This window comes from Lemur catta, chromosome 20, assembly GCF_020740605.2.
Source record: "Lemur catta isolate mLemCat1 chromosome 20, mLemCat1.pri, whole genome shotgun sequence".
Taxonomy (NCBI): domain Eukaryota; kingdom Metazoa; phylum Chordata; class Mammalia; order Primates; family Lemuridae; genus Lemur; species Lemur catta.
In genome coordinates this window covers 32,719,739-32,859,218 of record NC_059147.1, presented here as the reverse complement: position 1 = coordinate 32,859,218, position 139,480 = coordinate 32,719,739, and the positions used below count along the sequence as shown (strand labels likewise).

Here is a 139,480-nt window from a genome sequence, read left to right as displayed (position 1 = left end):
AGCTGCGGGACCTATTTGTCACGCCCTCTTAGACCTGGGTTTTTTAGCACACTTGGGGTGTTGCTTAGGGTCGGTTGGCAAATGTTTGGGGAGGAGCAAGGTCCCCGACTGCTCATAGCCTCACGCAAGAGTCCACATCTGACGGGGTCCCGTGTGCAGAGAGTGAGACGGATGTATCGCCCCACCATCCCCGAGATTTCTGTCACCACCTGAATGGGATCCCCCAAGTCTCCAGGTCTGTACCAAACGCCCTCCTGCAAGGCCACCCACTCCTTCCAGACGTTGGGCTGTAATATCGGCAGCTCCCACCCAGGAGGGGCAATGCCTGGCTGTGGATGAACTGACAAGCCCGGCTCTTCCTAGGCGTGAACGCAGGAAGATTGGCTCATAGCACAGCCTCCAAGCAATGGCTCTTCGTCTGCCTAAGCAACGCAAGTCATTAGCACTCATATAAACTGATTCTTTACCAACACCTGTGCAATAATTATAAGGAGTGATAATTTACTCTAAATATAATTAGAGCAATATCTAAAGAAATAAAACTCCCTTGATGTGATTTGGCACCTCTTTAAACTCCCCTACCAATGTGACAATGACGTCTAACTCCAGGTCCCCTCGATCTGCTTTCTGGATTAACCTTCACATATTGCTCTCACTGTAATTTAAGAAATTAAGCATTTTAGATCTTTGACAGTTTTGCAGATTTTCCAGCTTTCTTGTTTAACCTGCCTTCTCTGAAGAATCTCTGAAAGGGCTTTATGTTCCCTGAATTGGCTCCCTTGCATATGCTGTGTGTTTTGTTATTTGTGTTTGAGTTTATTCAGGGTATATAATTGATGTAGAATGAAACGCACAGATCTTAAGTCTACAACTCACTGATTTTGCACCTGTGCCTACGCCACGGAACATTTCCGTCTCCCAGAAATGCCTCCTGCCCCCCTTACTGGGAATATCAACACCTCCCCTGTCCCACAAGGTAGCTCCGTTTGTGATTCTGTCACCGTGATGGCTAGTGCCTGCTCTTGCACCTGCAGGAACAGAGTCATGTAGTGTGTGCTCATTTATACCTGATTCTTTTGTTCCACGTAATGTTTCCAAGATTCTACTATGTGTTTTTGATACTCTGTCTTTTATTCTGAAATGTTTCAAATATTCAGAAAAGAAAATAATGTAACAATAACCCATGTACAAAACCATCCAGATTTAACAGAAAGTTAACATAGTGGTATTTGCTTCACATATATGTTTCAAGAATACTGGAATAAACATAACCAATATAGCCCCCATGGACCCCACCCAACCTGCTTCCCAGCTTCCTTCCTCAGAGGTGGCCACCATCCTGAAGTCCATGAATACCCTTCCTGCGGGAGCTTTTATATCTTACAACAGGTGTCTCTGTAAACAATAGAGGGTAGTATTATTTTATCTGTTGTAAAAGGCATATCCCTAATATTCTGTATTTTATCAGTTATTGGGCAGTCAGGAAAATGGAAACCACTCCAGAGCTTTCAAACAAAGGTGCCTGATACACAGAACCTGTTTCCTAGGTGGGGCAGGCAGTGCTCCTGGAGTCCACTGAGGGCCGGGCTGTGGGGGCCCACGTGGCCCTGCCGAAAACCAGCGGAGGAGGCGTGACGGAGCAGGAGCACTGCTCTGATGAGGCTGGATGGCTTAAAGAAAGGAAATGAAATGTTGAGATTAATAAAACTTTGACTCCTTGAGAAAAACAGCAGAGAATCCCAGCAGAAGGCCCCTCCCCAAACCCCTGAGCGTCCTCCTCAAGGCTGTGTAGTCACCAAAAACAGGTACAGTCTGAGAAACTGTCACATTTAGACGTGACAACTAAATGCCATGTGGGATCCCCGGTGGGGCCCTGGGACAGGACAAGGCCAGGAGGGGAAACTGAGGGAACCTGAGCAAAGTGCGGAGTGTAGTGACGACAGTGGGTCAGTGCTGGCTCGTTGGCTGTCACAGAGGGTCGTCAGGTGTTCATAATGGAGGCGCTGGCTACGGCACATGCAAACTCTCTGAACTGTCTTCTCGATTTTCTATAAGTTTAAAACTCCTAAAATCAAAATTTATTTTAAAAAACTATGTCAGACCTTATCAGACTCGGAATTTACACGTGTGCCATGTATTAATGTGTGCACTAATCATGCGCTAATCAGCGCTCACAGTCATGAACCCCTTCCCCACCCTCCCTCCCTCTCTCGGCTCTGGGGGTCCCCGGTTTCGGTCACTTTTTCCCCAGCACAAACGTTGCAATCCTGTGATTACATTAACAGTTGCAGCTGAAAGTCTCCACCTGGCCTGAGGAGGATCCGGCCGTGCAGCCGTGCAGCCACCGGTCGTCCGCCAAGCCCTGCGCCCATCACAGGTTCGTAAGCAAAACAAATGACTGCCGTGGTTTCGAGCTCCTAAGTTTGGGGGCCGTGTGATACAAGCGGTGGGTCACTGGAACCCCTGCCCGAGTCCTGACCTCAGAGTCGGTTCCCGGGGACCCCGCCCAAGCCAGCCGCGAGCGTCTAATGAGCTGTCCACGCAGCGTCTGCATTTGGGCACACACTGCACTTGGGCACCACATAGCATCTGCCCGGGGGCCAAAGGGAGTGGGGACGCTGGCATCTGGGCAGGCATGGGGGTGGGTGGCGGGAGAGGCTGGAACTGTGGCTTCACGAGACGCTCGGTATTGCTCTTGGACCGGAGTCAGTAACCAGAATGTAACCGGAGGTGCATATCATTCACATGAAACGATGCTTTGCACAAGGTCACGGCAAATTGAAATCACCTGGCAGGAGGACCCCGGGGCTCTGAAGGCGCCTGTCACCAAGACTGTGGCTTGGGGCTCCGGCTCAGCCCTGGGCAGCACAGCCCCTGCGGAAGTGGCTGCAGATGTGGGGAGAAGGGGGCCTGCCTTTTTAAAAGAGGCCAAAAAGTCGAGATTTCAACCCGGAGTGGAAAGACACGCCACAGGGGAGCTGCCAGGGACGAGGAGTGATTTGGTTCCTTAAAGAGACTGCAGAGGGGGCGGCCCCTGCTCGGGAGCACAGCCCGGGAGCACAGCCTGGGAGCACAGCCCGGGAGCACTGTCTGGGAACAGGCAGAGGCCCTGGAATTCCTCCGCTCAGGCCAGGCCTCTGTCTGGGGCTTCTGAGGGCAGCCTGGGAACTGGGGTTTTCTCTTCCACAGCTGACTCTTCTCAGACCCTGCAGGTGGCCAGGGACAGCACTCCCCATCGTCACAACAGCTGCAGTCAGGGTTCCCTGTGAGCCAGCTCACTTCATGGTCCTCACGGAGCGAGCACTCGCACCCGCACCCTCGGAGCTGCAGCCCGAGCCGGAGCAGGTTCAGCCGAGCACGGCAGGACGGCCACTGTCATCAGAAGGGGCTCTGGGTCCACACCAGCTCCATCTGTCCCCAAAGCCCATGAGGAAAGAGCGACTTCTCTGGATGTAATTTACACATAATAAGGTGCGCCATCTTAGGTGTACGGCTTAATGGATTCTGTCACCTGCACGGAGCCGGGACACTGACTGGAACCCAGGAACGAGGCTGCGTGGGCAGCCGGCCAGGTCCCAGGCAAGCGCCTCTGCTGGACCCCGCTGCCCGTCTGCTCGCGGCTCCAGGGTCAGTTCTTTAGAATGGGGGAGGAGCAACTCACCTGAATTCTTTTCCTATGCCCCCACCATCTTCACGCCTCCTTCTCCCCTTGGGACAAAGATTTCTTTTCCATATGATTTGAGGGGGATTATAAATATCCCACACTTTGGAATCGAAAGACTTAGGCTCAGACCTCAGCCCTGCTGTGTGACCTTAGGCAAGTGAGTTAACCTCTCTGGGCTCCCACTGTCTTCCATATAAAACAGGGATAATAAGGGACCCTGGGAGGTCATTGTGAGGATAAAAGGGGGTGTTATATGCACACAACAAATACTATTATTTTGAATTGTGCTGCCATAATGAAACAGGTGTGAGGGATGGGCAGGGTCATCAGGGAAGGCTGGAAAAGGGAGAAATTAAAAGAAAAAACATTCAACTTTTCAGGAAAACACCCAAATGCTCTAAGTGGGCGCCTACTTTCCAGTCGTCACAGCGGCCCCCGCCCCCTGCCCAGTCTCCCAGCCTCACTGGGAAAAGGCTGCTTTCTTGAGCAATCAGCCCTGAAAACAACACCTGGGCTGTTGGTGTCAAAACGGACTCCCAGACCCTGAGACGTCGGCTGAATCCAGTCCGACCAGACCTGGTGTGTTTTCCTGGGTGCTCGGGATTGTCTAGACGTGGCCTGGCCGTGTCCGAGCATGTGAAAACGCGGCTGCGGTGCCCGATGGCTTCATTTGGCAGCAGTCGAGGCCAAGTGATTGGCGCCAGGACCGTGAGGATGACAGAGCGCTGAAACCTCCTCGAGACAGGCGTCGTATCAGATCATGCAGCTGCCAGCGCAGGGCTCCCAGGGCGGCAAGCGCATCCTCGGCAACCGATGGAGAGATAGGAGGGTAGACGGGACAGCCGTCAGCCAGGGCAGCCGGCCAGGCACGTCCTGGGGGTAGGGGAGTCATCCCTGCCTGGGTAAGCCAGTGTGGGCGGGAGGAAGGAGCACGGGAATGGGGGGAAAAGCTCCCCGATTCTCTGCCTGTCGCTGCCCAGGGATGAGAGATGAAAATGCCAAATGATGAGGAGTGGAGACCCTCATGTCATGCATCATGTGTGGGTCTTGCTTGCACTTGACTTGGATAGGTACGGATAGGGACTTGGATAGAGAGTGAGACAGACGATGGATGGATAAATGGATGAGAAGATAGGTGGACGGAGAGATGGATGGACAGAGGGAGAGACAGATGTGCTAGGTGGGTGCATAGGTAGATGATGGGTAGGTGGAGAGAGAAAGAAAGATGCTAGGTGGATGGATAAATAGATGCGGAAAGAGCCAGATGAATGGCTAGGCAGACTCGTGGATGGTAGAACAGATAAATAGATGAATGGATATGCAGATGTAGAAAAAGATACAGGCTCAGATCTGGGCAGGGACAGGGATGGGACGGATGTGCCAGCGGGAGGACTTTGAGCCATTGCACAGCTGATTTTTCTGCAAGTCTCGGGAGAGCAGCGGCACGGCCATCAGAGCCTTCCCTGGGCGCATGCGGGCTGGGGGCACAGGGGCTACACGCAGCTCTTCACCCCCACACCCAGGGCCGTTAGCGTGACAGAGGGAGGACATGAGGCCGCGTTTAGTGAGGGCTCCTTGTCTGCCAGCTACTCGCGGTGTGGGGGAGGCAAACCAGGCCAGCGAGGCCACCACTTTCCCCCCGTGGTCGAGTGCCACGAATAGCCTGAGCCTACAGCCCAGCCGCGGCTCGCCACTAACAACGGGGACCGTCCACCCACCCTGCCTGGAGCCAGGCCTGTCACCCCAGTGCTCTGTTTTCTGCCAATGTCACCAATTTCAAAACGACCTGGAACTAAACCATGTCATTTAGTCGTTCCAGAATATGCTGGTGACAGAGAAAACCAAGGATGTCCTTTCTGCACGGAGCCGCTGTGACACTGGAGTGCGATGGCATGACGGGTGCCAAGGACAGCTGCTGGACACAGAAGTAAAGTAATCCCACCCACGCCAAAGGGACTGAGTGTGGACTGGGGCGCCGTGGTCCCCACGGAAAATCACGGTGCTGCCGCTGGAAGACCAGGGAAGTGGGCACTGAGCAGGCAAAACAGCGGACGTCAGTTCTGCCCTCGCACCAGGTCCTGGAATGTGTGGCAACGGGCAGTTGTTGACCCCCCTAGGGTGTTAGGAGCATTTGCTGAATATTGTTGCAGAACAGTCAACATCTATTGCCCCCGCACGTACCACAGGGCTGGAAGACAGAGAACCACATTTTTCCCAGACTCCTGGTCTCCAGGGTTCTACACGTTCCATCCATGAGAAACTCCCATGCAGGGTTGGGAAGGCCAGGGACATTCTTGATTTTCTGGCCGCCACCGTGGACGTGTGGGCTTTGGCAAATGTGGGTTTCTGTAGTCACCTCTGTGTTCCCGCGTCTGCCACCTGGCTCAGCACTGCAAGGAACCTCCAGCTGTCAGCTGCGGCTGCCTGCGGTTTCCGACCTCCCGGGGGCAACAGCATCAATTTGCTGATTCTTTGAACTACACTTTCAGGGACAGATCTGGAAGTTGAACGCAACCTCGCCAGACCTTTGCTCCTCCAGCCTTTCTGAGGATTTCGTAAACACCCAACTCCCTAAATCCAATCCCTTTTCTTCTGAAGTACCCAGTGTGGCTTCAGTTTTCCTAAGCGGACGCTAGCTGTAACACTGTACTTCCGTGGGAAAATTTGAGAAGTACAGATCTATCCAAATTTCGCTTTTTCTGATGAGAAAACTGGGGCCTGGCAGGGGGTGGGGGTGGAAACAGCTTGCGTGGTCACCAGCTTGCAGATTTTCTCTCAAAACTCACACGGCCCCAAACTGTAACCACTATTTAAATTAAAGTGAATTAAAATGAAATCAGATTTAAAATCCAGTTCCTCTGTGTCTCACGTGTGTAATAGCCCCTTGTGGACGGTGGCTGCCTTAATGGAGAGCACACCGGTGCCGGGCTATTGAACACCCCATCACTGCAGAAAGTTCCGGGGGACAGTGCTGTCTGAAGCGATCATAGTATAAACCCGGCTGACATTAATTTTCCTCACACTGAATAGTAGCACTAGAAGAACGATTAAGTCCAAATCACTATTGTGACAAATGGAGAAAACTGAGACGTAGAGTCGCGAAGTGATTTGAGATCACCCAGCCACTCGCCAAGACCAAGTAAGTCCTGTTTCCCTCCAGGAATCTGAGTCACCCAGTGGTTGGAAGCGCACGTGTCCGTATTCACGTCAAGTACAACGCTAATCTTAAAAAGAACGGTAAAGAAAAGCAAAGCAAGTAAGTAGCTATTCTTATAAATGACACACTAGCAATGATTTTTTTTTTCTTCAATGGTTTCAACTAATTGCTTTTTTTAAGAAGTGTGGTGGTAGGGTTGGGTTTGGTTTTTGTTTTAATTCCCAAACTAAAAGGTGTTTGGCATCTGCTGCAGAGTCTAAGATCCTAAACAGAAATGTAGATGTGGCCTGTGGTGGTATGTCCTAAGAGTCCAGGACTCGCAGAAAGGTTCATTCTGCAAATCCGAGACACGGCTGTCTCTGTTCTCCGATTCCTGGGGGGTGATATCCCTTCCCGACAAAAGAACGGAACCGGGGGAGTTTTCAGATCACGGTGGGAAGGTAGTTTCTTGCAAGGTATTTTGGAGATAGACGTCATCTAGTCCTAGGGACGTTTTCCACTTTACGTCCTTCTGGTCACTCCACCTGCGTGTCCAGGGGCCGCCCCACTTCAAGGCAGTGGCGTCTCAAGTGAGAGGCGTCGTGGGATACAGTGTCTGTGGTCTCGGAAACGAAAGATGCAAAAGCAGAGTCTAGACAGGGAACGAAAGCAACGTGCTTTTCCTCAACATGAGATTTCCTCCCCCAAACAGCATCAGAGACTGTCAGACGCTGGGCGCCTTGCCAGAGGTCAGAGAAGGGGCCAAAACGTATAATTTTAGCCTTTTCAGATGGCCATTTCTGTCTCTAAGACGTTAAATACTGTCTCACCACAGTTGCAAAATCCTCGTGCACAGCGGGTGGGTGAGCCCTGGCTCTGGTCTCCACGCACAGGACACTCCCGGAGACTAAACAACCTCCTGAGGCCCGGAGTGTCGCTGTGCTGCTCCCAGCATCACAGGAAAGGTGGTGGCCCGGGAGGTGGCAGGTCCCGGTTGCAGAGACCCACTCTGGCCTTGGATTCTGCAGCTGTAACAGGCAGGAGGTGGAGATGGCTCACCGGTGCCCACTCTGGTTTGGGGGGCAGCAGCCGCAGTGCCCCGTGGAGATGGTCTGAGGCTGAGCCTGGCTCACAGCGCAGGGACATGCAGGCGGGGGCGCAGGGACAGGCAGGCGGGGGCGCAGGGACACGCAGGCAGGGGCGCAGGGATGCGCAGGTGGGGGTGCAGGGACAGGCAGGCGGGGGCGCAGGGACGCACAGGTGGGAGCAGGGAAACACTCCCTGTGGTCTTCGCCAGCCTCTCGGTTGTGTGTCCCTTTGGCACTCGGTAAATCCTGCCCCCCCCCAGTCACCAGGAAGAGGTCCCTGTGGAGGGGCTGGGAGCAGGAAGTCCCGACCTCAGTGCACAGCCCCTCCTCTCCTCCCTCCCCTGCAGCTGCAGCCTCGGGCAGGGCCTTGTGGCCACCTCACCTGTAGCAGAAGCTGCGGTGCCCCCCAGTGCACCCTCTCCCTGCCTGTCCACAAGGACAGGTTCCCACCAGGAGCTCCCGAGACCTGCCTGAGGACGTCCCCAGCCTCAGCCCTTGCTTGTGCCAGGAAGGGCGAGGAAGCACAGACCACCCAGGAGAGTTCTCTGCCGACATCGAGCCGGAGTCAGCAGGTGCACGCCGAGGCACCCTCGCCGGTGTGTGGGACAACTCGGAGACAGGTGCTGTGGCCTCCCGAGGTCCTCCCTGGGGCTGAGCCCAGGTGCCCTTGCAGTGACCCCACGCTAATGCACCATCCTTTCCCGCCCGACAGCTCCAACCCTGCGTGTGCTCCTGGGACCACCTCTGTGCATGCAAAGGCTTGTCGCAGACTCTGCTCCCGGGGAAGCAGAGCTAAGATTCAGATCTGGAGACTGAAGGGCTGTTGGGAAAGTTCTTTCTCTCCCACAACATCTGCCATCGTAGGCAGATCTCTGACCGCTGAATCCCGTCACTAGAGATTCGTCTTGCGTGGTTTAAATATCAATGTCTGGTCTTAGGACCCAGCAATCCCACTCCTTGGGGATGCACCCAAAAAACTGAAAGCAGGAACTCGAACAGATATTTGCACACCCGTGTTCGTAGCAGCATCACTCACGATAGCGAAGGGGTGGAAGCTGCCCAAGTGCCCATGGATGGACGCACGGATGAGCAAAGTGTGGCGAATCCACGCAACAGAACATCGTTTAGCCTCACAAAAGGGCAGGAAATTCCCCGTCCTGGAGGGCGTTATGCTCAGTGAAATAAGCCCGACACAAAAGGACAAATGCTATAGGATTCCACTTGCATGCGTAGTCCAACTCCCAGAGACAGAAAGTGGAATGGGGGGAGCGGGAGCTGGGGGAGCAGGGGTCAGTGCTTGGCGGGGTGGAGCTTCAGTCTGGGAGGGGGGAGAATTTCCCGGGATGGACGGTGGCGACGACTGCACAACAGTGTGGACGTGCTCGGTGCTGCTGAGCTGCACCCTGAGAAGTGGTTACAAAGGTCAATTTTGTTACGTGTATTTTATCACTGTTAAAATTAAAAATCTAAGAATTTTTTTTTTTAAAATAGGAAGACTGAGGTCTGGAAATATTGAGCCTTGCAGGAGACCTTGCATCAGTGCTTCCCCCCTGCTCGCCAGGGAGCATGTTGACACGTCCAGGAAACATGCGGAGCATGTTGGACTCCCCCTCCCTCCCACCCCCCAAACCCGCCATAACGAGCCCCATCGACCTCTCCTCCCTCACCCCAGCCAGGCACCTGCACAGCCACCTCACGCCTCCCTGTCCTTCCTGGGGTCTCCCATTGCCCGCTCCCAGCCAGCCCGCAGGGCTCACACTCTGCCCGGGCTCCCCACAGCTCGGGGCTGTGCTGTTCAAACGTTGGGGATTCACAGATAACCTTCAAAATGCCAGCCACAGCCAGCACCGCGGCAGAGTGTCTTCATGAGATCCGATGCGATCACACACCTCCTGAACCCTTGGTCACTGACGTCCTCCTCTAAATTGACACCTCCGTCTAACTGCATTCACGTTAGAAGACATCTATCTTCATGCCTCTAACACTAATGGAAAGCCAATAGCGGGGCCACCAGGAGAAAGGAACTAACTAAATAAATACACGGGAAATAAATAAGTGCCATGGAAACACGACGACGTTTATTAGCATCTAACCAGACACTCCAGCTGCCCAGAGCCCCGAGCTGAGGCTCATCCCTCTGTGTGAGGAGTGGAGATTAGCAGGTGGCGAGAGAAGGACGGAGACGGCGTAGCCCGTCAGAGACAGCTCCCGTCATGTAATCAGAAATCTTGAATGAGGAGTGAAAGGAAATAACTTTCTGCATTTTTAACCCAACCCCATTGAACACGAGGCCTGGCATCCAGCCTGAAACATCTTAGGAATGCCCAGTAGAATGTGACTCAGAACTCAGGAGACACTGGCCTTTAGCAAGAGCTGCAAGTAGGCTCCGACTTCCCTGCCAACTGGGACCCGACGGTGGCGGCCGCCTGGGGCTGTGTCCTGAGAAAGATTCCAAGGGAGCACACACCTGATTCCACTCCAGGTCCTGGCCCAGTGGGAGAGACATGGCGATCGATTAGCAATGTCTGCCAGGGACACGGGATGGGGCTGTAGAGCATACGCCGCCTACGTGACATCCCCAACGAGAGTGCCCCAACTCCCCAAAAGGCTCGTGCCATCTGACCCAGCCCTCCCCTTTGAGCTCCTGTCAGGCCAGCCCTTCCTGTCTCAAAATGCTCACTCAGGCAACTTGCTTAAAATTGTGTTCACATCCATCGCTGTTCGCTCCTTCTAATGACCTGGGGAGGCAAGAGTTGTGATTCTCATTTGCAGTTGGGGCGGGGCGGGGGGCGAGGGAGGGAAGTGGCTAAGGGGCTTAGGCGACTTGCCCAGGGCCACACAGCCGGGAGATGCAGAGTGGCAGCCCCCCCCACAAGCTCCCCTGGCTCCACGTTCAATGTCCTGGCCCCTCCACCCCTCCAGCCCTCCACCCCCTGCAGAAACAGCAGAGGGGACCGACCCCTAGAACCTGTGAGTCTCAACCACCATGACCTAAAGCACATGCGGTGACTGAGTCAGAGGAAGAGACGCTGATCCGTATTTATCCTACGGTCCGGGCAGTGACTGTACCATCGGAGCAGACACAACAGACTTTTAATAACGCTACACAGCTTGAAGCCAGAAGTGTATTTTTACTCGGGTGAGTCAGTCATTTATTTGTCAATAGAGGCCAGCAAAGGAAAAGGCCCAGGGGCCATTTATAAACAGACCGTAGCCCCTGGAGACAGCCCAGGGGAAGCCGAGCTGTCTAGAAATGCTCTCGTTCCTGAAAACAGTGCCGCGGAGCAAACAAGCTGTGGCATCGTCTGGGTGGCGGGTCGCTGGGCGAGCCCGCGGCGCGGCACCGAGGTGTTCAGGAGCGGACGGCCTCCCGGCTGGCACTCGGCCTCGGCAGGCCCCAGCCCGGCTCCTCCGCCTGCCAGTCTGTGAACCTGCCAGCAGAGGGCTCACCTGTGCTGAGCCGTAGCTTCCCCGTCTGTGAAATGGGCGCGGTGATGCCAGCCTCACTGGGCTCCGCAAAGATTAGGGGAGATGACATCCGTCATGAGCAGTCCTCGGATGTCATCTGTGACAGCGATGAGGCTGCTGGTGGCGACCGCTGACCGTGGCGTGGCAGAGGGCATTGTTCAGTGTTCACTCCTCAAACACGAACGGCATTAGCTGAACACCTGCTACACACTGGGCACTTGCTGCGTTCCGAGAGGAGGAGGAGGAGGAAGCATGTGTAACCGCGACCCTCTGAAGAGTAAGGCACGAGGAATAGCCGCTCTGCCCCACACGAACACCGCCTGGCAGAATCCACCAAAGCCAAAACTGCACACACCCCTGACTGGCAATTCCTTTTCTGAATATACGCCCAACAGAAATGGGGGTCTGTGTTGTCCAGGGGAGCGTGAGCAAGGAGGCTCACGGCGTCTTTCCTCGTAATAGCCAAGAAATTCAAACAGCAGGAGCATCCGTCACCGGTAGACTGGATAAACGAACGGTGGGATGTTCACAGGGGGACGCTACGCTGCAATGAAGAGGAACAAACCACTGCGAGACACGGGTGTGTGGAGGGACTCTCCGTCGTGACGTGGAGGGGAAGAAGCCGGGTACGGACACCACACACCGTGCGGCCCACTCGTCCCTGGACAGTCGAGAATAGAGAGAAACTATCTGCACTGCTGGAGTCAGAAGAGCAGCTGCCCCCAGGGTGGGGGGTCTTGACTGGGGAAGGACACAGGGGACTTTCAGGGACGATGGAAATGTTCCATATCATGATCTGAGTGGTGGCCATAAAGGTGTATGTGAATGCCAACATTTGTGTATATGGTACTTTAGGAAAAAAAAGAAGATCCGATCGTAGACTGCTAAGACTAGAAAGTATGTCACTAGGTCACTACCTGGTGACCCTGAGGGTGCAAACGCGAAAGTTTACAAGAGCCAGAGAAGTCAAAGAATGGCTGAAGGACGCCAGGTGTAAGGCAGTAGATGGCCGAGTGTGAGATCTGCCCGGACACGGTGCACTCAGAACTCTGTTGCACCAAGTCAAACAGCCGAGGCTTGGGTGTCCCCACTCCCAGGCTGCAAGTCTGAGTCCCCTGTATCCAACCCTTCCTTTCACAGTTGGGAGGACAGGAGCCCAGCGACACTAAGGGACCCTCCACGTGGGCACAGCCGCAGACGAGGAAGCAGGTGAGGAGGGGTGTTGGGGTGTTTCAAACACTGCAGCGTGGCTGTCGGACTGGGGGGCAGACTCCATGGGGGCGGCTAGGAGACAGGATCCCGCTCCCGGTTCCGCCTGAAAGCCCACGGACATGTCGGGTGGGTCCTTTAACCTCCACGGGGGCCTCCGCGTCCTTATCAAATGTGTGACGATGCTTGAGGGTCACCCACTGGGTGCACAAGCACCACGCCCCCCTGAGGGTGTCCAGTGCATGGCGGGCACTCAGCAAATGTCGCTTGGGCAAATTAATCCATCAGTAATTCCCAACTGTATCAAGGGGACGCTGTGAGAACAGTCAGGTGATGGAAATGCGCTAGCGGGAGCAGGCGTCTGTGGGAGGCCAGCGTGAGCAGTGACGCTGAGGACATGTGAGGTGCAGACACCTGAACGAGGGCAGCAGCTGGCCTCTCCCAGGCAGGAGCCAGTGCAGAGCCACCAGGCCCGTCCAAAAGCCGTTCCCAGACACCCTGTGTTCTACACGCCAAGCGATTTGTACAATATGTGTGTTTAAATGTAATTTTCACAGGTGTATTTGGTCAGGACTCCAGGTTGAGGGTGAAAATCCAACAGAAACTGGCCTATGAATTTACCAGCTCCTTTAATCAAATATCAACAGCGAATGGGGCTCGGGGGCTCTGATGCTGACCTCCCCCTGCCCCCGCCACACACACACACACGCACACACACGCACATACACTGCTTTTTTTCCTTCCAAGCAAAAAAAAGAAGAAAAAGAAAACGTCAAACTGAGACTCTCCTTGAGAGGATGGAGAAGGGCCCAAGCCTCCCCCGGATGCCACCTGCTCGGTCCCCTCCAGCCACCTGCGGGCCCTCCCCAGAGCGCGAGGCCTGCCACCTGCTCCGGTGGTCAGGGCCCAGGTGGACTCTGATTGGCCCAGACAGAGGTTTGTGGGTTTCTGTTTAGTTTAACCCAACTGTCCCCACGACGTCCTTGCACAGCTCTGGAAAGATGTTGAGTGAGTGGGGAATCGAGACAGCAGAGCGACTGTACGGTGGCGGGGAGGAGGGGCAGGAGAGGGAGGAGAAGGAAGGATGGAGGAGGGAGGAGAAAAATAGAAGAGGAGGAGGAAGAAAGAGGGAGGAGGAAGAGGGGAAAGAGGAAGGAGGGGAAAGAGGAGGAGGGAGGAGGGGAAAGAGGAGGAGGGAGGAGGAAAACAGAAGAGGCTGAGAAGGGAAGAGGGAGGAGGAGGAAGGAGAAAGGGAGGAGGGAGAGGAGGAGGAAGAGGAGGGAGAGGGCTGGTGGCCAGGTGAGCACAGAAAGACCATTAACTGCTGCAGGCTAATTACTGTTTACAAGGCCCTTTCTCATTCCTCATCTCTGCTTCTCAACTGCAGTCCTGCCAGGCGGCAGGGCGTGGGGGCAGGATTAGCGCTGCCACTCTGCAGATGAGACAAACAGATTCCAGACAGGTGAAGCCACTTGCCTGCCGTGCTGTGCCTCGTTAGGTGATGAGGAAGAGGAGGAAGAAGACTGGGAGTCCCCGCATCCCCCCAGACCTCCTCCTGCCCGCACGGCTTCCTGCATGCTGCTGTCGCATGGCTCAGTCAGGATTTTCCTTGAAGTCAACTCACAGTCTTTCACTTCAGTAATGTTAAAAAGTAAACTTTAAAGCACTACTGTACATGGAAAATCAGCATCTCTTGATAAGGAGAGTGCAACTAACAGTAAACACAACGAAAACGAAGCAACGTCTTAAACTCTCGATAGACGTTACCTGCCCACGGCTCCCGCCCAGGCCCGATCTCTGTGTTAAGTGAGAAGATTAGTGGGTGTCAGAGAGAAGTTAGACAGACCGACACCAAACCGAGACTCTCCTTGATATAATCAGCTGGTGTGGAAGGGAGTGGACGTGGGCAAAGCTTTCTCAGTGGTGCCTGGAAGATAAGAAACGTGCACGCCGGCACCGCGCCCGCTGCGGCTGTGCGCCCGTCCCAGGGCCGCCCTCTGTGCGCAGCAGGGACCTGTAGCTTCCCTCCTCCTTGGGGACACACAGTTCCTTTCTGAAGTGACTGTGTTTGCACTTGCAGTTTTCAGAGAGCAGAATAACATTACCATCCCTCTTTGCTTTGGAAAATCATCTCCCCCAGCAAGGAAAAACAGAAAAAAACAACCCAAAGTCCCTTTTCCCTGAGATGAGGAGACATCTGTGACCCTGAATGGCACAAAGGTGTTGTACGTGGAGCTGGGAAGCAGCTGGAGGAGACCCTGAAACTAAATGTCTGAGGAGGGGACCCCACCAGCCGCCAGCCCCCCTGTCAGTTCACCGTAGCCCCTGCCAAAGCCGGGGAATGGAAAGCACCGGTACCGTGGAAGACGGGGCGCGACGCAGGAACAACCAGACTCCAGGTCTCTGCCCCCACGTCAGGCAGACAGGGCAGCAGCCCACCCAGCGCCTTCTGGGGTCACGGTGCTTTCTCTGGGTGTGTTACACTGCAGAGCCCGGCTCAGGGTCCCCGGAGATCCGGAGCACTGCCAGCCTGCAGACGTAACAATGGCAGCAGGTACAAGACCCCAGCACCCGCTGCCCTGCTCGGCGCCTGCCCGCCCGTGGCCAGGCTTATGTCCCAGACAGGAGGCAGCCAGAGCCACGGCAGAAGAACCTGGGTGCACAGGGAGGGACCCTTTGGGAGTCTGCACATGGCGTCTCCTCCCTGTAGGGAAGCCTCCCCCAAGTGCACAAAACTTCCAGTGCAACCCTGGGTGCCTGGCCTTAGACAATGAGCTGCGGAGGCTGCCGTGTGAAAGGCAGACCACAGAGAACGTTAAAAAATGCTCACAGAGACCATCAGAGAACCGGGGGTAAAACACTGCGAGAGATATCCTAGTAACCGTAGAGCAGGTGCCGGACAAACTATGGCCCCTGGGCCGATCTAGCCTGGCCTAGGAGCTAAGAATGTTTTTACTTTTTCAGATGGTTGAGAAACAAATCAGATGAAGAGGAATGCTTTGTGACGTGTAAAAATGACATGACACTCGTATTTCAGGCTTGATAAAGTTTTATCGGCACAGCCATTCACTGGCGTGTGGTCTGCGGCTGCTCCCACGGTGCCGTGGCGGAGCTGAGCAGCTGCGACAGAGACCGCAGGGCCACAGACGTGAGGAGGAGGAGGAGAAGGAAGGAGGGAAGGGTGGGAAGGAACACAGATTAAAAGCAACATACAACCTTGTTCAGATCTTGACTCAAGCCAATTGTAAAAATAATAGTAAAATTATGAGAAAATAGAAATTTAATCCCTGATACTGTAAGACATTTGGGGATTTCTTGTCCACTTGTGATCACAGTAGTGTGGATTTTTTAAGAATCCGTCCTAGCATGTTAGAGACAGATGCTGCAGTACCTCGAGGGTGAAATGCCGTGAGGTCCAGAACCCACATGGAACCATCAGGGCCCGTGCTGAGCTGACCCTCGCTGGAGCTCGGTAAGGGAGTCGAGGCGGCACCCCCCCTCCTGTGTGTTTTAAACTTTACATCCTAAAGTCTTCGACATAATTCAGATTTTATGGACAAATAAAATCTGTTTTATTGGAAGTCCCACCCAAGTTATATTCCTCCAAAATGTGGAGAGACTAATCCTCCAAAATGTTCTCCAAGCAGCCCTTCCCTGGAGGGAGTCACGTTGGTTCCTGTCGCTCACACAGCCAGGGAAGTGGCACCTGGTCCCTAAGGCTGCGGGGGCCAGTCCCGGGCCGGGGCAGGTGCCCAACAGGTCTTCAAAGCCCGTGGGGAAGTCACAGTTGTCTAATTGTGAACCAAACATGAACCTTTTTTTCGGCTTGGGAGCTCATTTACGCTTGGCAAAAGGCAACATCTCCTTTCAAAGCTGGGAAGGGAAGACTTTAAAAGATTTAAAACCCAACTCCAAAAACTCATTGGACATCAAACAGCTTTTCTGAAACAAGGTTTTGATGAGTTAAGAGCAAATGAATCAGAAACACATGGATTAAATTCCTCTTAAAATCCACATGGGTTTACAAATGAAGGAGAAAGGCACTTGGCAAATATCTTTCCGGTTTTATCAAATCCCAGGCATTTTAAAAAACAATGTGAGATGGGCAGTGAATCCAAAATGCAGCTGGACTCATGCAATGCTAACAGCAGGGCCGAGGACAGGCTCCAACCGCACAAGCTCGGAACGCCGTGCCTGGGAGGGTATTGGCTTCTCCCTCCGTCCAGCAAGCACAGGTCTCCTCGATGTGCCAAAAAGCTGTGAGCTGAAAACTCCAGCTGACGGTGCCATGGAGAAGTTCTGGTGTTTATAACCACCCCTGCTCTTCTCGAAAGCACATGACTGTGTTAAAGGAAATTGCAAAAGGCAACGTTTCCATTTTGTTCAGGTCTCCACCTGCCATTGGAGATGCCCTCCAAAATTCCCCCGACAGCCACCCAGGGGAAAACAGAATGAATCCCAGCAAAAGAAAGGAGCACGGTCTCCCTCCGCGTGCCTGAGATGAGGCCCCGTCTTAGGCACTGAACAAAAGAAAAGCATGTGTCCTTTTAGAATCAAAGTCTGGACTCTAGAAGGAGCTCCTGCGGTCAGGCTGTGCAGTGGGGCTCCCTCTAGGTTAAGGTGGCAGAGCCCCACAGCGGTGGGGACTGAACGGCTGGTGGCCATCGCTGAAGCCAACTTCCTCTTAGTACCAGTGAGGAAGGGGAGCCCCGAGGGCGCGGGGCTCGCCCACCAGCATGAGCAGCAGCACTGGATGGAGATGCCCAAGTCCCAGGCCACACCTAGGCTGCACTTCGGGAGCGCCAGTGCACAAGTCCAAGACAACATTCTGGAGCGTGACTCTGAGAATCCTTGTGGATGGTGTCTCTGGGGTTGTGCAAAAATGCACCAGTGGCCAACGCATTTCCAGAATCAACACCAACTCTCATCTCTGCCCTGCCTGTGCTGTCTTCCTGGCAGCACCCGTGTAGCCACGTGGGCTGAGAGCCTGCTGCACAGGCAGATGACAGTAGTGGTAAGAGACTGAAGTCTGGTGCCAAACTGCCCGGGGCTGCCTCCCAGCTCCACCACTCGGAGCTGTGTGATGTTGGGCAAATGACTTCCACTCTCTGTGGCCCAGCTAGCTCATGCGTAAAATGAGGCTGATAACAGCTCCCCTCGCAGAGGGTTGTGGGAGGGGCTGCATGAGTTCATACGTGTGAGATGCTCGGTGCTCCGTCAGTGCCTGCTGCTGTCAGATGACGTGCCTGTCACTGCAGATGCATGACCTCATCCCCCTTCTTCCTCACCACCACTTCCGTGTCATTATCCCCATCTGAGGGATGAGAAATCTGAGGCTCCAAGAGGCTGAATAACTTGCTAACGAGGGTCAGAGCCAGACTGCCAGTCCAGCTGGGGCTGCACCCAGGGCCACTTCCAACCCAGAAGGAGTCTCCTCTCTGGGGCACACAGCCTGGCGGGCTTGGCCCCTCTGCCAGCGCTCTGTGCAGTGAACAAGCTGCACACCCAAACACCAGGGCCCTGTCCAAATCCAGGGCCTCCCCTGCTGTGAGCTGAGCACAGGCGTAGGGACAGGAGGGGGAGACGCCCCCCCCAGTGCGGTGGCGAAGGCCCTGTTCTGAGTCCTGGCTGTGCCAGCTCCCCGGTGGGTAGGCTCGAGCAAGTGAGCTTGCTGAGCCGCCGTTTCCTCATCTGTGACATGGGCCTAATGTTAGCATTTAAATCACAGGGTTGGGAAACACAGATGACAGAAGACCTGTGACACTCTTGCTTGGCGGGGTTCCCAGCGCATGCTAATTGCCCAATAATTGTGCGTGCTTGTGACTATGTTGTCATTTGTGGACACTCCAAGCCTCCGCCTCCAGAAGTACCACATTTCTCCCTGGCACAAAGTCCTCTGGATTCATCCTCCTTCCTATAGCTCGTCTCCACTGCAGACCTCAGCAGGCAGCTTCCCGTACCCCAGAACCTGCCCGGGATCGCGGCACAGAAATCGCGCTCCTGTTGCCTGGGTATCTCCACGGACACGTCGGGGTTGGTCCCCGTGGGCACGCCAGGTGTTCCACGGTTGTTATGTCCGTGAACTTGCAAGTGGCTGCATCTAGTCACTCTTGAAGATCTGAAACCGAAGGAATCACTGCAATTCTAAGATGTCACCGAGGACGAGGCACAGAGATGGGTCATGTTTTCTGCCCAGCCCAATGAATATGGACTTAACCCACCTGGACCTCAGCCTTTTCATCTGCAAAACAGAGCCCAAAATACCTGCTTCTGAAGGACAGTGCCAGGAATATAGTAAGTGCTCAATAACTGCCATTCCCACCACTGGACACTCCACTCCACTCCCCGAATCACACAGACAGCCAAGAAAACTGCAGGTTCGAACCCTGAGCAACAGGCCGCGGGAGGCGTCCGTCCCCTGGGCTTGCGTAAGATGAAAAGAACTGTTTCGCCATGTCGAGATCACAAACCTATTACATTTTTAAACCCAAGGAGGGGGCCTGGGCCCTTTGAAGCCAACGTAAATACAACTGTTTAACAGCTTATTTTAACTGTCCAATGGGAGCCCGGCTGTTTAAATGGATTCACATTGCCGGCAATCTCTTTCTGCAACATGGTATTTGTTAGAAATCAGGATTTTACTTAACTCGATGTCTTGCGGTCGCCTCCGCTTTGTTTCTGAACGGGGCCGTCTTTATGTGAGTTTTCTTTGGCTTCCCAATAGAAGAGTCACAGATTTCCTTTTGAAGTTTTTTATTGATGAATGAGCCGCTATAAATAACCCTCCGTGGCAGCCGCCCGATCTCCGACGTCGACTCTGGGGTAATAGTAGCCGAGGGAGCGGAGCTCGACGTACAGCAGCCTGTCACGGGATCGTTTAATGGGCTTCATGCTGTTTAACTTAATCTTTACAGATGTAAAAACAGAAATACAATTATTTTAACAACTATTATTACATATTGCTTCACTAATGCAAACAAAGGCTTGGGAAGCGCTGGGAGACAGTGACTTGAGAACTTCTGGATGGTTCTGAGAGCAGGAGGGGGCTGGGCGCTGGCGAGGCCCCCTGCCCATTTGGAGATAGGGCAGCAGTCAAAGGGGGAGACTCTTAATCCCCCCAAAGTCTCCTTCTGCCTCTCAGTTTCACCACACACGCACACGCCATGGTCACGTGGACATCCAGAGTGCGGCTTCCCCAGGCCGACATCAAGCCCGGCTCTGCGGTGTGAGTTATGGGGCCCGTGGAGAATTTCTGTGCTGGGAACGACAACCACCCGCTCTTAATGGAGCTCGAAGGACTTTTCCTGTTTCTCACAGTCCCCAGCTGCCACCCACCGCCACCTCCTCCTCCTCGTTCCTGCCGCATCCCCCCATGGCCGTAGCCCCAGCTTCTAGGGGGCACCCGCCCCGCCACAGGGGAAGGGGACACAACCCCCTCGAAAACCTATAAATCCCGAGGCCGAGTCTGCAGTTTGAAAGCTTTCCCTGGCCCCCTCTGGGAAGTCCGGGAGATAAAACGCTGAGTCCCGGGTCTCGTCTGCCGCGGTGTAAATACTGCCCCCCTCTTTGATGCTTCAGGGAGGTCCCCGCCTGCAGCAGCGTCCAGACTGAGAAACGCTATCCCGGCTGGCATTTTTCTCATGAGCTGCAGCCCAAACCCACTGCCTTCTGGACTGGGCACTGGGACACCACCCCCCCGACACACACTCTAACTATATAATTTCCCGCCTCGGGGGAGTTCATTCCCCCCCTGCCCCTCGGCGGGGTTCTCTCCAATAAAACGAGGAAGCTGCCTGAATTCTGAACCATTTGGGAAATGACAGGCTTGGGCGAAGAGAAGCCAAAACTTTTACCGTAAAAGCTCAGTGGGAGACTGTGGCTCTTACTCCCGGTGAGCAACAGACGTGCCCACCTAGTCAGTGGCAGCTCTGGGCCACCGCAGCGCCCACCCCACAGCTGGGGCGAGCTGGGCAGACCCTCTAAAGCCTACCGTGGGGGGGACACCGCCTGCGGGCAGCCCATGCCCCCCGGAGAGGAGCCAGGCTGGGCCCCAATGCTGGGATGACGCTGCCCACGTATCCCAGTCGGTCAATCCCCTGGCCCGGAGCTGCGCCAAGGCGCGGGGAGCGACGTGGAAGGAGCCATCAGGACTGGGAAGGAAACGCTGGGAGGGAGGTGGCGGCCTTCCTAAGAGGATGCGTCGGTCCCACAGATACTGGTTGTCCCACAGATACTCGTCATTGTGCACCGAGCGCTTGGTTGCAGTAAGCTCAGGGACTCTCACTGCAGCAGGAGAGGCAAGAATCAAGGAAAATGTTATCCTGGAACAAGGATCTTTGGGGGCCTACTGGACCCCTGGGTCTTGTCCGTGCCCACAAAATGTGGCTCTCCTAAGTTAAGACGTGCTGTGAGCACAAACTATGAACTGGCTTTCACAAACTTAGTACAAAATAGTGTAAAACATCTCATTAATTTTTATACTAAGTTACATGATGAAATGATAGTATTTTGGATGTGCGGGGTTAAATATGTTACTAAAATTAATTTCACCTGTTTCTTTTTACATTTTTAATGTGGCTCCTAAAAATGTTTCTCGCCAGGGTCCAGGTAGCGTGTGTCGTTAAGCTCCTTCGACAGCCCTGGTGTGCGGCGCAGACTGAGGACGTCCACGTGGGGAGCTGTTTGATGAGAGGGCGGGTGCCTCGCCTGGCCCCCCACTCTGTGAGGCAAGCAGGTAAGTATTATTGCCCCTGCGTGCTGCTACTGTCACATCTGGCTAGATGGTACGGAAAAGTGGCTGAGACAGGTGCACCTACCTGGGTACGATGCTTTGCCAACGCCTGGCCTTGTGACCTAAGGAAGCTACTAGTAAAATATCCCTACTAAATTGGACAAAATAATACCTACTTCCTAGGCTTGTTTGAAGATTAAAGAGATTATGCATGTAAAGGCCTCCGCGCAGAGCTTAAGACATTATCATCATCACCATCATCATCATCACTGTCATCATCACCATCCTCATCCCATTATTAATTGTCTCCACAACTTCAGGCTCTATGTGGGCACATCCTGTGTCTCATTTACCGATATATTCCCCATGCTTAATAGGGTTCCTGGTATTTGGTGATTGTTCAGTGAGGATAAACTACATTGCTTCTCTCACATTGGACACATTGATGTTCAACACAAGTTTTGCTTCATCCACTCCCAGTCTCCCCTGGGATCAGAGACTTCAGGCTCCAGGGCCACCTCCACAGTGCTCAGCTGCAGAGACAGCATGCCACACCCTCCCCTTTGCCTGTCTGGCTCCCTGGGGAATCCAAGGTCCACACTGCATGTCTGGGTGGTAGGTACAGAGATGCAAGCAGGGGTTTCTTTCTAGTTTATGTTAGGAAGGTGGGATGCAACGTATGAGAGTCTATCAGTGATTGGAGAGTGTTTAAAAGTTTTCCATTAGCCAGAAATGCCCAAAGTGTATTAGATGGTGCAAACCAGTTTGCCTCTCTTCTTCCTACTGCCCCGTGCAGGGCAGGACCGGGTTCTGATGCATTGGTTTATTCCCAAGGCTTATCACAGCCTGGCAGTTAACGGGCATCACTGTTTTTTAGGTGAGAGATGACAAACTATTCTGATTACAAAGGCCTCTTGGTACAAGGCATGTTCCTCATCATGGAAAAATGTAAACCACCCCTCCCTTCTGTGCATGTCCCTAAATGCGTGTGTTTCCTTTACCCCACACTGGGACATGTTTAACATTCGTGGGACTCTAGCATGTGCCACACAGAAGAAGGTGCAAAGCAGGGCGGGGGGGGGGGGGGCTCTAGGAGCAAGCGGCTTCCGTTTCTGACGAGCTTCTCCCTGACTCTGTGCCCTTCGCCAAGCCCCCACCCCAGCCTTGATTTAGCATCTCTGGGCTGGGGGGACTCTGACCATCTTCCCGGTTGTTGAAATGATAGTGAGAGGGCGGCTCAGTACCAGCCCCCAGGAGTGAGGAAGGGAGGTGAGGGCAGGAGCCTTGTGCAATGTCAACAGCCGGGCTGCTTCTGTCAGCCCCGAACCTACTCTTTTGTTTCCTCTTGCCAAGTGGTTTTTCTGAATAATCCCAGCACTTGACCCCAAGCTTTTCATTACTGATGTCAAAACCACTGGTTCCCCAACTCGGCCACACTAGAATCATTTGGGGAGATTTCTAAAATACCATCTGGGGTTGTGACCCAGCTGCTAATATTTTTTAAAGATACACCCTGTTCTAGTGATCCCAGATGGTGATTCACTGGTCTAAACAGACAACCAGAGTCGAGTTTCTAACCAATGGCTATTCATATTTCTGTAATTTCAGGGAGAATAGAAAACAACTGAAAATGGAACTTAGATTCTGACACGGTGAGAGTAAGACACAGGCACGGTTCCCCCGTGAGAATGACGGGCACAGGCTGACCATCCGTGGTCACTTGGCAGAGGTCTCTGTTCCAACCCCTGGTGCCAGATATCACAGCAGGAGGACAGAACGAACCAAAGGACTGGGAGTGCTGCACCCTCAGTTTCAGGACTGATTCTCAAACTGACCAGCCGTGTGCCTTACGGTAAGCCACCTACCCTCTCTGAGGGGCCATGTGTGTGTGTGTGTGTGTGTGTGTGTGTGTGTGAGAATGAAGAAAACGGTAATGCCTACCTCATGCAAGGGTGGTTAAAATCAAATGAGAAAATGGATATGAAAATTCTTGTACCAAGTAAGTCTCCTTCACCTCCCTGTACATTTCTTTGCACCTTCCTGTGAATCTACACTTACTCACACTTACATCAAAATAAAAAGTTTTAATAAATAAATCAGGCTCTTTTTTGCTCATCTCTCTCCATGGCCAGGCTGTTAGCAATAAAATAAAAGGATCGTAAGTTACAGAGCTCTCTGTCCCCAGTGCTCTGTGTGAGTGCTGCACAGAAGGTGTGGAAATGCTTTTAGGTGACAGTGATTATGAGGGTGAGGGTGATGGTGGGGATGTGATGTAATGATGGTGGTGATGACCGTGATGGTGATGGCAATGATGGTGGTGGTGATGGAGATGATGATGATGACAGTGATCGTGGTGATGATGGTGGTGATGGTGATGGTGATGATGGTGGTGATGGTGGTGATGGTGATGGTGATGATGGTGATGGTGATGGAGATGATGATGATGACAGTGATCGTGGTGATGATGGTGGTGATGGTGATGGTGATGATGGTGGTGATGGTGGTGATGGTGATGGTGATGATGGTGGTGATGGTGATGATGGTGATGGTGGTGGTGGTGGTGATGGTGGTGACGCTGGTGGTGACGGTGGTGGTGGTGGTGGTGGTGATGGTGGTGATGGTGATGGTGGTGATGGTGGTGGTGGTGATGGTGGTGATGGTGATGGTGGTGATGGTGACGGTGGTGATGATGACGGTGGTGGTGGTGGTGGTGGTGGTGGTGGTGATGGTGATGGTGGTGATGGTGGTGGTGGTGGTGGTGGTGATGGTGACGGTGGTGATGATGACGGTGGTGGTGGTGGTGGTGGTGGTGGTGGTGATGGTGGTGGTGGTGGTGATGGTGGTGGTGGTGGTGGTGGTGGTGACGGTGGTGGTGACGGTGGTGGTGGTGGTGACGGTGGTGGTGACGGTGGTGGTGGTGGTGACGGTGGTGGTGACGGTGGTGACGGTGGTGGTGGTGATGGTGGTGGTGGTGGTGGTGATGGTGGTGGTGGTGGTGGTGGTGGTGGTGATGATGACGGTGGTGGTGGGTGGTGGTGGTGGTGATGGTGATGGTGGTGATGGTGATGGTGGTGATGGTGGTGGTGGTGGTGGTGACGGTGGTGATGATGACGGTGGTGGTTGGTGGTGGTGGGTGGTGGTGGTGGTGGTGGTGGTGGTACTCTCTTGGTGGTAGGATTATTACAAGTAATTATGAGCTTAGAGGTGTGTTCTCTTTTTACTGGTTTTCTGAACAGTACACATTTCTTGCATGTACACACATAACTTCTGCAGTGGGCGTTCAAGTGGAGGGCAACTCTACACAAGTAAAGAAAAGGACAGTTGAGGGCACAGAGAGATGTTGAGAGTCTACGCTGAACACATGGAAGGTGTACACAAATACGGACAGATGAAAAGAAAGGACGGGTGAGCAATGCTCTCCACCCCTTCCCTCCACCCTACAAATCCACCCAGTGGCGTCTCCACCTCACTGCAGTGGCCCTCGGCGCTGGCAGCAGAATCAGTAGAACTGCCTGAGGAACTTCTAGCAACGCACCTTGTGGTCCCACCACAGGCTGAATGAATTGGACTCTGCGGACAGGACACAGGTGCTGGGCAAACCCTAAGTGCCCAGGTCATCCTTGGGGTGGGGATTTTGGCCTCGTGGGTTTCTTCTCATCGCATGTAGATGCCTCAATGAAGACCCAGAAAAAACAGCAGAATTGAGAATTGCAACACCCTGGAGATAGACCTGTTTCTCTCCCTTGCACCTCTGCGTGGCCTCGTGGAGCCGCAGGGCTGCCTTCAGCCTGCATCCCTGCCCGACACCCGCAGCGGCTGCGTGATGTCCAGGACGCTCCGGTCAGCGGCGAGCGCTCCCCACCCGCCCTGCTCTCAAGATGGAGCCCGCAGTGCTGACTCCAAGTCCAAAAATGTGGGAAAGTTTATTTATTTCTCCAAAACATTCCTGATTTGTAATGTGCTTTCTAAAAATGTTCTAGCTGACCAAGCCCCTGCTATATTTAGCCACCACATTTAAAAGAAATGCTCTTTACACTTTATAAGGCAGGCTACGAAATGCAAGAGTTTAGGAAAAACTGCTTCTCCAGCCTGGTCCCTTTCTCCCCAGGAGAGGGGCGGAGCCTGTCGTTTGGTCCCAGGGAATGGTCTCAGCGCCGGAGGGCAGAAAGAAAGAGTTTTATTCATTCCCAAGGCCCCTGAGTTCACGCCGGCTAGACAGCCCTGGCAAGTGTCCTCCGAGTTCCCTGTACCGCCCGGCAAAGCCAGCCGGGGAAAATCATCTCTCCTGTGGTTTTCCTAAGGTCCCCTGCCGGCCGTAGAAGCTTATTTTGGTTTTAGTTTCATGTTCAAATGGTCGGATCATCTCAAGAGATGAAACATTGCAACAAAAAGATGAAATGGACCCCAGGCTGCCCGGGTAGGAGAGCTGGAGACGTCAGCCTCCCTGATTTCCTGCAGAATTCTAGAACATGAGCAGAGTCCTGGGTCGTGATCTTGTTGCAGAACTGAAGTGCCACAAACGAAGTACCCAGCAATAGGGCCTCCCAGCTCTCAAGTGCTTTCTGGGCACCAGACGTTTTACATACAGCCACTAACTCACCTCTGACAAGGGCCCAAATGTGGGAGGCAAGATTGTGGTTCCCATTTTACAGATGGGAACAGGTGCTGCTGTAATGAATTCATATCCGTCATTTAACTTACTCCTATGAGGCCGCTACCAGTGTTATCTCCGTCCGTACAGAAAAGTTAAGGAACAGAAGAGTTCGGGCACAGAGCGGGCTTGTCAGCCTCTGTCTGGGGGCTCCAAGGCCACGTGCAACAAGGTTAACGTACAATCCCCCACCACCACCCAAACATCAGTTACCAAATGGTGAGAGTAGTAGGATGTTAACAATAGGGATATTTCCCATCACTGCATGTGTCAGGGTAGATCTAGAAGGGGGCGTGCCGTGGATGGTGACGGGCCACCTGGGAGGAATGGGCAAGGCCCAAGGCCCCAGGCAGCAGGGAGCTCATAATATTTGATGAAGACACAAGTTGTGCTTTAACTAACGTTCATGCTGTCAAAGCCAATGTGACCTTGGGAATCCCGAGAAGGCCGGGCACAGACGCTGCCCTGAGGTCGAGACACCTTCCCTTGTGCCCTACTTCCATGGACTCGAGTTTGAGGACACCCTCCCCAGCACGCAGTCCATGCGTCCTAGAAGGACAGTAGAGCATTAGCCACATTTTGCTTCAGACACTCAATGAACTGGCACAAAGCCACGTATGATCACTCACCGTGGCCCCTGGTGACTCAGCAAGTCCTTCCCCGGCTCCAAGATGGGAAGGCAGAGACCGCACGGCCAGGGGCAGGCCCCTGGGAGCTAAGTCTAGGCCCAAGCCCTGTCCACCTCACTGGGTCCCAGCTTAGGGTCTAGAGCCACCTTCTCCTGGACGCTTACAAGACAGGAGAATCCAATCTTCGAGAATGCCAGCTGCAGCTGCCGGTATTGTCTGAGATGTGGTGGCCCTGGCTCTGGTACATCAGTGGTGTCATCAGGGTGGCTGCTGCCAACTGGCCTCACCCAAGCCTCACTGTACCCCCCGCCCCTGGTCCTTTCTCAGCCCCTCCCTGTCCCTGCAGGTGGACCCTACCTGGGCCCCCTTGTAGGCTGGACTTCCGCCAGGTTCAGCCAATCAGCGGTGTCAGCCTGAGGCTGGAAGGCAGGAGAGGACGGAGGTGGGGGCATTTCTCCTCGGTTCTCACCCTTGCTGATACCTGGTGGCCTCCTGCATCTGGCCCATGCCCCCATAAATAGTCCCTCACCCTCGTCTTTTCCACTGACCCAACTAAGCGGGTTCCATGTCCCACCAGGAATGTGATTCTTATACCTGCTGAGAAAAGAGGTTGGGAGCAAATCTTTGCCCCCACTGCTGTGCACCCCCTGATCCCACTTGCTCCCCAAAATGTAGAACCTGAGCTTGAATCTGGCTTAAGAGCCACACATTTGATTAGCCCAGAGCAACTGGCATTTGGACGCCCTTTGGAGGGACAGACAGCCCCCCAGTGCAGCCCAAGCCCCACCACTCCCTGCCCGGCGATCAGGCCCCACCGCAGGTCACTGCAAATACCTGCGGCATCTGCCGAGCCCTGCAGGACCCAGCTTTCGGGGCCGCTGGAGAAGGACCAGTAGGGGACAGAATGTGCCATTTGGCTATTCAGACATATTTTCTAAACTGCGTTAAGTGTGCGTCAAAAGAATTTTACTCTTCCAACAAACCCGTGCTCTTTATTTTTAATAAAGAACTTTGCTTGTTATCATTTGTGTTTTCACTCTATGAAACGAGCTTTACTATACGCTGTAGGTTACTCTATGTAAACTCCAGCCGTCATGAGGGCAGGAAGTGCACAAAATCACGGTTCTCACCCGATTTTCTCACTCCTGGGTGCAACCGACTACTGGAAATGTCGCCCACTTTTGTGATGTTAGCGTTAGCCTATCAACGTCCGGGCAGGCTGGCTCTGGCTTTCAGCCGTAACAATAACTGCATGGGGCTGATTCTTTAACGCACACTGGGTGTGCCCGCACCACTCTGAGAAATGGCAGAGACACCCGCAGCCCCATCTCAGGGAGGCACGATTATATCCGAAAGGGGCTAACCACGTCCTGCTCAGAGCCTCAAAAATTTTATGGCGGGTCAGAGACCCCGGAGGCCACCAGCTTCTACAAGAGCCAGCAAAGCAAAAGGCCTCTCCAAACGCCTCTGTCCTCTTTCCTCAAAGGAAAGTTCTCAAAGCTGATATGTCTTCCAAGATTCTTTTATAAAGTCTTTGTTAGTTTCACTATAATAACACACAGAAAAATAAGTTATCCCTGGTTCAAACTATGTAGAAAAATAAAACTATTAGAGTTGTATAGAAATTATATGAAAAACTGTATAGAAAAACAAAATCTTTCAAATAGTAACAATATTTGGGTTAATTTCAAAGGACTCAGCAGTTTATCTGAGCAGAAAAGATAAATTTCTGAGCATTCCTGTGTGCAGAACAAATGTATACATACACACACATACACACATATACATATGTATATACACAGATTATATTATCATACATGTGCCTGCAGTAACACCCATTACAATGAGTGCACTCAGCCTGTGTGTGTGTGTGTGTGTGTGTGTGTGTGTGTGTGTGTGCACGGTGTGTGCAGTGTGTGTAATCAGGGCTTGAACCAAAGCTCATTTACAGAAATCGGAATCTGTTACCTCTGTTCCAGTGAGAGCAGAGAACTCTGCCTTCAGGTTGCATAAGAGTAGAAGGATAAGCTTGCTGCCGGCTTATCCTAAATATAGCTGAGATTTTGTTTTAATTAAGAGTAAAACTATGTCTTGGTCTTGTTAAGCCAACGATTACAGCTGGAACATCAGAACAGCTATCCGAGTTACTAAGACCCAAAGCCCCTCTTTTCTGTTCAGTAGGAAAGAACATACGTGGAATCGTGGATTACACAGAAAATGATCTCACTGTCTATTTCTCTTAGCTTTTCTAAACCACACAAAAGTGGGGATTAGGTAGAAATTCTGTTCATGTGTATATAAACATGCAAAGTAGACACATACTCCTGCATTTTGTCTGTGCCATAAAAATAATCTTTATACAATACTTTTCTGACTTGTAACTTTAAAATGGGATCCTTTTAAAACAGTAGTATTATTTGCTTCTTCAAAAAAGAGCCATCACAAATTACCAAAAACACACACGATAGCACAGCAACCACAACAAGGAAAAAGAAGAAATTAAAAACGCACTCAGCACAGCAGAATCACTCCCCCGACTGTCTGCGGAGCGGGCGGCCTCCCCTCGGTCTGTGTTTACCCCGCAGAAGCCAGAGCTTCCTGAGATGCTGACACGATTCTCAAATATAATCCCGTCTCCTCTTTCGTCGCCACTGTTTGTGTATTTCCCCCCAGTAACCCACTGAACCAGTCACTGAGAGGTTAATGAAAAAACAACTTTATTCGCAGAGGCTGAGAGTCTGGGATAACAAAATATCCAGTGACAGCCCCTCCACATCTTCAGCTAATCACACTGGGCCTGGCCCTCAACGTGGGCTCTCACCAAAGTCCTTCAAACCAAGGATTCTCTGCAGCTCACCGAAGGCGTGCTCCTGGTCTGGGTGGAACCCCGTCGTGGAAACATCTGTGCATCAGCAGCCCAGGGCTCGGCACGGCACTGCCGGACAAATGCCTTTTCAGAAAGCCAGCCCCGTGCCTCCCGATGACTGAGTTCTTGCGCCTGCCTGGGAAGTGCTTTCCCACGCACCGGCCAGCAGGCCCTCTCGGCATAACCTTTGTGATCGCTTTTACACAAGTCCTGGAAACTATTTTTAAAATTATTTTATAGACCCCTCCTCCCAGCCTATCTCCAAGAATTCATGATGTTTTGTGCCTTGCTCACATCAGGTAAAATAAAATTTACTGGGAGGTTCAGGAAACTGAGTTTCAGAGACCTCAAGGTAACCCAAACACAGCTACCCTGAGAGGTTGGGTGCATTTCCCCTAAGTTCTGTGAAAGCCTCAATTTTCTTAACCGGGTCTTTGCTGCAGACCCTCCCGCAGACTTCTAGTTGCCTCGTTAAGGTGTTTATTTAACCTCAGCCTCCAGGCCTGCCTGGAAGGGGCAGGGAGAGCAAGGCAGGCTTCAGGCCGCGGGTTCTGGAGGCCGGGAGAGCCTGAGAGACCCCACCATCGAGCCTCACGTCCTTTGGGGTCCAGAGGAGCCCCCTCCAGCAGACACCAGCAGATCCCCTCATTCTTCCCCTCTATGTGCCCATCTCCCTCTCCAGCTGCTTCCTGTTCGTAAGCCCCGTCTAACTTTGTAGAGGTTAAATGTAGTCCTTCCCAACCTGACTCTGGAAAATGTAGCAAAACCAAGCTTGACTCTCGAAAAGCCACAGTGTCAAACCTCTGACAGCATCTGAGGCATATTCTGTTCCCCTAGAACCCTTCCCGCTTGTCCTGTCCCTTGAAATCTTTAGACCCCTTAAAAACAAAAGCTACTGTTGGTTACATGGGCTGCAGAGCGCGTGTGTTGACTACTGAGCTAGCACGATGCTATACGGTAGAGTGCACTTTCTTAATAGAAGTTGTTAATACAGACGTTTGCAAAGGGCAATGTTTATAGTGAAAAAGAGTCAAGTATTTAGACAAAGAATAAAGCATGTTCGTTTTACTGTCTAGAGAGAAATCAAGAGGAAAACTCTCTATTTAAAGCAAGTGTTATTGCTCTTGGTGGTTTCTCAACTTCCACCTTAACATTGGTGTAAATCCTTACCAGGCCCGGAAAACCTGAAAAACAGAGGTGACCCCTGGCACCCCATAACTGGGCTTCAGGCACAAACCAGCTGTGAACACCCACCACCCAGCTGGGCTCAAAGCCAAATCCTGGGCCACACAGCGACAGCTGAGCTGGGACAGTCAGGCTGGGGCTCCCAGGTTGAAAGGACCACACTTGAGTCTGTATGTCCCGCTCGGGTTGTTTGCTGGGCGCCCCGGACCCGGACGCACAGCACCTGTGGAGGGCGCGTGGCTTGTTTGCTGGGCCGGCGGACCGGGACGCACAGCACCTGTGGAGGGCAGCGAGGATCACGCCATTCGACCGACCTAATGTCAAGGAATTCTGTTGCTCCCGCGGTAGCGGTAGGGGGTCTGTGATCCCCAAGTCCCCTCCGGACCGGGTTTTTTAAACCTCAGAAGCCGCTCCAGGTTGTTGGGGAAAGTCCGCTTGCCAGGAGGCGGGCCAGCGAGCCCACCTGCGCGCAGAGGTTGGTAGCACTTCCCGGAACCCACACACCGACCCAGGTAAAGATCATTTTAAAAGAACGTGACTGCCTCCCCCGCCGTGGGAGCTGTGGCCCGTCGCTCAGAGGCGGCTCAGACCGGGCGGGGAAGAGAACTGCTGCGCCACTGTTGGCTTTACTGGAAGTGGAGCACCGTGTCGGGGAGCTGCAGAGGGAAATAGGAGAGGAATGGGATCCCGAGCTGGTAAAAGCCGCCCTGGACATGCGGGTCGAGCATCAGGGAAGCGTTGAAAGGCGGGCGGAGGCTGGAGGAGGCGGCCAGGAGTGAGGCGCCCAGACAGCTGCCTGGCCCCGGCTTGGCGCCCCCCGGGAGCTGGTCCCCTCCAGCCCCTCCAGCCGGCCTCTGGCCTTGCCTCTCCGCCAGGATGCTGTCTATGCTGAAGCTCTTGGACTTGTCAGAGCTCTTCGGGGAGCCGCGGGAGGCGGGGCGCGGAGGGGACCCCGGGCCATCCACCGTGCGCGCTGGCTGGCCGACCGGCCCTGCCGCTGCGCCCTGGACAGCGTCGCCCGCGTCCTCCTCTGGGGACGCAGGCCCGGGCCAGGGGAGGGGCGCGGGCGGAGAGGGGCCCTCCGCGAGGGGCGAGGGACGCGCCGGCGCTCCCTCGTGGCGGGGCATCGCGGGCCCCGAGCCCCCCGCCCCGCTCCCGGCCTCTGGCTGCGGGTCTGTGCCGCTGTCGTGCGTCTCGGCGCGGGCCCGCTTGGCCTCCGGGGCCCCGGGGCCCGGCTTGGGCTTCCTCTTCCGGCGCCGGTAGTTGCCGTTCTCAAACATGTCCAGGCAGCGAGGGTCCAGCGTCCAGTAGCTGCCCTTGCCGGGCCGCCCTTTCTCGCGGGGCACCTTGACGAAGCACTCGTTGAGCGAGAGGTTGTGGCGGATGCTGTTCTGCCAGCCCTGCCGGTTGTCGTGGTAGAAGGGGAAGCGGTCCATGATGAACTGGTAGATGCCGTTGAGCGTGACCCGCTGCTCGGGCGCGTCCTGGATGGCCATGGCTATGAGCGCGATGTAGCTGTACGGCGGCTTCTGCGGGGGCTCGGCCCGGCCCGCGGCGGCCAGAGCGGCCGCGGGGGTGAAGGCCAGAGGCAGCCCGGGTCTCTCGGGGCCGTACAGATAGAGCATGGGCGAGGCGGCCAGGGCAGGCAGCCGGGGACTGAAGAGGTGGCTCATGGCGAGCGGCCCGGCGCTGCGCTCCCCGCGACGCAGGCGACCGGGCGGCTCAGGGACTGCGCCCTGCCCCGCGAGGGCCCTCCCGGGGAGCCGGCCGTGCTTCTGCCTCCAGCTCCGCCGCTCTCCCCTGCCGCTCCGTGTTCTGTCCCTTCTTCATGGCTTTAAAAATGTTAAATAATTGTTGTAAGTTTGCTATTATATGTTGACTTAGCGCTGGAAAATAAATTGTCTATGATAAACAGTCGTTGTGTTCTCAGCCCACCCACATTAATTAAAATTTCATTGCTGAAAAACTCCAAGCTTTTCCCTCCACGTGTCTTTTTGATACCAGCCAATCGGTTTCGGGGCTATTCCTTCATTTGTTTATAGAATTAGTCTGTTGATAAGTCCGCCCACCCAAGTTGAATCAAGCTGTGTTTATTTGGAAAAATTTCCGGGCACCCAATATATAAACGCACTGATCTGATGTTTGAAATATCACGTCCACCCCTTGACGCTGTAAGCACACAGTCAGCGAGGCAGGATGTGGACGCGGCGGCTCGGAGCAGGGTCTGCCTGGCCAGGAAGGAGCCATGGAGTTGGGGGTGGGCGCTCAGGGCTGACTTTTACCGCTGTCCTGGGGGAGCCCCGTAACCCCAGCGCCTCCCACAGAAGGTCTTTTCTTCTCCCAGGCTTAACAGGAGATGCAGAGATGGCACAGTCTAGTAAAATGCTTTCTGAGGTCCTTGAAGCCGTTTAGACATGGGGAGGTGTGTCTACCTTAGAAGTTTGGGTGTCTGTGGGGAAGGGGATGCAGCCCTGCCTGGAGAGACACTTGGTGGACCCTGCGGGAGGCCGGCACTCTCTAGGGACCCAGTACCCAAGGACCCTCCCCGCCCACAGGGCTCACCCGGGATCAGAGGAACAGAAGTGGGTCCTGGCACCCGGCCTCCCTGGCAGGGAAGGCGTTGGGCACTGGGGAGCCAGAGAGGCAGCAGGGTACCTGGTCCAAAGCTCCGTGGAGGCAGGTTTCAAAATAAACCTGTTTGGAGAATTTGGGGGGAAGCTAAGGTCTCTCTGGTGGGGCTAAGGTTGCAAGCCAGAAACACCATAAAAGGGGAGCTTGGCAGCTGGCGGGAGAGCCCATATTTGTGAATGCGGGTCTTTTGCTTTATATTCTGGGCTTTCCTGTTTATGTCAAGGGGGAGGTTATAACAACTTTACAAGTGCACGCAGCTGGCCCCTGATTACATTAAGCATTTGGGAAGCCGCTTGCCCTGCCCCACCCCCACCCTGGGGTGTAAGCACCCCCACCCCCGTCTCATTTTACATTGAGCCACGTCACGGTTTGAATCCAAAGTCCTGGATGATGCGGACTCCCAAGGAGGCATCTCTCCCCCGACTCCAGGCGCTGGGGAAGGGGCGCAGGGCATGGGGCCTGACGACTTCCTGTTGACGACCGCCACCGAATATTTTTTAAAGAAAGTAGAAAACACTTGTGATAACTGAATTAGCGTTCCATTGAATAAATCCTGCGGCCATCCCAAAGAGGAGAGGAGTGAGGCCCACAGGTGACAGGGACCTCCTGGGAGCCTGCGAGAGACACTAAATGCCCACTAACTGGGGTGGGCGAGTGCCTGCCACCACCACTGTCACAGAGAGATGACACCAGGTTGGGGACTGGTTGCAAGTGCTCTGGTAGCTTCCGAACACGGAAAAGAGGGGAGCATCCTCCGCCAAAGTGGGGACCCCAGAGTTTCTGCTTGGGGAACCCTGACTCATGGAATAAACAGGCCGCAGGGGAGCCCATAAGTTTTAAATACCAAAAAGGAAGTAGCGATGGGGGTCGAGAAACCGGTTTGGGTGCAGGCACTGCCCGAGGGAGCGCGGCCAGGCCCTGGGACGCCTCCAGGCCTCCCTCGGCGGCGCTGCCCTTCTGCCTAGGCCAAGCGTGCAGCCCAGCCTGGCGGCCCGGGTCCTGGGGGTGGCCCTGTAGCCGGGAGGGGGCGGGGCGTTGTCCTCTCTGGACTCCTCCCCTCGCTCTCACCGTCGCACCCCTTTCGACTCTGGGGTGACAAAAGAACCCCAGTGCCCGCGCCTTTGTTGTCTGCGGGCCCCACAGTCTCTGGGGTCACTCAACCTCTCCAGACCAGCGAGCCCCCAGCAATTTCAAATTTGGATCCAGTTTCCCGTTTCCAACTTCCGCGCTTGCTCGAATAGATCCCGACCGAGAGATAAAGCGGTGCCACCATGCAACCCTCTCCCCCACCTGCGCGCCCCACAGCCCCTTCTGGAGGTCCCCAGGCACCCGAAGTCCAGCACGCACATCCCTGCCTCTCCCGAAGCGCGCGCTGTCCCGGCGCGTCCTCTAAACTCTAAGGCAAATCCGAGCTTGAATTCGTACAATAATAAATAGCGCCCAATTTGGTCATGGGCCGGACGCGGGCGGAGACACGCTCGGCTGGTGGGCGGGACACAGACAGTGAAGAGAAAAAAAAATACCAGAGTTCTAGTTGCGGTTTGGAGGCGCACACCCAGGCTGTGCGTTTGCAGAATTTTGCAAATCTCCGGGAGGTTTCAGCTGTAGAACTTTGGTGTCGCGCTGGGCCCGGAGATAAATTCTGGGCTCCCAGGTGAAGAGTTTGTAACTTGAGCCCGGAGGGGCCGAGGTTGGAAGGAACCCGCGCCGGGGCGCGTTTCCAGGTTTCCGGGGAGTGCAGGCACAAGCCCCTGGCGCCCGGGAGCGGATGCGCCCTCGTGCGGAGGCTCTGGAGGCTCCGTGGGCTGACGACGCAGCGGAGGCCTGGTGGGGGTGGCTGAGCCTGGGACACAGCTGGGCGGAGTGGGTGTCCCAGAGAGCCAGATAGGGACACTGACAGTTCCCTGCAGGTTCATAAGCATTCAGATCCCAGAAAAGCGCGTCATCTCCGAAGTCAGTTGGTGAGAACCCATCTCCCAACCTGAGACCTCTGGCCTGCCCGGATGCTCCAGACGACAGCATTGTTTCCAACTCAGGGGCTCCGCAGAAGCTGGGCTCAGCTGGGATGAGGGCGCACAGCCCCTTTCCCAGTCCTGGGACAAAGGCATGTGCGCTCCTGGGGAGGCAGGTGGGAGCCCAGGCAGGGGAGGAAACAAGGGCTGACAGGGAGAGACTAGAGCTCCTCTCAGGCCTCCCCCAGCATCCACCCTCCCCTGCTCCTCGGGAAGATAAAAACAGACACCCATGTTAATGACATCTGTGTCACCTTTCCAGATATCTGCATCATTTTTCCAAGCTTAAAGAGAGTTAACAGCTTTTATATGTGTGTATAAATATGTATGCCTATGATTCCACCGTAGGTGCAATGTGTTTGAGAAGAACAGGGTGGCAGGGCGCAGGACTTAGCTCAGTCACCTTACTGACAACCTAAAAACATCACCAACAGAGGTGAGAACAATAATATTGGGAACTAAAATGTATTGATGCATGCCACCCTCACAGCAAGCCTAAGAAATAGAAACTGTTGTCATTCCCATTTTGCAGACCGGGAAACTGAAACCCAGTACATTAACTCGCCTCAGGTCTCCCATGAGGAAGTTTTTCCAAAGACAGAAAAACAATGGTGTTATAACAGCTGCTGAACACTCAGGGCCCTGTGGGAGTTCTCGTTCATCCTCACAGCATCTAAGAAAGGCATGGGTGTCACCCATTTTACAGATGACAAAACTGAGGCTGGGCACAGAACACCCCAAGACCACAAAGGTAGCAAGTGGCAGAACAGGGATCAGAACCCACATGGTTGTGCTCAAAGAGAGAGTGTCTGGAGCGGACAACAGCAGAGGGGGCCCTCCAGAGAGGACAGGTGTGCGGCACCTGGAGCTGGAAACCCCAGAATCCTCACTTACATCCCACCAAAACCCCTTTCTTCCCCCCAACTTCCTGTGAAAAGGTGGAAGATTTCCAGAGCTGGGGAGCAGGGTCCTCTCCGGTTTTCTTGGAGGGAAGTGAGCCTGAGCGTCCCAGACGTGCAGGGAACGGCCACTGGCCCAGCCAGCTAAGTGGGGCCCGGAGAGCAGGGCGGGATTTTCCAGATGGCCTCTGTATGGCTCACCTTGTTCTCAGAAATGACGGAGAGGCTCTGAACAGGGGCAGCTGGGGCACACGCACTGCCCTGCCCAAAGCATGGCCCATGTACCAGTTAATTGAGACCAAAGGATCCTTTCTCTTCTCCAGGTAAGTCCTAAGAGCTGACAGTGAGCAGTGAGCGCTTACTAGGGACAGGGTGCCACGGGAGCACTTTGCCAACCTGTGTTAGGGTCACGAATCCTCACGATAACCCTATTCAATGATCCTGTCATTTTTTTCAGTTGAGAAACCAGCCCAGAGAGCTTAAGGTAACCTGGCTGCAGCCACGTGAACCCTCAGTGGGCCTGTTCAGGAGAGCCCGAGTTGGTGCGGATGGATTCCACCTTAGAGACTTCACTGGGGACGCCGCCTGCAAAACCACAGGAGGCAGAGCAAGACCTTCGGCCAGAGGGTGCTGGGAGTGCGAAGGCCGGTGGCCTGGGCAGAGCCCACAGGGTGGAAGCCCGGGTGGGCACAGACAGACGCCGGAGCACCAAGCTGCACCCCAGGACCCAGGTGAGGGGGAAGCCTCCAGCCCCATCCCCTAAAGCACCCTTGTCAACCGCACCCCTTCCCTCCATTGAAGCTCTTCACAAACTCACAGCCCCAGGATTAAGTCCCCATAAGCCTGACACTTGGAAAAACCTAGCACTCTGGGCTGGGCACAGTGGCTCATGGCTGTGGTCCCAGCTACTCTAGAGGCTGAGGCGGGAGGATCGCTTGAGCCCAGGAGTTGGAGGTTGCAGTGAGCTATGATCACGCCGCCGCCGCCGCACTCTAGCCTGGGCCTGGGCGGCAGACCCTGTCTTAAAACGAAAACAAAAACAAAAACAACCCTAGCACTCTGCTTTCACTGTAATGCGGGAATGTTGAACAAGTATAGCACAGGTTAAAGGTAAGTGGCCTCTTCCCAGGCCCGGTGGCTGTCCCTGACTGCGGCTGCTGGCCTTCCAAACTCCCCTGAAATGTTCCGCCCCCTTCCCTACATGTCTATGTCAGAAAGCAAACATTTCAAACGTGGAGCTGAGGCCATGCAAGAAGGAGGAGGCAGGGAATGCTTCTCAAAGTTTGGGAAAGCATTTCAAGTATGTGGCGCAAGAAGGCACTCACTTACCGGGAGGCAGAGGGGAGGGACGGCTGGGCGCTCTGACCAGCCTGTCCCACTCACCTGGAACAGAGGCACTGGACCCCAGAGCGCCAGCTGTTTCTAGCCCCCAGGACCTGAAGCATAAAACCTCAGGTCTCTAACTGACCCTCCTTTGCTGCACCGTGAGAGTCAGACAGGAATGCACAGTCCCAGGCCCACACAAGCACACATGCCATGCGGAGGTGCCAGCCACAGGCTCAGACCCCAGCACCTTCCCGAGGAACTTGGTTGTGCCCATTTATCACTGGGTGTGTTTTCTCACTGTCTCTGTCTCCACCCAGCTCAGGTTCTCCATGAACAATAAGGCTCCATCAGCCAACCTTGCCCAACACCCGCTGTTCTGGATTTGAGGGTGGCATAAGGAGTGAGGAGGCAATCCCAAACCAGCAGGGTCGCTTCCAGGGGCAAACTGGGAGCTCTGCTCTCTGTGCTTTGAGCCCAGCTCCCAGCGTCCCCCGGCACTGGCAGCGACCCCCAGGCAGCCCTGGGGTGAAGGGAGGAGATGGACCCCAGGAGATTTATGAGCCGAGTGCCCGTGTTCCCAGGACCCTTTATTTTCTTCTCCCTCTAACTTCTGACCTGGGTGCTCGGCCTCAGGGGGGGGCGATGGCATAGGGCCGGGCCCATTGCAGGAGCCCCGGCTGTGCCCAGAAGGAAAAAGCAGGTGACCCTGGTCACCTGGTCATCTTACAGGTAGAAGGACTGAAGCGAGGGAGTCCCTGGTGGTTCGTGCCCGCAGCGAGACGTGGTCTCCTCGTTCCTAGCCCAATGCTTAAGCAATTCCTGGATGCAAGTCATAGCAGGATTTGAATCTGCAGGGACAGGCCACCTGATCCAGGGCAGTGAGGACCACCTGGCCACAGACCCGAGCCTGTTCTCAGAGAGGCCTGGGCATGGCGGGTCACCAGCAGTCCCTCTTCCTGAAGGCTGTGAGCTTGGGGCTCAGCCTTTGAGTCTCACGCGAAGCCCGATTCTAGGGGGGCTGCTCCAGCTGCAGCTTCTCTGGGGCTGGGGATGTGAGGGGCGCTCAGAGCCCGTGGGGCCTCCCCACGTGGCCCTTATCTGTCAAAACTGGACTCTAGTGAGAGTCATAGTCCACCCAGCCAAAGCCAGCTGGGGACGCAGGGTTAACTCTATGGGAGACAGTCTATGTCACGATGTTCCAGTTACTTTCATTTTATTTGCAAGGTCTGTGATGTGCCCATCCGTAGCTTCTTACTGGGTCAGGAAGGAACATGGCTGTCGGACAGGTCTCCTGCAAACTGCCTTTCTGCGGATGCAGAGAGCCACCCCAGCCCCAAGTCCCAGCAGCCTGGGGCGGGCACTCCGGCCCTTCCATCCCCAAACTCCTTTCCCCGTTTCCTGAAAGGCCCAGGGCTTCCCTAGGACCAAATGGCCAAGGAAGGGGCAGCAGATAAGTAAATCGAGGGCTGCCAGGCCCTGCTCACTCGGGCATGCTTTTTGCGTGCTGGGCAGCAGACGAGCAGGATGGCTGACAAGACACAACGACACACAACTGTCCCTCGGGCCATTTAGCTCTGTGCTGCTCACAGCGTCATGCTGTGTGATCTTCCCACTCTGCTGGGGGAGCAACAGATGCCGTTAAGCCCCTAGGCCCACGGCCCACACCGGCTGCAGCTGCCGAAGGCCACGGTGAGCAGAGCTCGGAGCCAGCCCACAGCACAAGGCCAGGCTCCCGGCACTGACCCGCACCTACCCCAGGCCCCGCAGCCTCGGACTGAGTGTGTCCCGAAGCAACCAGGCCTGACACACCCCAGGAGACTGGCTCTCTACCACCTCAGGAGGCCTGGAAAAACCTGCGAATACAACTCCCCAGTTGTTCACATTCCTAGGGGAATAGAAGGACCCCCCCCCAACCTCCACCCCACCCTGTGGCCTTCACAAGGGGTAGGAGGAACCTTCTGGAGCTACCCATCCCCACACTGCAGGGACTTCTTTAAGAAACCTTTCCAGAGACCAAAAGCCCAGCATGGTCTCGTTAGCAGTAGAAGGGGGTCTCCCACCCTCACCATCGCACCTCTCTCCTCCTCCAGGTCCGATGTGTGTCTCTGGCCTTGTCATTAATTGGGCACCAAGGGTTCTAAATCTTAAGATGAAGGCAGCTTTCAGAGACACCTCTTTGAAACATCTGGGGAAGGAGAAAGCCAGCTTGCCTGGGGTCCAGAGTACACTACTCTCTTCCTGGGGCAAATAGCACAAAGAGAGCAGAAGCAAAATGAAACCAGAGTAGCAGAAGGGGGCAAGGAGCTCAGGCCTCTTAGCGAGGGTCTGCCCCCCACCCACCTCCTTAATTTCCTCCGCCTGCTGCTCAGCAACCAAAGCCGCCTGGCCTGGGCCCGGCTGAGAGTCAAGCACCCAGGCACCCCGGCTCCCACACGTTGTGAAATGGAATAAAACATAACACAGCCGTTACATCTTAACTATGTGCCACCTCTAGGGCCACAGTTTGAAAGAATCTGCATTGCACATATGGGGAAAATTATTATGCCTCAAATTTCCCCTAATTCTATTTCAACACAGCATAGAGATAAAATACCGTGCTTAAAACAACAACAACAACAACACCCAGGTTACCTTCGGTGCTACTGCATTAATCGAAATCACCTTTGGCAAAATCGTCATCTCCTGAAATGTTTTCACAAAGAACTTCACCCTTGGCAAAATACAGCTCACCTGCTGGGGTGGGAATTGGTGGCGCTCTGGTCCCAAAATTCACACGGAGAGGCCAGCGGGGGGGATTGTAGGTTTCAGCCAGTGAAACAGATCACAAAGCCTTTTCCCCAGCCACATAGCTATGTTGCTACTAAAAATTTAAAAGACAAGAGATATTAAAATTGAAAAATAATATCTCTAGGACGTAACATCTTGGAAAAGTTAATACACTTAGGGTATGGAAGCACTGTAAATTATTTTTGAAGGGTAAATGAGGTTTTAAATTTTTTTCACTGCAATGAGGGCAAAGATTTAGAAGTTGAATTGAGAAGTAAGGCAGTCCGAAACTCCCCTCTGATCTGGCCACCAAAAGGGATAAACATTAGATGCTGGAGAATCAGTCACCCTCAGACCTTCACTGGCCCGGTTCAAATTTTCTGGAAAACCATTGAAGTGGGCAAGGAAGCCCGCATTTTAGGAAATCGAGGGGAAACAGCACTCACCCTGGGTTGTTGTTAGCAAATGGGAACCCTTTATCCTTCCTTCCTTCTCTCCTAATTTGGGGACAGCTGGACACTGAGGTGGAGTGGCACTGTTTGTTTTACAACTGGCATGTTTTCCTGCATTTAACAAAATGCATTACAACAAACTCACCACTCACCGCCCTTCAGACGGCTGGGTCCAACCAGGCTGGTTTCTCGAATTGCCTCCAGGAAAAAAAAAAATCCCAGAGTGGGATTTTGTAATTAATCAGAAAGCATTTTCTGTCACTAAACAAGACAATACGTGACTGCTCCCATTTTCCTGTGATCATCTTTATGTATCTGCATGAATGCCCACCTGTATAACAAAAATAATCAGAACAGGTAGGTTTGCAAACACACCTTGTTTTCAAAACCTGCAAGAACACAAACACTGTCCGAACTTTGGGCAGAAAAACAACATGGGTTTATTTTAAGGTAAGTACAACAATTAAGACCACATAAGACAAACACAGATGAAGTTAAAATTTTTGTGTTTTTTAAGGAATACTCAAGGTGGAATCTACTGTACAAAACCATCGCACTTTATCAATAAAAAGTATCAGATACTTGACTTCTTTATCCACCAACAAAAAAAAAATAAATTATTTTCTTGTTTTGTAAAAGATCTACAACTGGGAAAAGAATTATAGCTCATCATTGTACAAGAAACAAAACCCACATAGGTTTCTTGAATTCAGTTTGGCAGTTAGAAATGGTTGAGCAAGATGAAAAATTATCCAGTGAACTCAACTTTAAATATTATATTAATGGCTCTTAACATCAACAAAAAAAAAATAGCCTGATTACAAATCCACACATTTGTACAACACGGTTAGAGAAATTTAAAATTACACACAGCACATACGTTATCCATAGAGACCCCCATACACCTGTGGAGGTCTCTACAGAAAGTCCTTAGTGGGTCGCTACGGGATTTGGTCCATAACTTAACTTTTGAAACCCCAAGTGGAGCCGAGCACAGCCATGCTGGTAGGGGAGGGGGATTTTAAAATCGATATTCATTGCGTTGGGCTGCGTCCCTTTAGAGGGGTTTCCTGGGATCCCAGAAACGGGGCGGCGAATAGAGTTACCTGCACGCTTTGCAGACCGCCGAGGGCTGGCGCGCCCGGGCTCTCCGCTGCCTGCCGCGTCTGCGCAAAAGTCGGTGGGCATGTTTTGTTTCTTTTTTGGTCTCTGCAGCCTTAACTGTCTGAGAGGGTCGGGCCCGGGGAGCGAAGCGGACAGGGCCGGGGCAGGGACGGCCGGGGCAGGTCAGTATTTGGTGCAGTCGTAGGAGTAGGGGCCTGCGTGGCGGTAGAGCGCCGGCGTGGACCTGTAGGGCAGCTGACAGCTCGCATTGCCGCTCACCTGGGACTCCCCGAGCGCCGAGTTCTCGATTCCCAGCCGGTGGGAGTTGAACATCTCCCGGACGTTGGGGAAAGTTTGCTGCTGGGCCGCGAACGTGTGGCCCGGGAGATGGTTCAGGTCCCCGCTGTGGTTGAGATACCAGGAGGCCGCCTGCGCCGCGGCGGCCGCGGGCTGCGGGGCCGGCTGTGGCTGGGGAGCCGGCGCGGGCGGCGGCGCCTGCGGGTGGTGGTGGCCGTGGTGCTGGTGGTGGTGGCCCGCGGCAGCGAGCGCGCCCTCCTGGCCGGCGGCGAGGTTGAGGGCGCTCAGGGGCGACGTGGGGCCGCTCGGGTGGTCCGAGAGGGCCTCGTCCAGGGCGGGCGGGACGCACATGTGCGCCGGCCGCTCGGCCCCGGTGTACAGGCTCATGGCGCGCATGCTGCACTGGTAGCCCCCGGCGGCCCCGGCCTCCAGGCCCTGCGCGCACGGCTGGCCGTAGGCGGCGGGCGGCGCGGTGGCGTAGGGCAGCGCCAGCGGCTGCACCACCAGGCCCGCGCGCCCGGCCGCCGGGCTCAGCTCGCCGCCCGGCGGCGACGTTCGCAGAGTCATGATGTTCTCCACGCTGAAGCCCGGCAGCCCGTTGGGCGCGGCGGCGTGGTGCTCGGGCAGCGAGCCGTCGGGGGACGCGGCGGGCGTGGAGGCCGCGCTGCGCGGGCTGCCCTGCAGGGCGCTCTCGGGGCTCAGCGTCTCCACCTTGGTGATGACCGGCAGCGCCGGCGACGCCGCCTCGCTCTTGACGACCACTTTCTTCTCGGCCTCCTTGGGGGCGTCCGCCAGCGGGGGGCCGGCCGGGGCGCCCTTGGACGCCGCGGGGGGCGGCTCCTTGAGGTGGGCCCGCTCCTCCTTCTCCTTGGGCACGTCCTTCTTTTTGAAGCGCCGCCGGCGCCGCAGGAAGCTGCCGTTCTCGAACATGTTGTAGGAGTCCGGGTCCAGCGTCCAGTAGCTGCCCTTGCCGGGCTTCTTGTCGTCGCGGGGCACCTTGACGAAGCACTCGTTGAGCGAGAGGTTGTGGCGGATGCTGTTCTGCCAGCCCTGCTTGTTCTCCCGGTAGAAGGGGAAGCGGTCCATGATGAACTGGTAGATGCCGTTCAGGGTGATCTTCTTCTCGGGCGCGTTCTGGATGGCCATGGTGATGAGCGCGATGTAGCTGTAGGGCGGCTTCACCAGGTCCTTGGGCGCCGCAGGCTGGTGGTGGTGGTAGGGCGCGTAGGAGCGGCCCATGCCCGCGCCGTACTGCTCCGGGTGGCCCGAGTAGACGCCCATGGGGCTGGCCATGCCTCCGTAGCTGCCCGCCGCCCGGTAGTAATTCTGCTCGCTCAAGTAGGGCACCACTCCCAGGGCGTTGGGGTCGGACACGGAGTAGCGCGCCTGCATGCTGCGTCTGCGACGGCTCTCCACCGCCTGCGCGCACGGGCTGCGGCCGGGGAGCGAGGAAGGCCCGGGAGCGAGAGCGACAGCGACAGCGAGCAGAGGAGAGAGGAAGGGACCAGCGCGGGCGGCCGGGGCTCCGGGAAGCTCGGGGCGAGGTGGAGGAGGCGCCGGCGATCGGGCCGAGAAGGGGCGCTCGCTTTCAGCGGACCGGGCGGATCGGCATCCTGGAGGGCGCGCCCGGGAGGCGAGCGCGGCGCCGGCCCCTGCCCGCTGCTCGCGCTCGGGACCCGCCGGGTGGCAGCCGGGCCGGGCGGCCGGGACCGAGCGGAGGCGCCGCGGGCCCAGTGGACCGAGGCCGGACCCCCGTTCCGCGCGAGGACGCGGGAAGGCGGCTCTCCAAGCCCCCCGGCAAATCGGCAGCGCCGAGGGTCGACGAGCCGCGGTCCAGAGCGGCTGCGCTGCCGAGCCCGGAAAAAGAGGCCAAGTCCCTTTTAGGGATTGGGAAAAGTTTCAAAAGTCTTCTTGCTGAAAGCGAGTTTTTACTTTCCTCGGGCCACGCCCCCTCCCGGAACTGCGGACCAATCGCCCGGCAGCTCTGGGGAGTTGGCACCAATCAGGGCGAGGAGCGCCGGAATCCGTCGGCTCTAAGACCCAGGCGCGCAGCACTGGGCTTTTCTGCAGCTCAGCCTGAAGTTGAAAAGACTTAAAAAAAAAAAAAAAAAGTTAGAGCTTATTAAGATTTATTTTATTATCACATTTTGGTTAATGGGCCCACATATTCAGAACAAAAAAATAGCGACGTTGCTTTGCAAAAAAAAAAATTGGTTTGAAACATAAAATAGAATTGATGAACGTAGTCAAGTGTCTCCCCCAAAGACCTCGCAAGTAGCAGAGATCCTGGGACACCTTCATTAATGAGTGATGAAGCGAATGATTAGGTTTCCTAATTATCGGGGCCCAGGAGTAATGGATTCAAAGCGGATGTGCCGGATTGGACCGGCCAGGGCCTGGCCTAGTGGTAGTCTCATTTAATCAAATGACCGTCGCCAGCGAGTTCCAGGTTCAGAGGCGTCAAGAACAACCTACAGAGGTTTTAGAGGCAAACGATAGAAGCCGAACTCCCCTCGCCCGCGCCCAGGAGTCAGGCCCTCGTCTATAGGGGAAGGGCCGAGCGCGAAGGTAGCAACGTCCTGAGAATTTAAACCTCTAAATTCGCCTCGAATTCGGTCAGTCATCCTCGTCACCAAGAGCAGTTTGGTGGATTGTGGGGAACAGTGTTCAATAACCCCGCTCATCTCCCCCTTCCCTTTCCCGCGTAGACACTTGCAGCCCACCGACTCCGGCTTCCTTTTCCCAGATATAAATTCCCCTCGACACGCTGACTCCCGCGCTGCCCACAGAACCGAACAAAGCAGCGACACCGGGCCCAGGCAGAGCCCGAGTTCCTCAGCCGGGCGAGAGGAAACCCGAGCCTGCTTTCCGCGGGGGCTCTGGCCGAAGCCGCGCGTAATTCGCGGGGCACACGGCGGGCTTGGAGCGGGGAGGCTTCCCGGGCCGGCGCCCGCGCTAGCGCCGACCCCGGGGCGCAGTCCCCACCTCCCGCTCCTGCCAAAGCCCCCTCGGAATTCTCCAAGTTGAGTTTCTGTATTTTAGCCTTTTTTGTTTTGTTGGATTTTGGTAAGGGGAGTTGGAGCTGGGGCTCCGTGGGGGGACCGGGTAAGCGATTGCAAACGGTTAAAGACCCCTCCGGGAGTATATTATCCGAGAGACTGGCCTGGAGCGACTTGGAGGTGCTCGCCCTTCAAAGCTTTCTCGTTCCCACGAGGAATCCCGGACAGTTTGTTTATTTGTGGACTGATTATTTATTCCTTCAACACCTCCAATAATCAGATCTCCTGCCACCCACTTCCCCTGAAGCGGTGGGACACCCCTCTAGCTGGCCAGAATTTTGGAAGTTGTTCATCCGGTTAGGTAGGGAAAAGGACTTCAGATAAAACACCATTTATATTTCGGGTTTCCTTCTCCCTTCTCAGCTCTCCCACCGGTGTTTAGCACATTCCCGGCAAAAGGGTGTCAGAGGCTCCACTCCCCACTCTTAGCTTTGAGGAGGTCAGTCAAAGAGGCCCGGGACATCTCATTTATTTCCAATAAAAGAACAAAAGAAAATATTCATGTGCATTATCTTTGTCTCCTGACGAATTCAAAATCAAAGGGAAAGCACAAAACGGTTTCCTATTACCTTCAATATTCTCCTTCTAAAACACTATATTTTTTATGAATTTTCAGAGCACTTTCTCTAACTTGATCGTCCTCCCCCTACTTGTTTTTGAAACAAAGTAAAATGAAGCCGCCCAGTTCTCAACTGACAGGTAAATGATTTGAGCCGTCTCCCCAACCCTAAACTCCTACTATGACTTTATTATTTTTAATACCTCTAGTATTTTCACATCCATTAAAAAAAAAATAAGAACTCTAGCAGAAAAGTGCCTTTCTCCCGGAGTGCACGACAGGCACACTGAGTTCTCGCAATTTTGCTGGAAATGCAGGCTATTGATCAAGAAACAGTCCTCCGTCTGTCTGCTTCCAGGAGAAATATTATTTACACTGCTTTTTACAAGGGGGGTGTGTGCGCTTAAATAGCTTTGTCACAGCACAGGGCAAAACCTAAAATAGCTAAAAAACTATGAAAAATAAATGAGAAAATGTCAGTTTCTGCCTGTGTTTGTATTCACAAGGGTGTGCAGGTTTAAACCAATGTCATCTGAAAGAACTAAATTGAGCATCAAGTATATTAACCAACCCCCCCCCAAAAAAAAATTAGAGGCGAGAGGGAAGAAATCCTTATTATAGTCAAGACAGAAAAGGTGAGAGACGTTTGCTTTGCCGCTGGAATTGGGTTATTTTTTTTCCGCTCAGTAGGACTCCGGGGGAGATGTCCGCTCAGGGTATGACGACACCGCCGTCCACACACCTGAACTTTGCAGAAACCCTGTTTCCGAGCTTTTCTGTGATCTGCCAGGTATCCTGGACGGGGCTGCAGTTTCCCTGCTGATGTCCCGCCTTTCTGGCCTTGTCACGGGGCTGCGAGCGGAGTCGGGCCCCAGATGGCCCCTGCGTTACTGGGGTGATAAGTGATGCTGAAGGCAGGGGACACCCCAGTCGCCGTCCAGCCCAGCGTCGCAGGTCCCCGGCGCGGCCCCACCTGCGCGCGGCTCGGCGGACTCCGCGGGCGTTGGCGCCATCTTGTGGCCACTCTGGGAACTGCGGCCAAGGCCTGGCCCGGCGGGGCCCGGCTGCAGGGCAGGTGCTGACACCCCGCGGACGCGCCTGTGTACTGCACGGCGGGAGCTGAGCCTTCCGAACCGAGCCGGAGCAGCTTCGCCCGGGTCGGAACATGGGCTGCTGGGAGACAAAAATGCCTTTGAAATTGCTCTGGGAGCAAGAAGTTTTCTCTAAGGAAATTTGCTGAGGTGTGCAGCAAATAACATCTGCACCTCCTAGGTGGTTAGAAGTCTGGATTTTTTTTTTTCCAGAGTTTTTGAACAAATTGCCTTGTCCCTGTCTTCTGGCTGCAACTTTCTGCCCCAGGCGTGGTGTGAGTTTCGGGGAGTTCTGGACCCGGGTTCGAGTGATGCCTTAGCAAGGAGGAGGCTTTAGCTGGGTCTGCAGCCCTTCTGCTTTTGAGGCACGACAGAGAACTCACTCAAAGAGGGGACAGGGGGAAGGCGTTTTGTTTTGTCTCTATTTTCAATTCATTCTTCCCAACATCCTTCAAACATTTCTCTTCTGGGCTCACGAGGGGCCTTCCGTGTTCGGGGAGGGGCCCGGATGGCAGAGCAGTACCAGGCTTCCCAGGCTACTGGAGAACCGACAAGCCCTGGGATTACACCAAGTCAATGCCGCTTCTTAAACATCCCTTGTGATCCAGCTTCTAGAAATTATCTTTTTTGGGGACGAGACATGTCTCCCTGATGAAAACTGTCCAAGCTCATTCTACTGAGTGTGACTTTTCCAAGGTGGCACCATTCACAGATGGCAGAGTCAGGGAGGAGAGAGAGCTGGGTGTGTGAGGACTGTTCTTGGTTAAAAGAGGTGAGAGCAACGCAACAACTAAATGTGACACCTGATCCTACATGGAAGAAATTTTAAAAACTAATAAAGGATAAGTTTGAGGCTATTTGGGGAAATTGGAATCTGGGGTGTGTATTAGATAATAATCTCACATCGAGGGGAAGATTCTTGAGTGTTATAATTCTGAGTGGTCAAGTAAGAACACGTCCTTGTTTCTAGAAGGTATGTTTCAAAACGTTTAGGGCTAAATTGGCGGGGGGAGGGGGAAAGGGAGAAGGAGAGTGTGAGGTGATGCAAATGTAATGAAATGAGAACAGTTATTAGACTTATGGTATGTGGGTGTCGATTGTACCGTTCTTGCCATTTTTTTTTTTTGTAAGTTTGAAATTTTTCAAAATAAAAAATGGGAGAAAAATACTATTGTTACTCTGAAAATTTAAAAAGGGGTGGACACAAAGCAAAGGTCTTTCCCTGGAAGGAACTTCACAATATTTAGTGAGAGTCCACTTGGCCCAGTATCCCCCTCTCCTCTTCTGGAAGTTTCTGAAAAACAAGCATCAACAACTATGGAGTTTGTCACAATAACCTGTGGTTACAAAAAAAAAAATGGTGATTCTCTAAGGAGTTTATGTGTCTTATGATTCAGACATTGCCACAATTAACACCACCAAAGATGCAAGAGATTCAATAGAGCACCAAAACATAATATTAAAGATATACATATGTTGCTTTCTAAGGAGAGTTGGTTACATGCTTCTCCATGCTGCTGGTTTCATGCATGTCCTAAATTATTGCCCTGTATCTGTGTCACCATGATTGGCTTCCATGCATATCAGCTGGTTTAGGCTGATTTAGGCTTGGTAACAAACACCTCGAGTTTCAGTGACTGCCTCGTGAGCCAGCCCTAGGTTGGCAGGGGGCTCTGCTCATCAATGTCACTAGGAGCCTGGGTTTTCAAAGACTACCTGTCATCTTGGCAGGGGGAAGAGGTGGAGATCCGGACCTGGAGTTAAGTCTTACAGCCTGGAAGTGCCACAACCACCTCTGTTCACAAGTCATAGGCCAGAGCTGGTCATAGGTTCCCAACGCACGCAGGGGATGGGAAGTGCAGTCTTCCCCATGCCCAGGCAGGTGGGCAGCCTGGGCTCATGTCTGTCATACGTGTCCTACCTTTCCAGCTGGTGGTGACAATCCCGTTCTCCGAAGCTCCAGCAGTGCCTACCTACTGTACCTGGCATCACGACATCTTACCTCATCCTCTTTAGGGGTAGGTACTATTAATACCGTCATTTTACAGGTGAGGAAACTGAGGTTTAGTAATCATAAATAACTAAACCGAGTCTTGCAGCTTACCAAGTAATGGAATTGGAATCTCTTAACCCATTTCTTTGCTGCCTCTTCGAGATTAAGAGTTAGGGCCTTGGAAACTAGTGACTTAAAAACTTAAAATAGAAACTTCTGTATATATAAAAATAGTCCATATGGAAACTTCCTAACTACATAGACACATTCAACAGTGTATGTGTGAAGTCATGACTTCTGGCCACACACGACTCAATGTGTATGAGGTTTTAGTTTTTTATGTCATTAACCTGAAACCCCATGAGTAACCCTGTGGGGTGGATAAGAGCCTGCAGGAAGCCGACTGCTCCCCGGGAGGCCGGACAGGACTCTGGCGTTAGGAGAAGGGAGGAGAAGGGAAGGGAGAGAAGGAGGTCAGGAGGGTTTTGACTGCCTTTGAATGTGCACCTGTGGGACAATGTTCTCAGCCCCAGGGAGTGAGCCAGACTCGAAACTGACAAGCTGGGGGCAGCTTCAGACAGTGCCTCAGAGCGACCACTGGCTCTCGTGCTGGGGTCTCACGGTGGCCATAACTGAGTGAGGCCCCCGTGGGACACATGAAGGACTGAACAAGCCAAGAGCAGAGAGCCCCACCCCCCAGGGGAACGAGTCCAGTAGTGGCACAGGACGCTCTGCACCTTTAAGAGTTCATGAAAGCCCCCAGCTGTGCACGGTGCGCCCACACAGGGGACTTCCAATGGCAGCCCAGCCTGGACCCCGGACAGGGCCTTTGCACTTGCCACGCCCCTTGCCGGACCCCTTGTTCCCAGTCTTCTGCCCCCAGCCACCCACCTATCTCCCCCATCCCTGCCCTGAAGTTTCATCCTCTCGGGGGCACCGACCACCCTGCCTGGCGCAGTCTTATTCATGCGTCTGTTTGTTCTCTACCCCGCCCCCCATGCTGGGAAGGCAGGCAGGGACCTGGTCTGCCCCGAGTCCTGCTGCTCTTGCTGGCACAGCCTCTGTGCCCCTAATTAAAAATTGAATGACCAGATGTCACTTGGGGGCTTCAGAGACACCCCTGCCTCCCGCTGCCAGAACCACATGCCTTATCTCCCGTGCGGCGGTTCAACCCCAGAATTCCATCCAAACATTTACTGGCATGTATTTTAGGCGGCTGCTGCAGACGGAAGGAGGAAAAGTCATCACTCCCGGGCTTCCACGCTGGGGCAGGTGCCCAAGCAATGACAGGTGGAAACTTTTATCTTAACCAAACAAACATAGAGCCCCCACTGAGTTCCAGGTGCTGTTCTAAGTGCCACCTGCGTACTGAAGCATCAAGAGGTGGATGCCAGTCGTGCGCTATCCGCACTCTATAAATGAAGAGCGTGGCGCAGAGACGTCCAGTCGCTCCCCCAGGCTCACACAGCCGGCGAGCTGCACACCTGGGCTCAACCCTGCACCGCAGGCCTGGCCCTGCCACACAGCTGCCTGCAGGAGGGGGGCTGCACTGAGCAAGCCAGGCTGAGTCAGATGGGGGGGGGGCAGAGCAGCCACCTACGCTTCTGGGAAAAGCTGCCAACCAAGCCGGGCCTGGAAACCTGGGTAAGAAAAACTTCACACGCAAATGTCCTTCCTCCTTGACACTTGAGGCTGCAGACTTAGCAAATAAAAGTAAAGATGCGCACAGACTGCATGAGACATACTTATACTAAAAGAAACATTCATTGTTATCCAAAATTCAAATTTAACTGGAAAACCTGTATTTAATCTGTCAAATGTGAATTTGGCGGGGGGCTGGGGGAGGCGGAGGGAGAACGTTATTCAAACATTTCTTTAATTATTAGCTTCCAAAACAACGTTACATTTATCATTAGATGCAACTTTAAATAACTACGTGTTATTAAAGTTCACCATAAAAGGGATCATAAGAGAGAATGTTTTCACTTTTCTCTGTACTGCGCAGTTTCAGATACGGGAGACATGAATGGGCTGCTCACAGCGTGAAGTAGAGCAGGGATTACACTGGTCGTTAACAAGCGTGCACATCATACATTAATTACATGGCTAAAACCCCACAGTGCAGAAGACCCCAAATGAACAGGACCGCATCCTCCCCTCCGCCACACACAGAGACCATTAACTCAACTTTATTCCTTCTGGCAGTCACAGTGTGTCTCAAAAAGGGGAGGGGACTTTGCTGCTATTTCTCCTCTGGGCAACTTGAATTGTGGTCCCCTGGCTTCCTGCTCTGAATTTAAAGATGCTAATAAGTTTACTTTGCAGAAATTGGCTGGTTCCCATGTGCCAGGGGCATGTTCTAAAACACGGCCCAAATCATTCCCGGTTATCTTGATTGTGTAACCATCACACCCTGGGCACGGTGCATCGGAAATTAGCATTCCCGTCCACCTGATGATCCCAGAGCACTGTGCCGCATGACCCGATCCTCCCTTCACACCCCAACTTCCAATACGACTTTTTTTTTTTAATTTCTTCTGCAGGTTTCCTTGCTTTTTGCCTTGAAGTCACACGTCTTCACTTTCATCCTGCTGTCCCCTTCACCATGTCTGCTGACTCGCCACTGTGTTAGAGAAGTTTGTCGAAGCCCCACCCTTTCCTTTCGCTACTAGACAGGCCAATTTGGGGTGGGATTTTTTTTTAATAGGCTAAATTTTTTTTCAGCAGTTTAGGTTTACAGAAAAATTGAGTGGAAGGCACAGGCATTTCCCACATTCCCCATCCCCGCACCTGCACAGCCTCCCCTGTTACCAACGCCGCCACCAGAGGGTGCTTTGGTTACAGGCTATGAATCTTCGTGATCGCATCATTATCACCTGGAGTCCAGTTTACATTGGGGTTTATTTTTGTTGGGGTAGAATTTTTAAACTGCAAAAATTGTGGGGGGTGAAGGGTGGAGGAGGGCACTTCTGGGATGGGAACGACATGAGCCAAACCTGCAAGGAGACGGGCGGAGTCGCATTCGGAGGAGGGAGGGAGGCAGCTCGGCTCAGAGACGGGGCTGATGTGGAAGCCGGAGTCCAGCACGGGCTCAGCTGCCCAGGTGAGACGTCTGGGCCTCGCTAGGTGGAGGCAATGGGAAGTCAGCAAGTCACCGCAGGAGGACATGCAGGCGGGGTTCAGGCGGACGGAGGGCAGGAAAGAGAAGGAGCAGAGGAGGGGGAAGGAGGAGCAGGAGGTGTGTTTGCCTCTGAGGGCTGTTGCAGAAATTATATTTAGATATGATGCCTAAGGCACTAAGCTCAGACACCCACACCTCATTTGCTGCGTCCGTATCTGTAAAGTGGGTCTTCAACGCTTTTGTCTGTTTCACAAGTTTGTTGTGAGGACTTTATGAAGGATGGGAATACCATTTTGAAAGGTGGCAACCACTGTTTGGGCGCTTACAACGCACCGGGCGCATTGCTGGGGGCACGCGTGGACCCATCAGGGAGTGGCATGCGGTGGCTTGGTCCCCCTACCCAGTTGTATGCGTGTTGGGGGAGGGGTGTCCTCTTCTTAGTGCGTGAACGGCGCACAGCCAGACTGTCCCGTTTGCTCTCCGCTGGCCCCGGGCCTGGGGGGCGCGGACTCGGACGTCTGCAGCCTGCTCTCCCCGCCGCCCGCCGGCCCGCGGGTCGGCACGAGTGCGCGGCGTGGGTGAGCAGACGCGGGCTGCCACGTTGCTCCTCGCGGAGATCAGAGACCGAGGTAGGAACCTACGGTGCTTCCCCACGGGTGGCCGGGGACACACACAGGGGTCACCAGGGCCCGGCCCACGCACTCCATCTACTGGGCACGCTGAGAAAGTGCGGGGCTGAATGCCCGCACACCCAGCCAGGAGCACCCGCGTATCTGCAGAGTCTCCGAGCACAGGGTCTTGCGCTGGAGGAGCAAACAAGGCCGGCTTCCTGGAGGCGTCGGCCCCTGGGGACTGGAAGAGCAGGTGGGGTGTGTTTGAATGAGAAGTGGGCTCTGCGAGGCCAAGAACTGGTTCACGCCAGTAGCCCGAGGGCCTGGCAAAACTCCTGTTAGAGCTTGCCCGACGCACAGACGAAAGGCCCGGGAGCCGCTCGACCCTCCCCCACGCGGGCTCCTTCCGCCTCCCAGCCATACCGCGTGCGCATGCGCACTCCGAGGCAATCAAGGTACCTCCGCCCCCGCCAGTGCGCAGGCGCGCGTCGGGTGACGTCACTCCGCGCCAGACTCCGCTGGGGAAGGTGTCGCGCGGTGGCGGCGGCGCCATGGAGCCGCGGGCGGGTGAGTGGCGCGGCGGGGCTGGCGCGGGGGGCGGGGGGGTCCCAGAGGTGGGCGGGAGCCCCTGAGACCCCCGGGCCGGCTGGGGGCTCGGACGGGCCTGTGCGGGGTCCGGGGTCCGGGTCGAGCGGGCGGCGGGCTCGGACACGGATTCCCAGTGAAGACTCGGGAAGAATAAGGGTAACGGGCAGAAGAGCCAGGAGGGCCCCCTGCAGGCACTGTGGGCGCCGTGAGCTCGGGGGAAACTGAGGCAGGGGCAGGCACGGAAGCCAGTTTAATCTATACGCGGGGGGCGCTTGGCCGCTGTCGCTTCGAGGAATGCTTTCGGAGGTCGTCGCTCCGCTCTGGGCGCTGAAGAGCCTCCAGAGCCCCGGCCTGAGATCACCCTCTCGTGGGGAAGAGCCTGGACGGTCGGTGGCAGGATGGCCTGGCCGGGAGGGGACGCGGTGCTTACTGCTGATGCTCAGGTGTGCCACGGTCTGTTAAATCCAGCTACCGTGAGCCAACAGAGCCTCCCCCCCCCGCCACCTGTGCAGCCGGTAAACAGTACGGTCAACAGCAGGCGATAGTGGTAACAGTGATTTCCACACGTGAACTCTTTGATCAAAATCCACAATGCTGGCCGTACCCTGTGTTGTTAGGAAAATAAATCAGGTAGTAGATGGAGGGATTTGAAACGAGCTTCTGTACAAGTACAATTATATCCCTGGACCAGCAAAACCAAAAATTCAGTAAATATTTTAAAATATGTTCATATGAATATGCGGATTTTATGTTTCTCCTGCTTAACTGGAAACCAATATTTACGTTTCTCTACTCCAAGAAGAGCACATGGTTAATGCAAATTTTATTTGTTGGTACTGCCCCAAATATTTAAAGTATATTTGTTGCCTAACAATGCAATTCTAAAGTTGGATAGAGAATAAAAGATTTCACCCTAATAAAGGGAATTGTAGTTGGTAATCCAAAATAATAGCTGGCACACAGATCACTTAGTTTTAAGACAAGCTTATGTGACTTACAGCAAGAATAAACTAATCACAGTCATACCAAGGCTGAATAGACTGCGATTACATTTTCTTTACAATTCAAGAGAATTGTGTGTCCCAGTGAGGACTCTGGAAATGCCTAGTTACATGGCTTGGGCTGTATTTCATTCGCCTACCGCCACAGGGTTAGTAGAACTGGGTTAAACACTTGGGTTATTTAATTTACTCTGTTTTGGGACTTTAATAATTTCTTTTGTATCATTAACCCTGATTTTTTGATGTAGAGATTGTAAGGTTTTTGGATAGGCTGGTGGTATGTGTGGACTCTAGGAACCGAGACCTTTATCAGGGTAACCATCCAGGTGTGGTCATTCTCTAACTTAGCTAAGCCCTGCAGGCATTGTTCTCGGCAGGTCTCGTGGGCCTCTTCTTTTTCCATTAGGGAGGGGAAGGGTGCCTGCCACCAGCCTTACAGAGATCAGAGCTAGATCTGGTCTGGCATGATCACAAGCTCGGGTATGGAGGGTTGAGGGTGGGCAGCGTGGTCTGAGACTGCATGCACTGTGGCATTCCTTCTTTTATTAATAAGTCACAACACTTTTGTTCCCATAGGTGTCTCCAAACAGGACATTCGAGAACAAATTTGGGACTACATGGAATCCCAAAATATAGCTGACTTTCCCCGACCTGTCCATCACAGGATTCCCAACTTTAAGGTACTGAAGCACCTCTGGAGTACTTAAAAGGAAAACAGGATGTTCCCAAACAAATAACATTAGTAATACGGTTCCCATACTGCTTCATGGTGGATTAGAATTCTGTTCCAATTCTAATCTGAGTAATGGTGTGAAATCAAAACCATCTGGCCGGGGCATCCTTAGTGTTCAGAGACATCCTTCATCATGTTGCCCTTCATTCGGGCCTCTTGCCTCTCTGTGCAGGGTGCGTAGCTGTGTCTTTCGGGGCAGGGGGAGGTGGTGCTAAGGCTACTGTTTTCCATTTGATACAAAGTAAAATATCCTGGTTGGAAGCATGTTATTGTTGTGACACCTTTTCCCAAAGTTGGCCTCCCCAAGAACATTGCGGAGTGAATGCAATCTGGGAGGGAGGCCCAGCCACTCACGCCTTCAGAAAGAAATGAATGGCTTGCCAATCTCTGTGCACGCCGGGCCTCAGTTTCCCAGCTGCTCAAAATACGAGACCATCAAAGATGCCTGTTTTGATAGTGCTGAGAGAAAAAAAAGTTTGCTTGAAAGAGACGAGAGTTCATAATCTTCAGCACGCATATTTTCCAAGAGAAAAAGAAAAAGCACTTTTCAAAAATGCCCCATCAGGCTGGCAGGACTCGGCCATTTGCTGCCCACTACCCTGGTTTGGGCTCTCCCTCCCACGCCTGCTCTTCCACAGCAAGCTCCAGCCCTTCTCTGGGCCTCAGCTGAGCTGGTCCCAAGATTGTCCTGTCCCTTAAAAAGTCTCCTTTGGTTTGGTTTTGTTGTTGTGTTTTCTTTAAGCGCTTGTTACCCAGCGAAAGATATGGGAAGGACAGGGGAAAAGATGAAGGATGCACAGAATCATGGAGAAATCTTTAAAAGCGAACCAGTAGGGTTTTGTTTCAGTTAAAAACTAAATTGGGGCTAGTCTCCTTTTCCCAAATCCCTTTCTGCCCTGACAACTTCCTTAGATGTTTCTTTGGATGGCTCTCAGGTGCTGTCTTAGAATTAGAGCCCCTTCCTGTCTGGGTGAGACTCGGGCCAAGCTGCTCAGGCTGAGTCAACCCAAGCATGTGTGATGCTCTCGGTAACACGCCATTGCATTTGAAACAGGGTGCCGCTCGTGCCGCCGAGCACCTCCCGCGCCTGCCATCCTTCCACACGGCCAGAACCGTTAAAGTCAATCCCGATGCTCCCCAGAAAAATGCTCGCTTCTTCGTCCTTGAAGTAAGTGCAGCTCTGTCTGTTTGCCTGCCTAGGGCTCTTATCGGGCTTGCCAAAACATCAGAGACCTAGAAGTTTTTGCCAGAGCACGGGAAGTTAAAGTGGACCCTGACAAACCTCTGGAAGGCGTTCGGTTGCTGGCACTGCAGGTAATCCCACTTCCCTGAGCCGAGGCCTGGCTACCAAGGGGGACACGTTCTCCAGGGAGCTGGTAAATGCCTGCAGTCCTTCGTGGAGAAAGTCAGTGCTTCTGACTCCCTCCAGTGCAGAATGTGCCCTTGGTCTTTCTTCCAAGCACAGTCCAGGAGTCTGTCAGTTGTTTGGCATTCAGTCAGTCAGAAGTCCCGAATGTTTCCAAGCTTAGAGATAAAGGATGTTCTAAGCAATGTTATTCAGGCATCTGCACAGAGAGAGGAACCAGGCAGAACCTGTGATGTCCCAGAGTTGAGGAGTCGGAGCTGAATTAGAGGACATACCACGTTGCTGTTGGAAACAAGCATGCTGAAGAGTTTACTGTACTCAGACTCATTTGCTTCTTAATGACAAATGGTCACTTGTTACTGTGTCATGCTGTAATACTGGAAAGACCATGATAAAGAGCTGGAAATGTTTTTCTCAAAACTGTTAAACTTTTTAAATCCAGACATACTTTTATAATGCTTTTTAATTTCCTTACCTCCCAAACAAACAAATAAAAAATGATGGCATTGAGCCATTCTTAATTTGGAAGAGAAAGATTACAACATATTTAATTAGTTTTGCTACATTTGCAATATGTCTTTGAAATGTGATAAATAATAAGAAATCTGACAAATGTGTCCCCCAAATATATAAATTAGAACACAGTTTCTCAAATATATAGGCCCCTTCTCAAGGAAAAAAAGCGTCCCCAGGGTTGATTTAAATGAATTTATTATAATCTAATTTAATCTGTATAAACATAAAACTTGGTATACATTTTAATACTCAGAGCTTTTATACAACTGTAAAACCAAAATGGGCTGGGCCCGGTAGCTCTTACCTGTAATCCCAACACTTTGGGATGCCAAAGTGGGAGGATTGTTTAAGCCCAGGGGTTTGAGATCAGTCTGGGCAACATAGTGAGACCCTGTCTCTACAAAAAATTTTTAAAAAAATTAACCAGGCATGGTGGTGTGCACCTGTAGTCTCAGCTACTCAGGAGGCTGAGTTGGGAGGATTGCTTGATCCCAGAAGTTGGAAGGCAGTAGTGAGCTGTGATCACACCACTGCACTCCAGCCTGGGCAACAGAGCAAGACCCCATCTCAAAAAAAAAAAATCGGCATATAAATTAAATATAAACAAAGCTATAAAAGCAATAACATTCAAATTGACCCCATTAATTTAATGTAACGGTTGGTGGTGTTTTCCTGAAACAAATTTCTGCTGCCAATATGACCCTGGTCCTGAATGTCACAGTGCAAGATCTCTGGGATTCTGCCTCATGCTGACACGTGCTGTGTGGTGACTCAGTTCTCCCACTGCTGCTGTCAAGTCAACCTCCTGAGAAGCCTTGATCAGACAGGGCACCGGCCACACTGCATGGTAAAGTGAATACCAGAAAGTGTTTTTACAGGGACAAAAGAACACTGCAGGGATCTTGCTCTGGTTCTCTAATCAGCTCGTACAAGAGATCATTTTGTCTGCTGATGGCAGTTCAGCCCCAAGAGAGGCTTCTCTGCAGGCTTTGGCAGAAGGGCGGCTTCTTATAAGCCTTAGGTTTCTAGTCAATGAGTCACTTGAATGAACTGGAAGTTACAATCATCGTAGCAGCAGTGAAGGAAAGCGGCCAATAGTCACTGTGTGTGAGACAGGCCTGTCTGAATGTTTTCCCTGTGCTATTTAATTCTCAGTAGTCCTGTAGGAGCCATCTCTGTTCCCATATGACAGTCGAAACCAGACACACACAGGTGAAGTATCAATTCACATCAGTCATGGCAGAGGCAGAATTCTGGCCCCAGAGCTAGTCTTCGCGTGTGTGAGGTTTACCTGTCAGCCCCTCAGAGCTCAAAATCAAAAGCCTTCTAGGTGCAGAGACAAGAGTTAGCCAAGGCGGCCGCAGGAGAGGAGTGCGGCCGATGACACGATGACATGGCGGGTGTCTGAGCTCCTCCCTTCTCCATCCCTTCACTGATCCGGGTTAGATAAACAACCAAGCCACTGAGAGTCTGTTTCGTCCCAGGCTCTGTGCTGGGCACGGGGACGTAGTGATGAGAAACACACCAGCACATGTGGTCCCTGTGCTCTGGCACTTACAGGCTTCTCGGTGTGTTTTGGAAACTTCAGTGGGTTTAAGAATGCCTGGGAAGCAGGTCACAGTCCTCGTTCCTCAGCCCACACTGGGCTGAATTATTGATTTTTGCCTGTAATAATTTGGAATGGTAAGCAAAGTAGAATTAGCAAGTTTAATAAACACCCGCCTCTTTGTAGTGAGCAATGTGAAGTAGTAATTTTAAGTGAAATTGACCCCCACGTATTATGTAATTAGGTTTGCAAACAAGTGATTTCCTTGGCACATTACTGCCTACACCAAAAAAACGCAGGTAGTAGTAACTTGATTCCCTTCCTGAAATGGTAAAAACATATAAGAAAGTCCTATGTAAAATTTAATTTTGTAATTTATTGATTGTCTTTTTTTTAGAGTAAAAAAACGTTGTTGGTTCCAACACCACGACTGAGAACGGGGTTGTTTAATAAGATCACACCACCCCCCGGGGCAACTAAAGACACCTTGAGAAAATGCGCCACCTCTCAGGTAAGCGTCGTTCACCAAGGAAAGCACCATTCTCTGCTGAGACTTCTGATGAGTTGGAACAGCGTAAAATAGCATCATGAAATTGATTTTCAACAGAACCAAATGAACAGAGATGTCATGAAATTGTTCAGCAGTTTTGTCACTAAGGGAGCCAAGTAAAAATGCTCATTTCTGTAACTCGGTTTCTATTTCACACCAAGTTAGGAAATTATAAATTCCTTTTTGTAAGAAAAGGTGAAGCAAGTTGTCTGGTACTCTGGGTCCCTCGAGTGTCAACCTGGGGTACCCTTGCCTACCGCGTAGCCTTTTCTGGCTCCCCGCCTGTCTGCCACTGCCCCAGAGCAGCCGGGCAGACGGGCTGGAATTTCAGAAATGTATTCACCGGGACGTTGCCTCCCCAGTTCTAAATTAATAATTGCTGACAATCGGATATATAAGACTTTCTTGAATGTCTCACAATCTAGTAAAATCAAAGGGTGTAGATACTGTATTTGAGTGCATTATAATAAAATTTGTCTTGTATTTTACAGCTAAAGAAACAATTTGGTGACTTTTTTTAAGAATCCTAAAGTAAACTCCAGGTCACTTGATTTCTAATCTACTGAGAATAAAAAATCAGACAATTTAAGATATTCATCTTTAAGGGATTTGCCACTTAAGCCTCATGTATAAAAGTTGAATGTTTTATTTTTTATTTATTGGCACCTTGTCTTATTCCAAAAACCCAAACTTGATGTGGCTTATAAAAATATGTACGATAAAGTAAAAAAATAAAATATACATAGATAAAGGAGCAAAGGAAAAATAAAGGTAGAAAAATAAGATGAAGCCGTGGTTATGGTCAGAGTTCAGGAGTGCAAACCATGTGTGCTCCCTGCGGCTGGCAGGTACCTGCCCCCAGGCCACTGTGGGGTTAGGGAAACACGGGCTCTCCCGTGGGGCAGGGCCGTGGGCCAACCCCTGCGCTGTGACTGCTGGGCGACCCCAGAATAACCACATGCGCTGACCCTGTAAGGGGCTCGTCCTGTCTGTGTGCTGGCAGCAGACAGGGCCTAATGCCACAAGGAATGATCAGCTGCTGTTGGACATGGGACTAAGTGACTTTTCCCCTAGATTCACTTGTAAATGGTGTTATGAGAATCATAGAATCATGAACATCCTCAGCTTCCCTGTTCTTTAAATGCAGCCTCCAGTAGGTAGGATAAATGGAAATGCTGTGGGTACGTTTTGGTGGACTAGGTAATGGTTTAGAAGTGTTCTGTACATAGCGATGATGGCCTTCAGTGTTGTAGATGGAGTAAATGACCATGTCCTGTGTGCTAAACACGCAGGGGGTGAGGAGCTACAGCACACCCGTAGGCCTGGATTCCAGAGTCCTCGTGGATTTAGTCGTGGTGGGATCCGTCGCTGTTTCTGAAAAAGGTGAGATGACAAAACAGGACCCCCTCGATGTGGCAGCTGCTCCTGCAGCCTGCTGCTTCCTGGTCTCTGTCTTTTGACAGTTGGTGGCGATTTCTGCTTTCTGGACTCGCGCCTCCCCCGCCTGGCCCCAACTCAACACCTTTACAGTAGTTTTACTTTTCTTTGCAGGAAAAATAAAGTGAGATAACTCTCTCTTCAGGCGGTAACAGATTTTTCCCTCTGTTTGTTTTTAAGTTAACTGGAACTGGAGCTGACTTTATTTGCAGTCTCAGTAAATAGCTGGTCTTGGAGGGACTCCAGCCTGTGGGACAGCGTCAGGTTCTATGCTGTGCTGTATGATGCAGTGGCAGCCCCTGCACAACACGGGGTGGCCCTCAGACCTCCTCGGCCTGGCGCTTTGCCTGCAGCAGGTGACGCAGACGGCTCTTGGGCCACACGGCCAGGGGGCCCTTGCAGAGAGAAGGCTGGGTCCCCACGCCACCCCCTCTTGTCTCCAGCTGCAGCCTATGCTGTTTTCCCAGCCGTCACTCTGAGTAGGGTGTTGTTCTTTATTCTTTGCTCTTAGTGTGTTCCCAGTGTCAGGTGCCTTAGCTGTGCCTTCAGGGTTGGTACCCACGAGCCCACGTTCCCACGTTCCCTGTGCACCACCGTGCGTGGGCGGGGCACACCCAGGAGCTGGACTGTGCTTGGTGATGGAGCCGAGTCAGGACCGGCAAGAGTGGGGTCAGGGGAGAGACCCAGGAGCCCCGGCAGCCTGGAGCAGGGTGTCACTTCAGAAGTGGCCTCAAGGCTGGGTTTCACACACAGGGCATTGTCAAGGCAGATGGCGCTGAAGGGCTCGCGGGCAGAAGGGACAGTGTGTCCACGTAGCCTGGACCTCAGGTAGGTTGGGGCTGGCTCTTCAGAGGCCTTGAGTTCAGGCCGTGGGACTCGGCTGGTCTTTTGGCTGTGGGTTATTTACAAAGGTCTCCTCTTGAGAAGGATCATCGGGAGTTTTCCTTTATAGTTTAGGAAGGTATAAAGAAGAAAACTGTTTTTAAATGTCATCATTGGTTTTTAAGTGTCATCGTTTGCCCCCGTGGCAAGAGTAAAGTAGCCACTGGCTGTGTGCGTGTGTGGGCAGTTGAGTCGCACGGACAGGTCCCCCCGCTCGTTGTCCCAGTGTCTTCCCCAGGTGCCCGCTGTGAGGGGTCCCTAGTGTGGGCTCACGTAGGCACCAGCACGCGTGTGAGACACTGCTGTCGTCTGTGCTGTGGGTGTAGATTGGGACTCACCCTTCACCTACTCACGGAAGGGACAAGAGCACGCACGGCACTGGGTGCCTTTTGGTAACGGTGTCGACGGTTTTCGCCTGTTAGCGCAAGTGGGCCGGCTGCTGCCCTCACGTGTTCCTCGTGTGGACGTGCCGTGGTGATTCAGCGCAGGCCTGCCTGGTGGGCGCATGAACTGCTAGTTATTCAAGAGTTTGGTTTGGTCTTTTCCCTCACGGCTGGCGCCAGAGTGAGGCATGTTCTGTCGGAGGGTCCAGCGTAGCTTTGAGCTGTCCCCGGGAAGATTCCCAGGAGGGGATGGCCACCCTGAAGGGGGGACTTCAGACCTTGATGGAGGTCGCCAAACTGCCCACCAGAGAAGAGAGGCTGCTCCCTTGCGGTCCCCAACAGCGTATGCCCCGCCTCTGTCCCTGCTCCCTGTCCACGGCTGGAGTTACCACATTTCTTATGTTCTAGCATCTGACAGTGAGCAGTGGTGTCCCGTTTGCCGGTTGGTTTGCAGCAGGAGTGAAGTGGGGCGTCTCTCACGTGTTCACTGCTCAGCTGCCTGTGGTTTCCTGTGAACTGTTCACATCCCTCGCTGTTTTTCTGTTGAATTCCCGTCTGTCCTTTCTTTGCATGCCGTTGAAGGTTCTTGATTGTCAAAGTCGCACAGTCGGATCTGCACCATAGAAAGACGCGTCAGCAGTGGCCCGGGTGCTCCTGGCAGTGGTGCTGACACGGCGCAGAGGCCAGTGTCTGTCTGGGCGCCTCGAGCTCCTGCCGCGCAGAGTCGCGGGTCCTGCCGGGAGCGGGAAGGCCCTGTGCTCTGCACGGGGGGCTGGCCAGAGGCTGCCAACCCCTGGCTCAATCTTAGCTTCCCTCCAGGTTCAGGGAATCCTTTGGTTTTGCTTCCGTTTATGAATTTGCAAATGGCATCAGTTCTGCCCACACTGTCCCTCCCTCAGGCACTGTGGGGATAAACTGGGTGACTAGTCAATGCTTTTTAAGTGACAGGGCCGTGTCTTCATATATCCCTGACTTAAGAGTTTTTGTTTTCCCTCTAAGGTCAATAGATTAAAGATATGCTGGTTTTAGTAAGAATTTGTTCTTAGTGTTTTTAAAAACTGCTCTTTCATTACTGTTAAATGTGAGTCTTGCTAACACAGAGCTTGCATAAATGCGACTTCAGCTTCCCTTTGTGACATGTTGAGAGGGTTCAGTGTTCACGTCACTGTGTTTCACATTCTGTACATTTTCGTGTTGCTGTTCCTGTCTGACGCCTGACAGTGCATCTGTGGGCGACAGCTTGTGGGCTCCTCTGGACACCTCTGTGGACAAACCAGGGATATTGGGCTCGAGTTTCTCCTTCCCCTGTGACCTCATGGAAGGTGCGCTCCGCAGTGATGCCCAGCCCCCAGAGATCCTGACTCTCGACGTTGTCTCTCAGGCTGGAGAATCGGGAAAGGAGAAGGTTACGCCGACCTGGAATACGCCATGATGGTGACCATGGGAGCTGTCAGCGAGGAGACGCCAGTGGTCACCATCGTCCACGACTGCCAGGTGCTTGCTGTGGACGGGCTGAGGAGGGCCCCTACCAGGCTCCTCCAAGAGCCCGGGGGTGTGGGGAGAGACTTGAGTCATCTGCCTTGGCAGCGTGCTGGGTCGTGAGTGTGTCATGAGTCATGTTGATGGGCCAGGGCGGGACTTGCTAGTGGCGCGGCAGCTGAGCCTGAGCCCCGGTGTGGATTTGGGGGTGCTCCTCTCACCAGCCTCGCGTGTCCTGCTGAGCAGAGCAGTGCACGCAACTGGAGCCGTGTCCCAGCAGCCCCTTTACCCCCTTCTCTTTGTTGGACCAGGTCGTGGACATCCCTGAAGCACTCCTTGAGGGTCACGACATCACGGTCGACTACGTCCTCACGCCAACCAGAGTCATCGCCACGGGCTGTCAGCGCCCGAAGCCAACGGGGATCACCTGGTCCAAGGTGGGTCATCGCCTCGGCCAGCTCTGGCCTATGGCTTAGAGGCTCCTCCCCTCTTCTAGTGTTTTCTGTCTGCCACGGCAGCTGCTTGGTCCCAGTGTGGCTGCACTTTGGAGTCGCCCATGGAGCTTTTGAACATTTTTCTCCTAAATCACGATCTTGAGGCCCAGCCCCGGGAACCTCCTTATAAACCTCTGGGATTCCGACGAGCAGCCGGCTCAAGCTCTCCTTCACGGAGTACAGGAGGGGCCACACTGGCAAGGGGGCTGCCGCCGCACAGCTCCCATTACCGGCTGCCTTTCATTTTTACGAGTTTTCTGTCCCCCCCTTAATGATCTGTGTGGCCCTCTGTCTTCAGTCTTTCCTTTTAAAAATCCAGATTTTCTTATTGCACATCTGCTGCATCTCCAGGCAGAGCTAAATTGCATAGAAGGCAGTGTCAGAGGCTTCGTAGGTTTGTGCCTTTGCGATTTTTACCTCCAGACCAGGTCATGGCACGTGTTGCAAATTAGTCTAACAGGAGTCTGACCCCACAGGCCAACCTGTAGGTTACACTGCTGTCTCTGCTGGCAACAGCCGCAATGTAGTATCTTAAAATAAGGGGGAAAAGTCAACAATTTAAGTGCAGACAGCCTTTTAAAAAATATTTAACAGCATGAGAAAATGCTCATGGTATGAAGTAGGAAAAGCACAATATAGAATTACGTAAGCTCGATATGCAATTTGGGATTCTCATTGTGTCGAAGGGCAGAGAAAAGGCTGGGACGCTAACCTGCCAGGAGTGTGGTGGCCACCAGGCAGTGCCCCCACCCGAGAGATGCCCCGGCCTGCGGCTCCTGCTGTTGTGCTCAGAGTTGAGGAGCTCTTGGTTCTGGAAGGTGAACCCACAGCCATACTCGCTGTCTTTACGGTTTCAAACTTTATCATCTAGTAGCTTAAGAAATCCTTGAAAATTGAGGTATGACCAGTTTATATCTGTTTTTCAGTATTGCAAAATCACACGAAAATCTGAACTCTTTGTGAAGGTAGAATGGGGGTTCTGGCTTTGTAGAGGTATGGGGAGGAGTTCTGTTAGTCGGACTTAGATCATCTTTGGAACTCGCTGGAACCCAGAGCTTCTATAATAGGTCCCACTCTGAGAGTTTAGTGGCCTTGTGGCAAATCAGTTCAGAAGAATGGCAGAGGGTCCAGGGAGTAAACCTCCTCTTGATGAGAAGGGTAGCTGACCTTGTGGGCATGGCATGGCGTGCGGTTGGCTTTTCCTTTGCGTCTCAGCACTGGGAAGAGTTAGAAGGAGCAAGTCATTCTTTGTAGTGTCTTTCTGTGGTGACCAAGAGTCCATTTACCATCACAAGACCAAAACAGGTGCCCCTCACCTGCCAAGGCTCTGACACGGCAGTGCCAGGGAGCGTCCAGTTACAGGACTCTGGCCCCAAAGCGAAGGCCTTGCATGAAGTGGAGATCATTTTCTACTTAGCACTGAGAGATAGAACCGGGGGTTAAGTTAAAGAGGATTAGGAGCCTTTAGGTTTTCGAGAGGGCACTTGACTGTTCTTGGAGGTTTGTGTTTCTTTAAATACCACTCTCATTTCCTGATTCTTAGCCGGGGGCCTGTGCACCTCTTGTAGTTTGGAGATCCATGAAAAGTCTTTAGCGACCCCGGGAAATTGTGCACAGAATTATGGGTGAGTCATTTTTGGAGGGAACCCCAGGTCCTCACACAGGTCCCTGTCACCCTGCCAAGGATGAGAACCATCGCTCTAAGTCACGTATTGTTCTGAATGTAATGAGTACATCGATTCTGGTTGAACTATTTAGTTTTGTAGAAGAACGTTTAATTGTTGTGTGCTACTCTGTATTCAGACGTATCTTCTTTTCTGGGTAAGAGGCCTTGCCTAGGAGTCCCAGCTTCGTTTCTCCTCCCTGGGCCTCTAGGAAATGGAGGCCCCGTCCTGCAGCTGCCGTGGCCCCTGGGGCAGATGATGCAGAGGGCCCACTGCAGCTGGGGTGGGGGCTCAGGGCTACAGGTTGGCAACATCTTCTGTTTAAGACAGTGGGACCGCTGGGCATCCCTGTTTGTGCAGCGTGGGGGACAGTCAAGAGATTTGTGTGAGTGTGGGCGACAGATGCCCCTGGCATGACTTTGTCCCCTTGGACATCCTGGGAATAGCTGGAACTGCTTTGCTTTTCAGATCAGCTGTGAGATGATGGAGAAAATCCCAATACTGAGGAGGCTCCGCGAGCGAGAGAGGCAGGCTGGAAAGGATGTCACCCTTCAGGATGAGCTCTGGCACCCCAGCAGCCTCCAGAAAGTTCCTCCAAGCACCGTCACAAGGCCCCAGCACGAGCCTGGGCTAGAAGACGATTCCGTGGGAGCAGCCCCTGGTTCCCTGGAGGGGGAAGGTCCCCCACGTGCAGCCGATATCTACGTTGGGAACCTCCCCCGGGATGCTCACGTGAGTGACCTGAAGAGGGCGCTCCGAGAACTCGGCGCAGCCCCCCTGCGGCTCACCTGGCAGGGGCCCCGGCGCAGGGCCTTCCTCCATTACGGGGACCCCGCCTCCGCTCAGCGGGCCCTCTCCTGCCTGCAGGGCCTGCGCCTGGGCACCGACACCTTGAGGGTGGCACTGGCCAGGCAGCAAAGGGACAAGTGACCTGGTGGATGGCTGGAGGTGCACAGACACACCCTCACCATCGCCCCCCATGTGACGTGGGACGAGAGGCTTACGTGGCAGGATGTGGCAGGACTGCTGCTGTGTGAGCTGCTCAGTCTCAGTTCTTCCCAGGAAGTCACGGCACAGTCGCCGGTGAGCAGGGGCAGCTGGCCGGTGTGTGCGGTGACACGCAGGAGCTGCAGACGCGGTTTAGTCACGTTCCAGTTTGTCCCGGTCCGTGAGCCTGTGTGCTTCTCTGGAGGGACAGAGGGCTCGAGGGGCTGAGTGAGCAGGTGGCGGTAGATGGGTGACGGGAATGTTATGGTCTGAGACGTCAGAAATGACCACGTAAAGACCAAATTGAGCCAAATCAGAAGTCTTTATTAGCCTTTGGTGGCGGCAGAGAGAGCAGCCGCTGGCCAGCTAATAAAGACTCCTGATTTGGCTCAATTCCGTCTTTAGGTGGTCATTTCTCGCATCTCAGACCATAACGTTTGGAGGCCCCAGCGAGATCTCTGGGCTGTACCTGAAACGAAGCCTTTCTCAGGGGGAGGATTAATTGGTCCAGGATGAGCGGCCTTTACAAGGTCTCAGGTCTGCCGGACACCAGACTGTAAGGCCTGCAATGAGCTAAGAAGGGAATGGTTATTTAACTCTGGTACCTGGTCCCCCCCCCAGCTTGGGGATAAGCAGGGACGGTCGGCCGAACATGATTTCATATGGGGTTAAGCCCTTAACATAAGGAGTGCCTCTAGCCCTTAGCAGAGCAAAGGGGAGGAGACCTACCCAGTCTGCGCCAGTCTCTAGCTTTAATTTGTTTAATGTTTTTTAAAGTCTTATTTATCTTTTTTATCTGTCCTGAACTCCGAGGCCTATAAGTATAGTGTAATTTTTAATTAATCTTTAATGTCTTAGTTAATAATTGAGTCGTTTGGGTGATGAATGCCGGGCCATTGTCAGACCCCAGTGCAAGTGGGAGGCCAAATGGGGGAACAGTCTCAGTAACTAGTTTTTTATAGCTACTTGTGCTGTCTCTAACTTTGGAGGAAAAGCTTCTGCCCATCCAGAGAAAGTGTCAATGAATATAAGCAATTATTGGTATCTGTACTTGCCTGGATTTACTCGAGCACAGACATGGCACCTTGCTGCAGCTTGCCGGGCTTGGCAGTGTAGCCAGGGAATATCCAACCTCCTGAATCAGGTCTAGTCTTTAGGGCTTTTCCTATTTTAACTTCTTCTTCTGTGTAGTTTGGAGAGTTTGGCAGGAGCTGTTTTGGCAGAGCAGGGAGAGTCAGGAGAGGCCCCACTGGTTTTTGTGAGACTTACCTTGCTGTCGCGTCAGTGAAAGCATCACCTCGCATCACTGGGGAGTCAGTCCTCGTTCTTGGTAAAATGCCCCCTGTACATGTGTCGTGGTAAAGGCTCTCTCCTGCCTTAGGGCCTGGGTCAGGGCTATGAGTTCAGCCTTTTGGGCTGAGGTTTTATGTCCACGAGCCTGTGCCCAGGTAACCCAGTCAGCAGTCACCACAGCCACCCCTGCACACCTGACTCCCTCTGAGATGTGGCAGGATTGAGGGAGGCTGTTTTCAGGAAGCAAATCCTGGGGGTGTCTAGCAACAGTATCCTGATTTGGTTTTTTAGGCCCCTTGCCTCTCTTAGTTTTATATTTTTTCTGTTCTATCATAGCAGATATGAGAATTTTGTCCATCCTCTTAGACTGTGCAGTCCTAGGGTCCTCTCTCTTGTAGATCTTCTGGGCAATTTTTATTAACTCAGACAGCATTTTACCCTCAAATCTCTCTAATCTCTGCAGCTTTCCCCTAATATCTGGGGCCGACTGGGTAGCAGATGCAATGTTAAGGCCCGTCTATTTTCTGGTGCCTCTGGGTCTATGGAAGTATACAGGCGGGAAGCTTTAAAAAGGTGTTTTAGGAACACTGCTGGGGACTTGTTAGGTCCCTGTATCGTTTCGCTTACCTTAGACAAATTAGTAGGCCTTCTAGCCACAGCCCGTATGCCTCCTGGCAGAGTCAGGCAATACGGTTCGAGAGCCTCCTTACCTTGTTCTTCACTTGGGTCCCAGTCTGGTCGCGCAGAAGGGAAACCAATCTCTACTCGGACTGGGTCAGTCGTGGGTTGTCCATCCGGGCCAGGAATGGTTTTGACCGCCTCCCTCCTCATCCGCTCACGCTCTTCAGAAGGGAAGAGGGTTTGGAGGGGCTGCTGGCAGTCCTCCCAGGTTGCCTGGTGAGTATAAAAGACAGTCTTTAGGAGAGAAATTAGTCCCTGAGGCTTCTCAGAAAAAGAGGAGTTGTGGTTTTTTTCAGTTAAGTCACTAGTTGAGAAGGGGACATAAACCATGAGCGGAGGGCGGTCAGGTCCCGGTAACTGGGACGCTGCCCTCCTGGGGCCATCCAACACCAAACATGGGCCACGCTCGTTATAAAATTTCTGTAAGTCAAAGGTGTTAACTGCAAAGCCGTAGGGCCCGGCCTGACGCTGAAAGTCCTGGAAACTTTTCAAGAAGCATTCAAGAGAGCAAGTAACATAGGACTGAGATCGGTCCATGATGAAAAGCCTAAATATCACAAAATTCAGGCAACAGTCAGAATGGGGAGCAACACTGCAACTAGCAAAGGAAACCTACTGCAGTCCAGTATGCACCCACTAACAACAGCCTTCTCCCAGGCCCCCAATCCTCTGGGGCCACTGTGTAAAGTCCAGTATCCAGTAATAGGGTCAACCCGAACAGGCCAACGGCAGTGTAAGAAGCTGACTCAGTCATTTGGTTTAGGGGGACCCTAGTAGTCTGTCTCAAAAACAATTTTTATACACAGTCTACATTTATTAAACGCCTATGCCAGCGACGAAACACAGAGACACAGACTTGTTTTACAGGGTAGGGTTTCTCAAGCTCCGTGGCCTTTCGGCCGTGGAGCTGTGACACTCATTCACACCATACGTGGACATAAAGGAGAGAGGACAGGACAAAACAATTGGCCAATGATGACAGCACGCAGAAATTGGACTCCCTACTGTCGCTGCTGCCCCGATGGACCCAAGATGGTGGTGGCGGCATAGGCCGTCTACCCCCTCTTGATTTTGATAATAAGGGCCTCGGACCCGCCGACACCAAGGGGAGTCAGGGAGCTCCCAGTTTGGCGCCTTGTTGATTTCACAGTGGACTCTTTAAATCTCATTCAAAACGAAAACCAGAAATTTCAGCTGCCTGAAAAGATCTGAAGACCACGCACAGAGAAAGGCACAGACAGATAGAGAGTGAGCGGGGAGAGGGAGACGGGCGGAGAGAGCAAGCAGCGAGCGGCTTGGGGGAGGCCCAGTTCTACCACCCCAGGCGGCCTCAGGAAAAAGATAGGAAACTGACAATCACGGAGCCCCATGATAAGCGCGCACCGTTCTTTAAAGGTCGAAACTATAACCTAGGACCCAGATGACAGTTGAAACTGAAATGGAATCGAAGCCGAGAGAAATGAAAGTAGAAGAAGAGTAATCCAAAAGAAAATACTCAGGACTCTGACCAGGCCTCGCAAGTCCTAGGTGACGTCTCACATCCCAGGACTCGCCCGAGGAAAAGGGGAAACAGAACCAGATCATGACAGTAAGTTGCAGGTGACGTCTCACCTCTTGAAACCTGCCTGAGGAGTGAGGCTGCGTCCAGCCAATCTCCTGAGGCGCCAGACAACTCCGGAGCCAGAAACAGACCAGAAAGGAACCCACCGATGGTTCTAATCATCAGGGAAATGCAAATCAAAACCACAATGAGATACCACTTAACTCCGGTGAGAATGGCCTTTATCAAAAAGTCCCCAAACAATACATGTTGGCATGGATGTGGAGAGACAGGAACACTCATACACTGCTGGTGGGACTGCAAACTAGTGCGACCCCTGTGGAAAGCAATATGGAGATACCTTAAACAGATACAAGTAGACCTGCCATTCGATCCAGCAATCCCATTATTGGGCATCTACCCAAAAGACCTTCTATTACAAAGACACCTGCACCCGAATGTTTATAGCAGCACAATTCACAATTGCAAAGATGTGGAAACAACCCAAATGCCCATCAATACATGAGTGGATTAGTAAAATGTGGTATATGTATACCATGGAGTATTACTCAGCTATAAGGAATAACGGTGATATAGAATCTCTTTTATTCTCCTGGAGAGAGGTGGAACCCATTCTACTAAGTGAAGTATCCCAAGAATGGAAAACTAAGCACCACACGTACTCACCAGCAAATTGGTTTCCCTGATCATCACTTAAGTGCACATTTGGGAATGACACCAGTTGGGTGTCGGGCAGATGTGGGGGTGGCGGAGGGGATGGGTGTATACCTACATGATGAGTGCGATGCGCACTGTCTGGGGGGGTGGACACGCTTGAAGCTCTGACTCAGGGGGAAGGGGGCCAAGGGCAATATACATAACCTGAACTTTTGTACCCCCATAATAAGCTGAAATTTAAAAAAAACACTCACTGGTAAACAGAAACAGAAGACTCGTCCAGAAGAATTTGCAGTTTTGAAGGTGTCAGGGGTCGGTGCATTGTCAGGCCTCTGCCCGGGGCTGACGAACGTCTCTCAGAGGCCTTCCCCTAGCGCCGCCGCCAAAGGCACAGAGAGCAGCCGCTGGCCAGCTAATAAAGACTCCTGATTTGGCTCAGTTCAGTCTTTAGGTGGTCATTTCTCATGTCTCAGACCGTAACGGGGAATTTCGGATCTGAGAGGAAGGGGTTAAGAGAAGATGGTTGAAGGATCCTGCCCAAGAGAAGCCCTGGCAGCGACCGCGGCAAGGATCTCTGCTCCAGGATCCGTGGCCGGCTGGAGCAGAGAGCCGCATTCCGGATCGCAAAAGCCCAAGTCGTGTGGTCCCTGGGTTCTGGGTGCTCATCACAGCCCGGTCTCAGTGTCAGTCAGTGGGGACCCACGAGACCTTCCTTCCTGCTGCCCTGGGCACCTCCCCAGCCCCCGCCCCCTGCCCCCACCCCCAGGGCCAGCACCAGCTCTGGGCCAGGCGGATGCTTTGTCTCCTGAGACCGGCTCTGGAATGCGTTTCGTCCCAGCCCACATCATGTGCACATGCAAATGCGCACATACTCACATCTGCCCAGCGCTGCCTGTGTCCCAGGCTGTTCCCTCCCGTTGGTTTCCAGAAGCCAGCTGGGTTTTGGCTGAACTGCCCTTTCTCAACAGAAGTGCTTTTGCAGTCGGACCTGGGCAAAAAGTCAAAATAAGCATTTAAGTGGAGATTTTACTTTTTTCTAATGTATATGTGTTGGAAATTTTTATTTTTTAGCCCGAGGGTTTCACTGAGTGTATTTTAAGCCCATTATCGTGCCCCGAGAGGGCAGGCCTTGCATGCAATTTAAAGAAAATGTTCTCAGGACTCTGTCTTCTCTTTGAAAGGGCACTTCCTCGTTGGCCTTACAGTGGAAATACTGTAGAGACGTCAGAAAGAAAATCTGTCCTTAGACAGATGTTCTTATTAAATACAGACTTCTTTGCCAAGGTGTCACGAATAAAACAAGTGGGTAGAGATGTCTTTGGTGCCACAACCTGGCCCCCAGCCCCTGGGCTCTCCCCTCCTACACAGCTGGTTCACGTGTCACATGGCGCTCAGCTCACAGCCGAGTGGCACTGGGTTACACTCATCGCCTTAGCCTGTTTGTTCTGTTTTTCCATCTTGTATTTGAAAGATTCTCGTTTGTTTGTTATTTGCTTTTTGACTGTCCACATGCCCCCATGCGGCTGGCAGCTGCAGGAGAGCAGCCAGAACAGCTCCTGGCAGACGGGGAGCGACTCAGTCACAGCTGCGTCTTCTGTGCGAATGCACCCACCGGAGCCAAGAGGTGGAGAAACTGGGTCCGGGTCCCACCGTCTGAGCTCCTGAGTCAACCGTGTCTGGTGCAAGCTCTGCCCTCAGACTGTGCAGTTACACAAGTCAATGAACGATCACTCTCAGGTAGCTGGGTTGCTTGGGTTTTCTCCCATTTGCAGCCAGAATAATCCAGGTATGCTGACATACAGATACGAGGAAATAGTTTATCATTTTTATATTTGTGGAAAATAAGAAAGACTAAAAGGCAAGTGTCTGAAAGGGAAACACTGCGAATGTATCGGCCTGCGTGCCTTTTACTGGCCCGGCCCGGCAGGCCCGTGGGGGGCAGCGCTGGAGGCCGCCATGGAGGGAGGCAGGTGCTCACTGACCCTGCGTTTTGCTCCCAAGGTTTCAGTCTCATTAGCACCAGGATCGTGTCATCCCAGGGTGACAGATCTGCAGCATCACCGTTTCCAGAAACTCACCTTGAACTTGGCAGGAATGAGCACCGGACTGCGGGGCCAGAGGTGCAGGGGTCCCTGTGCACGCTGCTCCCGGGCGTGTGCTGCGGGCAAGTCACGCACCTGTGCAGGCTTGGCTTCCTCGCCTGTAGAATGAAAGGTTGAGCTGGTTAGGTCCTCGAGTCCTTACGGGCTCTAATATTCTGTTTCTCTCAAGGCTAACTGGTCACCATCACTTAGAATTTTTGGTTTGTTTATAAAAGCAAACATTCATCGTAGAAATTTTAGAATGTGGGAAGGATCACAAAGGGCAGCACTTGGGCGGCCTTGACACTCACTGCCCCTTATGTGTTCCTGCCTTTCTCCCATGCAGCTTGAAAACATACGTAAGATTAATGACACGAGCTTCAGAACCCAACAGACTTGGCTCTTGGCATCAGTCCTGTCACCGTCTGGTACAGCGAGTTCACACCGCAGTTGCGGCATCTCCCAGAACTTCCATTTGCTCGTCCACAAACGGGCATAGGAACGGTCCCCTCCCTGAGATTTGGGAAGGCCGACTGAAAGCGCATGGTCTGCAGGTGGCAAGTGCTCACAAGTGTGCCCCCTGCTGAGACCGGTTGGTCTGGCCACGACAGACGCCACTGCTCACCCCCCAGAAGGAGGAAGAACTCTCCAAGGGGGTCACCCTCAGGACTAATGCAGAGTTCCCAGCTGACGTCCCTGCACCAGGAGTGGATCCTGGGGCAGAAGCAGTGGTAGCGATGGCCCTGGAGCTGACTCCCAGGTGACAAGGTTGCCACGGGTGCGGAGAGCTGGTGACAGTGGGCAGGGGTACCAGTGTCACTGAGTGCTGGGCTGTAGGAGGCAGCGCCCACGCCAGGGCCTCTCTGCGCACCCTCTGCAGGGCTCTGGCCTGGGGGAGGAGCTTCCCCAGCCCCCGTCAGTCTGGGCCTCATCTGCAGACGTGAGCAGACCACGAAGAATTGCCGAGCACTTGAGGAAACCGGTGTCTTGTGACGTCTGTCTCTTGTGGAAGTGTTAGTAGAGGAGTCAGAAAGCCATTAGAAGGCCGTCGTGTCCATTAGAAAGAGAATGGGCTGGCAAGAAAAGAATTCTTAGAAATTGAAAGCATCATACAGTAGAAGACGAAGGTACAACAGAGACAGACACAGTTAGTAGGCAGATGAAGGCCCGTGATGCTTCCGGAAACCCGTGCAGGGGGGTGCAGAGGGAGCGAGATGATCACGTTAAAAGTTTGCTGCAGCTGAAGGAAGGTCTGATTTCATAGTGACAAGCTCCGCAGAGTGCCAGACAGGACACACATACAACCCCATCACTCTCCCGCAGTGTCCACAGCTCCTTAGAAAGCTCTTTTTAACGCAGTTGCAACACAGACTCGTGAGAGCTTGGGGAGATGCCTGATGGGCAGTTCAGGGCTCATACGGATAAAGGGATAAAACTTCCCTGAAAGGTGAAAGACCCGAATGAAGACACACGTGTCCCAGAGGGCAGGTCTGCTGTTGGAAGATCCTACTCCCCCTGCACCGAGGCGTCCCGCACCCGACAAGCAGAATCCCAGCACGTGTTTCTCGCGGAGGCTGGTGAGGTGCGCAGTCAGTGCTCAGCAGCAGCCAGGGCGAGGAGAAAGCCTCGCCCTCGGCCACCTGAACTCACTCAGAAGCTTCAGGACTTGACGCAGTAGCACATCAGCAGTCAGATCAGCAGGACAGGAGACAAAGGCCCAACGTGGTGGAGTCCGGGGCACGAGAGGACTTCCAGAGGGGAAGGGTTTGCCTCTTGAGAGATGGACAGAGAGCTACTGGCTGCTGTTTCGAAGGCTGAAAAAAGCAACTTGGATTTCTGAATCACGCCATGCAGAAACATAAATTCCAGGCTAATTAAACATCTAGACACAGAAGGCGGCTTTGGAGATAAGAGGACGTTGTGTGATGTTGGTCTAGGAAGGGGTTGCACGGGCAAGACCTTGCGTTCAAGGAGGAATTTATTCCTTTGTCCCCCGTGGGGTGCCAGATTTTGATGGGGATGGAATCCAAGTGAGCCCACCGAGATGAGCTATCTGAAGAACACTTCTCCAAGTAGCAACGTTAACTAGACCATTTTATGTAGTTATTTAGCATTATCCTTTTTAATGCTGCCAGATGCAACAAATAAAGGGCCTCTTAACACTGGCCTCTTAGAAACACGGCCAGCGGATCCAGCTGCTCCCAAGTGTGAGCTGATAAAGCGTGGAAAGGTCTCGGCCTCTCTGTGGGATCTGGGAGCGGCCCCCAATTCATGTCCTGCTCCTACCAAAAAGGCGGGGGAAGCGGATGGGACCCACAGTTTTAACATCCGGAAAAGTGCGTCTTCAGGGTGAAGCCCAGGCCCCTGCTGTTAGGCCTCTTCCACCTTGGGTGACTGCTCACCCCAAGCCCAGCACTGCTTGGGACAGTGGTGGACTCAGCAGCTTTGCACGAGCACCTCGCGCCCCTGCCTTAGGGCTGTGATACTGGCCTGGGCTCCCAGGAGTCCAGACTGACACTCCGCAGGGCATTTTCCTACATGGTTTCTGTGTGAAGTCCAATCCGAGTGACATAAATAGTTCACAGCTCTGTGACATAGAAGAGCTGTGGTTGGTCCTGGAATAAGGACCTCTAAAACCTCTTATTCTTCATCAAAACTTTCAAAGCTGGGTCCGGTCCTGCCATTTGTGGAAAAGAATATTTGCATAGGATTTCCCCCGTGCTGCAAAACAACTACCATATAAAGGTGCGGTAGAACTCTAAACACAAGCAGTAGAGAGTGTTTAGAAAACATCAAGAAAAATAATCCCACCACCTTAAGCAACCACTGGAACTTCATGTGTTTTCTCATAATCGTCATTATGCATGGATTTTTTTCTTTTGTATTAAATAACATTTGGAACGATAGCCAAGATAGTCTTTGTAACCTTTGTCTCCTACTTCTCAACGCAGTTTCTGCAGCGCGCGGGGTGCATGCTCAGAGCTCTCTGCTCATCGCACCAGCCAGCGAGCCCATTCGCGGCGTCCGGTTGCCCGGGTGGGACCAGCAGGCAGCTCACGCGCTCCTGCGCGCCCGGCCAGAGCACACAGTCTCGATACTGTAAGTAGGAAAACGCTCTCCCCGTTTGTGCAGATGAAAGTCTGAGGCCTCGAAGGAAGAAGTGACTCTTCCCACCTGGTCCCACAGCGGGTTCTGGCAGAGCTGAGCCCAGTAGAGGCCATGGTCGCTCCAAAGCCAGTGCTCTGCTCCGTCTGCCCGTGTCCCCCCCCCCCCCGCAGGCCCACGGGGTGGAAGCTCCTTGTGGGCAGTGTCAGCCCAGCCTTTGGATAAGGATGCATTAAATACGCAAGCGGGTGACTGTTACTAAAGGAAAAAGCCGCACTTGGGAGCCTTAAAGGACTTGTCCAGGGTCCCAAACCCAGGCAGTGGTAAAGCCGAGACTCAGGTGCTGGTCTTCCCGCCCCTAGAGCTGTGCTTGCTTCCCTCACTACTAATCGGTTCTCTGCAGCTGGGTGGGCAAGGGAGTTCCTGTCCCACCCTGCCAGCCCCTGGGCTCCTGGGCGCCACCTGCCCTCCTGGACAAGTGCTGCCGCCTCTTCTGTGGCTCCGTGGGCAGCGCTTGTGGGCATTGCTTGGCCTCCCTAGTCCTGTGGGCATTGCTTGGCCGCCCAGCGTCCTGTGGGCATTGCTTGGCCTCCCTAGTTCTCCACCTCTGGCCCGCCCGTCCCTCACCCCAGACGTCCGCACGAGGACAGCACCGATGAAGACACAGACGCCGATAGGACAGGCTGGGACAGCAACAGGGACACGGTCAACCAGGGAGAGCCACCCGTGGGGACCACGGACGTTCTAGCAAAGGGAGAGTGGGGAGAGGGTAAACTGTCACGTGACAACAGCATTTAAAAAGAGGCGCCTGCAACCAGGTCTAGGGATGTAAGTTTCGGGCAAACACACCTCTGCAGCTGCACCCACAGCAGACATCACTAATCGGCCCCGCACTCCGCTGGCCAGTGGGCAACATCGTAAGGAACCAGGGCCTGCGGATCTCACAGCATGAGACGCAGAGCCCATGTGAGGATTCCATCCTTCTCTTCACCTCTCCTAGTCTTCCCAGGAGCATTTCCGAGCCCCCTCTGTTTCCACAACTGCAACTCTCACAGCCCCGGCCCCTGGCAGAAATAACGCACTGAGGCTTGCTACGCTCCCTTCCCCTTTATCTGGTCCCCTTATACATTTATAAGCTATATGATGTATTTATATGTATGTTCATATCTATATGGTTAATGATACGACATACATACATAGACACACAGATGTGTAATTCCACCCAGCCCTCACAGTCCCTTCTGAGGGACATCCCGTTTCACAGACGAGGTAACTGAGGAACAGAGAGGAACCCACTAGCCCGTCAGCCCCCACTGAGCAGGGAGTGAAGCGAGCTTCAAAGGCAGCCAACTGGAGCCTGAGCCAGAGCCACCCACGGCTCTTCCTTCATCGTGGAGTGTCCCTAACTTGCCACTTAGGGTAGGAGGAGGAAGAGGAGGCCAGGGGTGTTTTCTGGAAGAGAAGAGCGGGGCCCCTGAGCAGGGCCCCAGGGCAGGCAGCACAGAGATGGGACCAGGCCAGGGCTGCCCCATCGGACACCTGCAGGGAGGCTGTGGCCACGGGCATCAGGGCTGCCCACTCTGTCCTGTCTTCCCGGCACCCTGAATTCTCTCTGCACACCACTAAGTAGCCACCCCTGCTGCCAGCCACTGTGCAGTGGCACCCGGCTACCCTTACCCCGTTGGTTGAAACTGCTCCGTGTCCGAGTGCATTTGTAGTTGAGGAAACCAAGGCAGCTTGTTTCCCAGTGTGTGGTGGAGCCACAGGTCCTGAGGATCTGGGAGCCCCTCCTGGTCCCCCTCCCTCTCCCCTGCGGCCAGGTCCTCCCCTGAGCCCAGTGACTTTGCCAATCTTAGTGGTCATCCTGGGTTTTTACGGGAGACCGTCTGGGCAACCTTTCAAACGAGCAGAGACTTTTAAATAGAGAATCTACACTCCCATTCCCCGAACAGAGCAGGGTTTCTTCCCCTGAATGGAACCCTTTATAATTTGATGTCCATAAATCATAAAGGTTAAAATGGGAGCTGACATGTGACCATGTAATGTGGACATTTTGCACTTTGGATGGTTTGGAAGCAATAAACTCAGGCCCCGAGGTGCTGAGTTGTGAGCAAATTAAACATCCTTCCCCACGTCGGAGGGCGAATTAACTCATTTAACCCTCAGCAGAATCCCAGCAAGGACGCACAGCTGTGTTCTCATTTCCCAGGTGAGAAAGGTGTGCCCCAGAGAGGTTGCTGACTCACTAGGGTCTCAGGGCAGAGCTGGCCCCGGAGCCCGCCCCGCTGGCGGGGAGGGGCTGTCCCCGGAGAAACACTGCGGGCTCATCTCCAGCCACAGCGGGGCCTCAGGGGCCACTGGAGGCCACAGCAGCTTGTTGGAACACAGGCCGTTTAAGGGCTGAGGAACGTGGCGATGAAGCCACGCACACCAGGGTTTGCATGTGCCCGAGCTCTGTGACCTCTGGCACAGTGGTCACCCCCTCTGCGCCTCGGTTTCTTACCTGTAAGTCCTTCCTAGACGAGTGACTCACTCAGGCCTCGCTGCAACGCTGCGACTGCCGTGCTCTCTCCAGCCTCCCTCCCCGACTCTCAGACGGGGAGGCCGAGGCGGGCGGAGGAGCCGCACCTGCGCGGCTGCGGGGTCAGGAAGAGGCGGAGTCCGGACGCACGTCCGGCCGGGCGCCAGCGCGCCTCCCCGGTGGCTGCCCCTCGTGGCCGTGCAGGGACGTGGCTCCCGGGGCCAACACAGCAGACTCGGGTGAAACGTTCACTTTTTTCTTTGCAGCTTTCTAAAGTTTGTTGGTTTATTTTAAATAAGCCCTATCAGTTGTGTAATTAGGAAACAACTGATTTAGTTGCTTGACCTACGACCAAAAAAAAAAAAGCCAGCTTCCCCTTCGGGAAGGTCAAACGGTCTGAAACACCGAAGTCGGGTCACTGCGCACGTCTGTCCGCGCCAGCGCTGCGGAAACCTGCGCTCCCCGCGGGGCGGACGCTCCGGCCCCGACACGAAGTGCGCGGAGCGGACGGCAGGTGGCGCTGCCTCCCCGCGGAGACGGCCGGGCCGCAATCCCGGGGCGGGTCGACGCTCCCGGGTCAGACGGACCCCAGCGCCCTGGGCGTCCTCTTCTCTCTCCCCAGGGAGCCTCCTGACCCTGAGCTCCCCCCCCCCCGGGTGGACATCGCACGAAGACCCTGGGCAGTGAGCGGGGCCTGCTGCCCGGGACCCACTGCCCGTGTTCGCAGCGGCCTCAGCTCCGGCTGCCTCCCTCCGCCCGAGCTCCGCCGGCCGCCCCACCTTCCCGGGGACAGCGGAGGCCTGGCCCTCTCTGCCCGCACCGGCTGGGGACCCTGCTGTGGCTTCGCAGCAGAAAGCCAGGGCTGGCCAGTGCTGCCTGCCTGACAGCGACCCACAAACACCGTGTGCTGCTCACCCATGGCCTGCTTCGGGGGAAATTCCCAAACACAGGAATGTTTTTATCCTTCTCCAGGGACATTTGAGGACCCAGCTCACTTTCACGTGGCCCTGGCCCCCGACACAGCCCCGGAGCGCCTGGTCAGTGCCTTCTTCCTGGCGAGAGGGCCCCAGTTTTAACGAGATGCTCAGAGAGGCTCATCGCGGTGTGTCCCCTGCACGCTGCCCGCCTGCTGACACAACACACAGTCCACAAGAAGCCACACGATGGCCTGCACCTGGCCCAGCGATCCGTCCTCTGCACAGGCTTCCTCTCCGCTTGTCCGCAGCAGACAGCCCGGCTGTGGGAGTTGGAGGGAGGCCGCCTCTACCCTGCCATTCAGGACACTCAGTGTTGCCCTGGCCTAGTTGACGTTGTCTTCTTGGGGTGTCCATGTGACCCCAAGTATCCTGGTGCTGGAAACAGTTGGATGGTCCGGCAGGAAGTGGTCCTCTGTATCCAGACATTGGGTGGCACAAGGGCCCAACTTCTGCTTTGAAAGGGACTGGCCATCTTCCTGCCTCAGTAATGCCCCCTGCTTGGCAACCTCAACAGGCTCTGTCCCCTGCTGGTCTTTCCCTGCATCCAGCAAGCTGGGGTGACTGGGAGCTGGCCCGGCAGTCTGTGACAGCAGGCGTGTGTCAGCCTGTCCACCATGGATCTGGTCTAGTCCGATGGCAGAAACGGGTGCTCCAGGTCTGTGGAAGGGACAGATCTGGATCCACAGGGGTGCTTCCTCTGTTCTGTTTTCATGCCGGGGGTATTTTACACTTGCAAACACCAGGGGTTCCTCTCCCCCACCCGACCCTAAAGCACACAGAGAAGTATAATTGCTAAGGGCCCGTGGTTTGTCCTGCCGTGAGTCAGTGCCCCGTCGTGGATGGACGTGCCGGGTGGACGAGGCCTCTCCTCTCTCTGTCCCCCCGGGGCAGCCACACTGCTAGCCCACCAGGGCACTGCCCCAGGCCTTGCCTTCGGGAGATGCTGAAGAAGGGCCTCTCACCTTAACACAGATCCCAGAACTCTGAGAGGTTGGTGCCAGGAAGATTCCAGAAACAGAGCAGGGAGGCGACCACACATGTTGCCCAGCTGGCCTCTCTCATCTTGAGCGCCAACTTTTGCTTGAGGTTTTTCTCTGCTGGCCTAGGGGGTCTAAGGAGGCCCACGCAAGCAAAGGATGCTTGCATGGGGGACCGCTGTGCAACCCCGTGGAACCACAGCCAGTGACCCCGAGAGGCAGGTGATGTCAGCACTCTGAGCTGCAGCGGCTGGGCCAGCCTCCCCCCAGCCCCCCACCTGCAAGCCCCTTCCTAGCTCAGCTGGGGGCAGGGGAGGGTCTGAGAGCGCTGTGTAGAGACTCCAACCCTGTGTCCCCTGTGCACTGCCCCCTCCCCCAGGGAGGCCGGAAGCCAGCAGAGGCTGCTCATGGCCACATTCCAACCTCCCTTCATCCGCTAGGCCCTGTGGCTGGGGGAGAGCGGGTGTCCAGGAGCTATGTGACAGAATGGTCGGAGACACAGGCTTTGGGGTCAGAAGGTCCTGGGTCTGAGTGCAAATCCTACCTCTTACCCACAGTGTCCGGAGCACTCACTGGCCCACTCGGAGCCCAGCTCCTGCATCCCGAAAGAGGAGACCAATGGAAGGTTGACCTACAAAGAGGGCTGTGAGGATGGCTGAGATGCCGTGAGGGAAGAGGACCTGCCCTGGGCCCAGCACACACATGGCGCACCCGCCAGTGCTACCCATCATGCCTGTCTGCCTGTCCTCCAAGTTCTCCCAACTGGCCACTGTTATGGGCACAGGAGCTGCGGGCGGCTGGGGACAGCAGAGCGCGAATGGAGTGGCCTTAACCGGAGCCCAGAGCTGGAGAACAGACACCCAAACGTTAGCACTCACCAGGACCGCCTGGCAGCCTGGGAAAGTGCGATTTCTGGGTCCCACCCCCCCAGATTCTAATCAACAGATAGCTCTGAGGGTCCCCGGAAACTGCAGTTTAACAGCCCAAATATTTCTGATGAGTATGGTTCCTGGGCTGTGCTCTGAGAATGACCGTCAGAGGTGAAGCCGCCCTGGGGCTCTGGCATCCTCTGACCTCCCCTGCCTGGGCAACCCTAGCAGGGCTGGCGGGGGAGGAGATTCTGGTGGCTGTTCTGTGGTGCGGCCCAGACCCAAACCTCTGAACATCGTATCTCTTGAGCCCTGGGGCAGTCGTCCTCCTCCCTGGGACACCGGGTGCACCCAGTGAGTCCAGCTGTGACGGAACTGGGTGCCCGTCGGAAGTCCCTGCGCAGAGGGCCTGGAAAAATACCGTTCCTGCACCTCTCACAGTGCACCCCCCCCTGCAACTGACACACACAGGAGCCCCAGCCCACACCCACACCCCGCCAACAGATGCACACACAGGACCCCCAGCCCACACCCACACCCCGCCAACAGATGCACACACAGAACCCCAGCCCACACCCACACCCCACAACTGACACACACACAGGACCCCCAGCCCACACCCACACCCCGCCAACAGATGCACACACAGAACCCCAGCCCACACCCACACCCCCCCACAACTGACACACACAGGACCCCCCAGCCCACACCCACACCCCGCCAGATCTCCAGGGTGGAAAACTCAGGTCTGATGACCACTCCTGTCTGAGTCCCAGGGAACTAGGCCACAGCCTGGTCCTTAGAAGCATCACCTCACTCATCACTACCGGCCAGGGGGGTATTAGTAGAGACAAGAAACCAGGTTCAGAGGTGCCTTGGCTCGTTCAGGTCAGGCTGCTGCAGAGCCGAGGCTCTAGCTCCATCTTCCCGCTGCCTGGGGGAAAGCTGCCCGCTGTGGGGTGGCTGGAAGGCAGGGAGCCCTGCCCTGGAGCACCACCGCCCCGCCTGCCCTCAACCCTCCAGCCCCAAAGAGAAAAGGGAACTGGAGGCCCAGGCACCGTCCTGCTGCCTGGCGCTGCTGGCTGGACGGGCCCTGGGGGCCGCAGCGGTGGAGGTCAGCTGACCTGCAGTCCCACCGCCGGGCTGGGGAGCCTGGAGGCCCCCGGAGCTGCAATGGCGGGCAGCTGAAGCCGGGTCCGCCCAGGGCGTCATCCTCGCGGGGTTCTCCGAGCGTCCCCGGCTGTGTAACCACCCACAGAAGCCGGGTTGCAGGCATCCTTGCGGTTCTCCTCCTGGCCTTTCATTGTTTGGCGGATTACATACACGCAGGGCATCTTGACTTCGTTGTTCCAGGATGAAACCCCTAAAGTATGCGTAGAGATTTTCAATCCATTCTAGCTGGGCTGCCTTTGCGCCAGCTGATACCCGTTTACACACGCAGGGCAGATACTTTTGCACCCGACTCGCGGGCGCCTTCGCGTTTCAAGCTTGTAACTTGCACGTGCGGGGCTCGCTTCTGTGGCAGCGCAGGGCGGCGGGAGCTTCACGGAGTGAGCTCTGCGGAAGACGCAACCCAACGCAGCGCGGTGTCCGTGCCGGGGCGGCGGCGATGCGAAATCTCGGACGTGGGTGCGGAGGCAATTCTGCCCTCGAAATCCGACCCTTCCGGACTTTGCCTGGAACCAGGAGCGCCTCTGGGAAGGCTGGGCTTTCCCGCTCATTCCCAGGCCGCAGGTCCGGCCCGGAGAAAGAGGCCAGGAGCGGCCCCCGGGCCACCTGAGCCAGTTTCCCCGCACAAGCCCCTCTGGGCGCCTCCCACCCAGCCGGGCCTGGACGTGGGTGCGCCGGGAGATCCGCTGAAGCGAAGGCGCTGCCGGGAGACGAGCGGGAAACAGGGCTTTGCCGCCGCCATGGATCCTGGGCCAGCGGCGCCAACGCCGCGCTCCACCAGGGCGCACGGAGGCCGCTGGCGCGTCGTGGCGCCGAGAGAGTGGGTGCAGGGGCCGGAGGCTGCAGGAGGCCCGGGAGCGCGCTGGCGGGCCGGCGTTGGGTTTCTCCTAATCAGCCCGCCTCCCCAGAGCCTCTGTCCTAATTGGGGCGCAGTCTCCGGCGGAGAGAGGAGGGGGCCCCAGCTCCGCGCTGGGAGACCTGGGGGCTTGTCTCTGCACTTGTTTCCCGGGCACCGGGGAGAGGCGGAGGGTGCGGAGAGGGCCGCTGCCCAGGGGGACCTGTGCCTTCCCTGCGCGCTGCCCACCGGCTCCCCAGCGCGGCGCCGGGCACGTGTGGGCCACAGCGCTGCGCCTGGCAGGGCCCGCCCGGGACCCTGAGGGATGGAGTCGCCGGCCTTTTCCTGTCCCCTTTATCTCGGTTTTATAGACAGCTGTTAGTTTGGGACATTAATTGCCCGGGCAAGTTTATTGATAATTTTGATGTAACAGGGCACCGGAGAAATTACCCCCACGTCCAAAATGTCAAATCTGAGAAGAACCAGGTTCAGAGACTCGCGACCCCTGGACGCGGAGACACTGCGGTGGGTCTGGAATGGCGGCACCGACAATGCGACTTTTGTGTTTGTTTTCCTCCGCGGCCGGGAATTGGAATCGAGAGAGTGGTCAGTGGCAGACGCGAGGGTACAATTTTTTTTTTCCCAGAGAAGGGGCAAAATATGACTTAGTCGGGAAACGTTACCGGCTTGGAAACGTGCCTGTCACCCTGCTCTCCCACCGACAACCCCAGCCTTGTCCAGATGTTACTCCATGTTCAGTTGGGGAAAAACCAAGTATAGGACACCAAACCCCAAAACAAGACAACACAAAAAAAACAGAAAAAATCTTTAAAGTTGATTCGTGAATTACAACAGCTAAAATATGGAACAATAAAGTCTAAAACTAAAAACTGTCATTGGCCTTGGAGTGGTAAAATATATATGTTATATACATAGACATATATACATACATGTGTATATATGAGTATATGTAACTATAGGTGGAGAGTTTGCTTGGTTTTCCCAAGGGGAAGGAGGGCTACAGTTTTTCTTTAAACCCTTGATTATTTCTTTAAAACAAGAAATGACATTTGGGGGCAGAGGGCTCTTCTTAAAATACAGAAGCCAAGAAAAATAGTTCCTCTTGTCCAGCTTGTACTTCAATGTGAAATGAAGAGTGAAAAGAGGAGGATTCGCCAAAAAAGAAAAAAGAAAGAAGTATTCAGAATTGCCCACATTGTAAATTTTTAAAAGTCTAGAGATCCAAAGTCTATGTCCTGGGACTCTGGAAGGTAAATCTGCAATCCCAATCCCAACAAAATACTCATGAGATTTTATTTCTAGTTGATACAATTTTAAAGGCCAGGTACAAATGTTATACATTTTTATTTTTGTTCTTTTTTTTTTAGGAAAAAATACACAAAAGGCAAAACATCCTCAAATTGTCATTTTATACAGTGCAGAAGTAAATTTAAAATACGTGTCACAAACGCTGCACCCCAGCAGCCAAAATACTAAAAAAGGAGGGTAGTCCTTCATATTATATATATATTTATATAAAACATATGGAAATTTGTTTTTACACAGATTGGTCTTTGTTTCAAATTTACAATGGTTATCTAAAAAAAAGAAAAATTCTACACGGCAAATATTGCCAACAAAGTTACACCATTAATACTGATAAACGGAGGCGCCTACGAGGTGTTTCGATTATTAGGGGAAGAAAATAGAATAAATAACAGATGAGCCTTGCTATAGTTTCAAAAGTGCCTTAACCTTTCTGAGTCACCGCAATCCTGAATACACGCGGTCACCGGGCCTTCCCAGTCCCTGCGTCGCGCTGTGTTCGGCTCATTCTCGGACCAGAAAGTTTACAGTAGAGATCGGGAGAGAGAAAAATACCCACCGGGAAAAAAAAATTAAATTCAAGACAAAACAAAACAAAAGAAGCTGAAGAGAAGGAAGAGGAGGAAGGTGGGAGGGACGGCAGAGGCCCGGACAGCCGCTCACTTCTTGGCTCGGACAATTTTCTTTTTAAAGACGAACAGTGGCTTCAGAAATGCAAGTTGTTCGCACAAAGATCCACCTGCAGTTGCTGGAGGAGGCTGCCGAGGTGGGGAGGAGGAACTCGAGCTTTGGTCCCCTCCCCCTCCGGCAAAAGACGGCTCTAAAAGGAGACTTGCGCATTCCATGACATTCTTTCAAAAAATTAAAAATAAAAAGATAAATACTCAACCAAAAAATAAAAGTATTTGATAATGATTGGTCTCACATGTTTGCCTTCCTTCTAAAAATTCTTCCCCGCCTTTTGCCACTGGAGGGGGGAAGAGGGGACCTCAGCAGATTCTTGCTTAGATGTCAGGGCTTTCCCCCAACGCGGTGCCTTCTCGGCCGATCGCAACAGGATCAAAAATAGATATTTATTCTCCGACAGCTGCAGTCAGATCAGACCCCACCACCACCATTTTTAAAATTTTTGAAGGAGTGGGGAAGGAGGTGATGGCCACAGCGCCGGGTCTCTGCGTTGGGGATTCCTTTCCATACAATCCGCTTGGGGAGGGGTCAAACCCTTTTCTTCTGCCGACGGTTATACCTCGAGAATAAAGCAGTTACTTGCGCTGGGTTCTGAGGTCCCTGCCCCGGCCGTCCTGTGCCGGGAGGGCCCGAGGGCCGCAGCCTCACATCACGCACGGCTTGATGTCTTGGTAGGTGACCTGCTGGTGGTAGTAGGAGCCGCCGCCAGCCGAGTGCATGGACGAGGACGCCATGGCGTTGAAAGAGAAGACAAACTCCTTTCGGTCACACATGCTGGGCGACTGCGAGTGATACCTGGGGATGCCTGCAAGGCGAGGTGACAGGGATTGGGGGAGCAAAAGAGTTAGTGTCCGGAGCCAGAGTTCATGGTGCAGAAGCACCGCTGCACGCCGGGTGCTCGGTCCAGGCACCGCCACCTCCCCTACTTCCCGGCCCTCGGTAAGGCCACTGGCCCTGGGGCAGCGAGCGCTTGCTGCTGGACGCCCCGGGGAAAGATCCTGCAGCCCCGGTGGTGAGCCTTGCTCCCCGCAGCTCCTGCTGCCCCCACCTGTCCCTCCTTGGACACTGCCTGATGTGGGGGCTTCCCGGAGCCCAAGGGGAAGGGGTGAGGGAGTCCAGCTCCCTGCAGCAGACTCCCGGCAGGGCCCCAGTGGCCCTAACTCGGGCCACAACCAGCAGAGCCTTCTCTGAAGCCCGGACACGGGGGGAGGCCAGGTTGGAGGGAGAGGCCGGTGCCCGGCGGGCAAGCACCCCGCCTTTAGCAGGGGCGGGAAGAGGCTTCCCCAGAGGAAGGGTCCCTTGGAGAACAGGGCCCCCCAGGGCAGCTGGAGCCCAGTAGTTGAAAGAGCCCAAGCAGGCGTCCCCCGCGGAGAGGCGGCCTACCCGCCTCCAGGCCCAGCGCCTGCCTCCCGCGGGCTGCTGACAGCTGACCCCTGACAGCCCCTGCTGAGCTCACGCCAACCTTTCCTGGACTAGGCCCAGAAGGCTGCTGGGGGCGCCGAGGTGGGCTGTTCTGGAGGGGAGATGGCTGCGCACCCTCTTTCTCGGAGAGCTTGGTGTATTTAGGGTTAGGGGGATGAAGCAACCTGAAAACCTGGATCCTGAGAAACAAAGTCTGTGCGGCCTGCAGCTCTGACCCTCGCTGGGCCTGGCCACCCTGCCTTTGTTACCCAAAAATGCCCTGGACTCCACTGCGGCACTACCAGGCCTGGTCCCCTGTAAAGCTGGGGCTGAGCCTCCGAGCGCTGGGCCCAGGCGGCTTTGGGCCTAACTCTTCCGTTCTGCCCAGGCCCCGGCAGAGGCGGCTCTCCAGGCAGCCTGCTGGGGCCACGACTGGAGGACCGTGGGCCCGCTGGCCAGGGCTGGGACCCGGGCTGCACACTGGGACCAGAAATGAGGTGCGAGGGGACTTAAGGAAGCCACGAGGACTTAGAGTATTGGGGTCTGGGACTGCTTGGTAACACGGGCCTACCTGGACAGGCTCGGGGCAGCCAGCAGCGGAAACCTGGAACTTTCTGAGAAACAAACTGCCCTAAATAGGGGTCCAAAGAAGCAATCACCCCTCAGAAGGGGAGAGGTGGGGCAAGAGGCACCCCGGGGCAGCTAGTACCTTCCCTCAGCATTGGGGTTTGCCCTGCGGAAGTGGAGGTGGGCTCACCCCGGGCGGTCAGCGTGTTTGGGGCTGGGTTCGAAGCCACTCACAGATGCAGGACTCCCGGGACTAGGGCGGTCCCCGGCCCCCCACTCACCTTGCAGCTCGGCTGGGGTGTTGTGACTGTTCTGGTGCAGGTAGGGCTGGTCCAGGGAGTGCGTGGAGAGGCTGCCGGACAGGGGGTTGGCTGCAGGGTTGCAGGGGGACAAGGGCTGCTGCTTGATGTAGGAGGCGCCGCTGTTGAGCGCCGCGGAGGCCGAGGGCGGCCAAGCGGCCGCCGAGCCCGAGTACACGGCGTGGGGCTCCATAACGGCGCCGGCGCCGGCGGGCAGCAGCGGGGAGGCCGGCACCGAGCTGTCGTGGTGCGGGTACTCGCCGGCCGCCGCCCCGCCGCAGCCGCCCATGTACGAGTGGCCGCCGTTGGAGGGCAGGTGGGGCACCGAGTGGCTGGGCAAGGCCATGCCGTCCACGTTGCCCGGCAGGTGGCCGTTCATCACGCCCAGGCCGCTCTCCAACGCCAGGCTGTTGGGCGGGCACGAGAGGCCGCCGGCGGAGCCCTGAAAGCCGTAGGTGTCCGGGAGGTGGTTGAAGCCGAGCCCGTTCACCATGCTGTACATGGGCTTGAGCGCCTGGCATTTCCTTCGGAAGCCGCGCGGACGCCGCCGAAAGGAGCCCTCCTCGAACATGAACTCGCTGGCCGGGTCGATGGTCCAGTAGTGGCCCTTGCCGGGCCGCCCGAGCCCCTTGGGCAGCTTGATGAAGCACTCGTTGAGCGAGAGGTTGTGGCGCACGGAGTTCTTCCAGCCCTGGTAGGAGCCGCGGAAGAAGGGGAAGCGGCTCTGCAGAAACTGGTAGATCTCGCTGAGCGTCAGGCGCTTGGTGGGCGAGCTCTGGATGGCCATGACGATGAGCGCGATGTACGAGTAGGGCGGCTTCTCCGGGCGCCGGATGCCGGCGTTCGTCTTCTTCGCCTTGGACGGGCCGGACGACGCGGGGTCCATGGCCGCGCCGCCTCCCCCGCCGCCGCCGCCGCCGCCGCCGCCGTGCGGTGGCTGCTGCTTCTCGGGCGCCGAAGACATCGGGTGGCTGCTGCCGCCGCCGCCGCTGCCGCCGCTGCTCTGCGCTGCAGACAGGCCGGGAGGAGGAGGAGGAGGAGGAAGAGGAGGAGGAGGGGGAGGAGGACGAGGGGGAGGGGGCTGCGCGCGCGGGGCTGGCTGCACCTCTGCCGTCATCGGCGGCCACTGCTCCCGAGCGAGCCTGGCGCGCCCTCCCCCGCTCGCCCGCCCGCCCTCCCCGAGGAGCTGCTGGATCCGCAGGCGGTTGGCTCAGAGCCCCCCTCTCTCCAGCTCCCTCCTCCCCGACTCTCTCCTCCCTCTTTCGCCCTCGCCCTCCCACCAGGGAAGGAGCGGAGCTGCGGCCGAGGGCAGCCCGGGCGGAGGCCGCGCGGAAGCTCCCCCCGCCCCGGTTTTGTAGGGGGAGGCACCACCTCCAGGGCCTGCGGCCGTGCGCCCAGGCCCGGAGCAGCGCTGGGTCGCCGCCGCCCGCGGCGCTCGGCTCCACGACTCCCGCTGAGGCCGCTTTCCCTGCGTCTCCGCGCGGCGGCGTCTCGCGGGCGGGCGCAAGACCCTCCAGGAGTTCCCTCCCTCCCGGCCCCCCTCCGGCCCCCGCCTTGGTGGGCGCTTAAAGAGCCCCCATCCTCGCCGCCCCGCGGCCGCCAGCGGAACCCGCCCCTCCTCCACCAACCTGGCGAGCAAGTGTTAATGCGCCCTCCGCCCGAGGCTCAGCCCCGACGCGCGCAGGCCTCCGCCTTCCCGGCCCGGAACGCGCGGCGGGAAACGCTCGCCGGACCCGGGCCTTCCCCGACGCGCACGGCCCAGTGGCAAATCGCAAGTGTAGCGGCGGCGGCGGCGGCGGCCGCCAGATCGTGACCATCGCGGGCACAGCCGGCTTGGCTCCGGGTCCCCGCGCCGGTCGGCGTAAGTTCCCGCGAGGGACCGCCTACCCACTCTCCCCGCCCCGGGAAGGACTGCGCCGCGCCCGGGATTTTTCGGACTCGCCCAGCAGCGCGCTAGCGAGCGGGCAGCCGCCCGGACCGAGCGCAGGCGGAAAACGAAAGCGCAGGGCGGGTCTCGGCCGCTTTGTCCTGGCGCCGCGGGCCTGACCGGGGCAAGGGAGAACCCGCTAGCCCAGCAGGGACCAAACCGCACAGGCTCCCGGAAAACCAGCCTACTCACTCACCCCTGCGTGCACACACTCGTGCACTTATGCACACTTAGCACACACATACATGCCTGATGCACATGCAAACCCGGTAAATTACACGTAGACCTGCAAACACACCTATGCGTGCGTTCCCACTCACGCGCAGAGGGCGCTCGGGCATGTGCGCGCCCGCCAGTGCGCTCGCTCACACAGTAGGCACACAGGCGCTTGGGTTCTCACTCCGACTCGCGTACACACGCCACGCTCTGATCTGAGCTCACACGCAGCCCAGCTGCTCTCCGCAGGACACACGCACGCTGAAAACCCGCCTATTTGGCCCTGCGGCCCTGGCGGCCCCATTTTCCGAGCGCAGGTTCCGATTTCCCGAGAGATGGCAAAGGCCCTGGCAGGAAGTTTACAGGGCTTAACGTAAACACGTTCTGGGTGATTCTTTAATAATAATAATAGAGAATCCCGCGCGGGGGAGGGGGGAGTTGGCCTAATGCCCCTGTGGGCTCAGCCTGCCGCCGCCGCGGGGCCTCTGACATTGCGCGCCAGGCCAGGTTCCTGAAAGCAGACGGCGCGGGCGGGAAGCGCGGGCCCGGGCGGCCCTAGCGCTCCTGGCTGCCAGCCTGCGGGGGACGCTCGCAGGCCTCCCAGCGCCACCGTCGTAGCGCAGGGATGAGGGGCGGTGGAGCGGGGAAAGGTGGTGCTGAGCGCTGAGCGCAGGACCGCACGGGAGCCCCGGCGCGATGCGACGCGCACAGACCCGGTGAGTGCCATTCTCGCGCAGACTGCTGGGCGCAGGGCCGGCTTCTCTCGCCAACGTCCCGGGTCCGGAGGAGGGCGCAAGGGGTGTTTTAGCGGGTCGTCGCGAAAAGCCGAGCGGCCGTGCCCGGCGCGAGCTGGGGTGAGAGGCTTGTGCTGGGCTCGGAGCAGGGCCCGCGGCGCTTTCAAAGCCCAGCGACCTCTCGTGCTTCTCCGGACTCCTTATCCCCCGCCGACCCCCCCTTCCTTGCTCGGACGCCTTCAGCTTCAGTGGGAGACGCCTAGTCGCCTTCTGGGCGCCTGGCACGTCCGTGCGAGGAGCTGGGGGGATCGCCGGCGTAGCCTGCCCACTGTCGCCGCCTCCTCCGGTAGAGCCGCGCTCGCAGGAGAAGAGAGTCGCCTTCCCGGAGCTGCGCTTCCGCGGGCCTCTCTGGGCCTCCTCGCGGGCAGCCTGGCTCGCCTAGGGAAAGGGTGAGTGTGGGACGTGACCGCGCAGTTTGTGGTTGTGTATTCGCGCAGGTAAACGCTTTCTGGCAGACCCACTCCCGCTCAGCACAGCCTGCTCAATGTGGGCACACAAGGACACCCTCTGCCCCGCCCACGGCCTCGCGGCCTCGCGTACACCTTCCCTGCGAACCTCCCACAGACAGCTCCGGCGCCCCCAACCCTCGGTCGGCGCACCGGCCTGCCCAGTGGTGCGGGCACTTAGGGCTGGTGCACACCCTCACGCGTGTCTACATGCTCTGCCCTGCGCGCTCGCCCACGCGTAGCCAGCCGCACTAGCACTCCATCGCAGGGCGCGGCCGCTCCACGCGCGCACACGTCCATGCACACGTGCACCACATGCACGCTTGCATTCCCTACCTGCCCCACCTTTTTTTTTTTTTTTTCTTTTTTTGCCAAAAGGCAGCTGCAAATGAGGAAGCCCTGGCCCCGGGAAGAAAGTTCCCAGGAAGGGGTCGCTACTGCCAGCTGCCAGAGTGCATCTGGCCTTTGGCAGAGAGGTGGAAGGGGAGGGTACCCATATCTTAAGCCAGCTAAGGGTCCAGCGCGCACCCGAGACTCCCTGGAAGTGGAAATATTGTCGCCCTTCCACTTGCCCTCCACGGCTTACCCTCCAAAGTGAGGAGATCTGTAGTGCATGAAGTTGAGTATCCCTTATTCTAGTAGTCTCCTTCCCTCTTAGGCCCGTTCCATTTGGGGATGGGGTGCAGATTCCATCTTTGACTTACCCGAAGATCAGTTTTTCCTCCTTTCCTACCCTCCTGCACATCACTGTCTTTCACAGGATCCTCTTGGGGGCTCCTTTGTGTTTGGGGTGAGGTTCCACCTTCCTGGAAAGGAAGTGTGGAGTGGAGTTGGGACCCCACCCGGCCTCCTGGTAACCCTTAGGGTCTGACGGCAAACCAGACTTTGTAGGGGAAGGACAGAACTCACTGAGCCCAGAGAGAGAGGGCCCAGTAGCCCGGGAGTCTCAGGAATACCAGAGATGGAGACCCAGCTTCTCACCTCTGCTGGGGGAGGTGGGTGAGGAGGAAGAATAAGCTCCCAGTTCTGTAGTTTGGAGGGGACCCTCCCCTCAATTCTGGGGAAAACCACAGCCACAGCAAAGAGGGCTTTTCCACATGTCCAGAGACTAAATTCTGGGCTCTTAAGATGCCTTAGGGAGGTCTCCCTTAATCCTGCATTTTTAGAGTGGGGAAACTGAGGCCCAGAGAGGACTTGGCCAGGTCAGCCAGCAGGGGGAAGTAAACATCTCCCCATAGTTCATCTCTGTCCCCAAGGACAGAATATCATGGCATTTTACCACCCCCATGCCTCTTTATGGGCCGAGAGTAGAGAGAGAGTGAGGTTTAGAAATGCTTCTTTGACCCCACACCCCTGGTCCCCAGACTCCAGGCGGCAGAGACACCCATTGGAGAACCAATGGTGATACAGTAACACTGACAACAGTGAACACAATGATAATAGGACGTATTGGTTGCTGACCAGGCGGGAGGCACTGCTCTGGCTTCACAAACTTCGGGTGGATGTTCTTAACCTTCCTCTGGACTGTGAACCCCTTTGATAAACTGTTAAAAACTACAGTCCTCCCTGCCCCTGCCCCCAGAAGATGTGTGCCTGTGACATTTGTAGAATGCTTTCGGAGGTGTCACCAAATGCCTGGAGCTATCCACGAACACAGTTAAATATCCCAAAGATACTTGTGTAGTCTTCACAGAAACCCCTACCAAGTCAATATTACTCCTCTCCCCCTCACCCTGCCCCCATTTACGGAAGGGCCCAGCAAGGTCACTCCATGTCCTAGGTCACCCTGCTGGGCCAGGGTCCAAATCTGGTCTGATTGCAGAACGAGGACATTCAGCTCCCAGGGCAGGGGGAGGCGGGCAATGGGCAGGGCTGGGAGACCCTCTGCTGCCCACTCCCCAGGGCGGTAGGATCCACAAAGCTGTAAGTGCCTTGTTTTCCTTGTCTCAGAAAATGAAACTAATAATGCTACCTGTTTGTTGGGACTGTGGGAGGCTTGGACAAGACCGTGCAGGGAAAGGCTTAGGCTATTCAAACAGAAACAAACAAAAACCCCAGGGGCTCAGCTCCGGGGACCCCGGGGCAGAGACTGCAGACAGGAGCAGGGATGTGGGCCGCTTTTTGCTCTTAGCTTAAAATCCATAAAGTCCGCCCCCCCCATCCCAAATCAAATCTGCACCCCAGCGCCGGCCCCAGGAATCCCAAAATTGGCGGGGGTGGGGGGGTGTAAAAACAGACACGCCTGCGACGTCCCCAGGCCCAAGGTATTTTTACTGGCTAATTGCTTAAGTGAAGCCGCCCGGGCCGAGAGCGCGCCGTAACCCGAGCGGGGAACCAGATCCCGCTCGGATTGTGCCCGGGCCGGCCGCGCGGGCGGGGGCAGGGCGGCCGCCGACCACCCACCGCGAGGGCAGCCGCCCTGCCTGCCGCCGCCGCCCCTGCTCCGCATTAGCGCCGGGCCCGCGCCCCCCTGGCCGCGCTCCCTCGAGCCCCTGCGAGGCGACGTCCAAACGGTGCCTCCAGGTAGGGCGGGCAGGGTCCCGGCGGGGCGCGGGCGGTCTGGGGGCCGCCAGTCTCAGGAAGGGAGGCGAGGACCCAGCAAGGGGGAGCGAAACTTCTGGGTTGGCCGGGGGCGCCGGGTGGGGTATTTGCGGGTGAAAATGCAGCCCTTGGGGACGGTGGGGAAACGTCAGGGTCAGGAGCAGGGGCATCCAGTGGGGGATTCTAAGGCGATCTGGGGACAAATGCCCGAAATATTTCTCAGCGAGCCCTAGATGGGCACACTCCACTCCGTCAGCCTGCAGAGCAGGCAGCGGGAAGGCCAGGCAGGCCCCAGGGGCCTCTCCTGTGGGCAGGGGAGGGTAAGGTGGGGGTCAGGGTGAGGGGCGAGGTACCCAGACGAGCTAATGTGAGGTTCCTGCGCCGAACATTCTAGGAGGATGTGGGCACAATGTGATGGTTTCATGTGTAATGAACATATTAAGATGTCAACAAGATAACATAATATGCGGGCAGAATAGTAGACTACAATGTGAAGTATTCTATACAAATATGTGTACAATATAACAGTTGTATGTACACAGACTCTTTAAGATGTGCACAGAATAGCATGTTACGCGCATGGAACAATCTGGGGTGTGTACCAGATAATGCATTCTGGACATAGAAGAGCATAAGCTTTGTGGACCATGTGATCTGGGATATAGAGAGAGTGCGTGCCCGTGTCGTGGGTATACACGGGATACACTGTGGAACGTGTGCAGTGCCTGCGGGCACAGAACGCCTTGAGAGACATGTTGTTGACGCAGTATGAATTCTGCAGCATGTTGCCAGGAGAGGGGTGACACGGTGACAGATGCAGTCCCTGCACAAGCAGCAGGCAAGGTGTGTACCGTAGACAGGGCTGCAAGCACAGAAGGCGGGCAGGAGGTCTGCAGGCAATCCAGCTGCCTGAAGGAAATGCGGTGGCCACAGGGCTGGCGGTCACTGGTCATCGAGGCCTGGCTGTGTGCCCTGGCTGGGCACCTCCAGGTCATCCGCAGCTCACAGAAACCGCACCGTAACCCCCTGTGAGGCAGATTCTGTTTTGATCTCAGGTCGAGGGAAAGGAAAGGGACACTCCTACTTTACTTTTGTAGTAGTGGAGTGACTTTTCCCTGCGTTTTCCATTCTGAGAGGGGTGTGGAAGCCCCTGGATGGGGGTCCTCTCGCAAGAGGCTGTGAGCCCGGGGGGTGTGTGACCCCCTATTGCAGCTGCAGAGAGAAGATGCGCCCAGAGAGGCATGCAGGGCAGACAGCAGGAGAGAGCCCTGAATCCTGGGCGACAAGGGGCTGTGGGCTCCTGGCCTGTGCCGCGTACCCACATTCTGGGGTGCTCTCCCCACTGGTGCCTGTGGCTGTCAGATCCAACTCAGAGCACGGTAGTCAGTAGCAAACCAGGGGCCGCCCCCACCCCCGCTCTTCACCAGGATACACAGGGTGAGGAGAGAAGGCAGTGCCCTCTAGCTTCACCCAGCCCTGCCACATCCACATGGTGCAGAGGGGGCTCAGAACCCACTTGTGGGGACCACCAGGGCCAAATTTGGGGAGCAGCCATGACGAGGGCTGTCTGGGACCCGGGCCCTGGCAGTTCATGTTCCCTGTCAGCTATACATTTAGGGAGAGGTTCAGAGTTTGGTCAAGAAAGAAAAAAAGCAAAATAATAATAATAATAATAAAATAAAAAAGCCTGTGCTGCCGCAGCTGTGGGCTCGCCCCATCCACGGGCCCTTTTACCCGAAAGCTCGGATTTTCCATGACGTTCTTCAATGAAATATTTGACAACACTGCAGCCCGGTAATTCACAGCCTCCTTCCCTCCGAGACTTTTGGGAGTTTTCTGGCATTGGCAGTACATGCAGCAGGGGACGGTGAGCCTCCTGGCGGTCCCTTTCTGGACGGGCCTGGCGTCTGCGGCTCCGTCTTCCCACAGGGGTAGGCCCCGAGCACCCCGGGGTATTTTTAATCTCTGCTGGCTGGACAGATGTGCTCAGAACGACAGCGAGGATATTTTCCTTCCCGAGTGTGTGTGTGTGCGGGGGGTGTCGAAGGGCCCCCAGAATTTGTTTCTGAGCAAAGCATGGCAGCCAGGGTGAGGACCGAAAGGTGCAGCGGAGAGAGAGGGCGGCGCTGTGGCCCGGTGTTTACTCACAGGGCGGAGGTCGCAGTGGAAACAAGTCCCAGGTCCCGCTGGGTGGGGGGAGGGTCGAGAGAGGAGAGGAAAATGAACGGGTTCCCAACAGAAACAAACCAAAAGGAAAGTATAAATTAAATTTCAATGGCCAGGTATTTTACGATTTTTAGATTTGAAAGAGATGCAGTAAGAGGTGCAAACTCACCCTCGGGGAGGAGGGAGTCCAGGCCGGGAAGCAGAGGTGGGAGGGCGCGTGCTCAGCCCTGTTTCCTAATCAAAAGCAGTGATGTGTACTCTCAAAACGTGCCTGTCGGTCTCCACTCGGAGCTTGTAATGTCCTGTCTGTTCCTGTTTACAGGGCGTTGAAAATGATGAAAACAAGCGGGTATTCTTAGGGAGAAAACAAAATCCGCTCAGCACTGGCACCACTTGGGAACGGAGGGAGGGGCTTTACCTGCCCGAGACGCAGCCTCCAGCCCGGGGTGCGCTGAGAAAATGGGGCGACTCCCTCCTTCCTCTTCCCACGCTGCCCTCCAGGTCTAGTCTGGGTCCTTTTGTCCCAGCCGGGTTGTAGCCCGGCTGCTGCAGGAATCCCCTGAAACGCTTGTACGTGGGTATGTGAGAGTTTGCTCAGACAGTTGGGCCGGTTTTTTGTTTTTATTTTTGTTTTTTCACAGTGGATTGGACAGCCAGCTCGCTCTTACGTGCTCAGCGTGGGCACAGATGACACAGTTCCCGGGAGTCAGTAAAAAAGCAAAGTTGTGGTGGGGAGCCGGGTGGGGTCCACACAGAGCAGAGATGCACAGGTGGCACAAGGAGACCCAGGGACCCCTTCAACCCCACCCCACATTTGCTCGTCAGAGCTCAGAGGCATCTGTGTGGTCACAGGCACTGGGCAAGGCCCCAGGAACACACACAGACATGAGAGGACCAGGGACCCAGGCAGCACGGCGAGGGTGGTGCGGATACAGCTCCTGTGTCTGTAGGGCAAAGCCAAGGTTGAGAGACAGCAACACACACACACACATACACACACTCCGATGGATTCTCTTGGGCTGCTGCCGGGCTGGGCCCTTGGGGAAGAAGGGAAGCTTGGGGTGGCCAGAGCCGTGCTCCAGAGGGCCCCAGAGGTAGAGAAGGGGCCAGTCCCGCAGGATACTAGCTCTGAGCCCAGGCCAATGGTTTAACCTCTCAGTACCTCAGTTTCCTCACCTTACAGTGGGGTAATGTGAGTCCCCAACCACAGACGACCACAGCAGGAACACCCGAAGTGCATTGTGCAGGGTGTGGCAGGGGTGTGTGGGGAGGGCACCGTAAATTCAAACCTTGGCAGAACTGTTCAACAGACAAATATCACTGTGAGTGATGGGGAGTGTGGGCACTGCCTGGTTAAGACTTGGCTCCACCGCTGTGTGACCCGAGGCCAGGGGGCTTACCTCTCTGTGCCCCATTTTCCTCATCTGCAAAACAAGAACAATGATGATACCTCCCTTCTAGGTAGTTGACTTGATCCAGTAAGTTAGTAATAGTTAGCTGTGGTTGTTGTTATTGGGGCATAGAGCACCCTCAAGCCTGGTTGTTGGAAGCTTCTCTTGGCAGGGCCAAGGATTTGGTGGCATGAACACAAGTAGGGAATCCAAGCTTATGTGTGACAAGTGCCTTCCCATCTGGGCTCCACAGAGAGTGACCTCCTTGGGCCCACTGAGAACTCAGAGTAACTTCTTGATGACAAAGATGACAGAGTCTCAGGTGTACACACCCCCATCTCCGCATGGCCAGGTTTGGTCTTGGTCACCCTCTGCAGCAAACAGAGCCCCCTCCTCAAGGGCTCCCTTCCCTAGTGGGCTGATCACCTGGAGAAGGGGCTCAGCCAGCCCCAGACCTGGATCAAAATCCTTACTCCCTGCCCCATCTGCTGTGTGCCCTCTGGGCAGCATCTTGACCTCTCTGAGCCTCCCTTCCCTTTTAAATAATGGTACTTGCGCCCTAGGGCTGCCATGGAGACTAAATGAGAACAGCATTATCATTAGAGAGCCACTGAGCACCTACTCTGTGTTGGCACTGTGCAAAGGAGTTGCTGTTGTTAAGCCCAGTCAGACAAGAAAGCAGGGTACAGCCCAGGGAAACACAGTCAGGGCCCAATAAATGTTGGACCAAGTTTAAGGCACTCCCTTCCCATATCCCAAGGGCAGGAGTGTGGACCCTGCCATTGGCAGGTCCAGGAAGGAGAGGGCAAGTCTTCATACATTCGGAGGCTCTGTTGAGCAGTTAAGGCAGGTTTAAAAGCCCCCCTGCCCCCTTGCCCAGCTTCCCACCACACTTAGTAACAAAATGACAGCCTCTAGCCTGCGGCCGCCCAGTACCCTGCCCTGGGGGTAGGGACAATCTGAGAACTCCTGGGGAGGCCTCACCAACTCCCACCCCCTCTTCCCAGCACGGCACCGCCCCGTACAGTCTGGCTTCTGAGAAAGGCCAAGGGGGGGGGTTTCTGTCCTGAACATCAGCACTTTCTGCTGCTGTTTTTGCTGGGGGTGGGGATGCTAATTTAGCCCCTTGTCTGTCCCCTACCCTGGGTGTTCAGGGAGAATTTTTACTAAGGCTCCTTTTAAAGGATGAAATTGGAGCAGGAGGACTTTGGGCAAAGGGAACCCTAGGGGCAGCTCCAACTTAGTTCCTCAGAGATCAGAGGGGCCCCTGCCCCCCTCCCCCACAGCAGGGGAGTTCTTAGGAGTTGGGGGCAGGAGGTCTCCACCTGGGGCTGTCCTAGAGACTCTGCCCGCTGCTGCTCTGCAGCCTAACACTTGGAGAGCTCCTTGCAATTGAAAACACATTTTGTCGCTTTTATACGATTATTGTTTTACCTCTCACTAAATGCTCACCTTGTTCCAACTGTCAGTTTTCTACCCTGTAGAATTTACAAATCAAATGGAGGCAAAAACATAAAGTAGCCACTCAAACTTCCTAGTCCTTTTATTTTGAAACATAATTTATCAATGTTTGCAATACACGGAATCCTTGAACAAGTTGATCACGCCCAGATCCTAGCAGCAGTTGGTTTTTAAAGTCATTCCCTTGGTTCACTTGGTTTTCGTACGTGCACCTCATTTCTCTACCCCAGCGCCGGTTAATTCTCCTGCTGGGGATTTTTTTCTTAATAGTGAGCAATTCATTACCTGCAAAAATTGGATCCCTGATGTGGGAAGATGTTTAAGACTTGCTATTGGTAAAAGCATAAACCTCAAAGTATTTTAAATATGTTATATTCCCAAGGTCAGAATCGATCCTTTAATCTCGCTTTCTCCGTCAAGGTTGGAGAACGACTTAGCTTCTCGCAGCAGCTGCAGGCAAAGCTTCCGTGCACCCGGGTCATTGTTTTTCCGCCCAAATTGGGCTGAGCCCCATTTAATTCAGCATGAAAACTCACTTAATTAGGAATCAAATTCACTCTTTGGTGAGAGACCAGCGGAAAGTGTCCCAACACCTCCCCCGCCGCCACCCCCACGTTTCCCAGCTCTTTGCAAAACCGCCCGGTGCCCAGGAAGCGGCCCCGGGGCAGCCGGCCGGGTCCCACCGCCTACCTGCCCCCGACTTCTCTCCCTCCTTTGTAAGCAGCCAAGACTCTGGTTTTGCGAATGTGACTTGGACATTCTTTACGTCGCCTTCCAGAAAAGAATTGTCGAGGGCCGGCGTTCGGCGGAGGCGGTGCGTCTGACGCCCGGGTGGAGCCGAGCGCGTTTCTGTCCGCGCGGCCGGAGGTCCCCGCGGGTTCGCAGCGCTCCGGGATGGGAGCCGGGCCCGAGCTGCGAGGTGACTCCCGTCCACCGAGGGGCCAGAGGCAGCTGGTGGGTCCCGGGCAGACCCGGCTGGTTACTGCTGCAACGACACAATTCTTTTAACCCTGGTTTGGGCTAATGATGGGTCCTGCTTGGTGAACGCGGTGTTTATTTTACCTTGGCCAGCCCGCGGGAGGCGGTGCGCGCCTGGGCGCCCTGGCGAGAGACGCCAGAGCTGCAAACTCGAAAACTTCTCAGCCTGGGGAGTGGTCTTAGGGCCACCGCCTACCACACACGGCCTATTCTCACTAGCTGGGCCTTGCCTCGGTGAGGGTCAGGGCGGATTCAGCCTTCTCTCTGGTGTGCTCCTGGGCCTGGGGGGCCTGAGGCCACCGGGGCACAACTGGGGCCCACGCCTTGGGGAGGCACCTTCTGGAAACCAAGTCCACGCGGGTCTCCCGCCCCGACGCCCCCTTTAGCCGTAGGAGTGCCCAGCTTCGGGTACCTACCGCGGCACCCCCACCCCCACCAGGAGGGCCAAAGGGTGCGATGGGAGGGGGCCTCGGCGCTGGACTCTGGGTGCAGCCTAGGTTGCAGCGAGAGGGTGACGCCATGATCTGGGGGTGCCTCAAAACGACTTTTTCCCCCCGCAAAACCAAGAAATGAACTTAAAATGAGAGATTGCTTGGGCCGTGTCTATACGGGTAATGGGAAAGAGCGAATACCAAGGATTATGTGCTAAGGTAAGCGGGGGAAAGCACGTGAAAGGTCTATTACTTGGACATTTCCCACTAGGTGTTTTGGGCCTGATCTATGCTCCACCTGCCTGTGCCAGTGTAGACGGAATCCGGAGACTGGGCACACGACGAGTCTGGCTGCTTTCCCATTGCATCTCTGAAACTCTCCCAATTTTAAAAATTTGGGCAGGTGCGGGGTAGAAATTGGGGCACAGTCGGGGGCGGAGGGGAGCGAAGTGAAGAGCCGGGGCGCTGTGACAAGCTCTGATTTGGAGAGGTCACTCCCACAGAGGCCCCTGCGCGGCGGGCGGGACACGTGAGCTCGTCGGTGGGAAGCGGGGCGCGAACCAGGCATTGCAGACCGCGGAGAACCTCCAGACTGTCGCTGCATCCGCGTATCCGGGAGGCAGAGACCCCTCCCGGTCATTGCTCTTCCTCCACCAAAAGCCCACCGGCCAGCGTGGGCGCCCAACTCCAGCCCGAGGTCCCTGGCTGCGTCCCACCGCCCGGCCCCCGCCCCAATCTGGGCCGGGCGTGCGGCTGAACGGAGACCGCTGGGTTCCAACTCAATTAGCTCTGCCCGGGCGCCGCGGGCCACCGGCTCCTCCTGCAACCCGGGGGCGGGCAGGTAACGAGGACCAATTTGCCCCAGGCTTTATCAACAAGTGGCTTAACTAGGAATTTGCGTTGACAACTCAGCACCTCAGTCGGGGCTCTGGCGGCGGCCGGCCGGGTTGACAGGCTGCACTGGGGGTGGGGGAGTTTTGGGGGGTGACCCGAGAGCCAGGGAGCCCGAGACTTCAAAGCCACCCGACGGCGGCCTTGGCCAGGTCCGCGCGCGGTGTGGACCGAGTGGACCCAGGCGCCCGGGGCGCGCTGCCGGGACAGGGCCCCGGCGGGTGGCGAGCGCTGCCCGGTGGGCGCTGGACTGTCTTTCCTGGCGCAGTAGGTGGCCGTGTATATTTTCGTTCAAGTGGTGTTTATGTTAATGAAAAAAGGATGGAATTACAAACAGCCCGCCGATCGCGCTGTGGCCGCCGGGGACTCGCGCGCTCGCGTCTGAGGCCCAATCAAAGGGCGCGCGCTCCCGGCCGGCTCGGGGACCTTCAGCAGAACCCCCCCCCCCACACCTAACTGGGTGAAATTGTCCTGCCCCCTCTCCAGCCCCCTCCCCCCACATCAGGAACTCTCTGTTTGCAATCATCCCTCCCCATCTCGCCCCCACCGCGCAGTAGCTCAATCAGGTTGTGGATAAGAAAACGCTACTTTAAGTCCTGCAGCTCCTTTTTTTAAGGGCACCAGATAACTCTTCCGGGACACTTAGATGGGGGTAAAATTCAGTCTCCCTCCTCCCTTTCACCACCCAGCCTTCCCTAGCGGCTTTTTTTTTTCTTTTTGATAATATAATTAGCCCGAATTTTGACATTTGCTTCCCCGCCAGCTGTCTGTTTTTCTGGGGAAAGCAGTTGGGCTTTCCGACGGCCACTCCAGTCCTCCACCCCATCCCAAGAGAACCTTTTCCCCTGGCCTCCAACGCCCTGGCACCCTCTTTTCCTCCGTTGGTAGGGAAGGACTGCGGCCGCCTTTTCCCTCCCTTCTTTGAGACCCGAGAGTAGGAAAAGCCTAAGCAGAAGAGAGCACCAACCTGCAGCTGCGAGAAGCTGGCTGTGGCCGTGGCCGTGGCTGTGGCGGACAGGGTGAATGTTGCCTGGGCCAGGGCAGCAGGGTTGGTGCGGGCACCATGCGCTGCTGCAACCACAGCCCCGTGCTTCCACCGGCCTTTCCAGACACAGTGCTGCTGCCTCTGCACAAATAAAGCGAAAGGGAGACTTCAGGGTCTCATCTAATCTTTTTCTAGAGGACCTTGGATTAAAGAGATGTGGGTTCACCAATCCATTTCTGCAGCTCTTCACCACTCTCTGCTTGTGTAGACTCTGCTCCCCGCCCTGTCCTATCAGTTCACCCCGACTTTGCAGCTCAGGGTGCCTGGCTGCCCGTGGGTAGAAGGCAGGGGGCCCAGAGAACACCCCCACTGGTGGCTGCCAACCTGGAGAGCTGCATTTCGGAGCCACTCTGGGGCACGGCCATTCCCCCATTTTGAATCTCTGCTCTCCCCTTTGCTACAAAGCACACTGATAGTACTTCAAAAACGCTTTGAAGACCGGGCTTATCCAGCCTCCGTAATCCAATTAGCACCCCAGCAGTAAAGAAGTCAATGGAACCAAAGAAACAAAACTCACAGGGAAGAGGAAAAATTGAGAGATAATTACATGGCCAAAGGAGAGTCCTGCATGTAAATTTTCTCCCTTCTGCAAGGAGCTTTATTCTTAGGATGGTTCATTCTAACAGAAGGTCTAGGGGGCAGAAATGCGCACACACTGTGGGGTGAGTTACAGGGGACAAGGTAATTATTTGAGGACACTGCCCCACCCTCTCTCCTGCACCACGCAGACCCCTTTGCAGGGAGCTGGGAGGGTGGAACCGGGTTCTTTCTGCGTCTTGGGTAGTGGAGTTAGTCGACTTGTTGCTGGTGAAAGAGTGTTTTTAACTTGAGACCACAGGATCTTGCGGTGGGAAGTGCAAAACTACTTGTGTAGGTGCCTTTCTGGGAATAGCAGCGTCATAGCTTTCACCAGATCCTCCGACTGACATATCCCCCTCTCAAGAGCTCTGAGACAGAATAACGTGGGCCTAAGTCACGGTTATCGGTACCGGGTTCTTTCAAAGAGCTCGACCGCTGACACTCCCTTGCCGACTTTTGTAACCTTGACGTTGAACGGAGGAGAAAACAATTCAAGAGGAGAGACAGGGGTGCGAGTGCGCGCAGGACCCTCCTCTGCCGGCCTGAATCCGCCCCCCTCTCCTCCGGGGCGGTGGAGGGCACAGGCTCCGCTGGACTGAGTTTTTCTTACCGCAACGCTGGGGTGGTGGCCCGGGGTGGGAGACTGGCAGGGTCCCCCTCCGGGAGCCTCTCCCCGCCCCGGCCATGGTTTGCCTGCGCACGCGGATTCATTCTCTACACACCTTCAGCAGGTGCCGGGACTGGCCCTCCGCGGCCCCCTTCGCGGGCGGGGGTAGATGGAGGGGCTTGTGCTGGGGACACCGCGTTTAGTGGGTCGCAATGGGTGGCGAGGCGCACGCTCAGGTAGCCGGCCTTGAGCGTCGCTAGTGGAGATGGCTTCCCCATCCGGGACTTTGGACAGAGGGGGCCAGGCTGGAAGACGGAGAGGGTCCCGAGGGCCACTCTGCAGGGCTAGGGGTCGCCCTAACCTGGCCACGCGGGAGGTTCCAGGGACCGCGCTGGGTGCCCGCGCCCTCGCCAGCCTCGTGGGCCTGGCGCGGCGGGAGCCGCTTTCTCTGCCTGCGACACTTTCTCCAGGGCTGGCGAGGCCAGATGCCGGAGCCCGGGACTCGCCTGCGAGCTGGCGGGGCCCCTTCTGCGCGTCCCAGCCATTTATTCCATCCTGCAATTAAACCCGAGGTCAAATATCTCCTTAACGACGCTATCAGCCCAGCGGCTCATTATGGCGTATATTTAGCCATAAAATACGGGTTGTAGCGAGGAGGAGATGAAAATTATTGTGTTCTGGGAATGAATCCTTTTAGCAGAAACCAGAGCTGTTATTTACCGCGGAGAACTAAGTACAGGCTCCGTCTTCCAGGCGGCACCAGCAGGAGCAGCCCAGCTTCCAGGCCCTTTCCGGCTGTGCCCGGCCCGCGGCGGCCCTGGCACCCCGCGGGCACTTACGAGTCCAGAAGACGCCAAGGAGCAGCATCCCTGCGGAGCAGTCGGGCGCTTGCATGGCCGCGGGTCTCAGCTCCCAAACCCCGAACTGCGCGGCCCACTCGCCTAGTCCCTCAAGGGAGCCTTGGGCAGGGCTGTAAGAAGGTGCACACCTGCCACGGCTTGCGGGGGGCGTCTGCAGCTTGGTGGGGTCTGTAGCTCCTGCTTCTAGGGTGGCTCTACGTCCACGGTGCTGCCTTGGGTGGGTTCCCCGACCTCTCTGCAGTTCAGTAGCCTCGTCTATAAAGTGGGGAAGCGCTATGCCTCCTCCTGGGAAGCATTAGGAGAATTATTAATAAGTCAGAAGTTAACGTGGAGGCTGTGGCCCAGCACCTGATCCAGGGAAGTTTGGTTAATGGCGGCTAAGAGAAAAATCATGAGGATGCTGCTAAAAATGACCTTGGGGGCTGCAGAAATGAATGAATGAATGAAACCACCGTGGAAGATTTGGAGGCCAGGGCTGGACAGGCTCCGGCTCTCTGGGGGTGCCCAGGCTGTCACGAGCCGAGCCGTGCACACCAGCTTGGGTAACTTACTTCCCCTGTCCGGGCCCCCAGGTCTTCGTCTCTGAACACTCCCCAGCCCAGCGTTGCCGTGATTAGCTGAGATTATGCCGCCCGGTATTCGGCGCAGGGCTCAAACATTGTCTCATTCCCTGCCCCTCCTTCACATCCCGGATGTCAGGGTGGCCCCAGGTGGAACCAGAAGCTTCCAGACACACTGGTGAGGCTCACCTTCACCCCGGCCGTGCTGGGGGATAGGGACTGTGTGGGCCGGAACATCCTCAAATTTAGCCTCTCAGGAAGTCGCTGGGTGACCCAAAAGCTACAAATATTTGGACAAACCAGATGAGGGAATCCCCAGTCTAAATGTTTGTCCAAGGCCTCCCGGGGCCAGATTAACTGCAAAGATAATGGCCTCCCCTGGTCAGGGCAGGTGTGTGCTAGAGCTGTGGTCCCCAACTCCGGGGGCCGTTGACCGTTGACCAGCACCCAGTGGCCTGCTAGGAACTGGGCCGCACAGCAGGAGGTGAGCTGTGGGTGGGCAAGTGAAGCTTCATCGATATTTACAGTCACTGCCCGTCACCATCCACTGACACCCCCCAGCCCATGGAAAAATTATCTTCTATGAAACCAGGCCCTGGTGCCAAATATGTTAGGGACTGCTGTCCTAGGGGAAAGTGGTGATGTCCCCCCACCCCCACCTGGCCAAGGCCCAACCTCCTTGGCTTCCAGGCTGGGCAAGACACCAGACCCTCCATCCCTTCCCCATGGTGTCCTCCAGTGCTGTCCCGTGAGCTCAGCCGCGCACCTTCTTCACGCCACCCACCCAGAAACGGAGACCGCAGGGAGTCCCCTGGGTCCTCCTGAACTCTGAGTCCTGTCAAGGAAGGGGCGTCAGCAGTTTTTCTTCTTCCTTATGCACCATGGGCCTTTGTGGAGTGGTTGCAGCTCTGAGGACGGAAGCGCCGGGTCACTGTGCTGTTTGACCTCGGGCAGGTCCCACTCAGTCTCTGGGCCTTCTTTTTCTTCTTCTGGGGGATGGGGGTGCTTCGTTAACCCTCTAGAGACCAGGCCTCTGCCTCTAACATTTGGTGGCGGGACCATCCTTCTTCGTTTGATCAGCTTGTCTCTTGCTGGCGTGTCACCCCCATTGCCACCGCTGGCACCTTTACAAAGCTCGCACCAGGGGCCTCCCAGGCATTTCGTGGTCACAAGCCTCAGAGGCAGCTCTTCGTTTGGGGAAACTGAGGTTCAGAGATGTTGGATAAGTGGTGCAAGGGCACACAGCTGTCGAGTGCTGTCACACTGGTAACCTCTCTGCAGCTACGCACGACACTTGTGCCAGTGAGTCGGTGAGGGGGCACCAGAGTGGAGGACCTGTTCCGAGGTGACTCTGTACCCAGGCTTTTCTGCCGGCTCAGTGGCGGGGCACAGGCAGAAATCCCACAGGGTTAATCATGTGGTTTCACCAAAGTAGAGTTTCTGTTCAATGATGCTGCAAGGTGTGATTCTTGCTGGTTGATGAATATAAATATGTGGCTTATTGCTCTACAACCCACACTCACTGAGGGCTGCAGCCCGTGTTCCCCGGGAGCGCCAAGGACGGAAGACAGGAGAGAATGACGCGGCGGGCGAAGCCCAGCCGGTCGCTGGCGGGTCCACTCAAACCCGTTAGCCTCAGGTGTGTCCAACAGCACCAGCCCAGACAGCGCGCCGCTGTGTGGGAAACCGAGTCGCGTCGCAGGACTGGCGTCCTCGCTACTGCGCGGGTGGTTGTGTTGCTGGGGGGCTCTCCCCTCTGAGATGACAGATGCATTCAGTGTGACATACGCTCTTGGAAGCGCCCTGCCTGTTAGTCACAGCGGGAGACTCTCTGCCCGGCACTTTTATTGCATGAGAAGCTTGTTTACTGTCCGGTGAGCCGGCTGCTCGGACGAGAGGCCCCGAGGACAATGCCCTGATTGTGTCCTTCAGGGCCTCAAAATTGCAGTTCTTACACAAACTAAGTTCTTTCTGTTAAAAAAAAAAAAAAAAAGGTTTTTTTCTATGCTCCCCCCACCGCACGAAAGTGAGACTGAATGCTCGCCTTGTGGCAGGCCCGCTCCGGCGGGGAGGAAATAACAGAAGATCCAGAAGGATTAGAGTCACGAAGGCACCTTTTCCCGTCTGGGATCATACTTGGGCCTGTTCTCTCCGTTCAACACCGATTTTTACCGCTGACCTGTAAAGAGACTGATACTAAGGACAGCCGGTGTCTGGCCACGGGGAACCGGTGACGACGACGAGGTTTAAGGAGCACTCCCTGTGTGCGGGACTGTGTGTCCATTATCTCATTTAATCCCCGAAGCAGCAGCGCTAGGAGGGCGACTCCAGACAAGGGCAGGGGGGCCCAGGGAGGCAGAGTCTCGCCCGGGGTCCGACATGGGCATTTGGCTTCAGAGCTCGAGTCCGTGGGACACTCAGTGTGCACCCACGGCCACACGGCCCTGCGCACCAGACGCCAGGCGCGTCGCAGGGTGAAGGAGCTGCAGACCACGGTGCTGGCGTTAAACTAAATTGCTTAATTTACGTATCAGGTTTATGGTAAACAGTCAACTTCAGGGAACCCTTAAATCACTCCTGAAGTTCTCACAATTGCTTTCTAAAACAGGGGGGTGTTCATATTTGTGTTTTAGCGTTCGTGAGTCAGAGCATCTGTTCTTCATAAGAACCCTTTTCCAAACAGAACTTGTGAAGAGGTGACCCAAATTTGAAGACAATTTTGGATGCAAACTGGTTGATTTGACCAGCAAATTGCATCACCATCCAAAGCAGCTCTGCCCTTGTCTTCCAAAGATACTAAGTGAAATCTGTCCAGACGGGATTTTCTTCCAGAAGATCCGGGGCCAGGGGCCATGGGAAGGGGTAGAAACAGAACAAGATTGGACGGGAGTTGATAAATGGCTGGAGCTGGGCAACAGCAGATGGAGGCTGGTTCTACTATTTTCTTTACTTTTGTATGTTTTATTTTTTTCCATGATAAAAAAAATTACATTCACCTTTCTTGAGCTCATAGGAACCAGCATGGCATGACGGGGGCCTGCGGCAGAGTTCCTTGGCCGAAAGGATGAGTTAAAGAGACACACACACAAACACCAAGGAAGGAATCCTAGGCATTTGAAGCTGGCAGGAAACTGATCCGGTCACCCCTCCATCATTTTACGGTGAGAAATGTGAGACCAGAAGGGGTAACCGGCTTGTCCAATGTGGCACAGCAGTACAGTAGCACCAGGACCAGATTTCAGAACTGACGCCGACTTCCGGTCCTATTTCAAATCATGTCATATAGCAGGAGAAAATAATTTAGTGTTTGCTATTTGCCTGAGTCGGTTTGGAATGCTGCCACACAGTACCATGACCTGGGCGGCTTGTACACAGCAGGCACTGATGTTCTCACAGTCCTGGAGGCTGGAAGTCCGAGGTCAGGATGCCGGCATGGGCATCTTCCTGTCGCAGACCGCCATTTTCCCATGTGTCCTAGCGGCAGAAAGGGCGAGAGAGCTCCAGGGTCTCTTTCAGAAGGGCACTAATCCCATCATAGGGCTCCACCCTCATGACCCAAGCCCCTCCCAAGGCCCCACCTCCTGATCCCCTCACCTTGGGGGCAGAATTCGCATTGGGGGAGGGGCAGAAACATTCGGTCCACAGCGCTGTTCTGTGCAACCATTTAAGGCAGCCAAACAAGCCTTGCACCTCCCACCTGGGTGAAACAGGCGAGCACTGCAGCAAACCACCTGCATGCTCCAAACATCTGGGTGCTTTCAGGGGTGTGCCCAGAACTTCTAGCGAGTGAGCTGGAGTTTTCTATTGTCTCAGGATGGTTTGGGATTGGCTGGACTATCTCCAGATGCAGCAACTGTCAGTACGGTTGCACCCTCTCCAGCTTTTCAGACATTAAGATGACAGCATGTGATATGACTGATACCACCTGAGATATTTTGAAGAGTTGGCATTTGCCAACTAGGGGCTTCCAAAGTCACTGAAAAGTCCGGGGGAGTCTGCTCTGCTCCGGGTGCCGAGAAATGACTCCTGCAACAACACAGGACTGACGTCCCGAGAGAGCTACATGTACGTCTCAAACCGGAAGGTAAAATGCAGACCGCGGCCACTGGAACTACTGAATTCCAGACTGCAAACAGCTGTGACTGCAATCCAGGACCGGGGAGGCACCACCCACTGGCCTCTCGACACCGCAAAGCAGGTGCTGGGTGCTGGGTTGCCACTGCAGGAACCAGGTGTCCACGCGGCGGGGAACCGGCGCAGCCGAGAGCGGGGCTCCGCCCCAGCTGCCTGGCGCCTGCCCTGGTCTCCCGCGACGGCCTCTCCTGGGCTGAATCTCATTCCCTGCCAGCACCCTGGCTGCAAAGGAGCCTGGGAAATGTGGTTCTTTTACTCTGCAGACTCGGGAGACAGATGAGAAAAGGACAGTGGGTGCTGGGGGCCAGGCAGTCACGCTCTGCTGGTGGTTTAGACCATGCCTGCCAACGCTGGGATGCTCCATCTCTGAGAGGTGACGTCTGTGGCTTCTTCCCTGGATACCCGGCAGGCCCCAGAGGACACCACGCCAGCTAGCCTGTGGCAGAAGCGGTGCTGTGTGACCTTCAGGGCCAGGTGAGCAGCTTCTGCCTGGCACTCTTCTCAGGACACACGCCTGTGGGCCCCGAGCTGCCCATGAAGGGGTCTGGCTGCCCCAAAGCCGCCAGGCGGGAGAGACCTTGTGGGGAAGCCACATAAAGATAAGAGGAGAGTTCCAGAAGCCTCTGCTCCTCCAGCCCCTGCTGCTCGAGTCTTCCCAGCCCAGGTGCCAGGGTCGGGAGTGAAGGAGGCTTCCGACGCCCCCAGCCCAGCCCTCCTCCCCCAGCCCATCGCGTGGGAGACCCTGAGCCACAGCCCCCCAGCCGGCCCCTCTCGGATTTCTGACCCACAGAAACTGAGAAATCATAAAAGGCTGTTGTTTAAAGCCACTGCACTTTGGCATGATTTGCTATGCAGCCATAGATGACCAGGGAAAATCTGATTTACATTTTGAAAGTAAACTTTTCATTGCAATATAACATATATACAGAGAAGCCCACAAATTAGCTCAATGAGTTTTTTCTCAAAGGAAACACGGTCTTGTGTGCAGATCTGGACACGTCCCCTCTGTCCTCCAGAAGCCCCTGCAGCCACCACCGCTCACAGGTGACCCCTCTCCTGGTTTGGAGCCACAGGGATATTCCTGCCTAATTTCGAACATCGGATCTGTGGGATCCTACGGAACGTGCCGTTCTGTGCGTGGCTCCTTTCGCTCTGTGCTACGTTTGTGAGAATCGGCGCGGTGGCTGCACACAGCCGTGGTTCGCTCCTTTTCGTCACCGTGCCGTGTTCCATCGCACGATGTGCCACTCCAAGTTCCAAAGCATAGTCCCCAAAACAGGCGGCGGAGGGAGGGCCCCGTGAGGAGGCTGAGGACCAGTTGCTATAGGTATGACGGAGCCACTGGTTGGGGATAAGTAACTCTAACCCGGTGGGGACAGCATGCCGAGGGTGGCTGTGTGTCCAGGGGCAGAGCAGATCTACGCCCGTTGTCCTGGTTAGACAAGGGTGGGCAGAGACAGTCGTTTAGAAAATGACAGAGACAGACACAAGGAGAGAACAGACAGAGCCACACACAGAGAAGGCCACGTGACGATGGAGTGACAAACGTCCATGCCGAGGAGCGCCAAGGATGCTGGTAATGCCAGGAGCTGGACAGAGGCCTGGACCGTATCCTCGCTCAGAGCCTCCAGAAGGAAACAGTCCTGCTGTCACCTGCTGTCACCTTTTGGGCTTCCAGCTCCAGAACTGTGAGAGGACACATTGCTGCTGTTTTAAGCCACCCAGGTAGTGGCCATTTGTGACGACAGCCACAGGAAACCGATGCGGATTTAGAGACCTAATCTTTCACATGTAGGTGCACATGTGCATTTGTTAAATAAAAGGTAGGCCGTTGTGAGTGGATGCGCAGTGTACACAATTCATCACAGCGCGTTGGTGAGAATGATGGTGGGTCTAGTTCTATCCACACATTTTATGTGCTGATAAAGATAAAAATCCAAGACTACACAGAGTTCCTCTTGTTTTAATTATTCAATTCTTTTAAACAACAAACAATGTGGCTCACACAAACAGAACACATTTTTTCCTGAAACAAACAGAAAGGGTTCAACGCACTTGGACCATCAGCCCTCCCACCCGCGTGGAAACGGGGCCGGGGCTGCAGACCGTGCTGTGTGGTGCGTCTGTGGGGTTTGGGGTTTTGCTCATTTCGAGGACGGGAGTGCAGCCTTTCCGAGAAGCGCACAGCAGCCAGCTGGCTCCGGGCGCAGCGCCGGCTCCCGCTCTCTGGCTGCCCGGGCGAGCTGGGTTTGGGGGGCGCTTTGCCTGCTCCAGGCCTCTGAGAGCACCCCATCCTCTGGGACAATTTGCTCTCTGGGACCCCATCTGTCCCCATGCCTGGGGACACGCCAGTGGGAAGCTCCAGCCCCTCCGTGTGGTGCAGGCAGCACCCAGGCGTTTGAAAATTCGCCAGCGCCCCACGATTCCCAGAACGTTTGGGAACAAACACCCTTCTCCACGTCACCGGCACCAATCTATTTAATCCTCCGCAGCACTAGGGGGCCAGACTATTGCTGTCATCAACCCCACTCAACAGGGGAAACTGAGGCACGGGGGGGAAGTCACTTTGCCACCGTGGCACATGCAGGACTAGAACTCCAGAGTGTCACTGTCCCCCTGAAGGGTGGGGGCCAGGCACACAGAGAGGACGCTGCTTGGGTGGACTCGCCTTTGGCGCCAACCCGTCTCTACTTGGTTCCTTCCATCTTCCTGGTTCGGGTCAAATCCCGCCTCCTCGGAGGGGCCGTCCCACCTCCAAGGTGCCCCACCATTCCTTATGTCCCCTGTTTATTTTCTTCACGGAGCTCCACTTGTCACCATCTAAACTATGCTCCTTATTTGGTGTCCTCTGCCCCCTCTGGAAGTCCCTGTCCTGGGGACAGGAAACATCCAGTCCAGTCTTGTTCCCAGAGGTTGTCACCTCCCCCAGCACCCAGTGTGGGGCCGGTTCAGAGGTCCTGGCTCAACGTCCTTGTGGACCGAGCACATGGTGACGATGGGGACACTGCTGGGGGCGCTGGGGCCTTCCCTCGGCCTCTGACATTCACGTCCACCTGCTGAGTGCCAGGCACGTGGTACCTAACCCCCCACGAGAACAAGACAGTCACCCCATTTTGATGCGAGGAGGTTGGGGTGCGAGAGGCCAAGTCACCTTACTCAGGTCACAGTCACAGGGGAGCCGAGGGCCCCAGGCTGCAGCCTGGCCTGAGGGGAAGGACGGTTTGGGGAAATTCCCAGGGAACAGTCTCTCTTATGTTCGGAGTCAAGAGCCCTGTGAGCAGGGAGTTGGATGCACCTGGCGTTGCCATCTGGGGGTTGGAGAGAATCCCCAGAAACCCGGAGCTAGGTGTGAACTTGCTCCGCGAAGGCAAGGCCGCTGGAGCAGGACGCGGCACGCGGGGGTCTGGGAGCTCGCACGCCGTCCCTCTCCCTCCCCGTGGGCTCCCGGCGCCAGGGTGCATGCGTGAGACGGCGCAGCCCCGTGTGCCTGAGCTGTGCTCGGGTCTGTCTTGCAGCAGCCGTGTGTGCTCTGTAACCGCACGTGCTCCGGCGTCTGACTCCGCTCCGCTGCCTCGAGCGGCAGCAGCTCCCCAGAGGAAGGATTAGGGTGTTATGGTCGGAATGCGGAGAGAGAGCGTTTGATTTCCAAAACAGGCTCTCAGGCTGGGGGCATCCCAATAGTCCCGGGGCCTTGAGGAGACTCTGCCCTTTCCATATCAAGCATCCAGATCCCGGAAGCAGGTCCAGGAATCTCACAGAGGCTGCCGCTGGGGGACCCCATGCCTGCACCCACCGTCCCCAGAGGGGAGTGGCAGGAGGGAGCGAGGCCGGTGGGTGCTCAGGGCTGAGCCTTGATGGGGTGGGTGGCGGGACGTGCACTCGGAGAACCCGGGGGTCTGAGGCCTGTGGGGGCCAGTAGCAACACCCTGGACTACTGTCCCAGCTGCTAAGGCACAGCCTCACTCTCCTCAGCAGGGAGGAGACAAAAATTTCCGAGGTGGCAGAGAAAAATAGTAACCCCAGTGTGTGAGTGTCCTGGGGCTGCCAGAACACATTGCCACAAACTTGGTGACTTAAAACAACAGAACGTTGTTCTCTCCCAGTCCCGGAAGCCGGACGTCTGAAGCGAAGGTGTTGGCAGGGCCGCGCTCCTACCCGTGGCTGCAGGATCCTCCCTGCCTCTTCTGGCCTCTGGTGGCTCAGACATTCCTTGGCTTGTGGCAGCTTCGTTCCAACCTGTGCCTCTGGGCTCACATGGCCACCTCCTCCATCTCTGTGTCCTTTCCTCTTCAGTCTCCTATAAGGACCCACCCCCAACCAGGATGGTCTCATTGCGAGACCCCTTTTCCAAGAAGACCTCACTCGCAGGTTCCAGGGCTTGGGACGTGGACATCTATTTTTCTGTGGGGGAGGCTACCACTCAGCCCGCCACACCCGGCAATAGCTGCTCAAAGCGCCTCAGCTGCACTGAGATGACAGGGGTTGTAGCGGGAGACTGTTCCGTTTCATTAGCCTGGAAAGCAGAACTGGAGCGTGAAGAGGAAAGGGGAGGATGGGAGACGTGTTAGCAGAGCGCAGGTTTGGCTGCTGCAATGAAGTTCCAGAACAACCTGGGTCTGAATGAGAGAGAAATTCAGTCTCGCCCGTGTGCAGCGTGTGGGCTGATACGGCAGTGCCCTGTGCCAGGGATCCGGAATTTCTGTCTCTCTGGTTCATCTGCCAACCACAGGCTGCAGCCTCCATTTGCGTGACTCACTCCAAGTCCCCTTTCTGGCCAAGGGGCAGGCATGCCCAGGCTAATGCACATTGGCAGGGCTGGGGCTCGCCACAGCCAGCGTGTGTCCTCGTTTCTCAGAGCCTGCACTGTCATGGTTGTTCAAGGTTTGGGCTGTCACCCCCGCTCATCCCTTTCCTTGCAGGGATGACTCGGAAGTTATAAGTATCCATTCCTCTTCCACTCGTGTCCCATTGGCCAGCATTTGGTCCTATGACCACAGCTAGCTGCAAGGGAGTCTGGGGAATGTACTTTTTATTGGAAGTGGCCATTTTTCTGGTGGAAAATTCCAATGCCACGAAAGCCAGGGAAACGGGTAACTGGTTGAGAGTGAACGTTCTCTGCGAAGGAGGGCACGGGTGTTCTGGGAACAGGCTCAGCATCTCCTGACTCTTCCACTGCCGGGGGAATCGCTGGAGGAAGACTCGTGGGTCTTTGCCTGGCAGAGCCCTAGATCTGAGGGTGTTCTGGATCCTTGATAGCAGTTATGGGCCATTGCTGGCTTCGCTTTGCCTCTTTGTTCACAGCTAATTCTTCCCCACCGCCCCCCCCCAGCATGGCAAGGGCCTGGCTCTCCGTCCTTTGAGATGAAAGCCCACTCTCTGCCTTGGGGGCAGCGAGAGCTGCACCGATTGTGGCCTTAGGTGCCAGGCTCTGCAGCGGGCAGTCCCGTGCACACTGCTTTGGGAGCTGCTGCAGGAGCTGTCTGTAAACAGCCCTCCAGAGCGGCTTGCTCAAGGCCTCGGGGGCCTGGAGGCAGCTCCCAGCACGAGGTGGCTCTGGGGGTGTCGTGTTGCCAGCAGGCTGTGTGACGTTACCGTCCACAGGAAGCCAAAGCCACCCCCTTTCCTTGGCAACATCCCATTTGCATTGTTTGCTTCAAAGCCTCCTGCCAGACCCCAAACCAAACACTCCCCCTGTCCTGTTCTCTTTTCGGTTCAGTGACGGTGGAAAACGAAATTGCCGTTTGTAGGAGATGAGGGTTGTCCTTCGTCCCTGCTCTTGTTCACACACGATTCACTGGTTTAGCGGCCATTGATTCACCCAGCAAATAATGAATAAGTGTCATCTATCGAGTACCTTCCGGGGGCCAGAACTTGTGACAGAATGTGCTGGACATCACTTCTGTGGCCAAGCAGTGTGCTAGTGTGGCCAGACAGACACAGAGGCAGAGATGCCCCGCACAACTGTGACGTTAAAGATAATATGAATTGGCCAATAAGGATGGGGACGTGGGTCCAGCCTCAGGAGGACTCTCGAGGAAACGTCAATCACAAAGCACGGCCCCCAACCCCGCCCAGGTACCCACCTCGGGGCACGTATCTAAAAGAACTGAAAGCAGATCTCAAAGGGATATTTGCACCCCACTCACGATAGCCAAGAAGTGGAAGTGACCCAGGTGTGCACCGAGGACAAACGGATAAACAAAATGTGGTGTGTACAGCAGTGAAGTATGATTCAGCGTTAAAAGGAAATTTTGACAGATGCTATGACATGGATGAACCTTGAGGTCATTACACTAAATAAAACAAGCCAGTCACAAAAGGACAAACACTTCCACTTATATGAGGGACCTGTAGTAGGCAAACTCATAGAAACAGAAATGAGAACGATGGTTACCTGGGGTGTTGGGGGAGGGGCAATGGGAAGTTGTTCAATGGCGACAGAGTTTCAGATTTGCAAAATGAAGAAGTTCTGGAGGACTATTTCACAGTAATACGAATATACTTAGCACTACTGAACTGTACACTTAAAATAGTTAAGACGGGCCAGGTGCAGTGGCTCATGTCCGTAATCCCAGCAGTTTGGGAGGCTGAAGCAGGAGGATCACTTGAAGCCAGGAGTTCGAGATCAGCCTGAGCAACATAGTGAGACCCCAACTCTACGAAAAATAAAAAAATTAGCCAGACCTGGCGGCGCATGCCTGTAGTCCCAGCTACTATTTGGGAGCCTGAGGCAGGAGGATCCCTTGAGCCCAGGAGTTCAAGGCTGCAGTGAGCTGTAATGACACCACTGCACTCCAGCCTGGGCAATGCAAGCCCCCGCTCAAAAAACAAAAAAAATGGTTAAGATGATAAATTTTATGTTATGGGATTTTTACCACAATAAATAAAAGACGATGACATAATGTTTTTTATCCATTGGATTAAATCTATTATTGGTGGGAATATCAACAGCTGAACTCGCTAGGCAAAGTAATCTAGAAATAACCTTAAACTTTAAATGCATGCATGCCATCTTCTGCTACAGCAGTGTCTCATCTGAAATCTTGAGAAACAAAGGAAGGTGATCGGTTGGCTTAGATGGGACAATGTGATCCCTTAACACCGTGCCCCGCAACCAGCCAGCACTTGAGGAACAGCACTTGTTCATCTTATCTATTATAACAGTGGTGAGGGGGTCTCCCCTGCTGCCTCCCACTCAGCTTAATCACAGGGGCTGTATTAGCAATACAGATGGAGAGAGAGTGAGACGCAGAGAGAGAGATATTAATTTTGAGGAATCAGCTCACATGATTTCGGGGGGGCTGCCAACTCTGAAACCCATAGGGTGGGCCCGTAGGCTGGAACCCAGGCCGGACGCTGTAGTCTGGAGGCAGAATTCCTTCGCCTCAGGGAGACCTCAGATTTCGCTCTTAAGGCCTTCACCTGATTAGACGAGGCCCCCCATGTTATTGGGGGTGATCCGCTTTCTTTAAAGCCCTCTGCCTGTGGAGTCTGGCCACATCTACCAGATGCCTGTGCGGCAACGTCTGGATAAGAATTCGGTTGGATCTCTGGGCCCTGCAGCCCGCCCGCTGTGACATGCAAACCTGACATGGCAGGGCCGTGGTCGGATCACGTCGTACCTGACTGAGTCCCTCTTCCCCGCAGGCTCTGGGGACTGCCAGGCTCTGCTGGGGTCTCCTCTCACGCCCAGCCACTTAGAATAACCTGCAGGGCTGACTGACACGTCAAGATGTTTGGGTCATTCTTCATGTCTGAGCTTGTCAATGTGACAAGAAGTCAGAGCCTCGACTGTTTTCTGGCCTGGCTGCCACCTGGCAGGTCCACAGGTGGACAGCCTCCTCTTAGAGCTGTCCCCTGCCCATGGGAGGACAGCAGGGCCGTCACACAGACACGGGAAGGGAGGATGACCTTAGCAACGCTTACGGGGCATTTATTAATAACACGCACAGGCAGCCTTTAGCCCCCTTTAAGTCTTAACTCCTTCAATTATACAGCTAGATACTATTATATTATTACACCCATTTTACAGATAAGAAAACCGAGGCCCCCAAAGTTAGCTAAGGCTCAGGGTCATGTGGCTAGTACCTGGAGAAGTCAGGATTTGAAGCCAGACCCTCTGGCTCTACCGTCTGTTTTCTTGAGCCTATATCACATGCCATCATTTGATGTCACTGTCTGTCCCTATGTCAGACTCCCGGCTGACAGGTGAGGGCAGGACGAACACCCGGGAGTCTTAATCCCAGCCCTGAATTCCTCTTTTGAGAAATGGAAATCTCACTCCACTCTTGGCGATGCATCTCCTTATCCAAAGCAGGACATAATCCCCATCTCTTTTCTCTGGAATGTCGGGGGAATCTGTGTCTGTCAAACGCTTTGGAGAAACATGAAAAGAATTTTTTAAATGCCAGGTCTTTAAAGAAATCAATTATCAGCTTGCCTTTGGGGTAGCCCTAAGACAACACAAAATCCCAAACTTTCATCCCACTGGAGCGAACAAAAATAATCACTCCGGCAGACTTTCAGTGGTCGTGCGATGGCTCAGGATTCCACAGGCAGATGCCGTCCAGGGGGAGCCGAGATCTTGGAGGGAACCCTAAAGGAGTGGGTGCTGTGTTTCCCACTCGGAGGGGCAGGTCTCCGAGGCAGAGCCACCGGGCAGCGGAGCAGCTGAAACGTTTGCAAGTGGCCTTTGCTCAGCCGAAGCGCTTCTGACAGCTCCTTTTGGGGGGTCCGGTAACCAGCTTCTCTGCAAACTGGAAGAAATTAGCTCCGACCACAGGCCATCCAACAGAGCCGTATTTAATAATCCTTCCCAAATGTGTGAAGCACTTAGTTTTAGAATAACAGGAAGAGTGGAATTGCATGGAACTGAAGATTTGAATTTCATCCTGGCCACCACGCCCCCGGGAGCCTCATGTCCTCTGGCCAGCCAAGAGCGGTGGCCACAGCCCTATCAGCTTCCCGGTGACCCCCACCCGCCTTGGGGCTGGCGTGTCCCCAAGGGGCAGCACTGAGGCTCTGTGCGCCACAGCCCTGGCCCTCTCGGGGACAGAAGCCGGGTCTGCTGGAGGAAGGAGCCCACGTTCCAGCTCCGGCCTGGAAACGTGAGTCTCCGCCGAACGCACCGTGCCACGGAAACTGCTGCAAAATTGCTCCCTTCCTTCTCGGCTGCTCCTGGGCAGCTCCGGGAGGCCCGTCTGACAAGAGAGCATTGTGCAGCGACAGATCCCTCTTCTGCCACAAAAGGGGCCTTTCATGCCGCTGATCGGGGAGGGTGGGGCCCCCAAGGCCTGCTCGTGGACTGGCTCTGGGCACGGTGGCCCATGTGATGTGCTGCTGCCTCGACGGGCCCTCCTCGGAGACGAAGCTTTCATCTGGCTCCCAACAGGGAGTTCTCCCGCAGGAGGCCAGCTGATTTGTCAGGGACAGGAACGTCGGCTGCTTCCTGGGAGCAGAGACGAGGCAGAAAGCTCATGTGTCCCTCTGTTGGAAGAGTCATTTCCTTCTGGAAGAAGGACGATGGGCGGACGGATGGTTTGCAGTGTGCACGGTGTTCAGAAGGACGTGCAAGACAATGATGGTGGCTTTGCGGAGCCGGGCAGCCTGGGGAAAGGACAGAAGGAGAGAAATCCACGCTCTGTCCTTGTGGACTCGGAATATTGAACCACGTAAACAAGTATCTAGCTTAAAAATATCTTCAGCCCGCAAGAGGCCAAATATATCCTCCCACCTCAGAGCGGGAGGGTGGGCGGGGGGAGGAAGGTCCTGCCGGCTGTTCCTGGAGGCCAGGCAGGGTGCATGTGTGTGCATGTGTGTGCGTGTGCATGTGTGTGCGTATGCCTGTAGATCTATAACGTAATTGCTTTCTGCAGAACACAGCCCCACTGTGTAATTAAACCAAGGGGTCTGTTGGCTCCCAGAGTTTAAGCGATTTCACGTGCATTTGGTGGTTGTGCCCCTCTCCTCGGATAAAAGCACGGCTTCTATTTCCGCCTACGGATGGTTCCGGGACCAGGCTGAAGGGTCACCTTCCCTGCCCGCCGCGGCACGAGCCTTGTTGGGTGGACAGCCCAGGGAGGCTGGGCTTCTCGCGGGTGCTGGAGAGGGAGGCCCGGGGAACCCCCACCACGCCCCGGCCAGCGACGGCGCCCGGCCTGTCTCTCTGGACTGACGGGGCCGGCAAGTTCTTTGTCATCCGAGGACACACGTGCCCGGCCGAGCCAGCCTTTTGCTGCTGGTGGCCCGAGTGTTCCTGCTCTCTGATCCGCCTCTCCACCGAGGCTTCTCCTGGGACCTTCGGGTTATTTAGAAGCGTATTCCTTAATTTTTAAGCATTTTGGATTCTTTTTCAGATACTGTGGTCAGAGAACATGTTCTGTACATTCCGTCCTCTGCAAGGGGTCCCAGCCTGTCCGCTGGGCAGCACGAGGTCTGTCCGGGTGGACGTCTTGTGTGCACTCAGCAAGATCGAGCGTTCTACGCCGACTGAGTGAGTATTCCATAAATTCCAGCAGGTCACAGGGGTTGCTAGCGTTGCTCAAATCTTGTATATTTTTGCTGATTTTTTTTTGCCTAGTGCTCTATCAGCTACTGAGAATGGGATCTATAACGTAGATCTATAACGTTACATCTCCAGTTAGGACTGTGCATTTCTTTATGACCATAAAATATTTCACTTCATGATATTTTCAAGCTCTGTTATTAGGTGTACACACATTTCCCTATGCAAATAAGTTCATATATATGCATATTTATTAATTAAAATGTCTGATATACAATGGGCATAATGATGTCTGTGCGGATTTGCACGTGTACAGCATGCAAATGTGCATCTACTGTGCACACGCAGGTACCTGTGACTCACGCCTGTCTCTGCACCCTGGCTGCCAAGCTGTTGTCAGCTCCTGTCCCTGTCCCTTTCACGGGTAGCCACTTTCACTCTCGCAGGTTTCTTTATGCACATGGAAGAGAACGCAGTCATACGTGCTGTTGTTCCCGCCACTCCAAGTTGGCACATTGCGTACACGCTTGTGCGGTTCGGCTTTCCCACAGTGATACCGCGTGGCACCCGCGCCCTGTCGGGACATAAACCTCATGCTCTCCCTCCACCTCGGCTCAGGCGGCTGCGTGGTGTTTCATCACGGTTTATTGAACCAAGCCCCCCGCCGGGCCATCAGCTGGTCACACACACTGGCTGTCACACACGGGGCTGCCTCTCCCTGTCCCAGACTCCCCTGCCCCTGCCCCACCTGCCCGCTCAGCGCACCGCGGCCCAGGAATCGGCCAGGTAAAGGGAGCATCCTTTCCCTTGCAGAACGTGGGGCGGGGGATGACGGTGAACACGCGTCATTTACTATTTTCCTTCACACACAGCTGCCCGGGGCACAGGCCTTGCCCTCGGGAAGCTCAGAGTTCGGTACGCTTGCACGCAGCCTCGCCCGGCAGCCAAGGAAGACGCTCGGGTGAGGAGGCCTTCTATGCAAAGACCCTAAAAATAGTGACCGCGTTTTGCAGCTGCTGCTTCTGTACAAGGCACTCTAGTCTAGCGATCAAAAGCCTGGGTGTCTCACCCCGAAGCCCCATTCTGCCGCTGACTCACTGTGTGCTCTGGGACGGTTACTCCTCTTCAGGACAATGGGGAGTCACAGCTCACACTGGGAGGGGCCTTGTCATGCACCCAGTGCTACCCTTAAGTGCATTGGATATTTAATCCCATTTACTTGACAACATTTTGAGGATGGTTACATTATTTTCTCCATTGTGTAAGTCTTTCTGGGGCCCAGAGAGGTTAAGTAACTTGCCCAAGGCCACACAGCTCAGCAGGGCTAGGATTCAATCTTAGCAATCTGGTTCCAGATTATTATGAGGGTTAAATGCATCAGTGAACACAAAGCATAGGGTCAAAGACCTGGTACCTAGTACGTGCTCATTAAATCTTAGCTCTTGTCACCATAACTTGCCCAAGGAATTGGAATATGGCAAGTCCTGCCTAGGTGGGGAGGAGGGAGGAGTGGAAAATACCATGTGCACTTAACAAAAGTCAAAGATTCAAATTTACTCTGTCCAATTTTTAAAAGCTCTTCGTCCATGGGAGAGGAGGAGGAGGAGCAGCTGCCTCTAGGATCAGGTGGAAAACAGCGGTGGAGGGTGGAGTGGGTGAGCCTGGGTCACCCTGTCATTAACAGCCATGCCCGAGGAGCCTGGCTTCCCGTCCCCGGGCCTCTGGGATCGTGCTCGCGCAGGGCTCCGTGGACGGGAAATGTGCAAATGATTTGGAGCCCCCTCGCTTTTCTCTGCAGCACACAGAGAAGCAAAGAAGTTAGCAAGCTTGTTTTGGCAGAGGAAAAAACACAAAATGCCCAACCACAGAATTCTCAAAAATATTGCTAAGCACTAATTTTGCTAACATGTTAGACAGCCCTCGGATCTAGGCAATCTTGTTCCTCGGCTGGAAACGGTTCCCGAAAGCCATGTGATCCCAAATCCACCCTGAGCATCTGGGGATAATGAGAAAATCAGCTCCGGCCTTCCCTTGCCTTCCCGCTGGGCTGAGCGGGGCGTCCCCGGCGCCCCAGCCCGGGGCCCACCCAAAGGATGCCAGCTGGTCTGTGGCAGCCTCAGCCCTGCCCTCCTGAGCTCAGTTTGGACCCGGAGGTTTCCTCGCCCTCAGAATAATTGGTCAGACCAAAACCCACTGCCCTGGTCAAAGTCACAGCTGCAAAAGCCCATGGCAGGGTGAAGACGGGCCCCTCCAGCGAGCACGGTCCCCGGTCCTCCAAGGACAGTGTCCCCATCCACATGGGTTGGATAACGAGACACACGGCATAGCATCACTGTTAAGAAGGTAATGAGTCACAAATGCTATTTCGATGGTTTTCTTTGAAAGAAATACACACAACCAAACCGATTTTAATTAAAGATCTTGTCTTTGTAATCAGGCAGCCGCAAATGAAGGCAAAACTGCTTTCATGTGGCATAATATACACAGAGCTGAACTAGTTTGCCCATAAAAGGGCAGGGTTTTTTTTTATTTTTTCAAATAAAATAGTTTGTTCCTAACAATATGGGGGATGCAACAAAAAAAACTATCTTTTTTGCAAAGTATAAAATTGCGAATCCTCCCGTGGAAGCCATTTGTTGATGTTAAACCAATTGGAACGTTTGCCAAATTCACATGCCGGCTGGGATTATCCTACCCTTTGAGATTAGACATGTGATCCTGATTTTTCAGTGAACAACACAGCTGAAAACCGAATAAACATACCTACAAGTACATCTAAGGCTCCAGTGGTCGAGAAATGATTGTAACACACCACAGCGTGTATTCCTGCAGAAGAATCAACGAGAAGATGAAAAACGATGTTTTGATTTTTAGTTTTAAAACTACACCAGAATTGAAAAACCTCCCCTGCGTATGTCCTCTGTAACCAGCGAGGAGATAATCGTTTTCAGTTAAATATGCATGTAATTTAATAACCCGCAGACGGGCGAATGCGTTTGAGGTGGCCTGAGCCCGGCTGGGCGTTCTTGCTGATTGACAGCCTTGAATCGAGTCTTCACTAAATAGAGCGGCCGGGCCATTGCCTGGGGAGCGTCCCGCGGACGGCTCCTACCAGCCTGCGCTGACCAGTCTTTGGTCACTGCCAGGGAGGCTCCCAGGGCAGCGGTCCTCTCGCGTCTCCTCAGCTTCCCAGGGCGGGGGCCTAGAGGGCACCTGGGCGATTGTTTGCAAACACATGAGCCTCAGGTGGCAGCAGGATGTGATGTCACGTTGACTCCTAGGAGTCTTTTTAAGCATCTTTGGGTGAGTAACTGTCTATACTGGTCTTGCGAGTACTGAACGTTGTTATCTGGTAATAACCAGAGCATGTGACAACGGGACAATAGAAGATACTAGACGAATTCTAAATGCAGGCTAGTTCCTGCTCAGTCCGAATGACAAAGCGCGTGCAGGTGGGATGGTAAGGCGGGCGGCATGGACCGGTACCCTCGTGCTGGGTCGCAAATCTCTGCCAGTCTCTCACTTCCCACGTAGGATCTGATCCGTCCTCGTGTTTAATCAAATCTTGCATGAGAATAGCAAAGCCAGATCTCAGCACTGTTCTGTCTGGGGAGGGCATGATTAGAGTGGGACAGTGTCATCCCCTCTGCATCGTCTTACCCCTGTGCCCTGGGTTCTAATGACAGCAGCACAGCCTCATCGTTGTGAGGACAAGTGCTCGGTACTCAGTAGCCACTGTCATTCTCATTCTTCAATCCACAGAGCTACGCGGAGCTCTAACACGGCGGGTAAAGCATAAGTGTTGGACTCAGACAGAGAGGGCTGGGCTCCACCTCTGATGGTATCAATAGCTTTGGGACAGTTTCCCATCTGTGACGTGGAGACAACAGTGTCATGTACCCCAGGTGCTGCTGTGAACGTGACTGGAATTCCGACAGTAGAAACCTGAGCCCGCCCCGCCTGGACAGTGAGCCCGAGGTGAGCTGTGGCCGCAGCTTGGCTGATGTTGTCACCACTGGAAGCAGAAGTTGCTTTAATATTTGCACACTGCATCCTTTTCTGATTTATAAACCGTTTTTGAAATGCTGCAAGCTTTAAACATGGAATTACCATTTGACACAGCAGGTCCACTCCTAAGCACCTACCCGAGAGAACTGAAAACCCATGTCCACACAAAAACCTGTACACACGTGTTCACGCCAGCATGACCCGCAACAGTTGAAAGGTAGAAACAACGTCCATCCGTGGACGATGGACACGCAAGTGTGGTCTGTCCCAACAGTGGAATATCAGTCAGCCGTGGGAGGAACGGAACACTGATAACTCGCTGCCACGTGGGTGGACAGTATCGCGCCAGGTGGAGGGGACGGACACAAGAGGACAAGCACCGTCTGACCCTGCATGGGAGGCATCTAGAATAGTCAAGTGCAGAGACAGCGTCGATTCAGGGTTGTCAGGGGGAGGGGAACCAGGGCGTTGTTGTTTAACTGTTTAATGGTTACAGAGTTTTGCTTTGGGAAGATAGAAACGTTTCAGAACTAGTTAGTGGCGATGGTTGGGCAACATTGTGACAGTGATTAATGCCACTAAAATTTACACTAAAAATGGTTAAAATGGCAAGTTTTGTGTTATATATATTTTACCACAATATATTTTTTTTTAAATGTGGTGAGCTGTGATTTTCTTTTCTGGAATAAACTGGTTGATGTTCTTTTTGTGGCTTAACTAATACGCGCTTCAGCTGCCCTGGCCCGAAGACCAGGCTGCTGTCCCATCTGACACACACACGCCGTGTTTGCCGGGGCGAAGGGACCACGCTGGAGCCAGTTTTCCGCAGAACCCGCAGCCTCGGTGTTTTATGCACCGCGCACCAAAGAGCTCGTGAGCGGAGTGACCCGCTGACGCACACGGACCACAGCCACTGTCCTGCCAGGACACACGTTCCCGGAGACGTGAGTGGACCCTTTCTGCTCGGGAACCCTGGCCTTGTGCCTCTCTGAACCCGGACTCTTCTCTCTCCTGTCTCTTTCCTGTGCCCACATTCCAGGCTGTTCCAGGCTGTTCCAGGCTCTCCCCTTCCCAGAAAGCCTTGGAGTGTCCCGAGAGAGCTGGACGCAGGGGTGGCCGCAGAGCCCAGAGGCTGCCTTTGCTCTGTGGCTGGCGAGGGTGCCCCGGGGAAGTACGTCCCCGCAGACGGGACCAGCGTCTCCGATACGGTGAGGGCTGCATGTTGGTGGCATCAATCACGCTTCTAGAAAATTTTTGTCTTCAACTAACACACTTAATTTTTTTAGCATAAATTTAAGTTTATAAAAAAACTGAGCAGAAAGTACAGCGTTTCCACATAACCCCTTTGCAGCCTCCCCCCACACTCCCGGTTTTTGCTATTATTTGTATCTCATGGCACTTTTGTCACCACTGATGAGCTAATAGCGATACAAATATTGATACACTGTTATTAATTAAAGTCCATAGTTTACATGAGGGGTCACTCCGATAACGCAGTTCCGGGGGTCTGGACAAATGTCCCAGGCCATACTCCCACCATGACAGTATCACACTGAGCAGTTTCACAGCCCGAAAGTCCCCACCCCCGACCACTGTGGACCTTTTCGCTGTTCCCATAGTTCTGCCTTTTCCACAGTGTCACACAGCGGGTGTCGTAGAATATGTAGCCTCGTCAGACTGGCTTCTGTCACTTATTAATTTGCATTTAAGGCTCGTCCACATCTTTTCCCGGCTTCGTAGTGCATTTCTTATATGGCTGAGCGATATCCCACTGTCTGGAGGTGCCACGTTTGTTTATCCGTCCACCTACCGAGGCATCCTGGCTGCTTCCAAGGTTTGGCAATTAGAATAAAACTACTGTGAACATCGTGTGCAGATTTTTGTCTAGAGGTAAATTTTTAACTCATATGGGTTGATACCGAAAAGCATAATTGCTGGACCCTGGGATAAAGTGTGTTTGGTTTTATAAGAAACTGCCAAACTGTCCTCCACAGTGGCTGTGTTTCGTATCCCAGCCTCAGAGACTGAGAGGTCCTGGTGCCGCACACCCGCGCCAGGATTCGGTGTTAGCGCCTGGGATTTTAGCCATTCGGTAGGTGGGTCCTGGTATATCACTGTTTCCCTCTAACAGCCCCTACTGAGCTGTAATCCACGAGCAGGAAAGTGCCCGGAGGACGAGGGAGCAGCTTTCTCCACGACCGCCCACTGGACACGCCCTGCAGCCAGCGCTCGGGTCAGGACACAGCAGCAACGGCTCAGCTGCCCCCGTCCCCTGACACGTCATTCCCGGCGTTGCCGTCTTGCCCGAGGTACCCGTGCCTCAGAAAAGAAGAGTAAAGAGAGAGAACTCAAAACGCAGCTCAATTGCACCGAACACACGGGCAGTGAATTAGCAATATCAGAAACGAAAGCTCTCTGGGTGCATTTGCGACTACAAACCCTAGTGACTCTGGGAAACAGATGTTCTCTACACAGAAATAAAAACAGAAATGTGTTGATTCAGCGTGAAAACAATAGGACTCCCCGAGGCAATTGATTCATTTATTTGTATCAAGCTAATCTGATAAAGTGACTTCCCAGAGCCAGGCCCAGACTGGGAATGCCAAGGCCTGGCGCTGTCTTGGTGTCTGGCCGGGACTTTCTGGTCAGTGTCGGGGATGAGCCAGCACCCGCCCACCGGGGGACGGCCTCGTTCCCGCCCCTCCCCGTCCTCAGTCCTCTGGGGACTTGCTGGCATCCAGGAGAGAAGGGGGTGGTCTGAACCTAAGGAGAGGAGGGTGCGTGACCATTTGGCCGAGGGACTTGTAAGCCCTGGGCTTAGGGACCCGGGATGGCACGTCACCCGGCCCGAGCCGAGCTGCTCCTGGCAAGGCGAAGATGACGGTGCTGGATTTCTGCATGTGCAGATCTGCAAGCAGCCTACAGTCAGGTTTTTACTAGTCTTTAAAATCAGAAGGCAACATTTCCACCCTGGCAGCAAAATGACCTTGCATTTTGTTGTAAGTAATTAGCCTCTTCCTTTGATCAAGGATAACATCTCAGAAGGCCTGACATATTTTTGTAGATGCAGAGCAGGAGTCCCCACCACCCCGAAGGCCCTGGAGCTTCTCCAAGCAGACGGAGCTTCCTCCTGCCTCCAGCCCTGCGTGTCCGTCCTGCCTTCCCCCCAAAATGCCCCCGCCACCTGCCTTTCCTCGGCCAGCCCGCCCTGCAGGGCACAGCCCAGACACGTGCCCTCAGAGGCCTCCCCCGGCCCCAAGCCTGGGCCCGGGGCTCCTCTGCCCTGCAGCCAGTGCCCCTGCAGCAGGGTGTGGGGCCATCACCTGTCCTCTAGCTGGAAGCAAGAGAAACCCAAAGTCACCGTAGCTTAAAGAAGGTAGATTTGGTTGCTCTTTGACAGCAAAGTCTGCAGGCGGGCGGGCCAGGACAGCACGATGCCTCCTCCTCAGAGACACGGCTTCTTCTATCTTATCACTCCACCACGTGGGCCTGCTGCCCCAAAGCACCTTTCTCTAGATGACACTTTAGCTTCAGCCCTGACACCTACACTCCAGCCTGCAGGAAAGAGGAAAGGGCAGGGGATTTGGGTCCGCTGAGCTGTGTTTTGTTTTTTAAGGGATGGGTCCGCCACACTCTGCGTAATCTCATTGGCCAGAATGGAGTCACGTGGCCACAGCTAGCTGCAAGGGAGGCTGGGAGATATAATTTCATGTCTAGGTGGCCCCATGCCCAGTAAATGCCAGGGCTCTGTTACTGTGGAGGGGACAGGAGGTGGGGCAGGAGGAGCTGCAGGCACGAGGAGGCCTGTGCGGGCAGGATTAGCGCATTGAGAAGTGGGGGCTCCAAGTGACGGTCCCTGCCCTCTGGTCCTCTCCCATCCCGGCAGCCTGTGGTCCTCGCTGACTGCAGCGGTCTGGGCTCTGCCCAACGAGTCAGCAGGTAACCCTGCCCTGCTGTCTGCATTGCATTTGTCGCCTGCCACTGGGCGGGCTTTGCAGACAGCTGTGCACCACGATCACCTTTTACAACCCAATCAGCAGCAGACCCTCCAGACAACAGGGAGACCAGGCGGTTTGCTTCCCACCTCGAGCCTCATTGCGCGGAGCTTGAGCGGCATGTGTGCCCGGGCAGAGGGAAGAAAGGGACAAGGGGAGCAGGGAGGGGAGACCCGATCCCCTTGCAGGGGGGAGGAAGGATGCTCCTGAGCCCGGCCAGGCTGAGAATGAAAGAGGCGGCACTGTGGGAAACTGAGGCACAGTGAGGGGCATGGAGTCCCCAGGGTCCCAGGAGGGCTGGGCCCAGATCCAGGGCCTCTGACTTCCAAGTCACCGATTTCCTCATGAGGTCCCCGCAGAGGGCCTGTTTCGCACGCATTGTCACCTTGCTTCTACGACGCTTAAACCAAGAACAGCCTGCAGTACCGCACGTCAGAAACTTGCCCCACCCCGGCCCCAGGAGCTACAAGTCCCTTGTTTTATTATGTTTCTAGCATCAGAGGGAACCCTCTGAAGGATCAGTCACTCCTCCTTGGGATGGGGAAACTGAGGTATCGACAAGTCGATGAGCAACGTCTCAGAAAAGATCCCTCCCAACCCGGGACAGGCTGCCCTGGCGCACGGCGGAGGCGCGTCCTGTCCCGGGGGGCATTGGCCACCTGGGCCCTTGTCTGGGCCGGGCCTTTTCACCCCAGGGGCTCTTCCTCCGCTGCAGGCATTAAAGTCCCCGAGAAGCCATGAGAAGCCGTCGCCCAGAATAGAAACTCCTTTGAGTTGCAAAGAACCGCGTGACCTCCGCCCCCAAATTGAGCAAGAGCTGGACGGAGGACGTCAACAAGCCTGGGTCCCAGCTGGGGTGGGTGACACCCTGTGCCTGGAGACACTCCCTGAGCTTCACATTTGAGATGAGGGGTGGGGTTACGCGCTGGCCACCTGCCCGCTGTGGGACCCAGTATTACTATTTTTAAATTCTAAGTCAAATGCAGAACCTGCTCCAGGCCCACTTGCCTGGTTTGGCCTCCCCCAGCGGTAGCGGACGGGAGACACCAAGCCTGCCGCCCTCGCCGCCTGCCCGTCGGTCGGGTGGGCCGCGCAGCGAGTCTCCTGGCCGAGGGGGCACGCTCACGAACCTGGCCTCTTGCTAAGCGTCCCTCCCAGTTGCTCGGCCTGATAACTGCTGCAGTTGGAAATACATGACACGCTTTTTCTACATCTGCTCCAAATTTGCATTTCAGAAATGAGAGAGCTTAGTTATGTGGTATTATATGGCAATCCAGGCCGGGCCTCGGAGCATGGAACTGATTGGCTATTCTGCCTAAATAAGAGGAGTTTCAAGCTCTTTCCAGGAAATTGAGTGGAACACCCAAACTGACATCCAATATTAAATATTATATTTGTGTAGTTGTTCCGTAGGGTTCCCTGGCATCCAACATCTGGGAGCAAAATTTATAAATGGAGAAACTGAATACCTGGTTGGAATGCTGCTCATCAGAGCTAAGAAATTAAAATATTACTGTATATACTGCAAGCCAGGCTGCTCACAAAGGTAGAGCTATTAAAATATGATTAGCCAAACTGTATTTTGTCTCAAAAATGTCATACACCATTAAAGTTGAGAAGGCTTTGATGCAAATACCCCTGGCAAAGGCTCTGCCCTGTCAGCAGCAATGGATTCGAGAATATTCTCTGCAAATATACAGGCTCACTGGGCAGAGGAGAGCCCACAGGGACTGCCTCGGGCGGCAGCTCCCGCCAGGGCGGCAGGGACCCCCAGCACCTGGGGCCTTGGTCTGGGTCTCACCATGGGAGTTTCAGGCCGGGGGAGATTCGTAGACAGGTGTGGATCGGGGCAGGACTAGGACCAAAATTTAACAGAGCGCCCAAAATCTTGGTAATCATGATAAATAATATTTTTGTATAATATAAAAAAAAAAACAAAACCCAAACTGGCAAACTACTGCCTGCTGCCACTGGCCAGCCTGTTTTTGTAAATAAAGTTTTATTGAAACCAGGGGCAGGATTAGGGAGTGGCCAGGGAGGCAGGGTTGTACAAGCTCAGGGGCAGATCCTGTCCTCGTTTAAAATTTTGATTTTAAAAACTATCCCATTAAGACAGCAGTCCTGACCTTTTAGGCACCAGGTACCGGTTTCACGGAAGACAGTTTTTCCACGGGATGGGGGCGGGTGGGGGAGGAGCCCAGCCGGCCACGTGAGTGATGGGGACCGGCTGTCAACACAGATGAAGCTTTGCTGCCAGCCTAACAGGCCGAGGTCGGGGGCAGTTGGGGACCGCTGCATTAAGATACTATCTTGATGTCTGGGGTTTTGTTTGGCATCCATTTAAATCTTGTGCCAGAGGCAAATGCCTCCCTCTCCTCACCCTCGTCCCAGCTTTGAGGTTTCCCAGGGCGCCAACCACACCATTTGCTACTCTACGACCCCACACTCAGAGCCACCGGGAGGCTCCCCCAGCCCCATGAGCTGGGTCTTCACCTCCTGCTCCTAAGTTAGTGGTTCTCCAGCTGGAGCCCGAGCCGGGCTATGCCGGAGGGCTCGTTAAGGCAGACAGCTGGGCCCCACTCCCAATCTTCTGATTGGATAGGTCTGAGCGGGGCCCTTCTGCCACGTCCCCAGGTGAGGCTGCAACTTTGGTCAAGGGTCCGCTCTTTGGAAACGTTCTTCTGAGGGTGACCGGGGAGGGGCGGGAAGCCCCGGGTGACAGCAGGGAAGGCTGGCACCAGCCTGGGTCCCCTCCTTTGCAGGGGAGGCTTCCCGTGCCGGCACCCCGGTCAGGCGGCGTTTCCCAAATGTCCCTGCCACCTGCCTGAGAAGCTGCTTTGAAAAGATACCCGTTCCCGGGCTCCAACCCAGACCTACTGAATCAGAGGTGGGCTGGTGGGCGGGAATGTCCATCTTGGACCCCCTCCCGGGTAATTCTGACGCCTGCGAATTAGAACCAGCCACTGTTGTCACCCCTGCCTCCTCTGACCAGCACCAGAGTAGGGGGAGTATTTTTAAGCACCAATTCCTGGCCCCCTCAGGGCCACTTGAATCTGAATTTCTGGGCCAACCTTAGGCGTCTTTAGCTCCTAGAGTTTTCCGGATGTTTCCAACGCTCAGCCAGGACTGAGACGTTTGAGCGGGAGGGTCTACCCTGAGCACGACCCACCCTCCCCCACCCCCATTAGGCGGCGAGTGTACCAGGGAGGCGGCTGGCGACCGCCGCTGAGCAGCATTTATCGAAGAACGCTGTATCGGGGGCCGAGGGCGAGGCCCTGCCGTTCTGTCGACTTGGTTTTTCCTTCAAACCACGGAGGCTTGGAGGGGGCCCAGAGGCAACAGCACCGGCCACACTGCCGCTCACGGCGCGGACCCCACAGCCTCGTAAACTGCCCCCGAGACCCATAAACTGAACCAGCACCCCCTGCCCGCCCCGCCCGCCGCTGGTTTGGCTCGGCGGAGAGCAGAGCTCGTGCCTGGCGTTGTTTTTATTAGTATGGGTTTCGGGGTGACTCACCTCCACATGTGAGCGTTGCCCTCACGGCCTGCGATGGAAACCTCTCTGACGTCCGTGTCGCCGCCGGGATTCGTCAGGGCGGTTGCAGCCCTCGGGCCCGCTGGGGACCGTTGTCTCCGGGCCCGTCTTCCCCGGGGCTTGGCCTTCCGGGTAGCACGCGCGGTGTCGGTTTCACGGGTGAGTTTCGGGCCAGAGTGGGGGATGTTCAAGTTCTGGAAGGGGCTGTAGTCGCTCGGGACACGACTTCTCACTGAACTGAGGCCGGACGATGTGTTTTGCTCCGCGTAGCCTGAGGAGGAAGGGAAATTGAGTTAACCTCAGATATTGGGCAAACCTGGGCAAGTTTGGGGCAAGACCGCCTTGATTCAAATCCGAGCTCCGACACAGACCTGCTGTGTCCTCAGATACATTACTTAAAAAAACAAAACAAAACCTCTCAATGTGCCTCAGTTTTCCCATCTGTAAAATGGGAACGACACCCATAGGGCCACATGGGATTGTGTCAAATATAAGATCAATTCAGCCACACGGAGCAGTCCTGCAACAGTTAAGTGCCCAGAAAGTGTTCACATTTTCAAAAAAATTATTTAAAGTGTTACCTTTGTCTGGTGGTAATCTGTCCATCTTTCCATCCCTCTATCCACCCCTCATTCCATGTTTTTTTATTTTATTTATTTAGACAGGGTCTCACTCTGTTGCCCCAGCTGAGGTGCAGTGGTATCATCATAGCTCACTGCAGCCTCCAACTCCTAGACCCAACGGATCCTCCTGTCTCAGCCTCTTGGGTAGCTGGGACTACAGGCTCACAGCACCACGCCTGTTTCCTATTAATATTTTTTTGTAGAGATGGGGTCTCACTTTTGCCATTCTCTTGCCTCGGCCTCCGAGAGTGCTGTTATTATCATTATTATTATCATTTCTTTTTACAAGAATCAGGCTCTGCCCAGGCCTGATGTATGTAGTCTGAAGGCCTCTGTTTAATGTTTTCACGACGCACGTTTGGAGCCCCCATCGCAATGCACCTGTCCCTCGGTAACACGTGCAGTCAGACCCCAGCCGTCTCCGGGCGGATGAAAAGGCGGGTGGACCGGACACTGCAGGGCGAGGGAGCTGCACGGGCGGAGGTGCCCCCACCAGGGTCTGAACTTGTTCAGGGCAGAGGCCGAATCGCCCATCCTTTTGTCCGTCCGCTCACCCACCCGTCTGCTCACTGCACTGTCACTGGGCGTCCCGCGTGCCCCTCCTTAACCCCCCAGAACTGCTCTCCCAGAGAAGTGCTGCTAGAACATTCTGTGGACATGTGAGGAAGAGGAAGCTGAGGCACAGGTGCGCTGGTTCAAGGTCATCGGCAGTGGCGGGACCTGATCCGGGACCTTCCCAAACCAGTGCCTGGGGCTGTCCCCTCCTACACCCCCCACAGCAATCTGGCATTTCCAGATGGCCAGAGTGGACGTGGGTGATGCCTCCATGACTTGTGTGGTAACTTTGACCTCAGGGTATGACATCACTGCCCCGGGAAGAGTGCCAGAACCCCCCTCTGAAGCCTGGGAGTTTCCCTCCTGGGGCGCTGCGGGCTGGACCTGCGACGGCCCCACCTGCACGTGGAGTCCAGGGGGGTCATTTATGGGACTGGATTCAGGGCCTTTTCCTGCGAGGAGCGTGTCCCATCCATCACAGTCTTGTGCAGTCGTGTGGGAACAAAACCGCATTTCCTATGTTTACCAAAGCTGCTGTGTGGGATGAGCAAAGACCCAGGTCACCCTGGCCCCGGCACATTCCAAGAGACCAGCCATCCCAGGAGGCAATTCAGGGGTGGGTAGAGGGTACGGGGTGAAGGTACTGGGGTGGGAGCCAGGTCAGAGGCGCCCTCGGCAGTGGGTGTGGCTGGCCGTGTGCCATGACGGAAGGCAGGTGGAGTGTGCTGCGGCCTCTCGTCCTTGAGGGAGGGGAAGAGGGAGGGAGTCCAAGGCTGGAGTGCAGCCCCCGCGGGGCCGGCACATTCTGTGCTGAGAGTGAGGCCAAGCACCATCACCATCACCACCATCATCATCACCATCATAACCGTCATCACCATCATCACATCACCATCATCATCATCACCATCATCACATCACCATCATCATCATCACCACCATCATAACCATCATAACCACCATCACCATCACCACCATCATCACAGGAGCAACAGCAGCTTCTACTACTGTTGAAGTGACTTTTCAGGGCCAAGCACATGGCACAGTTCATCTTTCTCTGAGGCAGGAGTGCCATCACCCCACTGCATGGACAGGGAAACTGAGGCTGCAGAATTGAATAACTTTTTCCAAGTCACGCAGCTATTGAAGGATGGAGCCTGGACCAAACCTGGGGCTGCCTGAATCCAAACATCTCAACCACCGGGTTGTTCGACAGATCCAGGCTTGTGAATTCCACCAATAGTAGGGAAACTGAGGCTGGGGAGAGGGCACAGCTTGCCCGGCTCCTGAGTAGATGGCAAGGGGCAAGGCTTGTTCCCCCACGTGGACAGCCTCTCACCTCCCTGCACCCTTTTCAGCTACATCAGCAACTAGCACCCCCTCCTCTCCCTTCTGTGAGCAGGGCTGACCCAGGCTGGTCTGTGCCAAAGACACCAGGTCCCTGGAGTAGGGCACTGGTGGGGGCCAGAGGCAGGACACCCGTGTGGGTTGGGGTCCAGCCCCATCTTAGGCAAGTCCAAGATGTGTGGTCACCGGCTCCCGTAAAGTGGGTGTGGCGGTGAGGATTAGACAAGGGGACACACAGGGCACAGCCCCAGCTCACGGGATGTGCCAGGAAACAACTGCCGCCACCTCCTGTCCCCAGCCCGCAACACGACTGCATCCAGGCAGGGCTTCCCAGAGGTCAGGGCCCCGACCGGCCACTGGCTTCAGAGACGCGACAGAAACATCCACTGAACCTGTACTCGGGATAAATCGCTCTATGTGCCCCATAAAGGCAGGTTCACCCACTTCACAGGGGGGGACACTGTGGCCAGGACGTTTTTTAACTTGCCCAAAGCTGCCCAACAGTTAGAGAGTCTGCAGCCCTCCCGAGAATCTGTCCCTGCCCCTCTGACCTCCTACGGTGGCCCGCTGTGGCCAGCACTCGGCAGGGCCGGCTGTCTGAACCATGGGCCAGGCCGGCACCCTCAGGGCACACGTGGGGGCCTGCGTTCCACCGTCTCTGTCCCCCGTCCCTTTCTGCATCCGGGCAGGCCCCAAACTTCAAAGGCCCGCAGGGCGAAGGAGGGGAGGGGGGTGAGCTCACCCATCCAGCCGTCCCGCTGTGGCCTGGAGACGCTGGGGGGTGAAACCGGCCCAGTCCCGCTCAGACTGGAGCTACTGGCCTCTGCAGCTGTGGGGTGGGGGCGAACGGCCCTGGGCCTGGGGCAGCGGGTCTCACACTTGAAGGCACGTGAGCAGCAAGGCCCGGTGTCATAAGTCACGGACACTGGGCCTCCCCCTGCCCCCACCCCTCGGCCCTGGAGTTTCGTGATGTCTGGGAGATGCCCAAGAATTTGATTTTCCAGCAAGTTCCCCAGTGACACTGGCGCTGTAGTCTTGGAGCTGGACCCTGAGAGCCACACTGCTGCCTACCAGTCTCTCCCGGTGCTGTCCTGGGCCAGGCCTGGCGCTGCGCACGGGAGTGCGGTGTACCTAACTCGAGACCCCCGTCCTTGTAACAAACAAAGCCCACCCCTACACGCGGCTAAGTGGGGAGCCACAGGGGTCTGGCTGAGAACCTGGCGCCCACCCACCCACCACCGCAGCTGCGCCATTTGCAGGCGTGGGCCCTCCGGCCTCCTGCCCAGCGGCCCAGCGGAGGTCCCGTGGAGCCAAGGCCAGTCTTCTCTCTGCGACACGGGCCCGCCAGCGCTCTCAAGCGTGCGAAACACCCTCACACCGGCGCGTCCTCAAGGCAGAGTGTGGATGCTGCTGTCGGGACGCCATAGAGTGCACGGCCCTCCCCGCTTTGCACAAAGCCCGCCGGCCCCTCGCCGCGAGCTCTGGGCCCCATCTCTGGCATCACGAAAGACGACCTTTCCGTGAGCCAGTTTCTGCTCACAAGACATTTCCTCCGCTCCCGCCCCACGGCCTCCCCTCCGGGATCCAGCGGAAACGGTGGGGCACGTGACGCGCCCTGGCCACCGAGCTGGGCCCGGACCCCCTCGCGGGCCCCGCGCCCCGATGGCCCGGTGCGAGGGTGGGCGCGGGCCGGGGGGCCGTGTGTGCAGCTGGCGGGGCGGAGAGGCCCCCGCGGGGAGGAGAGATGGTGCGTGAATAATCCGCTGACCTTTCGTCTCCGTGTTTGGGCGAACGTAAGCCTGTTTACAATAAACCTCGGGGAGATTTTTCATCCGTCCAAATGGAACAAGGGTTATGTAAGCAGAGAGACCTCGGGCTCAGCAAACACCTGCTCCGGGGGGCCAAACGCGGGGAGCGCAGGAGAAGCGGGCCCCTCGGTTGACTCACGATCAAGTTCACGATGACAGGGCTTTTATTACGCTGGAAGGCTGCTGGGAAAGGCGGCCAGCACTTCCCGGGCGGAGACCAGGCCACACGCGAGGGGGCTGGCGCCTGGCTCCCCCGCACCCCCCCTGCACCCTGCACCCTGCAGGAGTCAAGATGAGCTCGGGCCTCGGACCCCCGAGGGGGCTGCCGACCCCGGCTTCTATTTCAGAATCCCCCAGGTGTCCTCTCTCTGTAAACGTCTGCCTTTCCCTGGCGGGGGGGGAGGGGCCGCGAGGAGGTCCGTTCAGGGAAGAGCCTCAAGAGCCATCCGTCCCTAGTGAGTTTTCGTTTTCTGCTTTACGCCACCCTGGTGTCCTTCGGGGGGGGGGGCAACCGCACCCAGGAGTGTTTAGTTAAGGAGACTGGTCCTCCATCTCTGGGTGCTGGAAACTTCCATCTCCGGGTGAGCAGTCCGTGTGGTCGGTCCCTGGCATTACTCACGGCAGGTCTGGGCTGCCGTCCACGGGCCGGGCCCCGGGTACCAGGCCGGTGAACTCACTGCAGCCAGGGGCAGTGGCGGAGCTGATGCTCCTGGGATCTGTCCCGAGTGAAGCCCTCACTCTTGCTTCACGGGCATTTCTGACACACGTTCCCTGTGTCCCGTGCACCTCAAAGGAGGATAGGGACACGAGAGCACAGCACAGCCTGTGTCCCAGTGGGGCCACTCTCCAGCAATAAGGACAACTGGGGCAAAGCTCTGCTGGGGCATTGCACAACTGGAGCAGGGTGGAGTAAGTCAAGAGGGCTTCCTGGAGGAAGGGACATCTGAGCCCAATCCTTTAAGGAGTGTGGGAGTCAGCCAGGCACAGCAGAGGGACACAGGGCCTCACAATGCCAGGAGGATGAAGAGTGCCCCTGGACACTTGGCCTCTCACGCTGAATGTGCGCTGGTGTGGGAGAAGGACGTCCCAGCTGGAGGCCTCTCCTCGAGCCCTGGGGTCAGGGTCCCCAGAGCTGGTTCTGGGAGAGGCTTCAGCACCTTTAGTTACAGTCCAGGGAGGTGGCGACAAAGGGAGGTGTCTCAACTGACAAAAAGTCGGTGGCATTACGAGCCGGGCTTCGGCGACGCGCAGGGCTGAGGGTGGGTGTGGAGGGGACGCAGATCCCAGGCGGCAGTGGCAGTGAGAGACGCCGGGGGCGCAGGAGGCCCGGCCGGCTCTGGGCTTCCCTGCTGAACAGGCTGGTGCAAGTGACTTGACTTCTCTGAGCCTCTGAGTCCCCCTCTGTAAAGTGAAGACAGGATTAGTTACCAGGGTGATGGCGAAACCAAATAAAACACTCCATTAGTTAGGAGGAGTGTGCGTCTCGAAAAGCCCACAGTAATAGTGGCTTGAATGATACAGAAGTTCCTCTCTGGTCTAATGACCCGGAGGTAGGCAGGTCGGGGCTGCTCCAACCTCTGCTCCACGAGGGGTTCGGGGATCCAGGCTCCCTCGGCTCAGCGCTGGGCGCAGACCGCGTGCTCCGAGCTCCGAGCTCCGAGCCTGCAGCCTGATCTGACATCCGCGGATGCAAATTTCCTTCATTCCTGCCTTTGACCCATCTTTAAAAACGTGCTTTACTGCACTAATTTGGCATTTTCTCTCCTTAGAGCTTTATGTATTATGTCACTCTGTCCTTGCACAATTCTGTCCGTTTCGAGTTACTATAATCCCTGTTTCGTTGGACCAAGGTGAAGTGACTTGTTCAAAGTCACACAGCTGGTAAGCGAGAGAACTGTGATTTGCAGTCAGCTGGCCTGATCGCAGAATCCGAGTTCTCACCATACAGACACACACGTGTTCTGCCTTGCACATACACACATGTGCACACACACGTGCACACTGGCAAAGAAGTGAAGCTTAACTCAGCTGTGATAATGTTTTATGGAGCAAAAGAGCGGGGATGTATTTTTATTACACAACACAGAGCCCCCTACCCCTCCCCTGCATTTTCGGTCCCTGCCTAGGAGGTAGGATCGTGGGGACTCAACCCCTTAGCGGTTAATATCTAGATAAACATCACCGCAGCGAACATCTTAGGGCTAACTCTCTTTGCACACATCCTTAATTATTTCCTTGCCATAAATCCCTAGCAGCGGGGAAGCCAAGTCACTGTTTATTCATACTTGCAGTGTTGGGGGATATTGCTAAATCAACTTCCAGAAAAGCTGAACGAATTTATACTTCTAAGAGCTACATCTGAGCAGGATCGACAGGGTTTTGAAGGGTTCTGGGATCTTAGAGGCTTTTTGGTCATTAAGACCCCGACCATGTTCCAAGGCAGAATATTCCGATTACCCAGAAGCGGAGCCAGCGATCTGTGATCCCTGGAAATGAAGGAGGAAGGAGAAGGAAGGGGAGGTGGGAGGTGGAGGATTGATTCTGCACAGACTTCTTGAGAAAGGCTCTTCCCTAGAATTAATTTGCTGCGTATTTGGTCTTTCGTGCTAGGCATGCGGCTAAGCATTTACAAGGAGAGTAGAGAATTTGCCCTGACGCTATTTGGAATGAGTTATATCCGAGTGTGCTGAAAAGTCTGTCTTAAAGCTTTAGAGATGATTTCATAGAGGAGTGTTGAAATAATCGGACACGAACCCACAAAACGTTCCCACTGGGAGCAGGGTGGGCCCAGGGGCATCAGCACGCCCCCACGCTGGGCTGGGGCCCCACGGCACCTGGGTCCTGGGCCCACGACCGGCCACTCCTCCTGGGCCACTCCTACGTGGCCCCCAGAGGCTTGCCGACAACTCGGTCACGAAATAAAGAGGGTTTCCAAAGAGCTCAGTGGAGGGAGCAAGGGGAAGACCACGTGTGTGTGGAGAGAACGGGGTTTGGGGAGGGACAGACTCCCTGCGAAGCCCGTCTCTGCGTCCTGCCAGCTCAGGGGGGGTCGCTTACCTCTCAGCTTCCTCGTGGGGGCCGTGACACCTGCTCTGCAGGGCTGCGCAGCGAGGGGGAATTGACCCAAGGGGCCCGGGACACTCACAAGTGGCACCTGGTGCTAATTTTCATCCTATAATCAGGAAAGGAGCAAATGAGGTCCTCAAATAGAAGAACCAAAACACCAGCTACAGGTGAAGATATTAACTTGAGTGGCGCGTGGCCCCTTCACGTTGTGATCTAGAATCCTCCCCCCATCTCACCCAATCCCTCATTACGCAGGAGAGGAAATCCCGGATGCGGACGTGCTGGAACCCCAAGTCCACGCTTTGTCTGGGGGGACCCCTCCAAAGCAACAATATAAGAAAGTGGAAATTTATTTTGCAGCCTCTGCCTGGGGCCCCAAGGGGTGGGGTGCAAGAGGCAGAGTGGGGGGCCGGCAGCTCTGCAGAGGGGCCCCCCTAGACACGCCACCAGGACAGCCTGGGCCCCGCTGGAAGAGCACGTGTCCAACTGCAGAGTTTTCTTCCAAGAAAAGCAACGAGAGGAGGCGTTTCCTTGAGGCTGCTGCATGTTGGGCAAAGCTATGAAACGGTTATTAATGTTTGAAATATCATAAATTTCTTTTTAATTAAAAAGCAGGTTCTGCAAAGCGAAGTCTGTTTCCCATAATTGGCGAGTGCTCCCCAGACGGCCGTTCAGCCACCTTGAAAATCAGTGTTTTCACGACCTCCGACCCCCTCTTCGCTGAGCAGTGTCTCCCTGCAGGTCGCTCCCCAGGATGAAAACAATAAAAGCAAATATAGAACAGCAGAGGCCCGAGGTTAATGTCTTTAACAAGATAATGTTACTTAAGGGAACCGTAAAGCAGATCGTGCCGAAATTCCGTGTATTGGCCGCAGCTCCGACCGCGTCATGGAACCATATGCGGCCGTGGACCGGCTCCTCCACCTGCTGCTCATTTTGCTCATGTGTCAGACGGTTAGTTTAATACTGCAACCACCCCAAATCCCTGAGAGAGACACGGAAGGTTGTCGAGGCAACTGTGGAAACTCTTACACTTCACGCCCTGTCGCCACCTGTGTGTCCCGGACTCACCCACAGAGACCCCAATGTCACGGGGGACTGAGCTCTCTCGGGGACGGCTGTTCCTTGCAGGAGTGTGAGGTGTGACATGTCCACCCCCAGAGCTCGCCTCTCCGTGCCGTGAAACCTGAGCACGACAACCGAAGACTTCAGCTCAGCAAGCAGACGTTCCGGCTCCCCGATGCCAAACATCTGGCCCTGTGGAAAGGCGGGGGTGGGGGGGGATTGATGGAAACGTTCGGGTTTAATCTGGATTTTGGCATCAGGTAAACACGGGCTTGCATCCTGGGGTAAATGCAACTGATCATCGAGGTGCTTGCTATTCCTCGAAATTGTATACGCGCTACTCAAGCCACGTTGATCAGAGCAAAATCTCAGTCGCTGATACGGGGAAGAAGAGAGCTGGGTGAAATATTCCCGCTGCACGCAAGAGCACACCCCGGTGTTTTCCTGGTGCGGCGTCATCGTGCCTCGAACGTGAGGCTAGACCAGGGTGAAAAACTCACCAAACCACAGTAAGATAAGGCCACACACTCACGGGACGGCTACAACAGAAGATGCAGACGTGTAGACCAGTGCACCGAGCGTCGGCAAGGACCTAGCTTCCCTGCATGCATACGGCCACCAGAGAGTGACAACGCGGGCAGCCAGTGCCACTGTGGAGACGGCCCTGGGGCTTGGGCGAGTAGAAGCACCTCGCAGCAGGTGCGGGCGTGGACCAACTGGGCGCCTGGCCGTGAGCCAGACACCGCTCTCTGGAGCGTCCAGGTCTTGG

At 55.0% G+C, this 139,480-nt stretch overlaps 4 protein-coding genes and 4 long non-coding RNA genes across 13 annotated transcripts; 2 read left to right on the top strand and 6 right to left on the bottom strand.

Moving 5' to 3' along the window:
* The first annotated feature begins 21,187 nt into the window (after positions 1-21,187).
* On the top strand, positions 21,188-23,205 carry LOC123625259. Its single transcript, XR_006730441.1, has 2 exons — positions 21,188-21,299; positions 22,905-23,205. It is a non-coding gene; the product is annotated as an uncharacterized LOC123625259 (long non-coding RNA).
* A 6,071-nt stretch (positions 23,206-29,276) lies between these two features.
* FOXL1 (forkhead box L1) lies at positions 29,277-32,509 on the bottom strand. The gene has a single exon (XM_045533135.1). The coding sequence runs from the start codon at positions 32,298-32,300 to the stop codon at positions 31,254-31,256; it is 1,047 nt and encodes a 348-aa protein (XP_045389091.1). The 5' UTR covers positions 32,301-32,509; the 3' UTR covers positions 29,277-31,253.
* An 8,623-nt stretch (positions 32,510-41,132) lies between these two features.
* Positions 41,133-44,015, bottom strand: FOXC2 (forkhead box C2). Its single transcript, XM_045533116.1, has one exon. The coding sequence runs from the start codon at positions 43,504-43,506 to the stop codon at positions 42,001-42,003; it is 1,506 nt and encodes a 501-aa protein (XP_045389072.1). The 5' UTR covers positions 43,507-44,015; the 3' UTR covers positions 41,133-42,000.
* Positions 44,016-53,041: 9,026 nt separating this feature from the next.
* MTHFSD (methenyltetrahydrofolate synthetase domain containing) lies at positions 53,042-75,353 on the top strand. 4 transcript variants are annotated; one of them, XM_045533114.1, is made up of 9 exons: positions 53,042-53,115; positions 54,714-54,817; positions 56,071-56,184; positions 58,696-58,809; positions 60,141-60,231; positions 62,932-63,044; positions 63,341-63,466; positions 65,656-65,919; positions 72,794-75,353. In XM_045533114.1, the coding sequence occupies exons 1-9, from the start codon at positions 53,100-53,102 to the stop codon at positions 72,944-72,946; spliced, it is 1,095 nt and encodes a 364-aa protein (XP_045389070.1). In that variant the 5' UTR covers positions 53,042-53,099; the 3' UTR covers positions 72,947-75,353. The 4 variants fall into 4 exon arrangements, with proteins under 4 accessions (XP_045389070.1, XP_045389068.1, XP_045389069.1 ...); XM_045533112.1 differs by lacking the exon at positions 72,794-75,353 and having other exon boundaries at positions 65,656-69,939; XM_045533113.1 differs by lacking the exons at positions 56,071-56,184; positions 72,794-75,353 and adding an exon at positions 55,925-56,038 and having other exon boundaries at positions 65,656-69,939.
* Positions 57,289-78,189, bottom strand: LOC123624965. 3 transcript variants are annotated; one of them, XR_006730318.1, is made up of 7 exons: positions 78,056-78,189; positions 72,445-72,566; positions 71,243-71,354; positions 70,621-70,861; positions 68,178-68,361; positions 66,192-67,385; positions 57,289-58,417 (listed from the first exon to the last, which is right to left on the bottom strand). It is a non-coding gene; the product is annotated as an uncharacterized LOC123624965 (long non-coding RNA). The 3 variants fall into 3 exon arrangements; XR_006730317.1 differs by lacking the exon at positions 57,289-58,417 and having other exon boundaries at positions 65,277-66,373; positions 66,644-67,385; XR_006730316.1 differs by lacking the exon at positions 57,289-58,417 and having other exon boundaries at positions 65,277-67,385.
* Positions 78,190-84,197: 6,008 nt separating this feature from the next.
* On the bottom strand, positions 84,198-89,180 carry FOXF1 (forkhead box F1). The gene is made up of 3 exons (XM_045533239.1): positions 88,810-89,180; positions 87,164-88,189; positions 84,198-85,719 (listed from the first exon to the last, which is right to left on the bottom strand). Exons 2-3 carry the CDS (start codon positions 88,143-88,145, stop codon positions 85,559-85,561), a joined length of 1,143 nt encoding a protein of 380 aa, XP_045389195.1. The 5' UTR covers positions 88,146-88,189; positions 88,810-89,180; the 3' UTR covers positions 84,198-85,558.
* A 1,092-nt stretch (positions 89,181-90,272) lies between these two features.
* Positions 90,273-95,491, bottom strand: LOC123625041. Its single transcript, XR_006730340.1, has 3 exons — positions 95,441-95,491; positions 91,269-91,370; positions 90,273-90,496 (listed from the first exon to the last, which is right to left on the bottom strand). It is a non-coding gene; the product is annotated as an uncharacterized LOC123625041 (long non-coding RNA).
* Positions 95,492-134,830: 39,339 nt separating this feature from the next.
* On the bottom strand, positions 134,831-138,889 carry LOC123625042. The gene is made up of 3 exons (XR_006730341.1): positions 138,718-138,889; positions 137,638-137,752; positions 134,831-135,981 (listed from the first exon to the last, which is right to left on the bottom strand). It is a non-coding gene; the product is annotated as an uncharacterized LOC123625042 (long non-coding RNA).
* Between the last annotated feature and the right edge of the window lie 591 nt (positions 138,890-139,480).

Bases quoted from the DNA above. Each gene is read 5' to 3' on its own strand.
- FOXC2 (XM_045533116.1), bottom strand. From the start codon at position 43,506: ATGCAGGCGCGCTACTCCGTGTCCGACCCCAACGCCCTGGGAGTGGTG.
- FOXL1 (XM_045533135.1), bottom strand. From the start codon at position 32,300: ATGAGCCACCTCTTCAGTCCCCGGCTGCCTGCCCTGGCCGCCTCGCCC.
- MTHFSD (XM_045533112.1), top strand. The intron at 56,185-58,695 runs GTAATCCCACTT...TCTTTTTTTTAG, and splicing joins TTCGGTTGCTGGCACTGCAG to AGTAAAAAAACGTTGTTGGT. The intron at 58,810-60,140 runs GTAAGCGTCGTT...CTAAACACGCAG, and splicing joins GAAAATGCGCCACCTCTCAG to GGGGTGAGGAGCTACAGCAC.
- FOXF1 (XM_045533239.1), bottom strand. From the start codon at position 88,145: ATGTCTTCGGCGCCCGAGAAGCAGCAGCCACCGCACGGCGGCGGCGGC. The intron at 85,720-87,163 runs GTGAGTGGGGGG...CTCGCCTTGCAG, and splicing joins CACCCCAGCCGAGCTGCAAG to GCATCCCCAGGTATCACTCG.